We start from the raw sequence: 121896 nt of genomic DNA on the forward strand, positions 1-121896 counted from the left end.
ATGCTGAAGGCTGTTGGGCGCAAAATTAATCTTTTAATGCATTAATGTTGTATTAGGCTCTTCTTAATAGCTGATGTTTTGCTTGAGCATTTGGAGCTTGAGTACATACTTAGGAATCCTGGTGACTGTATGAGATGAGATTAAATCACTGTAGATGAATGGTCACTGAGACCGTCTGAGTTGGAGCGACCTTTGGTGAAAATTCCCAACAGAGGTTTCCGATAGAAAACATTGGAATAACGTGTGAGAGAGACAGAGTTCCAACGACTTTGCTTGATTCCTCGCAATGTTCACTGACATTTGGATGTGTTGTTAACTAATCCATGGAAACTGTTTTGGTCACATCTGTCATTTACTGTTCAGTGTAACGTGTTCGACAACAGTTGAACTATTAATTTGCACACACATCACAGTACCCTTGAATGTACGAGTATAAGATAGTTAAAATAGATATTTAAAATTACTTTATTCTATCTAACCCACATAGTAAAGTTTGAATTTGTTCCTTCAAATCCCGAGGAATCACGTGGCTGTATTTATTTCGTAAATGTATTGAATCTCAAACGTTGTCTGCTTCAAACACAGTGTGACACAGTGGTTAGCACTGCCGTCTCAATAGAGTTGATTAAGGGGAGACAGTGGATGTGGTTTATTTGGACTTTCAGTAAACTTTCGACAAAGTTCCACATTAGAGATTAATGTGTCAAATCAAAGCACATGCGATTGGGAGTAGTGCATTGAGTTGGATAGAAAACTGGTTGGCAGACAGGAAACAAAGCGTAGGATTGAGCGGATCTTTTTCCAAATGGCAGCAGTGACTAGAGGGGTAGCAGGGATCGGTGCTGGCATCCCAAGTATTCACAATGCATATTTAAATGAGCGAACGAAAAGCATTATTTCCAAATTTTCAGATGATACAAAGATGGTGGGAGAGTGAGTTGTGAGGAGGATGCAGAGATCCTTCAGTGGATTTAACCAAATTGAGTAAGTGAAATGAATGGCAAATGCAGTATAATTTGAATAAATATGAGGTTATCCACTTTGTTAGCAAAAATAGGAAGGGTGACTATTATCTGAATGGCCAGAAATTAGGAGAGGGGATTATGCAACATGACCTTAGTGTCCTCGTGCACCCCTCGCTGAAGGTAAGCATGCGGGTGTAGCAGGCGGTACAAAATGACATATAATATGTTGGCCTTCAAAGCGAGTGGTTTCGAGTACAGAGCCATGGATGTGTTGCTGCAATTGTGTGCGGCCTTGGTGAGGTCATACCTAGAATATTGAGTGCAGTTTTGCTCGCCTTATCTGAAGAAGAATATTCTCGACCTAGCCGGGGTGCAGCAAGGAGTTACCAGACTGATTGCTGGGATGTCAGGACGGGCGAATGAGGGACATCTCATAGGAACCTGTTAAATCCTAACAAAACTAAACAGGATAAATGCAAGGAAGATGTTTCCCATAGTCGAGGTGTCCTGAACCAGGGATCAGTCTGAGAATACGGGGTAGACCATTTAGGACAGAGATGAGGATACATTTCTTCACCCAGAGAGTGGTGAGCTTGTGGAATTCGTTACCACAGGTGAGGACAAAACATTGTATGTTTTCAAGAGAAGCAGTTAGATATAGCACTTAGAGCGAAGAAAATCAGAGGATATGGGGGGAAGGCAGGATTAGGCTATTGTGTTAGATGATCAGCCATGATCAGAATGAATGGTGGAGCAGGCTCGAAGGGCCAAATGGCCTCCTACTGCTCCTATTTTCTATGTGTCTATGTTCACCCCGACATTTCCTTATGTAACGAGGTCCACATTATAACCCGTCTCTGGATAAATAAATATCCCATAATTTTCCTGGTGGAGTTCTTTTGAACTATCTTTTTGTGACCCCCAATACTTTTGGATTCCTCCAAAATGGAAAGATCTTCCCTCCGTTTATCCCTTTGCTACTTCTCAATGTCTGGATCAGGCAACTACTCAGACGTTTCCTTCCTGCAGTGAAGACCACAGCCTATTCAATCTTTCCTGTTAGTTTTTCCCTCTGCTCTGGCATCATTCTTGAAAGCCTCACTGTGGTTGTATATCTCTTTTGTTAAACCATCTTTCTATATTTTTGTGTGTGGTGATGAGAATTGTCAATTGTCGTAATTGACAATGTAACTACATAAGCATTGGCATCAGTTGAAGCATACAGGGTGTAGTGTTAATGAGGTCAGTCAATAAGAGGGTCATTTAGGAGTCTGGTGACAGTGGGGAAGAAGCTGTTTTGAATCTGTTTCCATCTCTTTGCAAACTCTTTGTATTCCCCTCACAATTTACTTTAACATATGCATTTGTATCACCAGCATAGTTGAATTCCATATAGATAATCCCTTCAGCAAATCATTAATGTCAATCTCGTTGACTGCCGGCTAGAATTAGGGTTTCCCAAATGCAATTTTACCTCCTTAATAATGGATTGTATAATTGTGCCAGAGGTAATTTAAATTAACTGCCCAGGGGAACCCACTTTCTGTCAACCTGATTTTTGAATGTGGCGTTACATTGGCGGCTTTCCAATCCACTGGGACTATTCCAGAAGGTAAAGTGGCTTGGAAGTTCGCACCTACTTCATCCAGACTCTCTGAAGCCACTTCTTTTAAGAGCCTGGGGTGCAGCCCATCAGATCGAGTGAACCGGTCAACCTTTAGTCTTATTAGTTTTGCTCTCCTGGTAGATTACTTTTTTAGTTCCTCCCTTCCTTTTCCCGATCCTTTCCTACAACACTCGAGTGCTTTTGTATCTTACACTGTGAAACAAGGTACAAAATATCTGTTGAAGTATTTGCCATGTCCTTATTTCCACTAATAATTCCACAGTCTCACCCTCGCTCCTGCGCTCAAATTTAATACTCTTCTTTTCATCAAAGCTTTTGCTGCTTGGTTTAATCTTGCTTGCTAGTTTTCTCTCACCCTCCAATTTCACCCTCTTTATTTTTTTAGTAATCCGTCTAAATATCTCCCAATTTTCCGGCCCACCACTAATCTTCGCTACATTGCAAATCTTTTATTTCGATTTGCTACTGTGTTTCACTCCTGATGGATAATGCACCCTTCTCTTTCTAAATGACACACATCGAGGAGAATTATGAAACATCTCCTGAAGTATCTGACATTGCTTCTCTTCCGACATTGCTATTAAACAATTTCCCCTCCAAAGTCTTCATACATTTGTAATTGCCTTTAGTTAATTTCAAGACACAATTTCTGACCCATAGTTCTCACCCAGGAATTGAATCTGAAATTCTATCATGAAATGCTCGCTCTACCCAAGAGGATGTTTTACTGAGGTCATTAATTAATCCTGTTTCATTATACATTACCAAATAAAAGGTTGCTGTTGCCTGGTTGATTCTAAGACTTACTGTTGTAACAATCTGCCCTGAATGAAGTCTATGAACTTATTTTCCCAGCTACGTTTGCCAATTTGATTCACCCAATCGATATGAAGATAACATCTCCCATAGTTAATTAAGTATGTCTCTTGAACCACCCTTTCTGCATTATTATATGTTTCATATTCTGCCCTGCAGTGTACCCTTTGTCACGGGCTAAAATGTCACTCCCAACAGTGACTTATTTCCATTATTTTTAGCTCACTGATTCTACCAGTTTGATCATCTGAGCCAAGATCATTTCTCACATTTGTACTAATCCCGATTTTATCAACAGACCTGCCTACCTCCATTTCTTTCTATTTGTCCTGTTCAAATGTAAAATTCCGTTCAATATTTAATCCCCCAGGCATGATTATTTTGTGACCATGTCTCTGTAATGGTTGTCATAGCGCTTTATTTCTACATGTGATAACATTACATCCATTATGTTAAGAATGCTGTTTGTTTAAAAAGACATGTAATTCATTATTTTTCACCATTTTCTATGCTCTGACCTTATTTGCTGATGCACCCATGTTTGAACACGCTGAACCTTTCTGTTGAACTATGGTTATAACTATCAGAATCGCTTTCCAGCATTGTTGCCTTTTTCTTTCCCCGTTAAGTTATTAAATCACCTTCCATGTGAACACTGCATTATCTCAATGGTACAGACTGAGTGTCCCACGAATCAAAACTCTTTCTCATCTCTGTACGATATCGCTATGTCTGCAGGTGATTGCTGGAGACATTTCCCGGTAATTTCCATCCCATAGGCATATACGCACACAGCAAATGCACATTTACACACCTGCGCACAAGCACATACACACATAGTCCCATACAAACATTCACATGCTTGTTGATAGAAATGTACAAGCCCCAATAGGCGCGCGCACACACACAGATTCATTTGCACTCCAACCTGTAGATATTCAGAACAAACAAGACACACTACTCCGGTCACACCTACTCATACATACACCCATCAGATGCATACATACATATTCTGATAGAATCTTGCAGAGCGGGTTTGGCAGGTGTTTTAACACCAGCTATTGCAAACCTCTTTTTTGATGCATTGATCTGTGAACGGCATTCAGTTTTATATCGAGACTTATATTCCAGCCATTGATCACTTTCCCATTTCTATCCCCACATAATTTAACGATGCCGAGGAGGATGAGTTCAATATTTTAATTTTTTTAGAACCTATAAGTTCCCACTGTGAAAGGGCCCATGATTTTTCTGTTGTCAAATACTCGTTTCCTTACCTCAGAGCTGCTCTTTTTATGTTGAGAAAGAGGAAATGAAATCAAATAATGAAATCAGTGACAAACTATTTCCTGATCTCATTGAGTCATTCCTCCCTTTCCCATCAGGATTCTCAGCATTCTGACCCCCAGCGATTCTATTCCCCTCAGCGGGTCTGTGCCCTCATTGGTTTGCCAGAGGGTGTTTGACACAGGTGAATCCCCAGCGGCTACCTGCCCCTCTCAATCAGGAAGTTCTCTTCCCCTTTGCCCCCAGGCGCCTGTCTGCCCACTTTAATGTCCCAGGCAGAAACCAGCCAGCTTGTATCCACATATGTTTGAGTCAGCTCTTATCCACCAAAGAATCTCTGGCCCTTTTGATCGGGAGGCGTGTCCCTGCGTCCTCAGGAATCCAAGTGATTCTCTGCTTCTCTGACGGCGGGACGCGGTCTCCTCCTCTTCACTGTCCCTCCCTTCCCCCACCCAAAGATACCATCGACTCTCTCAAATTCGTTACTTTCTTCCCAGCTCCTGTGATCTTGGATTTGGAAACAGCGGATCGACAGCTCAAGGTATCTCGCAATCGGAAGAGTTTGAAATGCACTGAGCCCAAGAGCGCGAGGTCATCAGACACCACGAAGACGTTTACAGGCAGTCCATGGAAGCAGAGGGATTCACATCAGGAAAACATTATTGGGATCTGGAGGTGGCGCGCAATCGGTGCTGGAGACTGGGAATAGCTAAAAGGTCCGTGGAGAGGAAGGAAGGTGTCGTTATGAGCTGGATTCTGGATCCTGAATTGGGATGGGAATCGACTTTATGCAACCACACCAGATCGGTCCTCTCTCCCCCTTGGTTTCATCCCTGGACATGTTATCTCAGTTATGAATCTGGGATAGTTTCGTTTTGTCGTGGACGTAACAAAAACCCTTTCCATGTTTTCACTGGGCAAGAATTCACGGAGAAACGTTATCCTTTCTTCTTCACTTCAGATTTAAAAACGAATCTGATAATCTGTTCAGGTTCTGATCCGGATCTGAAAAGGGGAGGGAGCCTCAGTGTTATCACACCATCGCATGACGTCACAATTACTTGACGCGTGATTAACTTCAGGAGCAGAAATTGGAGGTTATGAAACACCATTTACAATAGTTTGTTACTAAATGTGCTATTTAATTTCCAAATTGCACATTGTAAACTCGCAACCGAATTTACATAGTCAGGAAAACAAGGATGGTTTTACGGGATTTAGATTTGCATTGTTAAATATTTGAAATTAGGTATAGTCTTAAGTGAACTTAATTTACCGTGTCGATGTAAGGAAGGGTAGAAGTATAGTTCGTTTCCTGCTGGACAAATGTGTTCATATGTGTGGGGTTTTGGTTTCAATTCAAGCTGTGTTCCATTGCCCTCAGAGAGATTATAGCGTGAGAAGTAAAGGCCATCTTGGAGAAGTAAACGCCTACTTTAACTGGAATATACGGTAGTTGATTATCAGTGTGGAAAGTGAAGGCTGCTGTCACAGCTATACAAAAGCAGTTGGTTGAGAAGGCTTGAAAGATTCATCTCGCTCAGGTTTGCTATAAGAAAAAGTAAATCAAGCAGAAATGGTTAAGAAAAGAATTAGAGAGTCTTAAGGTCCAGCTAGATAAGGAAGCTAAATAAATTGAGAGGGATTTTCAAGAAGCCTAAGATGAAAGCAATTAGAACATAGAACTGTTCAGTAAAGACAGGCAGGGCCGACGTGGCTGTGAATCTAGAAAGATATCTGAAGTGATTTTCAGGTTTGGGCGACTCTCTGATAATCGTAAAAGCGATGGCTTGATCTCGGAGTATGTGTAAAAGCTTTTAACACAAAATAAATTCTGAAGGCGGGACTGTAAACGCTGAACTTTGATGGGAACAGCTAAGAGAAAGTATTGTTCAAAAGAAGATTTGAAAGTGTGTATTTTTGAAAGCGGAATTTAATCACTCCTGTGGAAGCGGGAGTCCAGGAAGATATGGTGGCTCACGGGATACAAACCATCGAGGGGGATATTGAGGAGAAATCCACAAATATTCATTTCGGTTCAATGTCGAGTGTGCCTTACCATAGCCGGACTGTGTGTTTAAAGGGACTATGTGTTATTGAGCCATTATATCTTAACCCACGTGAAACTTAAAATCTGTGTACATCTGTGAAGCTGAGCGGTTGTAAGGGAGCATTGTATTATAATCAACGTTTTCGTATATTTTTTTAAAATATTTTTTATTCTCCTTTTTCATATTTTCTCCCAAATTTACACCCACCAACAATAAACAATAATCAATAAATATGTCTATCCCCATATCAATAACAACGATCCCATCCTCCCACCAAACCCCAAACATTAGCCCGCATGTTCACATAAACAGATGGCAAAAAGGAATTAGGGATCACCCATAGTCGCCATTAACACACACAGGCCCCTCCCCCAGCCCTCCCACCCACCCGCCCCAACTAATGTTCGATATTATCCAGTTCTTGAAAGAGTATAATGAATAATGCCCATGAATTGTAAAACCCCTCAATCCTTCCCCTCAGTTCAAACTTAACCTTCTCAAGAGTCAAGATCTCAAACAGGCCCCCCTGCCACGACAGGGCACAGGGTGGAGAGGTTGCTCTCCAACATATCAGGATCTGCCTTCAGGCAATCAATGAAGCGAAGGCTACAACATCTCCACACCCGTTTCCAACCTTGGCTGGTCCGACACCCCAAATATGGCCTCCCAGGGGCCCGGGTCCAGTTTCACGTGTCGGTGGGAATAGATTTAGTTTCAAGTGAAAGCAGGAATCCCTGCAAACTATTTCAACATGTCCACCCTAATGCACTGCAGGATATGGCAGATCTATAGGTCCTTAGGCTCTGAGGGCTCATAGACTCCATCGTGCGACATGTATCTCTCCCTGTTTTACTTGAACGAAATTTCAATATCATTTTTGGGTATGCCTGCTGCACTTGGTATTGTCTCCTGCACTCCTCAGTGACAGCCCCATGCTTGATGTTGATGATATTGATAATGTGAGGCATACGCAGGGCCTTGAAGTTACTGATTATGGTTGAGTACAATTATTGTGCTGATGATAGTTCAGATATGTATGGATACCAAGTTTTAAATACTGGATCTGCTCTGAATATATCCTATAGTGCCGCATATCACGATGGTCTGTATCATCAATGTTACATTGGGGCTTTGCCTGCAGAACACAGTGCCAAGGTCAGTTCACTTCTTTCATGCAAACTGCATCTGGAGCCAGGAGATGGCTGGGAGAAAGGTCTTGTTGACGTTTGCTACATGTCCATTCCCGTGTTGCAGGCCCACTATGACAAAATCGCCGTCAGGGCTTGTCCAGTTCGGGAAGGAGCGGAGTTTCCGATTCCGATTCTTGATGGTGGACAATTAGGTCCCCGCCCAAAGTATGTTACACTCAGTACTGCAACAAAGTGAGATTCAACATATCACTTCAGTAACATAGACGGTTACTGAATCAGCCGGCGTTGGTTGGCGGTAATCAGTAGGATATTTCCTCGCCCATGTTCATTTTGCTGATGTGAGATTTCATGGGCTCTCGAATCAAAGTTGAAGACCCCAGGGCATCTGCTTAGATTGTGTACAACTGACCCATCACCCCAGATAGTTCTGCCTTGCCAGTGGGACAGGACTTACATGGGGGGCTTGATTCTCTGCAGCCGCATGCCAAAATCACGTTTGGCACGAGGGCGGAGAACCAGAGTTTATGATGAAATCCGGCCAGGCACCGCTCCGGCGATTCTCCAGGCTCCGAATATCCACGCATCCGTGAATTCCGCCGCGTGGCTGGGGGGCCATTTCCACGGACCCGCCCAGCGATACTCCGCTCCCAGCAGACCGAGTTCCTGACGGCGTAGTTATAACCACGGACAGCCGGTCGGTAACCTCGTGTGGTTTCCCCCTGAATGGGGGGGGGGGGGGGGGGTCGAGCATGGGGTAAACCTTATGGGCAGCCGGGGCAGCGACCTGACCGGAAGGATCCTCGGGCGCGCGTCCGATCCAACTGACCTACTGTCCCATTTGGCCATGGCGCTCGATGCGGCCGCTGGAGGCCACCGTCATGCGCATGCGTGGACTGAGAACCGGAAGTGCAATCCCCGTATCCGCAGCCAAAGCTGTATGAATTGCTCTGGGTCCCTGTCAGCCCCCTGAAGGTAACTGCATCGGGTTGTTGTTTTTCTAAGAAACTCGGGAGTGCAACGTCTGCATTTATATGCCGGCGTGGGGACATAACCCCATTTTGGGAGAATCCAGCGCAGGGTTGGAGTTGGGCTGTTTCCGACAGTGGTCGTAACTATTGATTCCAAGAGTATGATTATGTCAGGCTAATCCTTCGCTAATCTGTGGGACAGATCTCCCAATTTTGACACAAGCCCCCTGTGACGTATGAAAGTCAACAAAATTGTGAGTCTGGAGTGACATGTAAACCAGACCAGGCACATATGGGACATTTCCTCTCCTAATGGAAGTTAATGAATCAGATGTTTATTTTAGAGATTCCAATAATTTCATGGCCACCACTAATTAGACTATTCTTTAATTCCAAACGTATTTATTAATTGACTGTAAATTCCAACAACAATCGTGTTTGGATCTCAACTCACATTAGGCTGATCCTCGGGACCATTACTCCAGTAACATGACCACTCCACCGCCGTCCCCAAACAATAACAGCACAGAATGAAGTTTATAACCTTTGAAGTCTGCACAATGATTTGAAATATGTAAAGCATGCAGAATTATTTCATACGACTACGAGCGATGAAGTTGTTTGCACTGTTACCAAACGTCGACTTATAATTATGTAATTGACAAGACTTAAATATCCTTGTCACCATCCTACGGCAGAGAGGAACTTCAGTAACAATTCCATCCTTTGTCTGTTGGCCACTGTTCCTAATATAGGGCAGGCAGTGGTGCAGTGGTATAGCCGCTTGACCAGTAATTCAGAGACTGAAGTTGCAGGAGTGTACCGGCAGGACGGAATGTGGTCTAAACTGCGTCTACTTCAATGCCAGGAGCATCCGGAATAAGGTGGGTGAGCTTGCGGCCATTTCGGAGACATGGATAGAGCAGGGCGAGGAATCGCTGTTGCAGGTGCCGGGATTTAGATATTTCAGTAAGTTCAGGGAGGTGGTAAGAGAGGGGGAGGGGTGGAATTGTTAGTCAAGGACAGTATTACGGTGGCTGAGAGGACATTTGATGAGGACTCGAATACTGAGGTAGTATGGGCTGAGTTAAGAAACAGGAAAGGAGAGGTCACCCTGTTAGGGCTTTTTTATACGCCTCCGAAAAGTTCCAGAGATGTAGACGAAAGGATTGCAAAGATGATTCTGGATAGGAGCGAAGATAACAGGGTAGTTGTTATGGGGGACTTTAACTTTCCAAATATTGACTGGAAACACTATAGTTTGAGTACTTTAGATGGATCCGTTTTTGTCCAATGTGTGCAGGAGGGTTTCCTGATGCAGTATGTAGATAGACCAACAAGAGGCTAGGCCATATTGGATTTGGTACTGGGTAATGAACCAGGACAGGTGTTAGATTTGGAGGTAGGTGAGCATTTTGGTGATAGTGACCACAATTCGATTACATTTACTTTAGCGGGGGAAAGGGATAGGTATAAACCGCAGGGAAAGAGTTATTGCTGGGGGAAAGGCAATTATGATACGATGAGGCAAGACTTAGGATGCATCGCCTGGAGAGGAAAACTGCAGGGGATGGACACAATGGAAATGTGGAGCATTTTCAAGGAACAGCTACTGCGTGTCCTTGAGAAGTATGTACCTGTTAGGCAGGGAGGAAGTGGTCGAGTGAGGGAACCATGGGTTACTAAAGCAGTTGAATCACTTGTCAAGAGGAAGAAGGAGGCTCATGTGAAGATGAGACGTGATGGTTCAGTTGGGTCGCTTGAGAGTTACAAGTTAGCTAGGAAGGCTCTAAACAGAGAGCTAAGAAGAGCCAAACGAGGACATGACAAGTCTTTGGCAGGTAGGATCAAGGATAACCCTAAAGCTTTCTATAGGTATGTCAGGAATAAAAGAATGACTAAGGTAAGAGTAGGGCCAGTCAAGGACAGTAGTGGGAAGTTGTGCGTAGAGTCCGAGGAGATAGGAGAGGTGCTAAATGAGTATTTTTCGTCAGTATTCACACAGGAAAAAGACAAAGTTGTCCAGGAGAATACTGAGATACAGGCTACTAGACTAGAAGGGCTTGAGGTTCATAAGGAGGAGGTGTTAGCGATTCTGGAAAGTGTGAAAATAGATAAGTCCCCTGGGCCGGATGGGATTTATCCTAAGATTCTCTGGGAAGCTAGGGAGGAGATTGCTTAACCGATGGCTTTGATATTTAAGTCATCTTTGTCTACATGAATAATGCCAGAGGACTAGAGGATAGCAAATGTTGTCCCCTTGTACAAGAAGGGGAGTAGAGATAACCCCGGTAACTATAGGCCAGTGAGCCTTACTTCTGTTGTGGGAAAAGTCTTGGAAAGGTTTATAAGAGATAGGATGTATAATCATCTGGAAAGGAATAATTTGATTAGAGATAGTCAACATGGTTTTGTGATGGGTAGGTCGTGCCTCACAAACCTCATTGAGTTCTTCGAGAAGGCGACCAAACAGGTGGATGAGGGTAAAGCAGTTGATCTGGTGTATATGGATTTCAGTAAAGCGTTTGATAAGGTTCCCCACGGTAGGCTATTGCAGAAGATACAGAGGCATGGGATTCAGGGTGATTTAGCAGTTTGGATCAGAAATTGGCTAGCTGATAGAAGACAAAGAGTGGTGGTTGATGGGAAATGCTCTGACTGGTGTCCAGTTACTAGTGGTGTGCCACAAGGATCTGTTTTGGGGACGTTACTGTTTGTCATTTTTATAAATGACCTGGAGGAGGGCGTAGAAGGATGGGTGAGTAAATTTTCAGATGACACTAAATTCGGTGGAGTTGTGGACAGTGCAGAAGGATGTTACAAGTTACAGAGGGACATAGATATGCTGCAGAGCTGGGCTGACAGGTGGCAAATGGAGTTTAATGCAGAAAAGTGTGAGGTGATTCATTTTGGAAGGAATAACAGAAAGGCAGAGTACTGGGCTAATGGTAAGATTCTTGGTAGTGTGGACGAGCAGAGAGATCTCGGTGTCCATGTCCATTGATCCCTGAAAGTTGGCACCCAGGTTGAGAGGGTTGTTAAGAAGGCGTACGGTGTGTTAGCTTTTATTGGTAGAGGAATTGAGTTTCGGAGCCATGAGGTCATGTTGCAGTTGTACAAAACGCTGGTACGGCCGCATTTGGAGTATTGTGTGCAGTTCTGGTCGCCACATTATAGGAAGGATGTGGAAGCATTGGAAAGGGTACAGAGGAGATTTACAAGAATGTTGCCTGGTATGGAGGGAAGATCATATGAGGAAAGGCTGACGGACATGAGGCTGTTTTCGGTAGAGAGAAGAAGGTTAAGAGGTGACTTAATTGAGGCATACAAGATGATCAGAGGATTAGATAGGGTGGTCAGTGAGAGCATTTTTCCTCGGATGGTGATGTCCAGCACGAGGGGACATAGCTTTAAATTGAGGGGAGATAGATATAGGACAGATGTCAGAGGTAGGTTCTTTACTCAGAGAGTAGTAAGGGCGTGGAATGCCCTGCCTGCAACAGTAGTGGACTCGCCAACACTAAACGCATTCAAATGGTCATTGGATAGGCATATGGACGATAAGGGAATAGTGTAGAGGGACTTGAGAGGGGTTTCACAGGACGGCGCAACATCGTGGGCCAAAGGGCCTGTACTGCGCTGTAATGTTCTATGTTCTATGTTCTAATGCTCTTTGGACTCGGGCTCGAATCCTGCCATGGCAGGTGGTTGAATTTAAACTTAATAAAACATGATGACCTTTACCGTGGTTTATAGAAAACACCTGGGTGGCTCATTGCCGCCCTGTTCTGGTCTACATGTAACTCCAGACCCACAGCAATGTGGTTGACTCTTCAATATCTCGCAAGTCACTCAGTTGTTTCAACCAATACAAGTCATCAGATCTCTGATCTGGAGCTGTGAATGGTGGTACACAATTAAATAATTCACTGGAGGAAGCTCCACAAATATCCCCATCTTCAATGATGGAGCAAACCAGCACATTAGTTCAAAAGCTAAGGCTTAAGACTTTGCAACAATATTCAGCCGGAAGTGCCGAGTGGATAATCCATCCCGCCAGCCTCTAGAGATCCCAGCATCACAAATTTCAGTCTTCAGCCAATTCGATTCACTTCGCATAATATCAAGAAACGGCTGAAGGCACTGGATACTGCAAAAGGTAAGGGCCCTATGCTGCTCCTGAACTTGGCAAGCCCATAGCCAAACTTTTCCAATGTAGCTACAGCATTGTGAAATGTGGGAAATTGTCCGTCTTTGTCCTGGACACAAGAAACAGGACAAATCGAACCCTTCCAATTACCGCCCCACCAGTCTACTCTGAATCATCAGTGAAATGATGGAACGGGTAAACTATTACACTATCATATGGAACTTACTCAAAAATACCTTGATAGATGATCAGTTAGGGTTCTTTCCAGACCACTCTGACCTCATTAGATCCTTTGCTCAAACATGGACAGAGTACCTGAATGCGAGAGGTGAATTGACTGCTGTTGACATCAAGGCAGCATTTGCCCGAGTATGACATTAGGGATCCCTAGCTAAACCAGAGTCAATGGGAAACAGGGGATAATTTCTCCACTGATTGGAGTCGTACTTGGCAGAAAGGAAGATGGTTGTTGTGGTTCGAAGTCAATTCTTCCAGCTCCAGGACATCACTGCAAGGCTTCTTCGGGGCAATGCCCTAGGCCCAACCATCTTCAGCTGCTTCATCAATGATATTCCTCCCATCGTAAGGTCACAAGTGGGAATGTTCTTTGATGACTGAATAACGTTCAGTACCATTCACGTTTCGTCGGATAATGAAGCAGTCCCACGTCCAAATGCAACAAGACCTGGATCATATACAGGTTCGTCTGACAGCTGGCAAGTAACATTTGTGCCACATGAGAGCCAGACAATGACCATCTCCAACAAGAGAGGATCTACCCATTACCCCTTGGAATTCAATAGCATTACCATCTCTAGATCCCACACTATCAATCACCTGGGAGGTTACCATTGACCAGAATCTGAACTGAACTAGCCATATCAATACTGTGGTACCACAGCAAATAAAAGGCCAGGAATCCTGACTTACCTCCTGCCTCACCAAAGCCTGTCCGCCATTGACAGGACAGAAGTCAGGTGTCTGATGTATTTCTCTCCATTTGCCTGGATGAATGCAGCTGCAACGACACGCAAGAGTCTCGACCAGCCAGGACGAAACAGCCCCAATTCATTTCTAACCCTTTCGCAACCATTAATTCCCTCTATTGCCGACTAAGTGTCAGCCTTGTGTACCATCTATACGGTGCACTGCAGGAACTCGCCAAGTTTCCTTAGGCGGCACCTTCCAAACCTATGACCAACAAAATCAGGAAGAACAGGGGCTGTAGAAACTTGGGAACATCAGCACTTGGAAGTTCCCCACCCAACCACTCACGATCCTAACTTGGAAATATATCACCACTTTTCCTGTGCCAAATTCATGGAATGGTCTTGCTAACAACACTGTGTGTGCACCTAACCCCAGGGACCTCAACGGCTGTAGAAGCCATTTAAGGGCAATTAGGGATAGGCAAAATAAAGAGTGGTCTCGCCAGTGAAGCCCCCATGTCCTTATGTGTCTTGGTGTCAAAGTTTGATTTGTACCCTTCAGAGAAAAGATTTGGAACATTAGATTACGTTCAAGGTGATATGGTACATGCAAGTTGTAATCGAAATTGATTTTGGGTTTTTGTTTATATGTCCTGCGAATTTCCGATTGTTGATGTGTAATGTGTTATTTTTGTTTCTTCTTCTATTTATTCTTGCTGTGTGCGTGCCACCGACAATGCCCAATCCTACTTATCCTGAAAGGGAATGCGTGCCTTCTTACACTGATACAGTTGTACTGATTAAGGAATATTCAAGGTCCTGGTATGAATGGAGATCCAGGTCTTTTGCCCATTGAGAATGAAACAGCCATCATGTATAATCAAATTCGGATGATGTGTTGCTTGGAGAGGGAAGTGAAACTAGAGACATTCGAATGCAAATAGTAAAAGGATGGTGTGAGCAAGAATGAGGGAGATTTGAGAGCAAAAGAGAGGGCTGCACATGGAAGCAAATGCCCTAGCTATTTTGTACCTGACTTTACAAAGGAAGGAAATGCTACAAAGGTCAGAGTAAAAGAGATTGGTTTCATAAAAAATGTCCACAATATTACTAAGATGAGATGCTAGAAATTTGTAAGGAGTTGCATCAAATCAATAAATGACCAGGAGCGGCTATGGTGCATTCCAGGATGCTGGAGCAAGTGTGGGCGGTGGCAAAGGATTTGAGGCTTGCACATGTTAAATATTTGTTCAGTATCACGTGTAAGCTACCCTGCATCCACAGGCCAATCAGGTTATCCTCAATGGTGCAAGAACTGCCCAAAATTAGAAATAGTGATAAAATTGGATCAGTAACATAATTTTGATTAAGGACAGTCAGTATGAATTTGTCAAAATTACATTTTGTCAAAATTCATTAATTTGTTTGATGAGGTAACCAAGAGGTTTGATGAGAGTAATGCGGGTTGTAAGATTATTAGGTTTGAACCATAGCTGCAATTGTTAAAATCTCATCATTAGAAAGTCGTACTGACTTTGCTAGAAATACACTTTGCTGGTTGGTAAAGTGAGCGAACTTAGGAATAGGGCGCAGTAAAGCCAAAAGACGAGACATTGTGACCATGGGAATATTATGCAAAGTGCCAATAAAGCTTCCTCACAGCAGAAAGTCACGACATTGAAAGTGCCTGTGTGGCTGCTTATTCATGTACAATACAGGATTAGAAAATCTAGGCCCCTATAGGAAATCAAACCTGGAAACGTTGAGACAAGAGACTCAATGATGATGGCCACATAAAAGGGACTGCGTTGCTCACACTGGGGTGCAAAGAGGGTTGGGATTGATTGGAGGAGTTAATTGAATAGCAGTCGAGATAAAAGATAAACTATCAGGTATGAGTTTTGCAATGCAGAGAAAGAAGCCATCCAGAAACAAGAACACAAAATGCAACAAACAAGGATATGGAAGAGAATGAAAGATCAACCCAAACACCAAAACTCGAAAGCTGCGAGAGAAACCATGTCCAGATCATGACAGGCGCATTGTAATTCACATACCAACATAGGAATTAGGAGCAGTAGTAGGCCAATGCGCCATTTAACAAGATCATGGCTTTTCTTTTCTTTCTTTCATGTGAGGTGGGCGTACCTGGCTGGCCCAGAATTTATTTCCCATTCTAATTGGCTTCACGGGGGATGTTTTTTTACGGTCAACCATATTGCTGCGAATCTGGAGTCACATCTAGGCAGACTAGGTAAGGATAAACGATATCCCTCCCGAGCAAACAACAGTGGTTTCATCGTCATTATTAAACTAGTTTTGTATTCAAATATCACCATCTGCCGTGGTCCACTGGAATACGTGTCCAGTGATAATGCCACTATGCTGATCCAATTGTCTCTGCAACCCATTGTTCCCGATAACCTTTTGTCCCTTGTTAAACAATAATCATCAATTCTGCATTCAAAATATTCAAAGATTCTGCTTCCAATGCCTTGTGAGGAGAAGAGTTACAGCGCCTCACAACCATCTGAAAGAAAAATATCTCCTCACCTTTGTCTTAATTAAGAAACAGTTTATTTTTAAACAGTGATCCACCCCAGTCCTATGTTCTCGCACAAGAGGAAACCTCCTCTCCACGTATGCCTTGCCAATTCCACTCAGGATCTTAACGTGTTTGATAATGTCGCCTCTTAATCTTCTAAACTCTCGTGGATACAAAGCTAACCTCTCCAATATTTATCCATGTGCAACTGTAAATCACAGCCCAGGTTTACTTATTTTGTATTTAATCTTTCATGCGATTTTGCCTTCACTGGTTTTTTGTCCAGTCCAAAATGGCCTTAAGGCAGTGATAGCGAACTACCATTTTCAACTGCTGCAATACATGTGTTGTAGGTCCACCCACAATGTTTTTCGGGAGGGACTTTCAGTATTTTGACTCAGCTACATCGAAAGGACGGCCGAAAAATTCCGAGGGCAGGATTGTGAGTGACATTCAGAGGCGCTTGCAGGTGGTCGTGCTCCCATATGTTTGTTTCAAAACATCATTCACAACAATGCTCTTCTCGCTCGATGATACGTGAATTATAGGGGTGTTCTGTCTAAGAAAAGGGAAGGACCTGCAGTTCAGCAGTCCCGTCATCGTTTTTTCTGGGAGAGAATGTGGGAGGCCACTTGCAGATACATCTGTGATCAAATGCACTGACAGAAATATATAAATATACGATAATAGAAAGGGGGAGGGACAGAGCTGGAGGGGCTCCCGTTCAAAATGGCCCAGAACAGATTCCGTTATCTGGGGATCCAGATAGCCAGAGACTGGACAACAGATTCACAAGTGGAACCTGACCAGACTGGTGGAGGAAGTAAGAAGAGACCTTCAAAGGTGGGGCTCACGCACACTCTCCCTGGTGGTAAGAGTGCAGACGATCAAGGTGAACGTACTGCCAAGGTACATCTTCCTGTTTAGATTCATCCCGATCTTCATCCCCAAGGCCTTTTTCCAAAATCTAGACAGTCTAATCATGGCGTTTGTGTGAGGGGAGAGTGAGGGGTGGGGGGGGGTTGGCCTTACCAAACCTACAATGCTACCAAAGAGTGAGGGGATGGGTACAAGAACCCGACACAGATTGGGTACGAATGTAGGAGGCATCTTCCGGGGCTTGGTCACAGCAGCACTCCCATCCTCCTCAACAAGATACACAACGAGCCCAGTGGTAGCGGTCACACTGAGAACGTGGACCCAGTTGAGACAACACTTCGTGATAACCAAAATGTCTCCCATGGCTCCCATATGCGGCAATCAGAGATTCCCTCCAGCCATGCAGGATACTACCTTCAAAAGATGGAGGTGGGACGGGGGCACACTGACAGTCGTGTACTACTATGTAGGGCACAAATTGGCGACACGAGATGAACTGACAAGGAAGTGGAAGCTAGCAAAAGGACAGGAAATTAGACACCTCCAAATAAAACACTTCCTCCGCAAAGAGGCAGTAGGGTACCCCGGGGCCCCAGAAACCAAATTACTGGAGGACCTGATAGGCACAAGCAACGAGATGGGGGAACTATGTGGGAAAATATACAACAGCTACTGGATAGAGCCTGGACTCCACTGGTCAGAAATGGGAGGACGAACTGGGAGCAGAGGTAGGATGGGAATCTGGAGCGAAGCACTGAGCAAGGTGAACTCGACCTCCTCCTGCCTTATACAGCTCAAAGTGGTGCACAGAGCGCACCTGACCAGAACCCGAATGAGCAGGTTCTTTCAGGAAGTGGAGGACAAATGTGAGCGGCGACAGAGTGGCTCGGCCAACCACACCCACATGTTTTGGGTTTGCCACAAGCTTGCTGGGTTCTGGACAGCCTTCTCCGAGGCAATGTCCAAGGTTGTGGGGATGAGAATGAAGCCATGCCCACTAGTGGCAATCTTCGGGGTATCGGAGCAACCAGAGTTACACTAGCTTTCGCTCCCCTAATCGCACACTGGAGAATCCTGCTCGGCTGGTGATTGGCGGCACCACCCACAGCTGCAGACTGGCTCACTGACAGTTCAGAATTTCTCCACCTGGAGAAGATTAAGTACACCACCCGAGGGTCAGAGTAGGCTTCCTGGATACTTGGGAGCAGTTTGTCGGTCTGCCCCAAAACCTGTTCGAGGCCAGCAAGGAGGAGTAACCTAACAAGATCTTTTTTTAAAACACCAAAAGACTGCGCAACCGGAGGGGGGGGGGTGGTGGAGGCGGAAGGAAGGTGGGAAAACCACGAGAGATGGTCAGGGCTACCCTCCCTTTTTTTCCATTGAGTCTGTAAAATAAATAAAAGCACGGCTGAAGCCATGGGGGGAGGGAGGGGGAGGGCGGTGGAGGGAGGGGGTGGACAGCGGGGAAGGGGGCGGAACCATAGACTGATCCGGAGGGCAACGAAATGCACATAGGGTCAGTTAAACGAAGGACAAACTAAACCTTTCTGGATGATAAAGGACTGATGATAAACAACTGTTTATAAATATGGTAAATGCCAATAAAAAGATCTAAAAAAATGATATATACTTTGGCCAAAACCCTCATCACTTCTTTGTGCCGTATCCCTCCATATCCATCCTATTCGTGTATTTGTCGAGATGCCTTTTGAACGCTGGATCGTACAAAACAGTGCAGCGAATCGAATTATTATTATTATTTGTCTATACATTTCCCCATAAATTGTCTGCAACTCTTTGGTTCTGATTTTGACTTAAGTATAAAACTCTTAAGCTAAAATATCCCAGAAGCGGTTCACAGTTCCGCAGAACGCTTATGTTTTTTTCGCCTGGGTTTAGACGCGTTGCGGCCTCAATATATTTCCCATTTAAACAAAGACAAATTGCATCTACTCATTCCATCAAATAGTAACGTCTTTATATTAGTTTGTAGAAATGTTAACAAGTTTTAAAGAGTATCTCATTGTTGATTGGCTCAATGTCGATTGGTCAGCTGTGGAATCATGTACTTGACCTCTTCCGAACACGTCAATACTGTTGAGGTGGTACAGAAATTATGCTATTTCCTGCTGGGAAATGAAAAGTAAAAAAACATCGTCAGTGGAATTCAATATTAACCAATATTTTCGTGAAATCACACCTGACCACGGTCTTGGGGAAGCTGGGGTTTAACTTCCCGTCATCGGAGGAGCAGGCGTGGATCATGTCCCCGTTGATACTGCCAGTTTGGTAGCCCCGCTAGCCACTTAATGCGTTAACAAGTGTTAATTGGCTGGAAACCAGAAGTCCACCGCTCATTGGTAATGGAATCCCGGCTCAGAGAGCTCCTGGCGGATCTGCAGCCCTACAGTGCCAGAAGCTGCAGTGGTCACACCTGGGACTGCACGCGGTCACCAAAGTCCAATCCGTGGAGTTCCATAGCAATTTACAGCTCGAGAATTGGCCCTGCGGCCAGTCGTGTCTGCGCCTGCCGTCAAGCACCTCTAAGGAGTTATAAGCGGGAGTGGGAGAAGAAGCTGGGGGAGAGATTGAGGTGGGTTATGGAGTAATACGCTGCGATAGTTAAATTCGACCTCCTTGTGTGCGAAGCTAAGCCTCGTTCAGTTAAAGTGGTGAACAGAGCACACGTGACAGTGTTGCAGATGAATTGATTTTGTCCAGGGGTAGACGATAGATGCGGGCGGTGCTCGTGGGACCAGCTAATTTCATCCATTTGTTCTGGGCTTGCCCGAAGTTGGAGGAGTTCTGGAAATCCTTTGCGGAGACTATGCCGGAGATTCTGGGGGTGAGGGTGGTCCCGAGTCCATGGATGGCGATACTTGTGGTGTCCGAAGATCCGGGAACGTAGTTGGTCTTTGCTTCCCACATAGCCCGGAGGCAGGTTTTATTGGGGTGGCGAGTTCCGAAGCCGCCTAAGTGGCAGGGTGGGTAACCTGGCGGAATTCCTCCATTTGGAGAAAATACAATTTACTCGAAAAGTCAACTGGAGTGGGGGGGGGGGGGCATTGGGGTTGTTTTACTGTGTTGTGGGTATTGGTTTTTTTAAATTATAACTGGAAAATCGATGGGGTTGGGACATGGAGGGGTATTGCATTGAGACTGTGTTTGTAGGTGATGATTATTTGTGTTCTCTGCTTTATAAATAACTGGACTATTACTTGAATAAAAATATATTTGTCAAGAAAACTGATATAGGTATGTTCTTCATTAGTAAGGAGATTGTGGGGTTACGGAGAGAAGGCAGGAGAATGGGGATAAGAAAACTATCAGCCATGATAGAATGGCAGACAGAGCAGACTAGATGGGCCGAATGGCCGAATTCTTCTCCTGTATCTTGTGGTCTAAGTGTCACATTTCATACATAGGAACCCATTCTCTGCAAAGAATATCAATATGTTCCAGCCTTGCACCTTTATTTTGAATACCCGACCCTTGTTGAGCCTAAAATCCACGTTGATGTCTCCATGGAAATGTATTGGCCAATCCGAGTCGGCTGGCCAACTAATGATTGTTTGAAATTTGGTATTCTTGTGTTTGGCCTGGTGAACGCAAGACAAAAAGCGCCAGCTACATTTCCGCGTTTCGAAGTTGTTTCACAATTTGAGAGTGAATGCAAAAATTGCACTGAAGCTTGCTTTCCTGAGTAAAAGTCGTGACTGACAAAATCCAAGGCACATTGAACAATTTAGCTGAAAACTGGTGTTAAATTGACCTGTTAACTCCAGTTTATACTGTTAGCGTGTGCCAAGAATTATTGAATACATTCCTTACATATTAAGGGAAACAACGACTAAGCAAATTACTCCCGGCATACAATTAGCTTCCAGGACGTCAGCTATGAAAATAAATTAGTTTAGGTCACTGGTCCTTCGGAACATCAATTCAAACCTGTGGGGAATCACTTTGCTTTCTCAGGTTTCTACTTGATTGCTTGCAGAATTATCCAAAATCACACCTGTGCAACTCACTGCAATTGCCCACATCTTCCAGTTCCAAGCCCTTTTAAAGTAGAAGAAATCCAATTATTTTAGACACTTGTGTTAGAAAAGGCTTGCTTTAATTTATTCCGGACGTTCTGCAAATATACTTTACCGTGTATGTACATTCCACTTGCGAGTGACGGCCGGTTTTATTCTGTGAGACATCTGTGAGCGAAGAAATAAACTTGTAAAATTGAATTCCCAAATAATTTATTTAGTGTTGGGACTTTAATAATGTACATCGATGATTGATTCGCCTCCCACTAATAAGCAGAAGCCATTCCTTCCAATTGATGATGTGATTATTAGCATATCGCCACATGCCAGTTCTGTGGTTGATAGGGTTGTCCTCAAAATGTTATCAGTTGACAATTTCTACAAACATCACAATGGAGGTCAGGTTATTATAGGTGTAATGTTTCATGGTATCAAAATGATTTTTTACAGGTAAAGGATGGTCACTTTTAACGTTTATTAGAAGGGAATGGTATATATATATATTTATTTTGCAGCTGGACAAGGTCTTGGTGAGTCCACATCTGGAGTATTATGTTTAGTTTCGGATCCTTTGTTTGAGAAATAAATATGCAACTGCACGAAAAGATTGACACATTCCTGGGAGCAAGGGCTTATTTGAAGAAAGCTTAACAGGTTTGGCCTATACCTTAAGGGGATTTGATATGGTCGATGCAGAGGATGTTTCCTCGTACTGGGATAGAAGAACTAGAGGTCATAATTTAAGAATAAGAGATCTCCCCGTTTAAGAGGGGCTAAGAAGGATATTGTTTTCATCTAAGCGGGTCATTAGGGTGTGGAATTCTCTTCTCCAGAAATCAGTTAATTTCATTCAGTGTTGAGTTCGACATATTTTTGGCAGACAAGGGAACTCAGAATTATGGGGGGGGGGCGGGGGGGTTGGGCAGGCGGGAATGCGGAGTTAAGGCCACGATCTGGTCAGTCATAATCTTACCGAATGGCGGAGCAGGCTCAAAGGGCCGAGTGGCCCAATGGTCCTAGATGCTGCTCCCCTTTTAAATCAGAATGGCGAGGGATATACGTGCTCAATATATTCTGGTCAGTCTAAACTCAATGATGAGAACACTACGAGCACTATATTGACGTTAGGCGTGATAATGACAGAAATGAACCATGATACAATGCATAACCATTAACGGTGGACAGAGATCTACTTACAGGAATACATACCATCGCATTTCGATTTCAATTTGCATGCTAGTATTATCATGTGTACAATAACTAGGAAGATTATTATTTTCCAAAATATAGGTATTAAAGCATTTGCGGGCTCCAGGCAATTTGATTCCTTTATCCTTGCTGAAAAGATAAAAATAAAGTGTTTTTGCTTCTATGATTAGGTTCATACTAAAGAACAATAAGAGCAATAATAATTGCCCGCCACAAGATAGTTAAATTTCCGCCCGCTGCATCATTGGTGAGGTTACAGCAATTTAACTCTGTCGCTACCGATTACAGTCAACACTCTCCGAGCATCAACAAATGATATGAGAGCTGTGTTCCTTCCAGTACAGTGTCTTAGCGGGACCGAGTGCGCAGTGATCTGGACACTCTACTCTTTTCATTGGATTAAAGCCAGCTTTGTGAAGCATGCATTTGTGAACGTTGGAAGTATTGAATAGTGAGCTTTATGGCATGTTGACCGAACGGAAACCATGAGGAGGCAGAATATTATAAACATCATAACACTTGAGTTACGTAATATTCTTATTGTAAGAAAGCATTGCTCTCGATGCAATGTATGTGATAGTAGTGGTGTTTAGGCGGTTGCAAATGTAACCATCACGTAGGAAAAGGACCAAATTGGAATTTACTGAAGAGCTCTATTATGCTGACTTTGTGCTGGTTATATCACATCACGCAATGGCAGCGCAAGTCACTTGTGTGTGAAATGCCGCTGCCGGTTACTCAAGGCCCTTCATTTATCGCCAACAATTTAAGGCGGATATTAAAATTTCGTCAAATTAACGTTGCGCCGTCTTATTTTCAGGCATCTTTTCTCTCCTTAGATCACTCAGGTGGAGGACTACACTGTATTCCGCGGAACATCTCAAATGGTTGCATCAACATTGGAATAGCAAGCGGTAAACTACTTAAACGTTAGTTAGAACAGAGAAAACGGGATCGCAACAATCTGACACGTGTACAAATAGCGCAGTTTTATTTTACGAAGCACGTGTTTATGTTTATTACTTACGCTTCACTTGTAAATGGGTACCATTTCCACCCCTCTCTTCTGTTCCCATCAATGATACATGACAGTAATAGGTATCTGAGTCTGCCCCAACCAAGTCGGAGATATTAATGAATATTCTGTTGTTGGCAAATGACTCGCTGTCTGATCTCTCCAGCCGATTTTTATAAAATGGGCTATTGTCCAGCTTGTAGCCACCTGGTTTCCCCCGTGTCCAGCGAGCTGCCCCGAAAAGCGAATGGTTTCCTCCAAAGCCCAAGGCACAGTTCAGTGTCACCGACTCCCCCTCTGCTGCCGTTATAAAAGGGGGAAACTGGTAAACGGTGAAATTCATCTTTGCACCTAATGAAAGGCGGAAAAGTGACTTTTTAAAAAGCAGCCTCGTAATTTCCGTTAGAAAATGTAACTATAATTTTACATTATAAGGGTGCAGAGGAAAACGAATTAGCGGGTGCTGAAACGCATACACAATACAGAGACAGAATGTGGTATGAATATTACAAATCACTGAAGATCTGATGGAGTGAATGGTGAACATAATGCATCCTTACTTTGCCGCGCTTCGCTGTCTTATCTTCTGTACTGATACTAACTTGAGATCACAAAGTAGGTAGTCGAATGCGTTGTTTAAATGAAGCAACTTTCATTTAAAAATAAATAAGGAAGTTTAACAAGAAAAGTAACTCAGCAGAATAGTAGTGACAGCAATAACTATGAAAACAGGAGCACTGGTAAAAATAGGTCTGGCTTACAGGTCACCCTCTTGCAGACTGAGAAGCCTGCCCAGGCCTGCACATGCTCAGTAACCTCAATAGACCGCCACTAATACAACGACATAACAGATAGGCTTAGATGAGCTTATTTATTATAAGAATAATCTGCACTCAAAATGACACTCTTTAACATGTACCAAGAGCGAAAATGAAATAATAGATCCATAGCACTAGGCACAAATGCCTTGCCCAGGAGTGTAATGGGACACACTCCAACTGCCTGAACGAGTGTCGCTCCAACAGCACTGATGAACTTTGACAACATCCAGGACAAACAACCCGCTTGGTTTGGCACACCCTTCCACAAACATTCGCTCCCTCCACCACTGGCACACAGTAACACCATGGTGTAACATCAGAAATGTAACTGCAGGAACTCACCAAGGTTCACCAGGGAACATCCCAGGAAGAGCAGCAAATCAGGAAATGAAAGGGAGGCAAGAAATCAAGGAAAATATCATCACCAGGGCTGTGGGACTGAGGCAATTGTTGGAGCTGCGGGCTGACAAGTTCTCTGAACTTGGTGGATTGCATCTCAAATGAAGTGACTAAGTCAATGTGCTGGTTTAAATTTTCCAAAATGTCCTAAATTCGAAGAAGGGGCAGCACGGTAGCATGGTGGTTAGCATAAATGCTTCACAGCTCCAGGGTCCCAGGTTCGATTCCCGGCTGGGTCACTGTCTGTGTGGAGTCTGCACGTCCTCCCCGTGTGTGTGTGGGTTTTCTCTGGGTGCTCCGGTTTCTTCCCACAGTCCAAAGATGTACGGGTTAGGTGGATTGGCCGTGCTAAATTGCCCGCGTAGTGTCCTAAAAAGTAAGGTTAAGGGGGGTTGTTGGGTTACGGGTATCGGGTGGATACGTGGGTTTGAGTAAGGTGATCATTGCTCGGCACAACATCGAGGGCCGAAGGGCCTGTTCTGTGCTGTACTGTTCTATGTAAGGTTGCATTAGGTAGTAAAGCAGCCAATGTAACTCCATTATCCAACAATGGAGTGCAACAGTGATCAGGAAACTATATGCCTGTTAGCCTAACATTTGTCATCGGTAAAGTGTCGGAAGCTATTCTTACATAAGTTATAGCAGGTCACTTGGAAAAATTCACGTCAATCAAACAGAGTCAAAGAAAAATTATATTTAATTAGTTGGAGTTAGAACATAGAACATACAGTACAGAAGGAGGCCATTCGGCCCATCGAGTCTGCACCGACCCACTTAAGCCCTCACTTCCACCCTATCCCCGTAACTCCTCCTAAACCTTTTGGTTACGAAAGGCAATTTTTCATGGCCAATCCATCTAACTGGCACGTCTTTGGACTGTGGGAGAAAACCGGAGCCCCCGGCGGAAATGCACGCAGACACGGGGAGAACGTGCAGACTCCACACAGACAGTGCCCCAGCAGGGAATCGAACTGGGACGCTGGCGCTGTAAAGCCACAGTGCTATCCACTTGTGCTACCGTGCTGCCCAACGTAGTAACATGTGTTGAGTATAAAAAGGAACCAGTACTTCGATTTCCAAACGAATTTGCTAAAGTGCCACATCAAAGGTTATTGCGCAAAATAAAAGCCTATTGTGTAGCTGGTAGCAGATTCACGTAGGTAGAAGATTAGCCTATTAACAGGCAAAAGGCAACAAACATAAATGGCTATTTTATGGTTGGCAAGACTTATGGCGTGATGTGCCACAGGAATCAGTGCTGGAGCCTCAATGTTTTACAACTTATGTATGTGGCTTGGCCGAAGGGATGGATTGCATTGTTGATTAATTTATTGATGACACAGAGACATGTAGGAAAGTAAATTGTGAAGTGGACATAAGGAGACTACAAAGGAATATTGACAAGTTAGGTGACTGGACTAAGATCCAGCTTAAATACATGAAATTGTCTATTTGGCAGAAATAATAAAAAATAAGCATATCATCTAGATGGTGAGTGATGCAAAGGTCTAATATGCAGAGGGATCTGGGTGTCGTACTGCATGAATTGCAAAACGTTACTTCGCAGGAACAGCAATTAATTTTGACATCTAACAGAATGTTATTGTTTATTGCGGGCAGCACGGTAGCGTAGTGGTTAGCACGGTTTCTTCACAGTTCCGGGGTCCCAGGTTCGATTTTCCGCTTGGGTGACTGTCTATGCGGAATCTGCACATTCTTCCCGTGTGTGCGTGGGTTTCCTTCGGGTGCTCCGGTTTCCTCGCACAGCCCAAAGATGTGCAGGTTAGGTGGATTGGCAATGATAAATTGCAGTTAGTGTCCAAAAAGGTTGGGTGGGGTTGCTAGGTTACGGGGATGGGGGTGGAGACATGGGCTTAAGTGGAGTGCTCTTTCCAAGAGCCGGTGCAGACTCGATGGGTCGAATGGCCTCCTCCTGCACTGTAAATTCTATGATTCTATGAATTGAACAGCAAAGTAGGGAGTGTATGCTTCATTCTTGACCGTATTGGTGAGAGTACATTTCGAGTACTGTTAACAATATTGACCTTATCTCGGGAAGGATGTGGATGCATTGAAAGGAGTCTTGTGGTGTATTAAACAAATACCTGGAAAGAGCAGCACGGCACAATGGTTAGCACTACTGTCTCGCAAGGACCAGGTTCAATTCTGACCTTGGGTAACTGTGTGGTGTTTTCACGATCTCCCCGTGTCTGCGTGAGAATCCTCTGAATTCCTCCTACAGCCCAAAGATGTGCAGGTGATATGGGGTTCACGGGATAAGGTGGGGCCCAGGTTGGATACTCTTTCAGAGGGTCGAGGCAGACTCGGTGGACCAAATGACATCCTTCTGCATTGTAGGGATTATATGCATTATCTGGATTGATTGCTTTATGAGGAGAGATTGAAGAGTCTGGGCTTATATCCTCTGGAGTTTAGAAGTGTAAAGGGCAACTTGATTGACTCATATCAGATCTTAACAGAGTCGATGTGGGTAGGGTGTTTCATCTTGCTGAAGTTTCTAGAACTAGGCGTCATTGTATAAGTAAGGGATCGCCCATATAAGACGGAGATTAGGACATTATTCTCTCTTACAGCGTCATGAGCCTCTGGAACTCTTGATCACAAGGCGGTGGGAGCAGAGCCTTTGAATGATTTTACGATAGTTCTAGATAGATCCTCGGTGTGTAAGGGTGTGAAACGTTACTGGGAGCTGAAATGTGGGGTTGCGGTTACAATCAGTAGCCATGATTTTATTGAATAACGGAGCAGGCTCCAGGGGCCGAGTGGAGAATTCTTGTTTCTTATGTTCTTGATAGCACACAACAGTACTAATCTTTGTAAAGTGCTGCAAATTGTAAGCGATTTATATTATGACATCCCGATATGCAAACACATAGAACCCAGTTAGATTGGTAATGCCGATGATAACAAGTTAATCGTGCGACATGTGAGAAATAAAGAGAGGCTCGAACAGTCTCAATGTTGTTGTTCGATAACGGAAGCTATTATAACCGTCCATCCCTCCTCTACTTCAGTTTAGATATTAACCCATTTATATTGAACTTGCAGATGCCTGACCTAAAGCTGAGTACAGAGTGGATGTCACGTGAACATTTATCTCCCACCTGAAGAAATGTGAAACTTTAAACCGGATAAATACTACACATTGACCAACGCAGAGCATCATGTGGTGGTACAGTTTGATAGGAAGATGCTGGAGAAACAATCTAAGGTAAAGTATACTGCTGTGAGGGAATTGCCTGCATATTTGCATAAATCATTATAAGTGAAGTCAAGATTGATAGAGCACGTCATAAAAATGCAATGTCCAATGCATCATTAATAGGGGCATGGAGCAAACGTGTGTTTGTCCTCAGCTGGAACATTGCGTACAGTTTGGGGCAGCGTATTTTAGGAAATGTGTGACGCGTTGGAAAGAGTACAGAAGAGAATTACAATAATGGTTTCAAGGATGAAGAACTTCAGTTATGAAGGAAGATTGGAGAACTTCGGGCTCTTTTCCTTGGAGAATATAAGACTGAGAGGAGATTTGACTGAGATATTCAAATGCGGGAGGAGTCTTGACAGAGTAGACAGGGAGAAACATTTCCAAGGGAGTGGTGGATGTTAATTTCTTCAGACTGCATGGCGTCATGCCACGATGTTCACCCGAGGTGGCTATTTCAATGTCGATTAATATCTGAGATTTTCTGCACTTTTATATACAGAGCCACATTTCAAATATGATTTGTACCACACATCAAGCTCGAAAATATAGGAAACAATGATGAGGGTAGCGAAGGGCTTTAGGGTATGGTCAACCAGGTCAAATTGCAGACTTTTGCAAATGCAATGTAACATGGAGAGGCGTGTAATTTACCTGGAACAATGAGAAGAAGCAATATGAGTAGAATGGAACGATTTGAATGGGGCCACACGAACAAAGAGACATGCGGAGGCAAGATCAAATCAGTCCAGTAATCAGGAATCTGCTGAAGAATGACTTAAATGCGATATCATGCAGTGTTTCTATTACTGTTACTGTTATGCCCATAATATGTCTAACAATTTTCTTCAATTTGCGTATTAATTACTTTACAATTAAAATATAGAAACCTCATCCCAGCCTAAGTATCAGCCTCAAAGTGAATATGCTGGGAATTCCATATAATTTCCCGAATCTCAATGCAATTTGATTCTGCTGCCTGCAATGTTAGAATGGATACCCAAAATGAGTTGAAATTTTGAAATTTAACTGACAAAGAAAGTTGTAACCTTTATTAGCTAGGTGGTTAGAATTATATGTGCCAGCGAAGTAGTTGATGCCATTTCTTCACAGTCTGTATATGAAAATAGCCCTTCATAAAATTAACTACAAACGCTTACAATTCCTGTTCAGAGGATTTCCCGTTTCACCCATTGAAAAAAATAAATTAATCAATTTCAGATCAATGACCAGATCACGACTACCAAGTCAAAATATGTAAACATCGATCCATATTACTTCTGCAGTGTACACAGCTTAAGGAAATATAAAACATAAAGGCAAGAATTTTTATTAGACTGCGCAAATTGCACAAAGACAAAGTTGAGAATGCTGAAATCTATACATTATTATTATTATAGTCTGGTCCAAATATAATGGCAGTATCGCTTTACATTTTGTAAAATGACCTTACAATAAGAAACAGGAAAATCTCAATAAGTAAGTACTGAAACATTGCGTATTTGCGTTTACAACACCTTAAGTAGTGCATTCGCCAACCACAGACTGGAATCCTTTTCGAAATTCGAACTGGGTGTCAAATGTTAATTTTATTTGTATCAATTGCATATTTAGAATTACGGAGTCTTATAAAGTTAACAGCGACCGCAAGTTAACTACATCTTTACATAGTAAGAGTTGTCTAATTCAAGTATAATGTTGTACGGCACCGAGTGGTATAGATAGTACAATACAAAATAACGAAGAGTATGTGTTGACTAACCAGTAGTTTGCAGAAAGAAAATCAGATGTATCAGATTCATTTGCAGAATTGGAATCACCTTTGATGAACACGCAGAAGGAGAGAGTACATGCAATGATGCTTAAGACAACACTCTCAATATCTAGGGAGTTGACTACAGCAATGACATGATTTGTGGGCGTTGCCCTGATGATACAAAGTGCACAGACTGGGCTGTCACTGAAAAAGAAGTGAAGAATATACGTTCAGTGCATATTTTTTATATTTTAAAAATCGCCTTAGAATTGCTTGGGAAATGGTATCCAATAAATTTCGAGTTGAATAATGCAGGATATTGCACCTGTCAATGGGGTGCCACTCTAATTATGTATTCCCTGTTATATTCTTATAAAATAGACACCACTGAAGCTGTAGAAACTGCTGGACCCTCACGGTATCGCTTCCGACTTGACCATTACTGACCTCAGGGCAAGAAAATGGAGAATAGAAGTATGCATAATTTAACTTACATTTTACATGCAAATTGAATTATATATTTCAGCTAAAATAACAATACGAACTGAACTGTGAACCTACACTTGATAATGAGGTTTATTTTAATGTGTTATTCTTGGATAAGGATGCAAGGAACAACACTCACTTTATTTTTTTAATATAAATTTAAAGTACCCAATTCCTTTTCTTTTTTCAATTCAGGGGCAATTTAGTGTGGCCAATCCACCTAGCCTGCACATCTTTGGGTTGTGGTGGAGAAATCCACGCAGACACGGGGAGAATGTGCAAACTCCACACGGACAGTGACCCAGAGCCGCGGTGCAACTTTCGACCTCAGCACCAGGAGGCGGCAGCACTAACCACTGCCCCACCATATTGCCATAACACTCACTTTATTGACAATAAAACGTTCCCTTTAATAATGTTAAGGACTGCATTCTGTGCCTTGCTCAATTGGTCGTGACTTGGGACCGGCGCTGGGATAATAACGAAGAACACATACCATGGTTTAAGGAATGGGTTAATTCTGTTCACTGTGAGGATACTTTGCAGATGGCCAGACTGTTTACTGGAACATAAAGTGTGAGATATTCAAACTCAGGCGTTTTCATGCCATGATATACGTGTTTAATACTTCAGTTATCTAACTATTTGCAACAACTTGCTGACTTTATCTATATTACTTATTTACTTCACTTTTTAACTATCAGGCCCTTTTGTTCATTCGGTGGACTGCACCTCGAACCAGGGTCACGGCTGGTGCCAGTAACAGAATCTCAAAGCCGCCGTCGACCCCCGGGGTCCCCAACGATCAGATGGGCGTGAGTTTCTTGTTTTATATTCTTGCTTTATGTCCCTATTTGTATTATTTTTATATTATATTCTTATCTGTAATATTTTTGCTATTAAAATAGAGTAGACGAACTTCTATCGTTGTTCACTTTATTATATTGTGTTCCAATCATAAAGAACCCTTGAAATAATCCAAGACACGTGCTTCATTTGCGCCTGATTAGGGGACACCTTTAAAAGAGAACGGTGATTCTCAGAAAATGAAAAAGAGAAAATGCAGGAAAAATTCAGCAGGTCCAGCGAGAACTGTGGAGAAATTGAGTTAACGTCTCGAATCTAGTATGTCGATTCTGAAGAACAGTCATATTGCACTCGAAACTTTAACTCTGTTCCTCTCTGCACTGCTTCGGCCATGTTATTGTCCTGAGGGCAGTAATGGCCAAGTTGGACGCAAAATGAGAGGCTCCAGCAGTTTCTACAGCTTCAGTAGTGTCTATTCTATAAGGATATAACAGAGAATACAGTACTAGAGACACCTCATTGATCGGTAGAATATCCTGCATTATTCTACTCGAAATTTATTGGACACCATTTCCCAAGCAAATTAAGGCGATTTTTTCAATATTAAAAATATGCACTGAACGTATATTATTCACATCCTTTTCAGTGACAGTCCAGTCTGTGCACTTTGTATCATCAGAGTTTTACACTATTTTCTCCTCAGATTTCCAAAATCTGCAGTATTTTGATTTCAATTTGCAAATAATCTCAAGATTGTTATCTCGCCCCCTGTCATCTTAACTTAAATATTTAGGAAGGTCATGATAAACAGTGTTGAAGGTTACGGCTTTCACCGTTGCCATAATGGCCAAGGGTCATTTAACTTAATTAGCATGGTACAATAACACTTAGCAAGTATGGAATTACTAGACAATAGAACACTTTGGCCTATTCTGCTACTTGCTTTCTGCCGTACCTGTCATCGCATTACAGAATGGTAAAGGTGCTTTGACGTACATCCGCCGCACGTTCGGCAGCTCCCGCTTTAAAAGGACGTGTGGGCTCTTTTAAGGGCCCCAAACGGCGCTGATTCGACGATTCCCGGTGGATAAAGGGGTCTGGAGCAAAACCCCCCGGGATTTATGGTTCGGACTCGAAGTGGGGCGAGGAGAAAAACGGCAGCAGCTCCACTGGAAAAGCGGGGGAAGGTGGACAAAATGACAGCCGGTGGAGTCCCTGAGGACTGGAGGCAGTGGGCTGAGGAGCAGCAGGCGCCCCTTCTGCGCTATTTCACAGAGCTGAAAGGTGAGTTGTTGGAATCCCTGAAGGTGACGACGAGTAAGCTACTGGAGACCCAGACAACCCAGGGTGCAGCGATACTCGAGTTTCAGCAGCAGGCCTCTGAGCGCGAGGAGGAGGTTTCGGCCCTCGTGGGGAAGGTGGAGATACACGAGGCATTTCATAAAAAGTGGCAAGATCGGTTCGAGGAGATGGAGCTTCGATCACGGAGGAAGAACCTGCGGATCCTGGGCCTCGAGGAGGGGCTGGAGGGGTCGGACCTACCGGCCTATGTGGCCGTGATGTTGAACTCGCTGGTGGGGGCAGGATCCTTCCATCTGCCCCGGAGCTGGAGGGGGCCCATAGAGTGCTGGCCACGCGGCCGAAGGCAAATGAACCCCCGCGGGCGGTGCTGGTGCGTTTCCATCAGTTCAGTGACCGGGAGTGTGATCTCCGATCGGCCAAGAAGGTGAGGAGTAGTAAGTGGGAGAATTCGGTAGTGCGTATCTACCAGGACTGGAGTGCGGAGGTGGCGAAGCACCGGGTTTAACCGGATGAAGGCAGTGCTCCATAGAAAGCAGGTGAAGTTCGGCATGTTGCCGCCTGCGCGCCTGTGGGTCACCTACAAGGACCAGCATCACTACTTTGAGTCCCTGGAGGAAGCGTGGGCCTTTGTGCAGGCTCAAAAGCTGGACTCGAACAAGCGATTGGGGGCTGAGGGAGTTTTTCTATTCTATTCATGTATCATTGTTTATGCTGTAGCGGGTTATTCTGTTTGTTTTTGTTTTCTCTCTCGCTTTCGGATGATGTGGGTTATGGTTCTGTGTTCTAAGGGGGGTACTGGGGTTTGTGGTTGATCTGGGTCTTTGTTTGTACAGAGTTGGTGGTTGGGTTGGGACTGCGGTCTGGGAGCTGCATTGGTGGGGTGGGGCAGTGTGAATGCGTGGGCTTATCTCTGGTTTCCCGCGCTGCGGGATGAGGGAGTGGAGCTGGTGGCGAGGGGCATGGTTATTAGACCGGGTTTCCAGCGTTGAAGGGTGCCCAGGAGCTGATGTAGGGGAGGAGGGGGGACCTCATATTGGGAGGGGTCAGAGTTAGAGTGGGAGCTGCCGGGGTCAGCAGAAGTCAGCTGGCTCACGGGAGCACAGTGGAGGGAGAGTCGCAGCTAGGAGGGGTCCTAGCCAGGGGGGGGATACCGGGTTGCTGCTGGATTGGCCAGGGAGGAGTTCGGGGGGTCGGGGTGAGGTTCTATCGCCGTGGGAAACGGGCCGAAGGGGTAATGGCCAGGGGCGAGCACTCGATGGGTTATGGCCAGTCGATGGGGGAGGGGGGGCGGGGTGCCCCCTGATCCGGCTGATTACGTGGAATGTGAGGGGGTTGAATGGGCTGGTTAAGCGGGCCTGGGTGTTTTCGCATCTGAAGGGGCTGAAGGTGGATGTGGCCATGCTCCAGGAGACCCACCTGAAGGTGGCGGACCAGGTCCGTCTGAGAAAGGGGTGGGTGGGGCAGGCTTTCCACTCAGGGCTCGACTCGAAGAACCGAGGGGTGGCGACCCTGGTGGGGAAGAGGGTGGCATTTGAGGCATCTGAGGTTGTGGCCGATAGTGGCGGCAGATATGTGATGGTGAGCGGTAAGCTGCAGGGGGAGAGGGTGGTGTTGGTTAATGTGTACACCCCAAATTGGGATGATGCTGGTTTCATGAGGCGTATGTTGGGCCGCATTCCTGGGCTGGAGGTGGGGGGCTTGATCATGGGGGGGGGGGGGGGGGACTTCAATACGGTTCTGGATCCCCTACTGGATCGTTCTAGTTCAAGGGCAGGCAGGAGGCCAGCGGCGGCTAAGGTATTGAGGGGGTTTATGGACCAGATGGGAGGAGTAGATCCCTGGAGGTTTGGGAGGCCGAAGGCTCGGGAGTACTCTTTTTTCTCCCATGTGCACAGGTTTTATGTCTACATTGATTTCTTTGTTTTGAGCAGGGGATTGGTCCCGAGGGTGGAGGAGGCCGAATATTCGGCTATCGCGATTTCGGACCATGCTCCGCATTGGGTGGATCTGGAGATGGGGAGGCATGGGACCAGCGCCCACTTTGGAGTCTGGACGTGGGGTTGTAGGCTGATGAGGAGGTGTGTAGGATGGTTTGGGGATGTATCGAGAGGTACTTCGAGGTCAATGATACTGGGGAGTTCCAGGTGGGGATTGTGTGGGAGGCTCTGAAGGCAGTGATTAGGGGGCAGCTGATCTCCATCCGAGCCCATAGGGAGAGGGGGAGAGGAGGGAGAGGGAGAGACTGGTGGAGGAGCTGTTGAGTGTGGATAGGAGGTACGCGGAGGCCCCGGAGGAGGGATTGCTGGGGGAACGGCGTAGCTTGCAGGCCAAGTTTGATTTATTGACCACCAGAAAGGCAGAGACACAGTGGAGGAAGGCGCAGGGAGCGGTCTATGAGTATGGAGAGAAGGTGCACCACCTGCGTAAGCGGGACGCGGCTAGAGAGATTGGTGGAGTGAAAAATCGAGATGGGAATGTGGTGCGGCAGGGGGCAGAGGTCAATGAGGTCTTTAGGGACTTCTACAGGGAACTGTACCGGTCGGAGCTGCCGGCGGTGGGAGGGGGAATGGAGAATTTTTTGGACAGGCTGCGAATTCCAAGGGTGCAGGAGGAGCAGGTGGAGGGACTGGGGGCACCGATCAAGTTGGAGGACCTGGTCAGTGGGATTGGCCACATGCAGTCGGGGAAGGCGCCGGGACCGGATGGGTTCCCGGTTGAAATTTATAAGAAATATGCAGACCTGCTGGGCCCCCTGTTGGTCAGGACCTTTAACGAGGCATGGGAGGGGGGTGTTCCACCCACGACGATGTCTCGGGCACTAATCTCCCTGATCCTGAAGCGTGATAAGGACCCCTTGCAGTGCGGTTCATACAGGCCAATTTCACTGCTGAATGTAGACGCCAAGTTGCTGACGAAGATCTTGGCCACTAGAATAGAGGACTGTGTGCCAGGGGTGATACATGAAGATCAGACGGGTTTTGTGAAGGGGAGGCAGCTGAACACAAACTTGCGAAGGATGCTAAATGTGATAATGATGCCAGCAGCAGAAGGAGAGGTGGAGATTGTGGTGGCATTGGATGCAGAGAAGGCCTTTGACAGGGTTGAGTGGGGGTACTTGTGGGAGGTGTTGGAGAGGTTCAGGTTTGGGGTGGGGTTTATTAAATGGGTGAGGTTGCTGTACAAGGCCCCGATGGCGAGTGTAGCGACAAATGGGAGGAGGTCTGAGTACTTCAGGCTCCACCGTGGGACGAGGCAGGGGTGCCCCCTGTCCCCCATGCTTTTTGCGCTGGCAATAGAGCCTCTTGCCATGGCTCTCAGGGAGTCAAAGGGGTGGAAGGGTTTGGTGCGAGGTGGGGAGGAGCACCGTGTGTCGCTGTATGCGGACGACTTGCTGTTGTATGTAGCAGACCGGGTGGGGGGAATGCCGGATGTGATGGAGATTCTTGCTGAGTTCGGGAGTTTCTCGGGATATAAATTGAACCTGGGCAAGAGTGAGCTGTTTGTCGTACACCCAGGAGATCAGGATGAGGGAATTGGTACGCTCCCGCTAAAGAGGGCAGTGAGGAGTTTTAGGTACCTGGGGGTTCAGGTGGATAGGAGCTGGGGGATGCACAAGCCCAATTTTACTAGGTTGGTGGAGCAGATGGAGGAGGAATTTAAAAGGTGGGACATGCTGCCATTGTCATTGGCGGGTAGCGTACAGTCCGTTAAAATGGCGGTGCTCCCGAGGTTTTTGTTTTTGTTTCAGTGCCTCCCCATTTTCGTTCCAAGTGCCATTTTTAGGAGGGTGAACAGCAGCATTCTGGGATTTGTTTGGGCGCATGGGACTCCGAGGGTAAGGAGGGTCTTTTTGGAGTGGGGCAGGGATAGAGGGGGGCTGGCACTGCCCAACATCTCTGGGTACTATTGGGCGGCTAATATGTCGATGGTATGCAAGTGGGTAATGGAGTGGGCAGCATGGAAAAGGATGGAGATGGCGTCCTGGGGGGGCACGATTCTGAAGGCACTGGTAACGGCTCCGTTGCTGCTCCCTCCAACGAGGTACACCACGAGCCCGGTGGTGGCGGCCACCCTCAAAATTTGGGAGCAGTGGAGGCAACACAGGGCAGAAGTGGGGGGCTCGGTGGAGGCCCCGCTGTGGGGGAACCACCGGTTTTTCCCAGGGAACATGGATGGCAGGTTCCTGGGGTGGCACAAGGCGGGCATTAGGAAGTTCGGAGACCTGTTTATTGACGGGAGGTTCGCAAGCCTTGGTGAACTGGAGGAGAAGTTTGAGCTCCCCCGGGGAATATGTTCAGGTACCTTCAGGTCAAGGCGCTTGCTAGCCGACAGGTGGAGGGGTTCCCTTTCCTGCCCCCGGGGGGGGGGGGTAAGGGATAGGGTGCTTTCGGGGGTGTGGGTCGGGGATGGGAAGGTGTCTGACATCTACCAGGTAATGCAGGAAGTGGGGGAGGCGTCGGTAGAGGAGCTGAAGGCTAAGTGGGAGGTGGAGCTGGGGGAGCAGATTGAGGAGGGGACATGGGTGGACGCCCTGGAGAGGGTGAACTCCTCCTCTTCATGTGCGAGGCTTAGTCTCATCCAGTTCAAGGTGCTGCACCGGGCCCACATGTCCGGATCTAAGATGAGTAGGTTCTTTGGGGGTGAAGACATGTGCGTCAGGTGTTCGGGGAGTCCAGTGAACCATGCCCATATGTTCTGGGCATGCCCGGCACTGGAGGAGTTCTGGAAGGGCGTGGCAGGGACAGTGTCGAGGGTGGTGGGATCCAGGGTCAAGCCAGGCTGGGAACTCGCGATATTTGGGGTTGGGGTGGAGCCGGGAGTGCAGGAGGCGAAAGTGGCCGATGTCTTGGCCTTTGCATCCCTAGTAGCCCGGCGGAGGATCTTGCTGCAGTGGAAAGATGCGAGACCTCCGCGTGTGGAGACCTGGATCAATGGCATGGCGGGATTCATTAAGCTGGAGAGGGTTAAATTTGCCCTGAGGGGGTCGGTACAAGGGTTCTTTAGGCGGTGGCAGCTTTTCCTCGACTTTCTGGCTCAACGATAAGGTACTAGGTCAGCAGCAGCTCAACCGGGGGGAAGGGAGGGGGGAAAGGGGGGGGGGTTAGGGGGATAGTGTTTAAGTTAATTTGCTTATCGTTAATTTATTCTGTTGTTTAGTGGGGTTCGGGGGTGGGGGGGTTTGTTATATGCGTTGTTACGTGTGCCGGGGGTGTTTATTATTATTATTGTTATTGTTATTATTGTTTTGTTGATATATATTTTGAAAAAATTCCAATAAAAATTATTTTTTTTAAAAAGGTGTTTTGACGAATCACAACTACCCATTGACCCTGACATTAGACGAGGAAGACTGCAGTGCTGGACCCATTTGGAGCCAGAGGCCTAAAATCAAGCTTCTCCTACTAATTATGTTATACTAAGCATACTCTACACCCCCCCCCCCCCCCACCCACAGTCACCCATGTACTGAATTTCAAAATGTAGCATTTTTAAAGAAAGCTATCGAATTTGCAGTTCCATAAACAAATCTTAACCGTTTTCATCATTCCCTAAGACTCGTTTCATAGATTCACCACTTGTTACTGAAATATTTTTATTCCCTCCTGATGAATCCCTTGAACTGCAGGTCATGTCTTCTGGTTCTACTATTCAATGTTTCCAAATGTCAATTTGCTTTGTTCTTTTTCTTTGCCTCTACCACAGTCCTTACTGGGGATGTAGCCTCTCGTGGTCTGAATTGTCTAGCCCCATTACAATCCCAAAGGCAATAATCATATTCCCGCTAAACCATTGCTCTTTCAATTTCCATATCTTTACGCATAATTGAATCCCTCCAACGGCTCATTCAAAGAACAAAGAACAATACGGCAAAGGAACAGGCCCTTCGGCCCTCCAAGCCTGTACCGGTCATAATACCAAAAAAAATCATTCTGATTGTTATTTTTGTGCCCCTAAAATAACTGCACTATCGGTTTATGCAATTTGTATTTTCATTGTGCTTTGTTGAGTGCATCAGGTGTCATGAAATGAAAGTGTGCAGCACCGAGCGCAATGTTGTGCATCGGGCATAATGGACAGATAGCCATCCTTCTCCCTCAAATTAGAGAGCATCTACACACAGTACCTCCTCGCTCACACAAGTAATGCTGTCAGAATTGGTAGGTACAGGCCAGAATATTCAGCTGGGGAAACTCTCTTGGACGATGGTGAGAGCAGGAAATGCCGAATCTTTTACACACCACAATTTTAATTTTCTTGATGTGGTTTAAAATGGACCCTTTCGACCAAAACCAATTTCAGCCCTGGTGTGGACAATGGTCGTGTCTACAATATTTGGAGGAGGAGGAGATGTTTGACTTTGCCACCTCTGCTCGTCCTTTATAACTCTCGCCTGATCCTCATCCGATTGATTCCTGTGTCAAGAAATTCAGATCGGCTCCGTCAAGAGCGGCAGACGGACGGGCGGGAGAAAGGGGGGTTCTGGTGTCCATCAGATTACCTTCCCGGCGGTAAAGTTGAAAATCTACGTCGCGGGGAGATTAATATGTTCAATGGCTTTACAGAATAAAAGCGTATGTAGAAGAAATTGGAAAACACATAAGTAAAACATGGAAATCCTCCTGAATCGCTACCGAAAATGTATGAGCGTCCCATTGCAAGTATCCACCACTATCTATGTTACGAGCAATCTGTCCCTCAATAATACTCGGCAGGAAATTTATTGATTTGACATATTATAGCAGCTTAATTCTGTTTATTTCTGTGCATTTCTCATATCTGCTCTTAGCTTAACTATTTCCGGAAGCAGTAGAAATAGACCTCTCTTCAGTGCGTGTCAACAATTGGTCTGCTACGTGACTTCAGGCACTTTAAAATTAAACGTTGCGATCATTCGTAATATTGAAAGCCACGACAACGTTTTCTGCACGTGCGATGTTTAAAATAGCAATCTGATTGCACAGAACGCTCAGCCGCCTTTACCATTGACACCTGGCGGGTGGTGCAGGCAGCTCCTCTCTACATAGAAGCTAAACACCTAACAACGTTCATTCATCCTTGCACCTCTGCCCTTGTTGACTGGCGTTAAGAAAGCGTTGCTTTTTCAGGTTTCAGACTTCAACGTCTGTTGCAGTTTGTGTCACGGTGGCCTGAATATCCATTTTTTTCAATATATCAGTGACATCTGTAAATCAACTTTGCAACATTAAAGATGAGTTGCAATTCTGAACAGAAAGCAATTCATCTCCTATTAAGCCAGGAGGTGCCCTGGTTGCACCACGTGGTCTTAAAGGGAGAGATGATGTTGTCTATCGGTACATTTTAGCAAAACATAATACTCTGTTACTTTCATAATACTCAAGTTCTTATAAAACATTTGGCGTTACCCGACTTGTAGACCTTGGATAGGTCAGCTAGTCTTTTAACAAAATAACATTTGTATTCATAGAGTAGAATCCCTATAGTGCAGAAGGAGGCCATTCGGCCCATCGTGTCTGCACCAATCCATGTCTCACCCTATCCTTGCAAACCCATAATCTCACATTCACATCCCTGGGCACTAACGGCAAATTTATCACGGCCAATCCACCTACCCCGTACATCTTTGGAATGTGCGAGGAAACGGAAGCAATCGGAGGTAACCCACACAGAAACAGACACATACAAACTCCACACAGACAGGCACCTGAGGCCGGGATTGAACCCGGGTCCGTGGCGCTGTGAGGCAGCAGTGTGCTACCGTGCCGCCCCTTTTGATGTGATGTTTCCTGAATGAACTAACAGATAATGTAAAATTAACGAAGCACAATAGTTAATAATGTAAAGGCTTGTTGTGAAATGGCAAGTACCAATGCTTTAGGCTTAGAGAAGTTGCCTCAATCTGTGTTTGACTTCCCAGGCCACCTGTGAGTCTGTATTCTCACAGACAGGTTTTAGTTCACTTCGCTTCTTGGTGGCCGTGAATCTGAGATCTCGTCGAGTTCATCTGCAGGATATTACAATTGGATGGGTTAAGGGCATGTTAGAGTTCAAGAGGAGCTGATACACTTACTGCAGCAATTGTTCAGAGTTCTTTTCGATGCCTCTTTGCCGATTGGTGCTGGGTTGCGGATGAGTGGACTGTGGTTCTGCTGGTCATTAGTTCGCTCTATCTCTCTCAACCCTGTTTCAAAAATAGAGGTGAAGCAGCCGATCGTATCTGTCCTAACATTTTCAAACATAATAATAATCTAATAATAGTAATAGCTTATTGTCACACGTAGGCGTCAATGAAGTTCCTCTGAAAAGCCCCTAGTCGTCACATTCCGGCTCCTGTTCGGGGAGGCCGGTACGGGACTTCAACCCGCGCTGCAGACTTTGTTCTGGATTACAAGCCAGCTATTTCGCTCACGGTGCTAAAACAGCCCCTGGTTTAGGGATAACTGATCCCTACTCAATCTTTATCATTTCCTTGCAATTTCCTTAGCCTCAATTAATTGCGGCTGGTATACAGACCTTAATGGACAGCCAGAAACAATCTGTAAAGTGCGTTAGACGGAGTATGTGGATGAACACCCAATGTAAAATAAAAATACACATGGCCATTTAAACACCAACCAAGTAAAAGATACCCTACTCGAAATACTTCTGTTTCTCTCCAGATTCTGACTGAAACACAAAGTATGTATGCCGGTGTGTACATGTAGTGTGTGTGCGTGTGATATATGTATATCTATAACTATTGTGAGTTGGAAAGAAAACATATTTGTTCCTACATTATCCAAATTTTCAATCATTAACTAACGCAATATATCAATTCATTTAAACACATGCTGTGCGAAATCTATAGTATAAGTCCACACTGTCCTTTGTATCCATGGAGCATACGTTGCATTTTTGCATCGTATCAGAAGTTACTGAAAAGGTTAATGAAGAGGACACCACATTCAAACAGCTCACTGGCCATGCCTTCCTGACTCCTGTCACAGACATATTTTGTGTCCTTTCCTTTACTTTCTGCGAGGTGGACAATCTCTCCATTTACAATGGAATGTTCTCCCAGTGGCTTTGGAGCTCTTTTGCCCATTTAATACCACCAAGTTGGATGTATTTATTCATCCCATTGCAACTGTCTCATATTTACTTCAATTTCAATTTACTCCTTTATTGATTCGGCATGATGTCCTGTGGTGTCTATTCATTTCACGTGCTAACTACGTGATTTCTCAAACGTGGTTATGTCCATGCAGAATATTTAATAACTATTTTCCAAGAGATTATACAATACCGACAAATGTTGACAATTGCAGATGTAATTTACGATGTGGTTTGTTGCTGATATTACCTTGAGAGATGACAATACAACATCAAAGCTCAGATCCCCTGAATCCAAGGCAGGAAATGGCTGCGATTACATCCCCTCCACAGACCATAGATTTAATTCCCAGACAAGCATTCAGCACAAAAATAGTTAAAGGATGAGGGATGTTGATTTATTCCTATCACGGCATGCATGTAGGATCAAGGAAAACCCAAAAGCTTTCTATAGGTATGTCAGGAATAAAAGAATGACTAGGGTAAGAGTAGGGCCAGTCAAGGACAGTGGTGGGACGTTGTGTGTGGAGGCTGAGGAGATAAGCGAGATACTAAATCAGTGGTTCTCAACCAGGGTCCACATGGGGGTCCATGTAACATTACTGGGGGTCCACACAAAAAAAATACCGAATCAGGGGTCCACGGTGATATTTTAGTGGTCCATAGAGCAATTCTACTTCAGAACAATTGTTATTACTGAGAATTAAATTTTTACAGTAATCTACGCCATATTAAAATACTAAAAGTAGAAATATTCATGTAGCTATGATTTTTTTATGGCAATCAAGTAGAAGAAAAAAACTTTACATTTGACAGTGTCGTAAATTTAAAGTTACCTAGAACAAACGGAGGTGAAAATCACCCATCTTTTCTCAGGTAGCAGGCAGCGACCTTAGATGTTTGTTTTCATGATGAATATTCACCTTTCTCTCTCTCTCTCTCTCTCTCGAACTGACAAAGGTCAAAGAGAGATTATAATCTATCTAATTTACCTTGCGGGCTGAAGGGGCTCAGAACCAAAAAGGTGCATTTGCTGTGGCCCTAATTGTCCCACTAATCTCCCTTGGAGTAGTTTACCACGCTAATGAAGGAAGGATTAAGCAAGCTCGGTTTAGTGACCTACTCATGATGGATATACCAACTTGGGTGGCAATTCCTTTTGAAGTTAATGCTGCCGATGTAGACATTTCTTTACAGGAGACCCTCATTGAATTACAAAGTGATGAAATATTGCACGCAAAATTCAAAGATGGGAAGCATAATATATGGAAAACAAATGACACTGCTAAAAAGTACCCACTACTCTGGGATAAAGCACAGCTCTACGTTATAGCTTTTCCATCATCTTACCTTGTTGAATCAGGATTTAGTCGTGTTTTTCACTTATTATCAAAAGCTCGTAATAGACTCGACATTGTGAAAAAGGGTGATCTTCGACTATCATTGACCTCGATGGAGCCGAATATTAAAAAACTCGCTGAGCAGCATCAACCACGGATCTCATTGAATAAATCTGCATTTTTTTCTTAATTACTCACTTAGGCCTATCTTAAAATGGTTTATTATGAATTATTTACTAGTGTACATAATGCTCTATAGACTTTAATTGTTAAATATGTTTATTTGCAATAAATTCGTTTTCCTTCAAAATAAAGCATAATCATTTACTATTTCTTTAATATTTGATACAATTCCTTTACTTTTTTGTTAGTGAAAAATATAAGAAGCTTTTTTTCTGTGGAATGGCTATGGGGGTCCACAAAAAAAAATTAAGAGGAAAAGGGGTCCATGGGTTAAAAAAGATTGAGAACCACTGTACTAAATGAATACTTTTCGTCAGTATTCACTCAGGAAAAAGATAATGTTGTGGAGGAGAATGTTGAGACCCAGGCTATTAGAATAGATGGCATTGAGGTGCGTAGGGAAGAAGTGTTGGCAATTCTGGACAAGGTGAAAATAGATAAGTCCCCGGGGCCTGATGGGATTTATCCTAGGATTCTCTGGGAAGCCAGGGAAGAGATTGCTGAGCCTTTGGCTTTGATTTTTATGTCATCATTGGCTACAGGAATAGTGCCAGAGGACTGGAGGATAGCAAATGTGGTCCCTTTGTTCAAGAAGGGGAGTAGAGATAATCCCGTTAACTATAGGCCGGTGAGCCTCACGTCTGTTGTGGGTAAAGTCTTAGAGAGGATTATAAGAGATACGATTTATAATCATCTAGATAGGAATAATGTGATTAGGGATAGTCAGCATGGTTTTGTGAAGGGTAGGTCATGCCTCACAAACCTTATCGAGTTCTTTGAGAAGGTGACTGAACAGGTAGACGAGGGTAGAGCAATTGATGTGGTGTATATGGATTTCAGTAAAGCGTTTGATAAGGTTCCCCACGGTCGGCTATTGCAGAAAATACGAAGGCTGGGGATTGAGGGTGATTTAGAGATGTGGATCAGAAATTGGCCAGTTGAAAGAAGACAGAGGGTGGTGGTTGATTGCAAATGTTCAGAATGGAGTTCAGTTACGAGTGGCGTACCACAAGGATCTGTTCTGGGGCCGTTGCTGTTTGTTATTTTTATAAATGACCTAGGGGAGGGCACAGAAGGTTGGGTGAGTAAATTTGCAGACGACACTAAAGTCGGTGGAGTTGTAGACAGTTGTTGCAGGTTACAGAGGGACATAAATAAGCTGGAGAGCTGGGCTGAGAGGTGGCAAATGGAGTTTAATGTAGAGAAATGTGAGGTGATTCACTTTGGAAAGAATAACAGGAATGCGGAATATTTGGCTAATGGTAAAATTCTTGGTAGTGTGGATGAGCAGAGGGATCTCGGTGTCCATGTACATAGATCCCTGAAAGTTGCCATTCAGGTTGATAGGGTTGTGAAGAAGGCCTATGGTGTGTTGGCCTTTATTGGTAGAGGGATTGAGTTCCGGAGCCATGAGGTCATGTTGCAGCTGTACAAAACTCTGGTACGGCCGCATTTGGAGTATTGCATACAGTTCTGGTCGCCTCATTATAGGAAGGACGTGGAAGCTTTGGAACGGGTGCAGAGGAGATTTACCAGGATGTTGCCTGGTATGGAGGGAAAATCTTATGAGGAAAGGCTGATGGACTTGAGGTTGTTTTCATTAGAGAGAAGATGGTTAAGAGGTGACTTAATAGAGGCATACAAAATGATCAGAGGGTTAGATAGGGTGGACAGTGAGAGCCTTCTCCCGCGGATGGAGGTGGCTAGCACGAGGGGGCATAGCCTTAAATTGAGGGGTAATAGATATAGGACAGAGGTCAGAGGTAGGTTTTTTACGCAAAGAGTGGTGAGGCCGTGGAATGCCCTACCTGCAACAGTAGTGACCTCGCCAGCATTGAGGGCATTTAAAAGTTTATTGGATAAGCATATGGATGATAATGGCATAGTGTAGGTTAGATGGCCTTTAGTTTTTGACTTCCCATGTCGGTGCAACATCGTGGGCCGAAGGGCCTGTACTGCGCTGTATCGTTCTATGTTCTATGTTCTATGTCACCTTTCCCCTGTGCGCACTAATATTAAAATAACATGGACCTTCAGAACCTATAATTGGTATTAATGAGATTAACTGCAGTAAACCTTTATTATAGTGAAGTAGTGAAGCTAATTCACTATTGTCTGCACAAGTCAGATCTTCAGAGATAAGATCAGGAGTAGACTATTCGGCATTATGTATCTGTTGTACCACTTGATCACATCGTGATTGGTTTAGTTAGAGCCTTAAGTCCACTTTCCTACCGCTGCCTCATAACCCTTGACTCCCTTGTAGAACAAAAAATCAAGATTGTCTTTACTGTAGAAATGAATGCGCTATTATACAAAATGTTAAAATCTGGATAATATTAGTCCAGGTTCTCACTGCATCACTTTCTGTTCAACCACTGAAGGATTCACACAATAAGATATGTTGAGTGACACTATTTCACCATTCCACTGGGAAAACAAACTTGGTGATAGTATTTCGAGAGATCCAGATATTTCCTCCTATTGAGCAGTAGACATCATCAGGAATCTACTGAGTAGAGGCTTCAAGAATCTGTAACTCGCTGATAGCTAAATACGAAATTGCTAGTTCCACTATCTACGGCGTCAATAGCGAAATCTCGTCCTATGTGCGTGCAGCCTCAACAACTCAACCATCCAGCCCGCTTGATTGGCACCCATCCACAGCCTCCAACAGGTACACCTTTCAGCACCAACGCTCAATGGCAGAAGTGTGTACCATCTGCGAGTGCACTGCAGCAACCCTCCAAGGCTCCTTTGTCAGCACCTGCTAGAAGGACATGGACAGCATATACATGGGAACCACCATCTGTAAGTTCCTCTCCGAGCCACACACTACCCTCATTTATCGCAGTTCCTTCACAGTCGCTGCGTCAATATGCTGCAATTCCCTTCCTAATGGGGCAATGCGTGTACCTACACCACATGGACTGCACCGGACGAAGGAAGCAGCTCACCGCCACTCTCTCAAGTGAAATTTTGGGTGGACAATAAATGTTGGCCTAGTCAGCGAGGCCCACATCCTGTAAAATAACAAATACAAATAATAACATTCTCACCAAGAGATCAAGGGAGAGTTCAGTTGAAGATTTATTTTAACAGGATTTATGGGGAAGGTGGAATAGAGGGAGGATGCGTTGCCACAAGGAGGAGTGAATGATAGCGCGACTGATCGTTCTAATTACAAAATATCTTTATGTGGCAGAGCTATTATTCCATAAGGTAATATTTATTGGTGACTCAGTGGATGGGTGGATTCCGCTATCTCTCCCGTTCTCTGGGAGGGGGATCTCAGAGCCTTGAAACATTCAAACCGGGGCGACAGCCCCTTTCATTTAACTTGTCGCTAACTTTTGAGTGAAATTATTTGAAGTTATTCAAAAACCCTGGAAAAGTATAACTCAACTTATATCTAGAAATACATCACACAAACTGTTTGCTTCATTCCATTCGGCAGTTCTTAGTAACTAAAAAGCAAACAACAGGAAACAAGGAAATCACATCTTGTCGAATTACATCAATATCGTTCACAGCTTTTTAATAGAAGCCTGGTTTCCTTATTCAAGGTGGTTTGATCCATCTGTTTATCTGCATACGTTTTTCAATTGTCTGAACTGTAATGGAAAAGAGTGAATCGACTGTGAGTTGCATTTCCCATCCTGCGACGAATATGCTCTTTGCAACGTTTCCAATCTCTATTTCACATTTGCAGGTTTTGTTTTTTACCGAAACGGCGATCAATCACTTGAGTTTAGTACAATATGGGATGATCAAATGTGTCTCTGGTTCTAATTTTGAATCCCTGCTGTCAATCAATTAGTGCATCAATGCCCTCAGGTATCTGAGGCTCTAAGGCTCTCTCTGTCAGCTCTGGGCTTTTAGTCATTTTTCTAATGTTGGCCGGAATTTTCCCGGTCGTTGCGATTCACTTTTTCCGTCAGTTTCACAGCGGCGTGGGCTGGAAACCCCCAATGACAAGCGGCGGGAAGGTAGAATCCCGTCGCCGGCGAACCGCGTGCCACCGAGAAACCTGAGGCTGGGAAGACGGCTAAATCCCATCTGCATATTTTTCCCAAATCACCAGCGTTTCTTTTGGCCCTGTCCCCGCTGTGATACTGACCAGTGCAGCGTTTCTTTCATTCACGCTTTAGTCCAGAGGCATTCAGCCTTGCATACCTCCCCCCCCCCCCCCCCCCCCCCAACAACCGCCCCTCCTCCACCCCCTGAACTTATCAAGTTACCAAGCTGAAAATTCTGAGATTCACTCACTGACCTCCGGTAAAGTAATTGTAACTGTACGTAGACACGGTAGTATTGCCATCCATGTCTACCGACAGATAATCGACATGTTTATATGATGCCAACGTTAGACCCGATGAAGCAAAAGATGCGATATTATTTGTCATCCGTGTGAAATAGATATTCCTTGCGAGTTCTGTTTCTTACAACTCTCTGCATGTTTGAATCTTATTACAGCGGGTGGTTAGGCTTCGTGTTCAGTGCCTAAAGTCTGAGCGAATCAGCCCGGCTGTGGTCCTGGTAGTTCGGTCACCTCCAACTTTAGAAATGCACCGAATACCTGAAGTAACAAACATATACACAAACAAATGTACATGCAAGCTAACAAACATACATAAAACATAAACATGGTTACAAATATAGAGACAAGCATACATACAAACAAACATATATACATACAAGCAAACAGACATGCACAAAACATACTAAAGGGATCATCCTTTAAAGCAGAGATGTGGAGGAATTTCTTGAGCCAGAGGGTGGTGAATCTATGGAACACTTTGCCGCAAAAGGCTGTGGAGGCCAAATTACTGAGCGTCATTAAGACAGATATCGATAGGTTCTTGATTAATAAGGGGATCAGGGTTTATAGGGAGAAGGCAGGAGAATAGGGATGAGAAAAATATCAGCCATGATCGAATGGCAGAGCAGACTCGAGTGGCCTAATTCTGTTCCTATATCTTATGGTCTTATACAAACATACATATATTCATACATATATATAAGCATGCCAACGTCCAGACATACATACAAACACATATGAACACATATATACAGGCGAATTAAGAGCAGGAGTAGGCCACTCGACCCCTCAGTAATAGCATCGCTGATCTGATTGTAACCTGAACTCCACCTTCCTGCCGACCCCAAAAATCTTTAACCCACTTGCTTATCAAGAATCTATCTAGCTCTGCTTAAAGTACATAAAGACATCGCTTCCAAAATATTTTCAGGAACATAGTTCAAAAGACTCGACACCCTCTCCTCTAGGTGAAATAAAATTTTTCTTCATTTCTGTTTTTACATAGAATTTACAGTGCAGAAGGAGGCCATTCGGCCCATCGAGTCTGCACCGGCTCTTGGAAAGAGTACCCTACCCAAACCCATACCTCCACCCTATCCCCATAACCCAGTAACCCCACCTAACACTAAGGGCAATTTGGACCCTGAGGGCAATTTAGCCTGGCCAATTCACCCAACCTGCACATCTTTGGACTGTGGGAGGAAACCGGAGCACCCGGAGGAAACCCACGCACACACGGGGAGAACGAAATTGGTTTTAATTGGCGATCCCATAATTTTAAACACTAACGTCCAGTTCTAGATTCTCCAACAGGAGGAAACATCCGCGCCACATCCACCCAGTGAAGAAGAATCAAGATGTTAAAGTATGCGTGAAAATGAGGTAATTCAGATCAGGGCAGCCATTGAAATTATGTATTTTATGTGTGCGCATCAAATAATTACTTGCGCCTTATTTTTCCGGAAGTCTCTGAATTCCATAGCGGCAGGAGGTGTTCCAGGCTGGGAGAACGCTGTTTAAATCGGCGTTTCCTTTTTTGAGTGTAGATGCGGACAGCCGTTAAAAAAAACCTAAATCCACGCAAATTCACGCCTGAAATAATTATCTCAGAAGTTAGAAAGTTAGAGCGAGCTTTCCCTGTTTCTGCACCCAAACCTTTCGAATCAGTGAGGACAGCAGTTAATCGCGATAGTCAACTGCACAAACTGGGAAATACGCTCACAATTGATATTCACATTCAGTAACCACTGCTTGGGCCATGCTCGCTTCAGCCTCATACTGCAAACATGTACCCTGAGATACATTCACTTGAGTTGCAAACACTTCAATGATCATGATTTCTAAAGAAACACAGACGTTTTTCCTTGTACAGCAGAAAATCCCTGAGGGTATCTGGTGTCCATTACATTAAAGCCTCCTGGACTGACACATGAGTAGTATTACAACTGGATCTGCAGTTGTACAGAATGGAATTTTGTGTCTGAAATGAATGTCTGAAGCTGCGAAAACAATTAGGAACTCTTCACAAATGAAAAAAAACATCAATAGTAGATGTACCTTTTCGATTCATAGAATTTACAGTGCAGAAGGAGGCTATTCGGCCCATCGAGTCTGCACCGGCTCTTTGAAAGAGCACCCTACCCATGCCCATACCTCCACCCTATCCCCATAACCCAGTTACCCCATCCAACGCTAAGGTCAATTTAGCATGGCCAATCCACCTAACCTGCACATCTTTGGACTGTGGGAGGAAACCGGAGCACCCGGAGGAATCCCACGCAGACACGGGGAGAACGTGCAGACTCCGCACAGACAGTGAACCAAGCCGGGAATCGAACCTGGGATCCTGGAGCTGTGAAGCAATTGTGCTAACCACCATGCTACCGTGCTGCCCTATTCAAGTGGTCTGTTCACTTAACACGAATCTGGTTAAGTATTTCGTCACTGCTTAGCAGAGTGCTACGTCCAGGTGTTGCTGCAAGATTAATCCAATATTCTAGATTGAAAACAAAGATAACTATGAACTCAAATCAACAGCAAAGCTGAATTTGAATGTATGTACATCAAAAAAGTAAGCAAAAATGCAGCATTGGTTGAAGTCCCTATGAAGCTATTATGATTGAAACAACCACAGCTGGTTCACTGTTTTAATCATTACTTTCTCCATGGGATGTGTGTGTCTCTGACAAGGCTGGCATTTGTTGCCCGTCCTTAATTGCCCTTGAACTGATTGACTTGTTCGGCAATCTCAGAGGGCAGTTAGGATTCAATCGCATTGCTATTGGTCTGGAGCCACCAGTAGGAGAGACCAGGTAAGGACTAGCATTCTCTCCCAAAGGGCAAAAGGGAACCAAATGGGATTTTACGACAATCAGTGATACATTCAAAGTTACCATTACTGAGATTCGTTTTATAATTCCGAATTTCTGAATGTTGGTCTAATATCAGCAGCTACCATGGTGCAATTTGAACCCATGTCCCCAGGACATAAGCCTGGGTTGTAGGTAACATCAGACCCAATGGAAGTAGTTTAGCATTTAACTGATCCCTGTAGTATCCTGCGCACTTGTTCAGTTGTATCAAACTGCTATATTGCAGGAAATCAAGCACGCCCTCAAAAGACCAGCAGTGGTTGAAATTACGTGCGACGCCTGCATACCAAAATAAATATGTTTTTCATTGCGGGTAACTGGAGGTGTGAAGCTGCAGCGTTCTCACTGCTCAATCGTTTTTGTTAGTTCATTGAGTGGGCCCAAAGTGCGCTTTTTCAGACATGCCGATGAGATTATATGTAGCAACACGGATTCCAAAATAACTAACATGTGCACAGCTGGAACAAACTCGGTTTTTAAGCGCAGAAAGTAAGAGGCAAGCATGAGTAGAGGTCGCTATGCAAGGCCTGTACATGTAAATGAACTAAGTTGTGAAATGAAACCCGAGCAGTAGCAACATTTCAATTCAGCGAACATGTTTAAATATCCATTTTCAGTGAGCTGGCCCAACGGTGTAACAGATTATCAACTGAATACAATAAGCAGATTAAATGCCAGGTCAACTTTTACTTAATTGTTCACTAATTTATAATACATGTTTTATGGCACCATGAACCAATGGAAAATTGCTGACTATATAGTCACAACTATCATTTAGCGACCCATTGTAAAGACAATAAATGGTATTTGAAAACGGGCACAATATTGCATTTTCCTTTTTCATATTTGCACTGAAGCCGAAATTTAGGTTAATATGAAAATGGTTCATTGTTTCAAATCTAAATTTGGATTCCGGGCAAATATAAATATTTGGGTTAAAATTTAGCCTGCTCGTTGGCCAAAAGGAATGGTCATAATATTGGACAATACGGCAGCTGGCAAAAAGCCATCAACATTTGCAACATCTGCAAGATGCACTGCAGTAACTTGCCAAGGTTCCTTAGGCAACACCTTCCAAACAAGAGCTCCATATAACTGGGAACCCCGACACCTGGATGTTCCCCTCTAGGTAACTCACCGCCCAGACTTGGAAATGTATCACCGTTCCTTCAATGTCGCTGAGGCAACATCCTAGAACTTCGCATCTAACAGAAAAGTGGGTGTGGCTATACCTCAAGGACTGCAGCAGTTCATGAAGGCAACTCCCCGCCACCTTCTGAATGGCAACTAGGGATGGGCAATAAATGCAGGCCTAACCAACGTCGCCCACATCCCGTAAATTAAGAAAACAAATTGTGGCCATCAACCTGTGTCGAGGTTCAAATAAATATGGATTTCTATCTTTCCAGTTGCATTCTGTTCAAATGCGGAAACGGAAAATATTACTTGGATTCTATCTTTACGTGTCTTCAAATTCTCTGTATTGGCTGGGTGAGCAAAGTCACCCAAGTCTAGAAATTGTGCAACAGCAGCCTGGTGGAACTTGGCTATTGATGTGAGTTTGCGCGAGAGGAAGGCGTCCCGTAACTTAGAGCGGTCTCTTGTTAATGACAAGAATGAAATCCAAAAGACATTGACCACGAAGTGATATTTTAGAGCTCAACACACTATTTAAATATAATAATCTCATTTTCAAAGCAGCTCAATTTAACTTCCCAGTTTGGTTTACTTTGGGTGATGATGAATGTTAAAGACTGAAACTTCTTCAAACCGAGAAAGATACCCGACAAACATATCTAAACAGAGAAACAGATTGCTGATTCTCGGTACGGGAGGAATGGACGCAAATCGCCAGGGAATGTGCAGTCCTACATAGGGGAGAACGCGCAGACGGACAGATAGGTCAGTAGAAAACACGAGGACAAGAGAAAGTACTTCGGCCCCGTGGGTGGAAGGGGGTGCAGCAGCGACCCTTTGTGCCTGTCAATGCACCATGACTAACAAGTTCCGACAGAGATATTTTGAGATGTATGTTGACAAAACGGGTACTTTAAACATCTTAAAAAGGGAAAGAACCCGGTTATGAACAGAACATATATACTCAAGCCATTGTATTGTAGATAACCATATCAACAAAATCTGATAAGCATTTAACACAAAGTAATTCATATGAACAGTAGAATGGCATTTAAGTTCCGGGGTTAGAAACCTGGATAGACAATCCTGGCGGAGGATCTCAACTCTCCAGGACAGTTGCAGAATTTCAAGCCCGTTAACAAATGCGGAATAAAAAACTAAAATCAGTCAGTGTTGACCATAGAATCACAAATCACAAGATGGTGACGCAAAAGGGTGTCATTTGGCTCAGCCTAACTGCATTTGCTCTCCAAACGTGCTTCATGACCATGAGTCATCCAATTGACGCGTGAACTATTTGGTTAAACAAAGCCCTTTATATAATAGTTACAACACATACGGAGGCCATTCTGCCCGTCGAGTCGAGGCCAGCTCTCTGCGAGACTAATTCAACTAGTCCCACTCACTCACTATTTGCCCAGAGCACTGCCATTTTTTTTTCTACTTCAATTCTGTTTTTTTAATTCGTTCATGGCATGTCGGCAAGGGGGAAGTTAGGAATCGACCACATTGCCGTGGGTCTGGAGTCACATATAGGCCAGACCAGACTTTTTTTAAATTCCAGATATTTTATTGAGTTTTTAAATTCCATTGCCTGCTGCGGTGACATTTGAACCCATGCCCCCAGATCCTTATCCTGGGCTTCTGGATTGCCAGCCCAGCGAAAACACCACTATGTAAACGCCTCCCCTAATTTCCTTTTGAAATCCACCATTTATTCTGTCTTCACCGAACTCCCCCTTCCACATCCTGGACAGTCCGCGAGTAAAACTGTTTTTCTCGTGTTGTCCTTGGCCGGTTGCCAGTCACGTTAAATCGCCTCTAGCTCTCGGAAGGTGATACGTTCTTTACAGAATTAAATTTAGCAGGTCTGGGCCATATGATACCTCTGGCTCAAAACAACGTGGTTCACTCTTAACCGTACTCTGAAAATGATGTATACTAGGTTGCATTAGCAGAGGAAAGCAGAGTGTAATAAAGATATGTATTAATTGCTGAAGCATTGGCCACAGCTTCTACATTCCTATATGGAGTTCTGAAATGAAAATAAAAAGTGTTTGAGGAGAGTCAGCAGGTCTGCTAGCGACTGTGGAGAACAACATTGCTAAAGTTTCGAGTTCAGTTTACTTCTCTGCAGAACTGCCAGAGTTCTGGAGTTCTGATTGGTTCACCATAATGGAGATATTGTTTCTCTTCTGTTGATACATCGCAGGGTGGAGATCAACAAATCTGCACCCAAGCATCCACATCTTAATCATTAGTGTAAATTCACTCGGCTTGTTCCCAGAGAGTTGTAGAAATTTCAATGTAAATTGCGGTCCTGCTTGTTCCAGTGACAGCTCATCGTTACGCATTCCCTCTAGAATCCTCTTCATCTGTACTGATATGGAGATGCCGGCGTTGGACTGGGGTGAGCACAGTAAGAAGTCTTACAACACCATGTTAAAGTCCAACAGGTTTATTTGGAATCAGTAGCTTTCGGAGCGCAGTTCCTTCACCAGCTGAGTGAAGAGGTGTGTTACACAAACACACCATATAAAGTCAAACCAATGATGCAAGATGATATTTTGAATGCCAGTCTTTGCGGGTAATTGAGTCTTCACAGGTCTAGACGGTGTGACTGGAGAGAGGGATAATCACAGATCATCCTACCAACTGTCCTAGCTTGAGACAATTCACACCTCTTTAACCTGTGATTATCCCTCGCTCCAGCCTCACCTTCTGGACCTGTAAAGACCTAGCTACCTGCTCAGACTCGCATTCAAAGTATCATCTTGTATTGTCTTTGTATGCTGTGTTTGTGTCGTCTACCTCTTCACTCACCTGATGAAGGAGCTGCGCTCCGAAAGCTAGTGATTCCAAATAAACCTATTGGGACTTTAACCTGGTATTGTAAGGCTTCCTACGTCATCTGTACTCTTTGGTAAGTTGGTTCTTCCTGTTAATTAGTACCAAGCTTCTCTGTAGGTTCAAGCCCCATTGCCGTAATTAAATCTACAATCTAGGGAGAAGAAAAACCCGAAAATGCTGGAAAAGCTCAGAACCAGCATCTGTGAGAACAAATCACACAATTAATGTTTCAAGTCCAATGTGACACTGCATCAGAACTAGCAGACTGACCGTAATCTAGGAGAACCTTTAGTGAAGTACTGCGCGAGGTGAAACTCCTCAGATCAAGTATTAAAACGGGTGTAAGTGAAATATCCCAGAACAGGCACTTCCTTCAGTATTTCAATATTAAATACTAATATCTTCCAACATATACCTGAATCAACATAATCAGAGCAATGCAATACATAAATATTCGACCCATGTGCAGTGTCGTATTATATGGAATAATTAGCAGCAACGATTATACTTCAGATATTATTAATTGATTATGAATCAATTTCCAATATCATGGAAACCCTAATGTGACTGTGTGTAGCAACCTTGTTTATTTAAGCACGCAACACCTTTATCCTAAATTGTATAACGGGCTTTACATTAAAACTGTCCGCAGTAGCTCATTCCACACCTTAATAGTCCTTTGCTCGAAAACACACTGCTATGTTTTTTAGACTGCCTTAGGATCGTCTACGCCAATAAATGCAGGTCAGTTTAAATTTCCTATCGTATTTACGTTATTTAATTATTTATATACCACTCCCTGAATCTCAGATGCAACCTTACATTAGCACCATCATGCCTTTCCATATTTATGTTAATCACTGCACTCTACTCTATTTGCCAAACAAGGCTTTTCTTTCTTCAGACTTTATCCAACAAAAATAATGTTCCGGTTGCCGGGATTGATTTTTCCCGCAGGCAGCACAACCCTACCAGCGGGTTTCCGGCGGCGTCGGGTGGTAACAATGGGATATCCCCATTGACAATCGTCGGCAAGATAGAATCCCGCTACCAGCGAACGGTGCCCGACCGAGGAATACGCGGCTGGCGAAACGCAGAATCCTCTCCTCTGAGCATTCAATGGAATTCCCGTCAGTAAATCAGCCATTCTTAACAAATTGAGGGTTACCATTGACCAAAACACGATACTGGGCCAGCGATGTCAAATCTGTGGCTCCAAAAGCAGGTCAGCGGCTGGAAACACTTAGTACATCAATCGCGTTCTGACCCCCAAAATCCAGTCCACCATGGACAAGGCACAAGTCAGGAATGTGATGGAATGCTCTCAACCTGTCAGGATAAAGAAGATTAACAACATTCAAGAACCACCTACATCTTCCCCTCTAGTCTCAACCACTCAACAGCTGACCTGCAAATCCATGGTCCATCCTGCACAGCCGTTGTGCCAAACTTCTTGAACTCCTTCCCGATGACATCACATGGACTTCAGCGGTTCAAGTAGGCGGCTCACCGCCACACTGTCGAAGGTAATTAGGGATGGGCAATACGTGCTGGTCTATAACGACGCCGACATCCCGTAAACGAAAAGTGAGAAAAATGGAAATCCCAGAATCAGACATTGGATTAATGATTTAAGTCCACTATCACTTTAAAGGCAAATTGTGTATCGCTATTTCTCAATTGCCCTTCGTCACTGGTACTCCACTCCGAATGCTATTCTTATTCTATTTTCAGTGTTTGCTCCCGACATAATGGACGTAGATTTATGTAAACTTAAATGTGTTGTGCTCTTCATTTTGCAATCCTTTGAATTCTCTTTTACAAAATTAAGATATACAATCACTTGTAATTTTTAGATTTTTAAGAAAAATGTCGGCTTCGTGCACCATTCATGATCATACATTAGACTGAGAACAAATGTAAATACAGATCCTTGTAAGTGATGATTAAAAGATGTGTTTTTACCTTCACCGACGAGACAAATATGGAGGGTTCCCGCAGGTTAACGCCAAGGTATAGGCACACGTTCCCTCAATCCTTAGAACAGATCTTACTGAACAAAAGTTAATCATGGAATCCCTACAGTGCAGAAATAGCCCATTCGGCCCATCGAGTCTGCGCCGACCCTTCAAATGAGCACTTTGCCCATTTACGAATGTCCACCCCGCCCTATCCCTATCCCCGTAACCACATCACATAACCTAAGCTGCACGTCCCTGGACACTAAGGGGAAATTTGGCATAGCCAATCCACCTAACCTGCACATCTTTGGACTGTGGAAGGAAACCGGAGCACCAGAAGGGAGTCATCGCAGACACGGGAAGAAGGTGCAAACTCGACAGTCACCCGAGACCAGCATTGAACCCGGGGCCCTGGCGCTGTGGGATAGCAGTGCTAACCAATGTGCCACCGCCGTAATCATTGTGAACGATTATAAAGGAAACTGTGAACGAAAGTTTCAATCAGTAGCTTTGCACATGAGTCGTGGAATTCGCCGACAGTTCTATCTCTCGCTTTCATAACTTTGGCGAAGGAGTGGACACATATCCCCTGCCGGGTTTCCATTGATCAGCAGATAAAAATCAGAAATATAAAAAACCCCGCCGCAGAAATTGTTGTTGATAATTTACTAAACCCAACCTGGGAATGCACACCATAGGGCCTCCCCCCAACCCCATCCCCTCACCCCGACCTCAAACCAACTCAGCCTCCTCCAACACTCCAACGCCCCCCTCCCCCACCCACCTCCCATCCCTACACCACCTTCACCCATCCCACTGTTCTGTTGTTTTTCAATGTGCATTCAATTTAGTCTTCCTTTATGTTGAACTATCGATAATAGTATTTATGTTGGCCCCACCTACATTAATCTCAGTAGGTCCTGTAAATACGGGGGACAGTTGGGAACTTTGGATCAGATTGGCAGGGTAGCACTTTACACTCACACAGTTAGCCCATTATAACTCCTTTCACTGCCTTCCGAAGAAAGCCAGAGACAAGAGCGGTGATTTTGTCCGCGGCATTTTTTAAGTAGGCCATAAAACACATGGATGAAAATATTTGATGGACTCATTTTGGTTGTGTGATTGATTTTATATGGGTTTTTAAATGCACTTTTCCTCATACTAAAGCGAATGATTGACCGCTTTAAACTGTGCAGGCAGACGCCACCACAAATAAATCGGCGTGCGAATTTGAATAGTAGATTTGCATATAAGATGAAAGTGTACTTTCCTGCAAATAAACACCGTTTGGGAAATGGGAGTTTATAACGTAGACCTAGATTATGCTTGTCAATCATGTCTCGGTTTAAATTAAGGTAGATCAATAAGCATAGCCAACATAAGCAATTCAAACAATTTATACCTCGCCAAACATCATCAATCCATCCGTGGTCGGAAGTCTAAAACGAAGCTAAAGGCTTGAGTTTATGTAGCGCCTCCCTCGAACTCCGAAAACTCTTTAAAATCAATGAGACACGGTTACCGTTTCAAAAAGTCCGTCAGCCATGTGGAACACAGCGCCATTCGGCAAACACTAATGTGAGCACAGCCTCATAACGTTTATCGAGAGATAGCCATTGGCAAAGAGCACTCTGGTCTCCTCCTTCAGAATAATGCCATGGGGTCTTCCATAGCCATTCAGGCGGGCAGGCGGGAATGCCAATAGCGGCATCTCCAACAGTTCATTCACAACCCAAATCTTTGTGCTGAAGTGTGCCGGAGGCGGGGTGGGGGTGATGAACTCACGGTCTAAGAAGTGATAGTGAATTCCCGATCTATGTGGGAACACATTTGCCACGGGCCTGAAAAGGTGCACAAGAATTGGGCTGCTGGCGAACTGTTCAAGACTGACACGTGGCGGTAGGTTATACACATAATCATTACTTAAGTGATATTGCAACTGGAGTCACAGACGTGCGATTAGCTGAACGGAAACTCTTGGTCACCTCTGTAACAAGACCCATGCAACCCCCCCCCCCCCCCCCAAACACCCCACCACCACACACATGCACACACCCCTTTAGACACATTCAACGCCATCGTCACGGAGCAATCTGCAGTGTGGACGAGGACGCCAGAGAATAAATATAAAATCGCACCATTTGAGAGCGTAGAAAGTTGGTGAGTTTATTGTTATGTTTCCTGTTGACTTTACGTATCAAACAACACCAACAGTGCATTGTGTGCAATTCCTGAATTCTAATAGAAAAACACGTTTAGAGGCGAGGAGTTTCTCATGCTGTGCAAGATTGTGTATCCTGTGTCGTCAAGGTGCTAAACCACAATTAATTCCATTCACGCGCTTGAAGTGGGTAATGTTATCTGCTCACCTTGCTTCACCTCAATATTTCCATCTCTTCACACACTCACAGAAGATGGCCTTAAGTCGACAGCTCACTCTCCTGCAGCTAATTCTCGTTGCAACGCACACGGGTGAGTTAATTGTATTTCTACTGCTTACAGATAACGCCGATAGGCTACAGCACCGTGCTAAACTAAATTGCAAAATTTGCAGAAGCGAGGCATTATTTCGGAAAATATTTCCACGTCTCGATCGGTACAACCCACGTGGGGCCAAACCGTTCACTTTTTCCTCCTGCTGTTTACAGAAGGTTTCAGTCTCTGCTTAGCAATTAAACCTCCCTTCTGCTGGCAGCATTACAATTATTATTCATAGCTGATCACACGGAGGCACAATTTCCCAGAGGTTTCCTCGATCCCCGGCCCTAATTTTGATGGAAGGTGAGTGGTTGTTTTGGATGATAGATCTGCCGCCGAATGCCTGATGGCCAATATCTTAGGGTCTTGAAGGAAGTGGCAACAGAGATAGCAGAGGCATTGACTGTAATACTCCAGAATTCCCTGGTTTCTGGAAAGGTTCAAGTGGATTGGAAAAAGGCTAATATAACGCCCTGTTCAAGAAGGGAGAGGGGCAAAAAGAGGAAACTATAAAGCAGTTAGCTTAAGGTATGTCATTGGGAAATTGTTGGAATTCATAATTGAGGAAGTAGTAATGGGACATTTGGAAAGTCAAAGGACAATCCATCAGAGTCAGCATGGTTTCATGAAGGGTAAATCGTGTTTGACTAATCTGCCAGAGTTCTACGAAGATGTAACCAACAAAATGGATAACCAGGGTCCTCTGGACCTCTGGAAGACATTTGACAAAATATTAATACAAAAGGTAAGAATGCACGGGGTTGGGGAAAATATATTAGCTTGGATGGAGGGCTGGCTAACCAACAGGAAGCGGAGATGGAGAAAATGGGTCTTTTTCTAGATGGCAAGCTATAACTAATGGTGTGCCTCAGGGTCCTTACCTTGGGCCATAGCTAGTTACTATATATTAATGATTTGGATGCAGGATGGATGGTACAGTAAGCAATGTTGCAGATGACACTAAAATAGGTGGCAAAACAAGTTGCAATGAGGAAATAAGAAACTTACAAAATGGATATGGATAAGGTAGGTGAATGGGGCAACAATTGGCAGATGGAATTTAATGATGACGAGTGTGAGGCTATCCAATGTAGTCGGTGGAATAAGAAAACAACCTATTATCTAAACGGAGTGAAACTTCAAATACTTCGGTGCAGGGGGATCTGGGTGTCCTCGCGCATGAATCGCAAAACGTTAGCATAAAGTTGCAGCAAGTATTAAGGAAGGCAAATTGAATTTTGGCAATTAATGCTATTTGAATAGAGTATAAAAGTAGGGAAGTGATGTTGCAACTGTATAGGGCATTGACCAGTCTGCATCTGGAATACTGCGCACAATTCTGGTCCCCTTCCTTGAGGAAGGATGTAAATGCTTGAGAGGCGGTTCAGAGAAGGTTCACTAGATTGATTCCATGGATGAAGGACGTGTGTTGTGAAGCAAGATTGAGCAGCTAAAGCCGACACTCGCTGGAGTATAGAAGAATGAGAGGAGATCAATTGAGGAATGTAAGTCGCTAAAGGAATTTGACAGGGTCGGGGGTAGACCACCTGTATATTTCGTTGGACATTCTAGAACGAGAGCCCATCGTTTTCGGCTAGGGGATGGCAGGTTTAAATTAGAACGAAGGAGAAATTGCTTCACTGAAACGGAACCCCGAGCGCTAACCAAATTTGAGGACGTAGATAGTTTTTTTTAAGTAGTCGCGGACTGAAGGGAAGTTGGCAGGAAAGTTTAGTTGAGGCCGAGATGAGATCAGCCATGATCGGATTGAATGGCGGAGCAGATTCGAGGGGCTGAATTGCTAATCTTGCTCCGAGTTCTTATATTCTAAATTGTGAGGGGAGATGCACTGAATCCGCCGAAGAAATTCCGGGGGGTATCTTTCATTAGATTAAAGAAGATGATGGAACGTCGCTGACAGCGAGTGACGGCTGTAAATGTTTTCCGCCGAGCAGGAGTTACGTCAGGAAAATAATCATTCCGAAGCACGATTATATATTCCGAAATTGAGGTGGGGCACTCTCCAAATTCAAATCTGTTTATTCATTAATGTAAGGGTGGTTATTATTGTCTAATGGATGTTTTTATATCATTCCCGGGATGTGTGCGGTATTGACTCTTGAATAATGGCCAAGCGTGGTTGGTGTCCATTTCTTGTTGCATTCGGAATACTTCATAGAGAATGAGGCTCAACAACACAATCAACCATTAAAGTGCTATCAGAAGCAAATATTCACCTGGTACCAGAAGCCAATATTAACCTTCACACACACACCAATATTAACCTGACATCACATCGCAACATGAACCTGCCCACACAACCCAACATTAACTTGCCAACACAACCCAACATTAATCTGCCAACAGAACCCAACATTAACCTAACGACACAATCTAACATTAACCTCACCAGAAAACCTAATATTAACCTGCCCACGCAATGAAACATTAACCTGCCCACACAACCAACTTTAACCTGCCCACACAACCCAACATTAACCTGCCAACACAACCCAACATTAACCTGCCCACACAACCCAATATTAACCTGCCCACGCAATGGAACATTAACCTGCCAACGCAACCAACTTTAACCTGCCCACACAACCCAACATTAACCTGCCAACACAACCCAACATTAATCTGCCCACACAACCCAACATTAACCTGCCCACATAACCCAATATTAACCTGCCCACGCAATGAAACATTAACCTGTCAACGCAACCAACTTTAACCTGCCAACACAACCCAACATTAATCTGCCCATACAACATTAACCTGGCAATGCAAAACAACATTAACCTGCCCACACAACCCAACATTAACATTCACGCACAACCCAACATTAACCTGCCCACACAACCAAACATTGATCTGCCAACACAACCCAACACAACCTGCCCATACAACGTTAATCTGCACATACAACATTAACCTGCCAGTACAATAAACACTCATCTTCCGACACAACCCAACAATAACTTGCCTTTCTCTTTCAGGTGCTGACTGTTTTGCTAGACATTTCTAATACATATTTGACGCTAGCAGTATCCACCGGTCTAATCATGTTCCTAACATCTGTGTGAGATGAAGTGAGCATTAGAGTTCCCAACTGAAATTCTCAAGCAGCACGTCACGTTTTCTAATTATCTCTGGATTTTTTTTTGTTTACCAATAGGTGGAAAGATGAATTTCACCGTTTACCAGTTTCCCCCTTTTATAACGGCAGCAGAGGGGGAGTCCGTGATACTGAAATGTGCCTTGGGCTTTGAAGGAAAACATTCGCTTATCGGAGCAGCTCGCTGGACACGGGGGAAACCAGGTGGCTACAAGCTGGACAATAGCCCATTTTATAAAAATCGGCTGGAGAGATCGGACAGCGCGTCAATTGGCAACAACAGAATATTCATTAATATCTCCGACTTGCTTCAGGATGACTCAGACACCTATTACTGCCACGTATCATTCATGGGAACAGAAGAGAGGTGTGGAAATGGTACCCATCTACATGTGAAGCGTAAGTGACAACTTAGAATAACCAGTTTTGAAAACGTGTTCTAATTGAGCGCAGTGATTCGACAGCCTCGTACCAGCAGACGCTTTGCTTCAATCTGCAGACTGATAAATTAACCTACCCCACTACACTCCAGGAATCTGGGCACCAAGGATCTGAAAATCATTCAGAGTAGATTATGTCATCATTCTCAAATAGTTTGCACAGAATGTGTTTGCATTTCTGTCTGGGGAATGGGAAAATAGCTGCACAGGGGCTGACGCAAGACATGTGGAATAGCAGCGGCAGTTCATTGTATAACACAACGGGTATTCATTTTGATTGAACTCAGTATATCTGAAGTCCCGTTGAAGTCAGAAAATAGAGCGATATGTGCAACGACTGCCCGATGCAAGAAACCTTAATCTATTCGCAGTGGTCAGCACTGCTGCGTGACGACGCTAAAGTGCCGGGTTCAATTCTCAACCTTGGCTGACTGTATTCAGTTTTTACATTCTCCCCGTTTCTGACTGGGACTCCTCCGGCTGCGCCGGTTTCCTCCCACAATCCAAAGAAGTGCAGATTAGGTGGATTGTCAATGATACATTGCCCCATAGTGTCCAACGTTTGGTGGGGTTAGAGGGAGAGGGCGGGTAGTGGGTCTAGGTAGGGTGTTCTTTCGGTCGGTCGTTGCAGACTCAATGGGCCGAATGGCCTCGTTCTGCACTGGAGAGATTACATGTACAGTACCAAGCAGGCTGAACTAGGTTGTGACGCTGCTTAGAGTCGAGCAGCTAATCTTTGGATCTAGCGCTGAGCTCGGCGTTGAACATTCGCCTTTCGGGAACCGCTGAATATCAATGCAGGGAGAACAGGGTCAATACACGGAGAACGGTCAATACAGAGACAGTAGTGTCAATGAAGGGGCAGCAGCGTCAATGAAGGGAGAGCAAGGTCAATGCAGGGAAAGAAGGGCCAATATAGAGAGACCAGGGTCAATACAGGGAGAGCAGTGTTAATTCAGGGTGAACAGGGTCAATAATGGAAGAGCAATGTCCACAACAATTCCGTCAGGGTCACTCACCTCCTGACCTCATAACAGCCTTGGTTCAAACCTGGACAAAAAGCTGAATGCCAGAGGTGAGGTGCGAGTGACTGCTCTTGACATCAAGGCAGCATTTTACGGAGCATGGCATCAAGGAGTCCGAGCTAAACTGGAATTAATGGGTCTCAGGGGGGAGATTCTCCATTGGTTGGAGTCATACCTCGCACAAAGGAAGATGGTTGTGGTGGTGGGAGGTCAATTATCTCAGCTCCAGGACATCACTGCAGGAGTTCCTCAGAGTAGTATCCTGGGCCCAACCATCTTCAGCTGCTTCATCAATGACCTGCCGTCCATCATAAGGTCAGAAGTGAGATTGTTTGCGGATTATTGGACAATCAACATCCTGCGGGTTAATATTGATCATAAACTGAACTGGACTAGCAACATTAATACTGTGGTTGCCAGGGCAGGTCAAAACTCCTGCAGCGAGTAACTCACTCCTGACCCCCCCCCCCCCCCCCCCAAAGTCTGTCCACCATCTACAAGTCAGGAGTGTAATGGAATACTTTCCACTTGCCTGGATGAGTGAGCTCCAACAACACTCAAGAAGTTTGACACCATCCAGGACAAAGCAGACCACCTGATTGCTCTCCCTTCCACAAACATTCAAACCTTCCACCACCGACGGACAGTTGCAGCCAGGTGTACCGTCTACAAGATGCACTGCAGCAACTCATCAAGGTTCCTTAGACAGCACCTTCCAAACCCAACACCACTACCATCTAGAAGGACAAGAGCAACAGATACCTTGGAATCCCACCACCTGAAAGTTCCCCTTCAAGTCACTCACTACCCTGACTTGGGAATATATCGCCGATCCGTCACTGCCGCTGGGGGAAGATTCCACAACTCCCTCCCTAACATCATTGTGGGTGCACCTACACCACAAGGATTGCAGCGGTTCAAGAAGGCAACTCATTACCACCTTTTGAAGGACAGCTAGGGATGGGCAATAAATGCTGGCCTAACCAGCAACACCCATATCCTGTAAATGAATAAAACAAAATACAGGGACAGCAGAGTCAATGCAGGGACACCGGGATCAACTCAGGCAGAGGAGGGCAATGCATGGAGGGCAGGTCCAATGCAGGGAGAGCAGTGTAAAATGTAATAGTGGTAGAAGGAGGAATCTCGATACTTTCCTTACTTTGGGTGGTTAACACTGTTGCCTCACAGCGTCAGAGACCCTGGTTCAATTCCAATCTTGAGTGCCTGTCTGTGTGGAGTTTGCACATTCTCTCCGTGCCTGCGTGGGTTTCCTTTGGGTGCTCCGGTTTCCTCCCACAGTCCAAACACGGACAGGTTAGGTGGATTGGCCATGCTAAATTGCCCCTTACTTTCCAAAGGTTAGGTGGGGGTTACCGGTATAGGGCAGGTGAGTGGGCTTAGGTATGGTGCTCTTTCAGATGGTTGGTCAGATTCGATGAGTCAAATGACCTTCTTCTGCACTATCGGGTTCCATGATTCTATGATTCACGGAATTCCTACTGGAAGTGCATTAAAGTCGCAATTTTGCAACGCCCATTTTAATATTTTGGTCATTACAGTACCAGCCCCTTGCATTTGTGTACAATAATCCAGACTGGCTCTCCAGTGCGTGATGGGGGGCGGGCTACACTGTTCAAGGTGCTGTCTTTTGGATGGAACATTAAAGCAAGTGAATCTAAAAAGTCCCATGACCCTATTTCCAGGAGTGAGTTTAACGGCCTATCCTCCATATCCTGATCAATAATTATCCCTCAATTAGCATAACTGAACAAAATCAGAACATCTGGTGAGTTTCACAGTGCTATTTGTGGGGGCTTGCTGTGCTCAAATTGGCTATGATTCCTTCATTGCCAAAGTGGCTGCAGATCCAAAGTACTCCATTGGTTGTGGAGTGAATTGGGATGACTAAGGTCCGGAAAGATAATATAGAAACGCAATATTCCATTTATTATACCGTGAAGAAATTATGAATTTTGTCACATTTTATACTTTATAAGCATAGTCATGATGTTATTAACACTTGGGTTAAGATGCATAGAGAATGCGTGGAAAGTTTTTTACGCAGAGGGTGGTGGGTGCCTGGAACGCTTTGCCAGTGGAGGTGGTAGAGGCGGGCATGATAGCATCATTTAAGATGCATCTAGACAGATATATGAACGGGCGGGGAACAGAGCGAAGTAGACCTTGGAAAATAGGAGACAGGTTTAGATAAAGGATCTGGATCGGCGCAGGCTGAGAGGGCCGAAGGGCCTGTTCCTGTGCTGTAATTTCTTTGTTCTTTGTCCTAGAGAGAATATGACTGCTAGTGCTGTGACCTGGCTGTCATGAAAGTGTGATAATCATTGATTTGCAGGCGACGTATTCAGCTAATCGACCTTGAGAACCATTTACTTTTTAACAGAGATAGCTAATGGGTAATTGTTTTCATTTGAAAGACCCCTGCGGTAGAGTTAATTTATGGCGTTTGATCCCGGCTAAACAAGTCAAGGGCCATCTTGTAAGAGGCGACAAAAGAATGCCTTATGCTTTGGTGCAGGTGATGTAGTTAATGGGAGGAATCAGGACTGTCTGAAAAGACGTTGGTCCGAGAACTCTCATCTGAACAGAGGTGGTTCAGTTTGGTCCTGAAATTTTCTTTCTCAAAATATTCAGCAGAGAGAAATGCAACAAGATATATGGCTCCACTTTATTCGTGAGTAGTATTTGAAAGATGTTGGCTTGGTTAATTGGAATATAGTGACAGGTTTAGGAAGTAAGTTAAGGTGTTTCCTTTTACTTAACAACTGTTGTAACTGTTAACTGTAAAGCTATTTTGCGGCTGATGTGGTTAATTTTGTGTTTGTATTAAACTTTGTTTTTAACATAACAGATACCTATGGGTCGGTGTTATCACCCCGTGGTGCAGTCACAGTTCCTCACAGTTTTACAAATTACCGATAAATGGGTTCTCGTCCGGGGTCCTAATAACAAATGTTTACCATCGTGTTTTTATCATAGTGCAAACAAAATCGATTCACCTCGCCATTTTCAGATCAAAATTTCAAATATTGACTTCAACTCCTTATTTCAGGCAAAGTTCCGAAGGAAAATAACGAGAATCCTCACCTCATCCTTGGACTGGGAGGCGCCTTAGTATTGTTGGGTTTAATCGTAATAGTTCTTATAAGTGGACTCACCTGGCAAAACAAAGGTGTGTATCTCTGTCAAACTTGTTTAATTAATATGTTTGCGCTATAGTGCTGCAACCACTCCCCATGAGAAGCAACTTGGTTAATGCTTCTATGGACTTTGTCAGGATTTCTAGTGTGAACGGAAATCCCATTAGAGGGAACAATTATTTTAAAACCCACTTAGGAATTGATGTTAGAATCACGGAATGATTCAGAAAGGAGCCATTCGGTCCGCTGTGTCTGCGTCGGCTCCCCGAAGACGCAAATTCCATAGTTCCACTACTCGGCCTTCTTCCCATGGACCTGCATATTCTTCCATTTTCAGCTAACAATCCAATTCAATCTTGAATGGCTCGATTAAATCTGCCCCCAACCACAATCTCATACAGCACATTCCAGATCCGCACCACTGGCTGCCTGAAAACAAAACATCTTTTTCTCATATGGCGATTCCTTCTTTGGCCAATCACCTTAAACCTGTGCGCTTTTGTTCTCAATGCTTCCACCAATGGAAACAGTTTTCCTGATGCACTCTTCACAGGCCAGTCGTGATTTTGATTAACTGTCAAATCTCCTCTGAACATTCTCTTCAAGGACAACTGTCCCGCTTCCCCAATCAATCTACCGAACTGAAATGTATTACCCCATTATATGAAGAAGGAAATATCCACACGCTCATTGTGCTCAGATTCATCTGTACAGGCATCAGAATCCTGTCTCTCCTGTGTGAATGTTAAAGATAAGTTTAAGATATTTTAATAAGCAGTAGAGGGCGGCTCGGTGAAACAGTGGTTAGCACTGCTGCCTCACAGCTCCAAGATCCCGGGTTCAATTCCAACTTCGGGTGACTCTCTGTGTGGAGTTTGCACTTTTTTCCCAGTGTGTCTGCGTGGGTTTCCTCCGGGTGCTCCGGTTTCCTCCCACGGTCCAAAGATGTGCAGGTTAGGTGGATTGGCCATGATAAATTGCCCCTTAGTTTAAAAAAGATTCACGTGAGGAAGGAGCAGTGCTCCGTAAGCTCGTGTTTGAAACAAACCTGTTGGACTTTAACCTGGTGTTGTAAGACGTCTTACTGTAAAAATGGTGAGCATGGGTTACTGGTTTTCGGGGATAGGGTGGAGGGGTGGGCTTAAGTCGGGTGGCCTTTCCAAGGGCCGGTGCGGACTCAATGGGCCGAATGGCCTCCTCCATGTAGATTCTGTAGATTCTATGATTATTTGATTCACGATGTTGTTAGCTTCAAACAATTATAGTAACATCTATATTATTTTTCTTTCAGTTATCCTGAGATTGAACAGGTACAGAAAATGTAAACTATTATAAAATTGCTGAATATTCTGAACAAAATGTACTGAATTTTAAATTCAAAAATATTTTTGCTTCATACAGACATTCCATTGTAACCAATGCGACAGATGGTACGTGAACTTTATGTATTCTGCATTAATTATTATTTCTGGCTAATTAAAAACGATCTAAAGATGGAAATTCACATGCAGTTTCATTCAAATAAACGATACGCATTCCTCCTATTACATGTGTTTGTGTGTGTCTGTTATGTATGTGGCACTGTATAGCTCTGACCAATCTCTGAATTTTATTTCCACAGCACCAGCCAATCTACAGCCAGCTACACAAGTAAGAGCAATTGGATAATGAGATGTTTGCTATGTGCAGTGCTAAATGGTTCTGGTGAACAATAGCTTGCTGATAATGCGCCTGACGTTATTTCCAGCGATGGATTTGCTCTATGCTCCACCCGGTTTCAATATCCTGAATGTGACTGTGAAGTGCTGATTCTATTGCATAAACACAACAAAATAGAAGTGCTTATGCAATCCTGTAAAATTAAGCTAGTAGTAATCACAATCAATAATGATCCATAAGACGATGTGTCGTTCATCACTTCTAGCCCAGACTAATGGGGTAAAATGGTCCTCTCTGTTTTTACATGATGTGGAGATGTCGGCGTTGAACTGGGGTGAGCACAGTAAGAAGTCTTACAACACCATGTTCAAGTGCCAAGGCTTGTTTCAAAACACTAGCTTTCGGAGCATTTCGCCTGAGGAAGGAGCAGTGCTCCTAAAGCTAGTGATTTGAAACAAACCTGTTGGACTTGAACCTGATGTTGTAAGACGTCTTTCTGTTTTTACACTAAGGGTTGATACCTTCCGAATGGACATTGACCCACAAGATTCAAACTGTTCCACAATAGGTACAGGACAGCTTTGAATTGAGTAGAGGAAAATTCGCCTTTCAGGTCATTATACAGTACGAGCTGGAAATACTGAAATGAAATGAAAAGAAAATTGCTTATTGTCACGAGTAGGTTTCAATGAAGTTACTGTGAAAAGCCCCTAGTCGCCACATTTCCGGCGCCTGTTCTGGAGGCTGTTACGGGAATCGAACCGTGCTGCTGGCCTGCTTGGTCTACTTTCAAAGCCAGCGATTTAGCCCTGTGCTAAACAGCCCCATCTGGTCATGCAATGGATGTGATTGCGGCAATGTGCACCATTTGGGTAATATTAACGTTTGTCATTCTATGAACAAACATTTACAATGTGTGGTGGTGTACAAAGACACACCTTAATGTGATGACTTTTCCCTTTTTATCTTGCACAATTTTCCTGATAATACTTTACCGAGTTTCTAATACGGTAACTCCTTGAAATTGTATTTTTTTTTAAATAACTTGTGTCTGCTGTCTTTCTAACCAATGCAAACTTAACAATTTCCCATTCCAGTTAATCGCTCAGCGGTTCCCGCTTTCATAACTTTATGCTTGAGGGGATATATGACAAGCGACAGGATGAATTGTGTATTGCCAGGTGTGACTTGCCATCTTAAATTCTCAAAGGCTCCCCTTTCCTCTGCAAAAGCGATTCACTATTCCAGAGTCATTCTGAAACATATCAACAACTGCATTCGCTTTTGTCTGTGAGGTTAAATAACTTTCCCCACAAGGGACCCCCCATCACTAACAAACACCTGAGAGAAACTTGAGAATTTTCTTATTTTCTTTTCTCGGAGTTAGAGACCAGCGATGGAATTCTCCGTCCCTGACACTAAGTGTTGACACTGGGGCAGGATTCATGGGACGTCCATAATGGTAAAACTGGTACAACATCTGGACTGATTCAGTGACTGTTGTGGAGCTAGCACCAGCGCCACACTTGATTCCAATAAGAAACATGTTCGGGATTCGTCGGATTCTCGATTGAACTCAGGTGGCTGACAAGCTGCAACTGTACACATACAAAACATCCGAGCCAACAAGATGACAGCGAGGAGAGTGGCAACCCATTTGATAAACGCTCAGCTGGACACCCTCCTGGACACAGTGTTGGAGAGCCAGGCCACCGTGTACCCTGGCCCATGAAGGAAGCTGCCAGCCGCCGCCATTCGCCATGCCTGGGTGCAGGTGGCAGAGGTCATCAGCGCTATGAGCAACATCAACCCGACCAGCCTGTAGTGCAGGAAGAAATTGCATGACCAGCTCAGGGCAGCCAGGGTGCAGTACTGTGCCCCGGCAGCAGCCCTGTCCCACATACCCATAACCCAGCCGCGCCAGCCCGGCCACGGGGTGGGGCAGCGCCCGAGTCCTCACCCTGCACCACAGGCAGACACCCTTACCAGCCACCATGGCTGGGTGCCCTGGCCTCTGATATTGAACTGCATGTGCCGCACTGTATAACACTGTCATTTCCTGTTACTCCCCCCTCCCCACCCCCACCCCCGCCCCCCGTCCCCCACCCTCCCCACACAAGCCATGAGAAGGCCGCCCATAACCACTGGGAGTGGGAGAAAACTGCAAGGGGACCACTGGACCTGCGAGCCCTGATCGTGGTTGAGCAGAGGGTCCTGGATATGGTCAGAGGCAAGGGAAGTCGCGGGGTGGAGGTTAGACACAAGCAAGGAAGGGAGGACCATCTGACTTGCAGTTCCCCATGTCACGTGTGTTAATTATCGCCCCACACACCCTCACACTCAACCCCACCTCACCCAACCCCATCCTCACACCCATCCTACCCCCCACACCATCCTCACCCTCACCCACATACCACCGTCACCCTCACCCTCACCTCCACCCACCCTCACCCCCACCCTCCCTCGCACACCGCCCTCACCCTCATCCCACGCCACCTTCACCCTCACTCCACCCTCACCCCAACACCACCCACACCCCCACCCTCACCCTCACCCCCTCACCATTCTCACTTAAATCTCACCCCTACGCCACCCTCGCCGTCACCACCCCTACCCCCGGTCTACTGTCTAAACATGTATCTTGTCTCGTGATTTGCAGGATCTGCTGGTGATGGCGGGGGCCTTCCTGGTGCACCCCGTACCCCAGCCAGTGCGACAGCTTGAGCCCTACATGGGGCCAGCAGTGATGATACAGCAGCACGGAAATGGTCTGTCAATGCAAGACCCCAGAGCTCGGGTCCAAGGATGACACTGACGTCCCGTCACAGCTGTGTCCAACTCCCCCCACCATCGCAGAGACTCTCACTGGGGTGGGTGGTATGGTGAAGGATGGGGTGCAGGGCTGTTGGGGTGGAGGCTGGGGGCTGGGCAAAGGGTGTGCGGGGTGGGGGCAAATAAACTGCCGGTGTCACTCTGCAGGAGCAAGGCCAAGCTGGGTCGTCAGTGGGGTGTGCAGCAAGGCCACGGCAGGCCACGGCAGTGGAGGTCAATTACTGGGCACCACCCCAGTACTGTGGGGGTCACTCAGCAACATGGCCTATTACCCCATTACTCCCACCCCAGCCAGCCCGCCCCATGTCCGGTCCGGCAGCCCACAGTCGCGCCTTTCAGTGTCCTACCTCCTCTCTCTCTCTCATTGGCCACGATACCGGTTTCACAATTTTTAAAAGCACAAATGAACCTCGCCATCCAGAATTCGCCCCATGGAGGCGGAGAATCGCGGAGGTCCAGGAGAATACCAGGTTGGGCTTGCTAATGATATACAAACGGTATTTACTTTGCGTGCATTCTAGAATGCATTGGTGCCGCTGCTGAGGCGACAGTGAACTGCGATTTGGGGTGAAATTGGCGCTCACCGAGATTTCGGCATTGGAACCAATTCTCCACCCAATCGCGTTTCCTGATTTCAGAGTCAGCTCATGGAGGATCCCGGCCCATTTCTTAAGTTGTGAAGTTCCCTCTATTTTCCACTTGTCCACTAAGTCAAATCTTCCACAGTCCTGTCTCCGGCATTACCCTGAAGTCTGGAATTGGATTAGGCTCTACCTATTTCCCCACATCCCCTCTAAAATTGTTTCACTCATGATATTTCCAGCTTAATCTCTTGACGTGTATTCCCACTAAACAACTGATCATGTCATTTCCCTTCCTGGCACTCACGCTGGAATTCTCACACCGGCTGGCACCCATCCTGTCAATGGATATAATTACAAAGGCACTGCAGCCTACCTGTTAAAGTCCCTCCCCATCTCAATAGCCTATTATTTGTTCCTTTATTCACATGATGCCGGCGCTACTGACAAGGCCATTGGCCATTGCGCACTAGTAATTGCCCTTGAGTAAATTGTACTTGGCTACTGATACTCGGAGAGTAAAGATACCCCGAGAGTGCTCCTGAAAAGGGATTTCTAGGATTTGGACCCAGAAATACTGAATTAACTGTGGTATATGTGTAATGCGCACAAATGACAACATAAAGTATACTGCTCAGAAACAGGCCATTCAGCCCATCCTGTCCGTGCTGGTGTGTGTGTGTGCTGTACTTGAGCATCTTCCTACTTTTTTTGTCCAAATCTATCACCGTAATCCTCTATTACCTTCTCCTTCTTATTGCTTGTCTATCTTCCCCCTTAAAGGAATTTATAACATTCCATCCAAGCACTCCCTGTTATAGCCAGTTTCAGATTCCCATCACATCGTAAAGACGTTTCTTCTGAATTCCATTTCAGATTTCTTGGCGGCTATCTTATACTGCTTGCTCTATTGCTTTTCCCCACAAGGGGAAACATTCTGAGGTATATCGCCGAGACACATAGGAATCTGGGTTATCTGATGCAGCATGCACAGGATGTTAGTATGCAGGTACAGCAAGTGATTAGTAAGGCAAATGGGATATTGTCATTTCGAATACTCTGTAGAGTTTGGGTCTCGATATTTAAGGAAATGCATAATTGCATTACAAACAGTTCACAGAGATTCACTTGACTGACTCCTGGGATGACGGAGATACCCTCTGAGGAATGGCTGGATACGTTACGGGCCAGCATCCATTGACGTTTAGAAGATTTGAGCGGTGGTGTGTTGAAATATTTAAGATCCTGAGTGTGCTTCACAGGGTGAAAGCTGAATGGACTGGAGTGAAGCGGATGTAGTTTAGACATTAGGCATCTTCTACTTAAGATAGAGACGAGGAGAAATGTTTTCTCGCAGAGGTTTGTGAGTCTGTGGAACAGTCTTTACCGAAGAGAGTGAATGTAGAGTCATTGAGTATTCTGAAGGCAGGGATGGACAAATTCTTAAAGAGCAGGGTAAGCAAAGTGCATTATAGTCGGCAGGATAGTGGCGTTGCGGACACAATAAGACCAACCATGAACTTATTGAATGGTGTAGCAGGATCAAAGGACCGAATGGCCTACTCCTGCTGCTAATTCGTAAGTTCATCTGGTCGTATTTATTTTATTATTAAATTACTGGATGTAGGCGTCTCTAGCTCCGTCAGAATTTATTGCCCAACCCTAGTTTCCCGTAAGAAGGTGGTGGCGAAATGCCTTCTTGAACCGCTAGTCTATGTGGTGTAGGTACATCAACTGTGTTGTTAGGAAGGGAGTTCCGATTTTGACCTAGCGGCACTGAAGGAACGGCGATATATTTCCAAAGCAGAATGTGGGTGACTTGGAGGGGAAATTCTAGTTGGTGGTGTTTCCATGTATCTGCTGCCCTTATCCTGCTAGGTAGTATTGATCATGGGTTTGGAAGGTGCTGCATATGGAGTAGTCGCCGTTCGCAAATCTCGTTCGGTTCAGGCTCGCAATGAAAGATGTGCAGGAGCAATCTCGGACAGAACAATTCTCAGTTGAAGGACGATCAATTTCAATAGGGCGGGGACAGATCAAGCCCAGGTAAATAGGAATAGTAAGCAAACCTGTGACGGAGCAATGGGCTGTCTGTAAATGGGATATGGTTTGACCACAGTAAAGGTATATTCCCACAAGGAGAAATGACAGGATATAGAAAGACGGCGCTTTCTATGCCAGGAAAAACTGCGAGAGTAAGCATACAAATGGTGCATACAGCGGATGTCAGGTTGATAATAAATTAAGAACCAGGCCGAACATAGAAAGTTCAGAGGGGAAATGAAAAGAATAAGAGCAGCAAAAAGAGGGAATGAGAAAAAAGCTAGCAGTTAACTTAAAAAGAAACACAAAAGTTTTCAATAGGCATATAAATTATGCAAAGGTAAAATGAGGAGTGGGCCGACTAGGGACCAATAATGAAACTCAGACAGGCAGTATGGCTGACACACTACATTAAGAAGCTGCCTCAGTCTTTACCAAATAAGTTGCCAACAAAGTCACAGTGAAAGACAAGATAGTTCAGATACTGGATTGACCAAATCCTGACAAAGTGAAGGGGTTAGAAAGTTGACTGTAATTAAAGTTGGTAAGACACCAGGACTTCATTAGAGGCTGATGAGGGTAGTAAGGCTGCAAAATGCTGGTCAGAATGTTCCGAGCTTCCTCGGGCGCAATACCGGAGGAATAGAGAACTGTAAATGTCACACCCTTGTTCAGAAATGGACATGGAGGGGCGGGGGGGGGGGGGGGGGCTAGCATAAGCCCAGTTACTACAGATCAATCACTTAAAAATTAATGGTGGAAAAGCTCTTGGAACCAGCCATCTGCGGCAAACATAATATTGCCTAATTCAGGAAAACAGATACGGTTGCGTTCAGGGAAAACCGTGATTGAGTAACTGGAGTGATTTTTTTATCGGGCTGGGTAGCGACACAAAGTGATCAGTGGGCGGACCATGGGTCTCTATTCCTGCATCAATGTCCCAGATTTTCGGGTGCAGAACACAGTCGCAAACTTTGCAGGCGGCACCAAACTTAGCAGTATTGTGAAGTGTAAGGAGGATAGATTTTCAACCTCAGGAAGAGATAGGCTGGTGGAATGGTCAGAAATTGGAGAGACCGTATAAAATGAGACATACAATTTTAATGAGGATGCAGGAGCAGAGTGACCTGGTGGATTATGTTTTTCGCCATTCCTTTGCGGGACATGACCATTACCGGCCAATTATTGCCCATCATTAGTTGTCCTTGTACACAAGTACTTGACGGTGGCAGAGCAGGTTGAGAAAAGAGTTAATAATGAATACAGGATTCTGGGATCTGGGGCATAGACTACAATAACAAGGAGGATATTGCGAATATTTGTGACACATTGGTTCAGCCTAAGGTGGAATATTCGGTCCAATTCAGAGCACCGCACATTCGGAAAGGTAAGAAGGCATCACAAAGTATGCAACCAAAATAATCACATTTCCCGGAGTAAGAATCTTCAGTTACAAGGGCAGTTTGGAAAGACTGGGGTTGTTCCTCTTTCAGAGAACAAGTTAGATTGGGAAGTTGATAGTGGGGCGGTTGTTTCTCCAGAGTAGATAGGGGAAAACAGTTTCCATTGGCAGTATAGTCGACATCCAGGGGCGACCAATCCGAGGAAATAAAGGCCACTTGGGGAAAATATTTTTACAATGACTGTGCTAAAAATCTGGGTGGCACTGATCTGGAGTCCAGTGGAGAGAAACTCAGCTGTGTCTTCAAAAGGGAGATGTGATACTTCTCTGGGGAGAAAATATTTGTTGGGATACAGCATAAGGTGCAGGATTGTTATTGGTTGAGTTGCTCTTGCAGAGATTCAGCATTAACACAATGAGCCAAATAGCTTCCATGTGCGCTGTGAACATTCTATGATGTTATATAAATACAAGATGTGTGCGACGTAAGTCTGTTTTCGTCCACAACCGACCACGGTTACCCCTCGTGATGTTTAGCTATTTCTCCGACATCTGTCTTAACTCTGCCCCTTTTTTCCTGATTACACATCACTCAATTTCCTTTGAACGTTCTTCTGTCTTAAGGACCCTATACCCATACAATCTTAAATTGCTGTACTGACGGGGACTGGGAATAAATTTATTTTTTTATCTGATTGCAACGATATTTAGGTGCACTCTATTCGTGGCAGTGATGAAGATGATTCCGTGCAATACGCCAAAGTGAACATAAAAAAAGGGAAGAAGACGAGGACAATGAACTGTGACACACGTCATGTCGAGTAAGCCACTATCCGCTCAATATGTGGGAAAGAACTTCAAACACCGCAAAATCCTGATCCTCCAGAAGCCTAGCGTCGCACTGAGAAACTGTAAACCATCTGATTCCCTTGTCCTATTTATCCTGCCAATAATTAAAATCGTCCAACATGTTAACTATGGATGTGTGTAAATCTGCAGTGATAACGTATTTTCTAATTGTAGATAATATTAACGTTTCAATTACTCAATCTATAGAGGCGCTTTTCCTCTTCGAGTACGTTTGGTAATCGGATCTTCATTCTCATGATTAAATTATACATTTATGCAGCATTGCCAAAACGAATAATGTCACAAAGTAGAGAATGTGTAATACAATCAGTGAAAATTTCATTATGTGAGTATTTGTGGTGAAGTTATGAAAGGGGTGATGAAAAGTATGTTTGCTGACCCCAGTTGTTTGATTCAAATAATCTTCCCAATGTGATTACATTATTGATAACAGATACAAACCCAATTGATACTCAAAAATATAAATATATTAGTTACAGTTAACTGCTTTCAGTTCCGATGCACATGAAAGTATTTAATTTCTTAACTCTATGCTGCAGAACACAGATTTCTATTCAGTGTGTGTGATGAATTCTTCAATTTTGTGCTTGATATCTTCTCAGATTCAGTGTCTCAAGTCAATGATATAAGTGGACGTAGGGTTCTGCATGATTTGGATATTGTACATCACAGGAAAAAAGGAAATGGGGTCAATATTTCAAACCTAGACTGTTCTACGGTTCAATTATATATCATTATACCGATATATAAATCTGTAACTTCATGGTACACACCTGACATAACTCCATACTCCTTAATACCCATTTGTATTCAACATATCAGTCCAACTCAGATTGTATTTAATTAATTGTCTTTCATGGGAGTGTGTTTGACATTGTTTATGACATCATTATAACTCACAGCAAAGATTTATCCCAGTGAGCAAGGATGCAGAGAAGGGGGTAAATAAGTCGGAGGTAACCAAGACAGTTAAGATGTGGAGATGCAGGCGTTGGACTGGGTTGGGTGACAAATTAAGTTCTTTTCCCGTCAGTCTGGCCTCAATAAAACTCGAGAGGGATCTGTAGGTATAGCATTATTTATTCTTAAACAACTTGCAAGGCTGACCCGCTCTATAGAGATTCAGAACACATACAGTCTCCTGAATCTCCCAGAACCGAGTGAGGTCGAAGACAAAGAGATCTCTGCACATGTCATTCAAATGGCATCAATTTTCGCATACAAGATTCCCATAGGTCCTATACACCTCCTGACCTGGCCATATATCCTGATTGGCTCACTTCGCATTCCTCAACCCTGGGCCTCTTGTTACCCAGCATACTTTTCACCATCCTCTGCACGAGGCTCCCCTCCCCCCCCCTTCCTGTCCATGCTTTGCTGAATTACTTTGTTCTTTGTCTGGGAACTCACTATCATCAGACCGGCTCTATCATCTACATTATTCTAACTAATAATTCTATTTTATATCACATTCGTTTGTTCAATTCCTCATGGGCACAGTAAGAATTATTTCAACACCGGGTTAAAGAAATAAAAAAGATACAATGTGGCAATGATTAGAGGTAAGCCAGAAGATTTTTTTTAAACAACAAAATATGAGAAACAAATAAAGAGGGTGAAGTTAAACTGCGAGGATAAACTAGCAAGCAATATAAAAACCGACAGAAGAGCTTCTTTAGATATATAAAACGAAAAAGAGAAGCCAACGTGAGTATAGGTCTCTAAGAGAATGAAACTGGGTAAAAATTGGGAACCAGGAAATTACAGAGGAGCTCAAAACATAATTTGCGTTGATTGTGGTGGAAAACACTAACGACATTCCAAAACTAGTTAACACTCAAAAAGAGGTCGGAAATAACTGCAACTCGGGCAGCACGGTGGTGCAGTGGTTCATACTGCTGCCACACGGTGCTGAGGACCTGGGTTCGATCCCGGCCCCGGGTTACTGGAGTTTAAATTCTCCCAATGTCTGCCTGGGTCTCATCCGCACAACCCAAAGGTGTGCAGGGTAGATGGATTGGCCACGCTAAACTGCCTCTTAATTGGAAGAAAAAAATTAAAAACGGAAATAAATACAACCACTATCACCAGGGGAAAAAGACACCAGGGAAACTAAAGGACGATAAGTGTCTTAGAACTGGTGGCTTGCATTTTAGAATATTAAACAAAGTATCGATGGAGATGGTTGATGCACTGTAGAAATCACCAAACTGTCCTTTAATTCTGGTAACGCACAAGAGAATTTCGAAAACAACCTTATTCCAAACTGGAGAGAAAAAAGAAGGTAATGACAGGCCAGTTAGCTTAAGACCTGTCATTGGGAAAATGTTAGAGTCCATCATAAAGGATGTAAAAGCAGTGTAATAAAAAATACATAATATTATCAAGCAGAGTCAACATGGCTTCATGAAGGGGAAATTATGACTGACAAATTTATGACTGACAAATTCCTTTGAGGTGATAATGAGCAGGATAGACAGAGGGGGACCAGATATAACATACTTGGATTTCCAAAAAGCAATCGATAATGTTCCAGACAGAAAGCTACTTAATAAGATAAGAGTCTCTGCTGTTGGGTCTAGTATATTAGCATGAATAGTGGATTGGCCAGCTCATAGAAGGCTGAGAGTTGTGACAAGAGGTGCATTTTCAGGAATGCAACTTGTTACGAATGGAATCCCACAGGGGTTACTGCTGGGGCCACAATTATTTATAATGTGCATTAATTACTTTAACGAGGCAAGTGAGTATACTATTGCCATTTTTCTGGAAGACACAAAATAGATGCGAAGGCAAGTGTTGAGGATGGCATAAAGCGTCCACAGAGTGATAGAGACAGGTTAGGTATATGGGCAAAAACTTGGTCGATCGAATATAATGTAGCAAAGTATGTAGTTATGTCCTTTGGTAGGAGTAATGAAGCAGCTGAATCTTTTTTAAATGAAGAAAAATTTCTGAAACCTGGAGCATAGAGGGATTTGAGTGTTCGTGCATAAATCACAAGCGGCTAGCATGCAAGTTCAGCAGGTAATAGGGAATGTTTCGACTTTATTCCAAAGGGAATCGAGTATAAAGATAGAATAGTCTTCCTGAAACTATACAAGGCACTCGTTAGACACACGTGCAATACCGTGAACAGTTTTAGCCCCTTATCTAAGAAAATATATACTGGCATTGGAGGCAGTCGAGGGAAGGTTCAAGCAGTTGATCCCGGTTATGGAGGGATTATCTCATCAGAAGAAGAGGAGTCCGTGGCCCTGTACTCAATGGAGGTTTGAAGAATAAGAGACAATTTTATTGAGACATATAGAATTGTCAGGGGGCTTTGTAGAGTAGATGGCGAGATGTTTTCCTTTGTGCGAGACTCTTGGGCCTGAGGGTATAATCGCAGAGTTAGAAATTCCCTATTTAAGATAGACTTGAGGAGGAGATTTTTCTGTCAATTGATAGCGAATCTATGGAACTCTTTATCGCAGCGGGTTGTCAAAGTGGGCCAACAAATATGCGCAAGGCTCAGGTGGCACACATACACATGTTCTTGCTTGCCCGAACCTGGTAAGCATGCTGGGAATTCTGGATATTCAGCTGGAACCAAATCCATTGGGGGCTATTTTTGTTGCGGATTCGCTGGTGCTGCAGACGAGGGTGAAAGCAGATAACCTCGCCGTCGCCTCATTGATAGTCAGAGGCGAATTTTGCGCAGGTTGAGACACCCGGTACCGCCCAGTGCCTCGTTCTGGCTGAGTGACCCAACGGGATTTTTGTACCTTGAAAAGGTGAAGTACACCATGAAGGGCGGGGGTCGTCGGTGGAAGGGTTCTACTCGAGGTGGCAGCTTATCTATTTCAGAGAGTTAGTCACCGCCAGTTGCTGATGGGCTGGGAAAGGTTGGAGGAATGCGTTTTTGTTTGTTTATGAGGAGTTGGAATTTGGGGAGGGCGTTAGATGTGGGTGGGTTTATTTTGAAATGGTGTTTACTGTATTTTATTCTTTTGTTTTACTTTGTTCTAATGGAAAACTGTCCTGAATAAAAATACATATTTACGTCTCACTCTTTTCATTACATTTATAAATGACTTGGCCGACCAGACGAAATAGGAACAGGAGTAGATCATTCAGCCCCTCTAGCCTGTTCCGCCATTTAATAAGATCATGGCTGATAATATTCTTTCGTAATATCACAAGTAGGCTTACATTGACACTGCAATGAAGCTGCTGTGAAAATCCCCTAGTCGCCACAATCCGGCGCCCGTTCAGGTATACAGAGGGAGAATTCAGAATGTCCAATTCACCTAACAAGCACGTTTTTGGGGGCTTGTGGGAGGAAACTGGAGCACCCGAAGGAAGCCCACAGGGAGACACAGGGAGAATGTGCAGACTCCACACAGACAGTGACTCAAGCCAGGAATCGAACCCGGGTCCCTGGCGCTGTGACGCAACAGTGCTATAAAATCTAATACTCACTAAATCGACTTTCCAATCTTATCTCAATTGCCCTTAATTGCCATACTGATTAAAAGCCTATCAATCTCCGCCTTGTAAAAGTTCAACAACTCGGCTCCAGAGCTTCCTGTAAATAATACCGAAAATTTGCCAACTTTGAGAACAGAATTTTTTCCTCAGATCCGTCTTCAATGAGCATTCCCTTATTCTACAACTATCTCTTCTAATCCTATTCTTTCCCATGAGTGTAAACAACCCACCAATCTTTACCCTGTCTGATCCCCATGAATGTTTTATGTTTCAATCCTATCACGTCTCATTCATCTGAACTCCGAGAAGTACAGACCAACCTGTTTAATGATTCCTCATATGGCCATACCAAGGATAATCCCAGTAAACCTCCTCTGTACTGCCTCCAATGATAATATATCTCTGCTTAAGTAAGGGAACCAAAACTGCACATAGTCACTAAACGTGGACTCACTATTACCGTGTACGGTTGCAGCAACACCTATTTACTTTTAGACTCCAGCCCCGTTGAAATAAAAGCCAACATTCCATTTGCCTTCTCTATTGTCTTCTGAACCTGTATTCTGGATTTCTGGGTGTAATGAACAAAGACCCCCAAGTCTTTTTGTGCTTAAGCTTTATGCAGACTCTCTCCATTTAAATAATAACCCACCTACTCATTCTTTCTTCCAAAATGACATGCATTCTCCCATATTGAATTACATTTTTGCAGTTTCTGCCCATTCACTAACCTGACAGAATATCTAGAACATAGAATCATAGAATTTACAGTTCAGAAGGAGGCCATTCAGCCCATCGAGTCTGCACCGGCTCTTGGAAAGAGCACCCTACCCAAGGTCAATAACTCCACCCTATCCCCATAACCCAGTAACCCCACCCAACACTAAGGGCAATTTTGGACACTGAGGGCAATTTATCATGGCCAATCCACCTAACCTGCACATCTTTGGACTGTGGGAGGAAACCGGAGCACCCGGAGGAAACCCACGCACACACGGGGAGGATGTGCAGACTCCGCACAGACAGTGACCCAAGCTGGATTCGAACCTGGGACCCTGGAGCTGTGAAGCAATTGTGCTATCCACAATGCTACCGTGCTGGGGCAACATAGAACAGTACAGCACAGAACAGGCCCTTCGGCCCTCGATGTTATGCCAAGCAATAATCACCCTACTCAAACCCACGTATTCACCCTATACCCGTAACCCAACAACCCAAGTCAGGAACCCAGCTTCAGGAACTGCAGGACTATAAGACTATCAGAGGCATACTGTTTAAACCAAAAGAGAAAAATAATAAAGAAGCAAATGAAGAATCACTGCCGAGGGACAGATTAGGGAGTACAGACCAATTAAGAGTTATACATACTAACGCAACAAGTGTAAGGAATAATCTAGATTATCTGCAGGTGCAAATACGCAAATTGAAGATTAGGATTTGGTAGCTATTACAGAGACATGACTGCAGGATATTCGGGACTGGGAAATAAATACACCTGATTATAACATTTACAGGAGGGTCAGGGAAGATGGTGGAGGGGATGGAGTCACCTTACTGATTAGATATACTATCACCGCATTGGTGAGGGAGAATGTAATGTGGGGAAAGTATCCAATGGAGACCATATGGGTGGAACAGAGGAACAAACAATGATCTAAAACTCTAATGTGTGCTGTGTACTGACGCCCTGGTACCAGTTCTGAGGCGTTAGATTGCAGAAATCAAAAGATAGCAGGAATAAAAAGTTTTAAGTAAGAGGACAGTTCACTTAGATTAGGCCAGCACGGTAGCACAGTGGCTAGTAAGTTTGCTTCACAGCGCTAGGGTCCCAGGTTCGTCACTTGGGTCACTGTCAGTGCGGAGTCTGCACGTTCTCCACGTGTCTGTGTCGGTTTCCTCCGGGTGCTCAGGTTTCCTCCCACAGTCCAAAGATGTGCAGGTTAGATGTATTGGCCATGTTAAATTGCCCTTAGTTCCAAAAAGGTTGGGGGGGTTACTGGGTTATAGGGATAGGGTGGAGGTGTGGGGCTTAAGTGTGGTGCTCTTTCCAAGGGCCGGTGCAGAATTGATGGGCCGAATGGCCTCCTTCTGCACTGTAAATTCTGTGTTCTATGTTCTAGTATACTCGCATTCCCTTGAACTCAAATGATAAAGGGATGATATTAATTGAGATGTTCAAGAATATTAAAGGATTTGATAATGTGGACATAAATAAACTATTTCCTGTTGAGGGGAAGTCCAATGTAAGGAGGCAGAATCTTAAAATTGGCAATCGGCGTTCACGTGAGAAAACTGTACAAAATCTCAAAAAGCGATTCAGTTTGGGGAGATTTAAAATTTCGTCGATAGATATTTGTTAAATCAGAGTATAAAGGTTTACAGAAGCAAGTCAGTTGAGGTACAGGTCATCCATGATGTAATTGAAAAGTGGAACAGGCTCGGGAGGCCGAATATCCTCCTCCTCTGATGTCCCTATGGTACTTCTTCGTAAATATTGAAGCAGATCTGATGTTACGTTTTGGGTGGCAGTGGTTTCGTGGCATTATCATTGGATTGGCAATCCAGTCGACCGAAGGTAATGCACATTCGAATTCAATGACAAGTCTAATTTATGGAAGGAAATATGCCATTCTGGTCTGCCCCATCGATATGTGGAGTACTGGGGCACACTTGCTTAGCTCTTCCTCATACTTTTATTAGTGCTTTATAGTGCTTACAATATGATACTTGCAATGTATTACAGCAGGACGAATTAATTCTCGGCATACAATGAATGAATGGATGACTGGGCCCGTGATGGACTGTCATTTCATGTTCGTAATGTATCCCGAGGAATCCACAGAATCGTAGAATGAGGCCTTGTTAAAGTACACCAGCCTCAAAGTTATCGCGAGTGTTGCTCAATGCAAGGCATGCTGTGCCTGCACAATTGCAGAATGGTGCCCTCCTGTACTGTATCGTTCTATGAGGATTTGCGTGTTTCCCTGACGCACAATGTGCCAAATGCAAACAATCCGGCCCGTTAATCATACTGTGGACGACTGACAACGAAGCAACGTTCTTGCAGGCAGCACAAGTGAACCCTTACTTGGAGAGATCACTTGTGTAGCTGTCATCCAAGTTCACGCAGATTCACAGAATTCTTACAGCGCAGAAGGAGACCATTCGACCCAGCAAATCTGCATCGACTCTCCGAATGAGCATTTCACATCATGCCACCCTCCTCCCTGCTCCCCATAAACCTGCCAATTGTCTATTTTTTAATCAAATAATTCTCTTTTGAATGCCTCGATTGAAGCAGCCTCCCCATACTCTCAGGCAGTGAATTCTAGATCCGAGCCATTCCCTGTGTAAACACGTTTTTTCCATTATTCCTTCAACTTCTTTTGCCAATTATTTTAAATATGTGGCCTCTCGATGTCGATCCTTTCAGGAATGGGAACAGTTTCGCCTTATCTAAGTTGTGCAGACACCACGTGATTTTGAAGAGCTCTGTTAAATCTCATCTTAGCCTTCTTTACTCTGTTGGAAAGGGTTCCAATTATTACGATTTTACTTCATAGCAGACGTTTCTCAACCTCGAACCATTATGCTAAATCCCTTTTCTACTCCCCCAATGTCTTCACATCCTTCCGGAAATGCATTGTCCAGAACAGTATGCAGTTGAGGTTTAACTGGTGCCTCATGCAAGTTCAACATAACCTTCTTGCCCTTATACTTCATGCCCCTATTAGTAAAGACTGGCATGCTGTATGTGTTATGAACTGCTCTCTCAACGTCTCCTGCCACTTTTAATGACTTATATAAGCCTAGATTCGACTGCTTCAGAATCTCTTTTGGAGTACACAACTTTATTTAGTATTGTCTCTCCATGTTCTTCCTACCAAAATGTATAATTTATCATTTCTCATTTCTCCGTATTGAACTACATCTGCCACCAGTCCTCCCATTCCACCAACTTGTCTATGTTATCTTCAATTTTACGCTGTCCTCTTCATTGTTTACAATTGTAGGAGTTCTTCCTGTTTATTTCTTTTGTGCCCATTTCCTTTATGTTTATTATATTATTTTTGGTCCCTGGACCAATAATCGGGATGTGCCTTAAAGCAGAAGCTGAAGCAGCCTGCTTGTCAGGACATTGTGTTGCAAGGTTTAATATTTTTTGAGGAGAGGTCAGTCTCTTTGGCGCCGAGTGGATCTGAGGAACCAACTTTGGAGGAAGTTGGCTCGATTGGCTAACAGGCAACTGGTAGGTTATCCAGTAACAGTATTCTGCCTGACAACAGTCAATGATCGGTTCCTGCGTGATGCTTTTTGAGAAAATTGGGCAGAAGTGATTAGACCTTGAAATGAGTAGGAACAGTTTCTATCTCTCGCTCTCTTGTTGAAACAATTGCTTTATTGTTCTAAGATCAGTAGGTGTCCAGCATGCCTTTGCTGTAAACTTAGATTATCCTGAATCCTGAAAAAGAATCTCCAGACAATCTTGCTGGAAGTCTCTACATCCTCGAAAGAAGGGAAGCTGTAGTTTCTCCCCATCTCTACTGACGGTCTCGTGCTGTCTTTGTGAGCCCACTGTCAAGATCGTTACAAGCTGAAGGAAGGGGAGACGTGAGTGTAGTTTTATTGTCACTGAACTGGTGATCCAGATACCCAGGATAATACTCTCGGGAACAGGGTTCGAATCCTTCACCAGCAAGTGGTGGAAATTGATCCCAATGAATATCTGGAATTAAAAGTCCCATCAAAGCATTGTCGATTATTGTTTAAACCCAAGATGGTTTACGAATGTTGTTTACAGAAGGAAATCATGGTCTACATGTGACTCCAGATCTATGACACTGTGGTTGACTTTTGAATGCTCATCGTCATTCTGACAGAATAATACCTTACAGATAACGTTCCTGACACTACTTTGATAAGTATATAAGTATATAAGTCCTTGATAAGTATGTACCTGTCAGGCAGGGAGGAAGTGGTCGAGCGAGGGAACCGTGGTTTACTAAAGCAGTTGAAACACCTGTCAAGAGGAAGAAGGAGGCTTATGTAAAGATGAGACGTGAAGGTTCAGTTAGTGCGCTCGAGAGTTACAAGTTAGCTAGGAAGAATCTAAAGAGAGAGCTAAGAAGAGCCAGGAGCGGACATGAGAAGTCTTTGGCAGGTAGGATCAAGGATAGCCCTAAAGCTTTCTATAGATATGTCAGGAATAAAAGAATGACTAGGGTAAGAGTAGGGCCAGTCAAGGATAGTAGTGGGAGGTTGTGCATGGAGTCTGAGGAGATAGGAGAGGTGCTAAATTAATATTTTTCGTCAGTATTCACACATGAAAAAGACAATGTTGTCGAGGAGAATACTGAGATAGCTTGGACAGTCGCTAGCAAAAGGATAGCTTTTGGGCAGCACGGTAGCATGGTGGTTAGCATAAATGCTTCACAGCTCCAGGGTCCCAGGTTCGATTCCCGGCTGGGTCACTGTCTGTGCGGAGTCTGCACGTCCTCCCCGTGTGTGCGTGGATTTCCTCCAGGTGCTCCGGTTTCCTCCCACAGTCCAAAGATGTGGGGGTTAGGTGGATTGGCCATGCTAAATTGTCCGTAGTGTCCTAAAAAGTAAGGTTAAGGGGGGGGGGGGTGTTGGGTTACGGGTATAGGGTGGATACGTGGGTTTGAGTAGGGTGATCATTGCTCGGCACAACATCGAGGGCCGAAGGGCCTGTTCTGTTCTGTGCTGTACTGTTCTATGTTCTATACAGGCTACTAGACTAGAAGGGCTTGAGGTTCATAAGGAGGAAGTGTTAGCAATTCTGGAAAGTGTTAAAATAGATAAGTCCCTTGGGCCGGGTGGGATTTATCCTAGGATTCTCTGGGAAGCTAGGGAGGAGATTGCTGAGCCTTTGGCTTTGATCTTTAAGTCATCTTTGTCTACAGGAATAGTGCCAGAAGACTGGAGGATAGCAAATGTTGTCCCCTTGTTCAAGAAGGGGAGTAGAGATAACCCCGGTAACTATAGACCAGTGAGCCTTACTTCTGTTGTGGGCAAAGTATTGGAAAGGTTTATTAGAGATAGGATTATATAATCATCTGGAAAGGGATAATTTCATTAGAGATAGTCAACATGGTTTTGTGAAGGGTAGGTCGTGCCTCACAAACCTTATTGAGTTCTTCGAGAAGGTGACCAAACAGGTGGATGGGGGTAAAGCAGTTGATCTGGTGTATGTGGATTTCAGTAAAGCATTTGATAAGGTCCCCCACAGTAGGCTATTGCAGAAAATACGGAGGCATGGGATTCAGGGTGATTTAGCAGTTTGGATCAGAAATTGGCCAGCTGGAAGAAGACAAAGGGTGGTGGTTGATGGGAAATGTTCAGACTGGAGTCCAGTTACTCGTGGTGTACCACAAGGATCTGTTTTGGGGCCACTGCTGTTTGTCATTTTTACAAATGACCTAGAGGAGGGCGTAGAAGGATGGGTGAGTAAGTTTGCAGATGACACTAAAGTCGGTGGAGTTGTGGACAGTGTGGAAGGATGTTACCAGTTACAGAGGGACATAGATAAACTGCAGAGCTGGGCTCACAGGTGGCAAATTGAGTTTAATGCCGAAAAGTGTGAGGTGATTCATTTTGGAAGGAATAACAGGAAGACAGAGTACTGGGCTAATGGTAAGATTCTTGGTAGTGTGGACGAGCAGAGAGATCTCGGTGTCCACGTCTAGCACGAGGGGACATAGCTTTAAATTGAGGGGAGATAGATATAGGACAGATGTACTAGACCTCACCAATCTGCCTGAACCAGATGCATCTGTTCATGACAGTGTAGGTTTGGGTGACCATCGCACATTGAGGATATAGTCCATCGTATTGTACAGCACTACCATTGTGATAAATGGGACATATTCAGAAAAGATCCGGCAATTCAAGACTGGGCAACCATCAGGCACTTTGTGCCAACACCAGCAGCAGAATTGTATTCAGCCACAATCTGTAACTTTATGGTCCGACAAAACCCCCCACTCTGGCTGTACCACCAAGACAGTGGATCAACCCTCGTTCAATGAAGAGTAAAGGAGTGCAACCTGGGGAAATTACAGCACAGGACTACTCGCATGCAAACAACATTAGCAACAAGAAATAGACAGAGCTAAGTGATCCCACAACCAATGGATCAGATCTACGAACTACGAGTCCTGTCAAGTCCAATCGTGAATGATGGTGGATAATTAATCAACTCACTGGAGGAGGAGGCTCAAAAAGCACCCACATCCTCAATATGGAGCCCAGCACGTCTGTGCAAAAGATTAGGCTGAAGCATTCTCAATAAGTTTCAGCCGAGTAAATGATCCATCTCGGTCTCCTCCAGAGGCCCCAGCATACAGATGCCGGTCTTCAGCCAATTTGATTTACCACACGTGATATTAGGAAACGGCAGAAGGCACTGTATACTGCAAAGGGTAAGGACCCTGACAATAATCTGATAATAGTACTGAAGACTTGTGCTTCAGTATTTGCTGCACCCCTGGCCAAGCTCTTCCAGTACAGCTACAACACTGGCATCTACCCAGAAATGTTTAAAATATCCCAGGTGTGGCCTGTACACATAAATCAGGACAAATCCAACCTGCTCAATTACTGCCCTATCAGTCTACTCTCAATCATCAGTAAAGTGATAGAAGGAGTCATCAACAGTGCTATCAAGCGGCACTAACTTAGCAATAACACACCCACTAACGCTAAGTTTGAGTCCTGCCAGGGTCACTCAGCTCCTGACTTAATTGCAGCCATGGTTCAAACATCGATAAAGGAGTTGGACTGCAGATGTGAGGTGAGAGTGACTGCCCTTTACGTTAAGCCAGCATTTGATCGAGTATGGCATCAAGGTTTCCTAGCAAAACTGGAGTCAGTCGGAATCACGAGGGAAACCCACTATTGGTTGGAGTCGTATCTGGCACAAAGGAAGATGGTTCTGGTTGTTGGTCAGTCATCTTAGTCCCAGAACATCACTGCATAAGTTCCTCAGGGTAGTGCACTAGATCCAACCATCATCGCCTGTTTCATCAATGACCTTCCTTCCAACATAAGGTCAGATGTGAGGATGTTCATTGATAATTGGTCAATGTTCAGCATCATTCGTGAGTCCTTAGACACTAACGTATTTGACGTGCAAATGCAGCAATCCTGGACAATATCCAGGCTTGGGTTGACATGTAGCAAGGAACATTTGCGCCACACAAGTGCCAGGCAATGACTATCTTCAATAAGAGAGTGTCAAGCCACCTCTCCTTGACAATCGATGGCATTACCATCACTGAACCCCTCCCCACTCCTCCCACTAGTAAGAAAAACTAGAACTTAAGGCTACGGCCTCAAACTGAAGGGACAACCCTTTAAAACTGAGATGAAGAGGAACTTCTTCAGACAGAGGGTGCTGAATCTGTGGAATTCTTTGCTGCATAAGGCTGTAGAGGCCCAATCACTGTGTATTTAAGATACTGAAAATCAAGATCAAGCGAGCTTTTGCCCTTCTGCTCCATGGGGAGGTTTCTGTCCTCCCTGAGCTCGCCTTAGATAGACATTGATAGGATCTTGATTAATAATGGGATGGGGGCTATGGGGAGAAGACAAGAGAATGGGGCTATGAAACATATAGATAGAGAAATACAGCACCGAACAGGCCCTTCGGCCCACGATGTTGCACCGAACTTTTGACCTAGGTTAATCATAGAATTTTGGACAATTTTTCATGGCCAATCCACCCAACCTGCACATCTTTGGACTGTGGGAGGAAACCGGAGTACCCGGAAGAAACCCACGCAGTCACGGGGAGGATGTGCAGACTCCACACAGACAGTGACCCAAGTCGAAATCGAACTTGGGACCCTGGAGCTGTGAAGCAATTGTGCTATCCACAATGCTACCGTGCTGCCCTTAAGAAGTTAACCTACACTCCATTATTTTACACTAATCCAAGTACCTATCCAATAGCCGCTTGAAGGTCCCTAACTTTTCCGACTCAACTACTACCACAGGCAGTGCATTCCATGCCCCCACTACTCTCTGGGTAAAGAACCTACCTCTGACATCCCCTCTATACCCCACCATTTATCTTAAATTTATGTCCCCTTGTAATGGTGTGTTCCACCCGGGGAAAAAGTCTCTGACTGTCTACTCTATCTATTCCCCTGATCATCTTATAAACCTCTATCAAGTCGCCCCTCATCCTTCTCCGTTCTAATGCGAAAAGGCCTAGCACCCTCAACCTTTCCTCGTATGACCTACTCTCTATTCCAGGCAACATCCTGGTAAATCTCCTTTGCACTTTTTCCAAAGCTTCCACATCCTTCCTAAAATGAGGTGACCAGAACTGCACACAGTACTCCAAATGTGGCCTGACCAAGGTTTTGTACAGCTGCATCATCACCTCACGGCTCTTAAATTCAATCCCTCTGCTAATGAACGCTAGCACACCATAGGCCTTCTTCACAGCTCTATCCACTTGAGTGGCAACTTTCAAAGAACTATGAACATAGACCCCAAGATCTCTCTGCTCCTCCACATTGCCAAGAACCCTACCATTAACCCTGTATTCCGCATTCAGATTTGTCCTTCCAAAATGGACAACCTCACACTTGTCAGGGTTAAACTCCATCTGCCACTTCTCAGCCCAGCTCTGCATTCTATCTATGTCTCTTTGAAGCCGACAACAGCCCTCCTCACTAGCCACAACTCCACCAATCTTCGTGTCATCTGCAAATTTACTGACCCACCCTTCAACTCCCTCATCCAAGTCGTTAATGAAAATCACAAACAGCAGAGGACCCAGAACTGATCCCTGCGGTACGCCACTGATAACTGGGCTCCAGGCTGAATATTTGCCATCCACCACCACTCTCTGTCTTCTATCGGTTAGCCAGTTGGTTATCCAACTGGCCAAATTTCCCACTATCCCATGCCTCCTTACTTTCTGCATAAGCCTACCATGGGGAACCTTATCAAATGCCTTACTAAAATCCATGTACACTACATCCACTGCTTTACCTTCATCCACATGCTTGGTCACCTCCTTAAAGAATTCAATAAGACTTGTAAGGCAAGACCTACCCCTCACAAATCCGTGCTGACTATCCCTAATCAAGCAATGCCTTTCCAGATGCTCAGAAATCCTATCCCTCAGTACCCTTTCCATTACTTTGCCTACCACCGAAGTAAGACTAACTGGCCTGTAATTCCCAGGGTTATCCTTATTCCCTTTTTTGAACAGGGGCACGACATTCGCCACTCTCCAATCCTCTGGTACCACCCCTGTTGACAGCGAGGACGAAAAGATCATTGCCAACGGCTCTGCAATTTCATTTCTTGCTTCCCATAGAATCCTTGGATATATCCCGTCAGGCCCGGGGGACTTGTCTATCCTCAAGTTTTTCAAAACGCACAACACATCTTCCTTCCTGACAAGTATCTCCTCAAGCTTATCAGTCTGCTTCACGCTGTCCTCTCCAACAATATGGCCCCTCTCGTTTGTAAATACTGAAGAAAAATACTTGTTCAACACCTCTCCTATCTCTTCAGACTCAATACACAATCTCCCGCTACTGTCCTTAATCGGACCTACCCTCGCTCTAGTCATTCTCATATTTCTCACATGTGTGTAAAAGGCCTTGGGGTTTTCCTTGATCCTACCCGCCAAAGATTTTTCATGCCCTCTCTTAGCTCTCCTAATCCCTTTCTTCAGTTCCCTCCTGGCTATCTTGTATCCCTCCAGCGCCCTGTCTGAACCTTGTTTCTTCAGCCTTACATAAGTCTCCTTCTTCCTCTTAACAAGACATTCAACCTCTCTTGTCAACCATGGTTCCCTCACTCGACCATCTTTTCCCAGCCTGACAGGGACATACATATCAAAGACGCCCAGTGCCTGTTCCTTGAAAAAGTTCCACATTTCACTTGTGTCCTTCCCTGACAGCCTATGTTCCCAACTTCTGCACTTCAATTCTTGTCTGACAGCATTGTATTTACCCTTCCCCCAATTATAAACCTTACCCTGTTGCTCGCACCTATCCCTCTCCATTACTAAAGTGAAAGTCACAGAATTGTGGTCACTACCTCCAAAATGCTCCCCCACTAACAAATCTATCACCTGCCCTGGTTCATTACCAAGTACTAAATCCAATATGGCCTCCCCTCTGGTCGGACAATCTACATACTGTGTTAGAAAAGCTTCCTGGACACACTGCACAAACACTACCCCATCCAAACTATTTGATCAAAGAGTTTCCACTCAATGTTTGTGAAGTTGAAGTCGCCCATGACTACTACCCTGTGTCTTCTGCACCTTTCCAAAATCTGTTTCCCATTCTGTTCCTCCACATCTCTGCTGCTATTGGGGGGCCTATAGAAAACTCCCAACAAGGTGACTGCTCCTTTCCTATTTCTAACTTCAACCCATATTACCTCAGTAGGCAGATCCCCCTCGAACTGCCTTTCTGCAGCTGTTATACTATCTCTAATTAACAATGCCACACCCCCCCCCCCCCACCTCTTTTACCATCCTCCCTAATCTTGTTGAAACATCTATAACCAGGGACCGCCAACAACCATTTCTGCCCCTCTTCTATCCAAGTTTCCGTGATGGCCACCACATCGTAGTCCCAAGTACAGATCCATGCCTGAAGTTCACCCACCTTATTCCTGATGCTTCTTGCATTAAAGTATACACACTTCAACCCATCTCCTTGCCTGCAAGTACTCTCCTTTGTCATTATTACCTTCCCCACTGCATCACTACGTGCTTTGGCGTCCTGACTATCGTCTACCTTAGTTGCTGGACTACAGATCCGGTTCCCATTCCCCTGCCAAATTAGTTTAAACCCTCCCGAAGAGTACTAGAAAACCTTTCTCCCCCCCCCCCCCCCCCCCCCCCCCAGGATATTGGTGCCCCTCTGGTTCAGATGCAACCCGTCCTGCTTGTACAGGTCCCACCTTCCCCAGAATGCGCTCCAATTATCCAAATACCTGAAGCCCTCCCTCCTACACCATTCCTGCAGCCACGTGTTCAACTGCACTCTCTCCCTATTCCTAGCCTCGCTTTCACGTGGCACCGGCAACAAACCAGAGATGACAACTCTGTCTGTCCTGGCCTTTAACTTACAGCCTAACTCCCTAAACTTGTTTATTACCTCCACACCCTTTTTCCTACCTACATCGTTGGTACCAATGTGCACTACGACTTCTGGCTGCTCCCCCTCCCCCTTCAGGATCCTGAAGACACGATCAGAGACATCCCTGGCCCTGGCACCCGGGAGGCAACATACCTTTCGGGAGTCTCACTCGCAACCACATAATCTCCTATCTATTCCCCTAACCATTGAATCTCCTATTACTATTGCTTTTCTATGCTCCCCCCTTCCCTTCTGATCCCCAGAGCAAGACTCAGTGCCAGAGACCTGGCTGCTGGGGCCTTCCCCCGGTAGGTCATCCCCCTCAACAGCATCCAAAACGGTATACTTGTTTTGAAGGGGAACGGCCACGAGGGATCCCTGCACTGTCTGCCTGTTAGTTTTCTTTCCCCTGACTGTAACCCAGCTACTCTTGTCCAGTACCTTTGGTGTGGCTACCTCCCTGTAACTCTTCTCTATGACCCCCTCTGCCTCCCGGATGATCCGAAGTTCATCCAGCTCCAGCTCCAGTACCTTAACACGGTCTCTGAGGAGCTGGAGTTGGGTGCACTTCCCGCAGGTATAGTCAGCGGGGACACCGGTGGTATCCCTCACCACCCACATCCTACAGGAGGAGCATGCAACTGCCCTAGCCTCAATCCCCTCTTACTTTACAGAATTAGCTGCCCCTTGGACCAACTGGACCTCCGCCCTCCGACTCTACTTCCAGTCAGCTGTACTCTAAACTCCTGGTTCCCTTCATGCTCTTTGATAAATATAGGAAATGAAATGTAAGGAGCACCTTACTCCCTCCTCACCTAACTCCCTCAGTCACCAAACTCTCACTGTAGCACTCAAATGCCACAAGCTCAGCACTCCAGTGCAAACCTAATATCAGCCATGATTGAGTGGCGGAGCCCAGTCGATGGGCCGAATGGCCTAAATGTGCTCCTATGTCTAATGGACCTCTGGTCTGAGTTGCTGAAATTCTCCTGCCGTTGCGGTTCTCTGTTCCCACTGCCAGCTCATGTTCCCCTCCCCCTCCCGTGGGTTTCTCGGCGGCGTGGCGCATCATCAAAGGAAATCCTGGTCAGAATTCTAGGTCTTTGAGATTTACCGTTCTCGCCGCCAGCGCATAACTAGCCCTTGGGTTCCCCGCCGGAGTGAGGCGGCTTGAATGAGAAATCTCCATTGACAAACGGTGGGAAGGGAGAATCCGGTCGCCAGCGAGCGGGGCGCCGCCAAGAAACACGCGGCTGGCGGGCAGGAGAATCTCACCCACCAACTGGCAATAGAAAATGCTTGATTATACGACAGAGAGCTGTAATTTTAAAGATTTCCAAATTTAAGTGAGGGTTGATACTATCATGCATTCTCAGGAAGTTCGCCCCCTAGTATTGCCACACAAATAAAGGCAACTTTAATAAACCGTTTCACGTTAACCCTAATTGTTGGGACCCTTGTTGTGAGGGTTCCTGTTTAACCAGCTTCCAGTTGACGCTTTACGTACCTACTGATTGGAAAGGAGTAGGCGTGCAGACGGAAGAAATTTTCTCCGTCGGCCATTAGATGGCGCCAGTTGCAGCGCCGAAGAAGAAAACAACAAGACAGAGCCATTGGTCTAATCCACAGGCAGCATGTAGGAAAACTGACAAAATGGAAGGGAAACGGGCCTCTTCGAGGTGAACTCAGTCGTTTACTGAAACTTGGTAATGTTACTCGGCGTCTTAGAATTAGTCGCTGTGTTGGTAACGTCCTGAACACTTCAAAAGCAAAATTGTAATTAAAATTCATACGGTTTGTAAATTAAATAGCAAGTTATAGCAGAACATTTGATTTATTTGTTAACTATTTCATGGAACTTGTATATTGCCCATCCCTAATTGCCCTGTAGACGGTGCTGGTGAGCTGGCTTCTTGAAATTCTGTAGTCCATGTGCAGAAGGTTAGGTTTTGAGTTCCAAGATTTTCACCCAATTATGATAAAATAATAGCAATTTTCTCCAAGGCAAGATGTTGTATGACTTGTAGGAAACTTCCGTACGATGGTGTTCCATATGCATGTTTACTTCCTCTACTAGCCAGTAGAGGTCGCAAGTCTGGAAGATACTGTCCAAGATGCCTCAGTGAGTTGCTGTAGTGCATTTTCAGATTGTACACACTGCTGTCACTGTACGCTGGTGGTGAAGGAAATGTGTGTTTAAGGTGCTGGGTGGGGTGTCAAACGAGGTTGTCGCTTTTTTTTGGGGTTGGGTGTGTCATGTCAGAGTACCTTTAAGAAATGGGTGTTTATAAATGGGTGTGTCTATAAATATCTGTAGTGAGAGTACTTTTAAGAAATGGGTATTTATTACTGCAGTGGTATAAGAGAGTGGGTGGAGTTGGACTGTCTGTCAGCTTCTTACTTTCGTTTTAGGCTGTTTGCTGCAGGGTGTGTTTTAGTTTTGTTTTTAGAGCTGGATAGCTGCAATCACAGTCAGAAGGGGTATTAGTCTCTCTCTCTGTAATCTAAAGGATGTAAATCGATCCTTTGGTGAATTAAAACGAATAACTGCTCTCAGTAGTTATAACTCAGAAGACAAGCATCCAGCAGAGGGCAGCAGAGCAGAGCTACTGATCAGCTGTTCTGGGGGAATTTGCATACGTGCAGTGCGGTCAGCCTAAGTTGAAGGGGAACCGGCGAAGGAGACCCAAGGAGTTTGAGTGAAGACAAGCATCCAGCAGAGGGCAGCAGAGCAGAGCTACTGATCAGCTGTTCTGGGGGAATTTGCATACGTGCAGTGCGGTCAGCCTAAGTTGAAGGTGGTTTGTGGAGGGGCTGTTGGCAAGTGACAGTATATAAGTGCTTAAAGTATATAAAGACATCGCTTCTAAAATATTTTCAGGAACATAGTTCAAAAGACTCGCCACTCTCTCCTCTAGGTGAAATAAAAATTCTCTTCATTAAACACTAACGTCCAGTTCTAGATTCTCCAACAGGAGGAAACATCCGCGCCACATCCACCCAGTGAAGAAGAATCAAGATGTTAAAGTATGCGTGAAAATGAGGTAATTCAGATCAAGGCAGCCATTGAAATTATGTATTTTATGTGTGCGCATCAAATAATTACATGCGCCTTATTTTTCCGGAAGTCTCTGAATTCCATAGCGGCAGGAGGTGTTCCAGGCTGGGAGAACGCTGTTTAAATCGGCGTTTCCTTTTTTGAGTGTAGATGCGGACAGCCGTTAAAAAAAACCTAAATCCACGCAAATTCACGCCTGAAATAATTATCTCAGAAGTTAGAAAGTTAGAGCGAGCTTTACCTGTTTCTGCACCCAAACCTTTCGAATCAGTGAGGACAGCAGTTAATCGCGATAGTCAACTGCACAAACTGGGAAATACGCTCACAATTGATATTCACATTCAGTAACCAATGCTTGGGCCATGCACGCTTCAGCCTCCTACTGCAAACATGTACCCTGAGATACATTCACTTGAGTTGCAAACACTTCTATGATCATGATTTCTAAAGAAACACAGACGTTTTTCCTTGTACAGCAGAAAATCCCTGAGGGTACCTGGTGTCCATTACATTAAAGCCTCCTGGACTGACACATGAGTAGTATTACAACTGGATCTGCAGTTGTACAGAATGGAATTTTGTGTCTGAAATGAATGTCTGAAGCTGCGAAAACAATTAGGAACTCTTCACAAATGAAAAAAAACATCAATAGTAGATGTACCTTTTCGATTCATAGAATTTACAGTGCAGAAGGAGGCTATTTGGTCCATCGAGTCTGCACCGGCTCTTTGAAAGAGCACCCTACCCATGCCCATACCTCCACCCTATCCCCATAACCCAGTTATCCCATCCAACGCTAAGGGCAATTTAGCATGGCCAATCCACCTAACCTGCACATCTTTGGACTGTGGGAGGAAACCGGAGCACCCGGAGGAAACCCACGCAGACACGGGGAGAACGTGCAGACTCCGCACAGACAGTGATCCAAGCCGGGAATCGAACCTGGGATCCTGGAGCTGTGAAGCAATTGTGCTAACCACCATGCTACCGTGCTGCCCTCTTCAAGTGGTCTGCTCACTTAACACGAATCTGGTTAAGTATTTCGTCACTGCTTAGCAGAGTGCTACGTCCAGGTGTTGCTGCAAGATTAATCCAATATTCTAGATTGAAAACAAAGATAACTATGAACTCAAATCAATAGCAAAGCTAAACTTGAATGTATGTACATCAAAAAAGTAAGCAAAAGTGCAGCATTGGTTGAAGTCCCTATGAAGCTATTCTGATTAAAACAACCACAGCTGGTTCACTATTTTAATCATTATTTTCTCCATGGGATGTGTGTGTCTCTGACAAGGCTGGCATTTGTTGCCCGTCCTTAATTGCCCTTGAACTGATTGACTTGTTCGGCAATTTTAGAGGGCAGTTAGGATTCAATCGCATTGCTATTGGTCTGGAGCCACCAGTAGGAGAGACCAGGTAAGGACTAGCATTCTCTCCCAAAGGGCAAAAGGGAACCAAATGGGATTTTACGACAATCAGTGATACATTCAAAGGTTACCATTACTGAGATTCGTTTTATAATTCCGAATTTCTGAATGTTGGTCTAATATCAGCAGCTAACGTGGTGCAATTTGAACCCATGTCCCCAGGACATAAGCCTGGGTTGTAGGTAACAGCAGACCCAATGGAAGTAGTTTAGCATTTAACTGATCCCTGTAGTATCCTGCGCACTTGTTCAGTTGTATCAAACTGCTATATTGCAGGAAATCAAGCACGCCCTCAAAAGACCAGCAGTGGTTGAAATTACGTGCGACGCCTGCATACCAAAATAAATATGTTTTTCATTGCGGGTAACTGGAGGTGTGAAGCTGCAGCGTTCTCACTGCTCAATCGTTTTTGTTAGTTCATTGAGTGGGCCAAAGTGCGCTTTTTCAGACATGCCGATGAGATTATATGTAGCAACACGGATTCCAAAATAACTAACATGTGCACAGCTGGAACAAACTCGGATTTTAAGCGCAGAAAGTAAGAGGCAACCATGAGTAGAGGTCGCTATGCAAGGCCTGTACATGTGAATGAACTAAGTTGTGAAATGAAACCCGAGCAGTAGCAACATTTCAATTCAGTGGCGAACATGTTTAAATATCCATTTTCAGTGAGCTGGCCCAACGGTGTAACAGATTATCAACTGAATACAATAAGCAGATTAAATGCCAGGTCAACTTTTACTTAATTGTTCACTAATTTATAATACATGTTTTATGGCACCATGAACCAATGGAAAATTGCTGACTATATAGTCACAACTATCATTTAGCGACCCATTGTAAAGAAAATAAATGGTATTTGAAAACGGGCACAATATTGCATTTTCCTTTTTCATATTTGCACTGAAGCCGAAATTGAGGTTAATATGAAAATGGTTCATTGTTTCAAATCTAAGTTTGGATTCCGGGTAAATATAAGTATTTGGTTTAAAATTTAGCCTGCTCGTTGGCCAAAAGGGATGGTCATAATATTGGACAATACGGCAGCTGGCAAAAAGCCATCAACATTTGCAACATCTGCAAGATGCACTGCAGTAACTTACCAAGGTTCCTTAGACAACACTTTCCAAACAAGAGCTCCATATAACTGGGAACCCCGGCACCTGGATGTTCCCCTCTAGGTAACTCACCGCCCAGACTTGGAAATGTATCACCGTTCCTTCACTGTCACTGAGGCAACATCCTCGAACTTCGCATCTAACAGAAAAGTGGGTGTGGCTATACATCAAGGACTGCAGCAGTTCATGAAAGGCAACTCCCCGCCACCTTCTGAATGGCAACTAGGGATGGGCAATAAATGCAGGCCTAACCAACGTCGCCCACATCCCGTAAATTAAGAAAACAAATTGTGGCCATCAACCTGTGTCGAGGTTCAAATAAATATGGATTTCTATCTTTCCAGTTGCATTCTGTTCAAATGCGGAAACGGAAAATATTACTTGGATTCTATCTTTACGTGTCATCAAATTCTCTGTATTGGCTGGGTGAGCAAAGTCACCCAAGTCTAGAAATTGAGCAACAGCAGCCTGGTGGAACTTGGCTATTGATGTGAGTTTGCGCGAGAGGAAGGCGTAACTTAGAGCGGTCTCTTGTTAATGACAAGAATGAAATCCAAAAGACATTGACCACGAAGTGATATTTTAGAGCTCAACACACTATTTAAATATAATAATCTCATTTTCAAAGCAGCTCAATTTAACTTCCCAGTTTGGTTTACTTTGGGTGATGATGAATGTTAAAGACTGAAAGTTCTTCAAACCGAGAAAGATACCCGACAAACATATCTAAACAGAGAAACAGATTGCTGATTCTCGGTACGGGAGGAATGGACGCAAAGCGCCAGGGAATGTGCAGTCCTACATAGGGGAGAACGCGTAGACGGACAGATAGGTCAGTAGAAAACACGAGGACAAGAGAAAGTACTTCGGCCCCGTGGGTGGAAGGGGGTGCAGCAGCGACCCTTTGTGCCTGTCAATGCACCATGACTAACAAGTTCCGACAGAGATATTTTGAGATGTATGTTGACAAAACTGGTACTTTAAACATCTTAAAAAGGGAAAGAACCCGGTTATGAACAGAACATATATACTCAAGCCATTGTATTGTAGATAACCATATCAACAAAATCTGATAAGCATTTAACACAAAGTAATTCATATGAACAGTAGAATGGCATTTAAGTTCCGGGGTTAGAAACCTGGATAGACAATCCTGGCGGAGGATCTCAACTCTCTAGGACAGTTGCAGAATTTCAAGCCCGTTAACAAATGCGGAATAAAAAACTAAAATCAGTCAGTGTTGACCATAGAATCACAAATCACAAGTTGGTGACGCAAAAGGGTGTCATTTGGCTCAGCCTAACTGCATTTGCTCTCCAAACGTGCTTCATGACCATGAGTCATCCAATTGACGCGTAAACTATTTGGTTAAACAAAGCCCTTTATATTATAGTTACAACACATCCGGAGGCCATTCTGCCCGTCGAGTCGAGGCCAGCTCACTGCGAGACTAATTCAACTAGTCCCACTCACTCTCTATTTGCCCAGAACACTGCCATTTTTTTTCTACTTCAATTCTGATTTTGAATTAGCTCATGGCATGTCGGTAAGGGGGAAGTTAGGAATCGACCACATTGCCGTGGGTCTGGAGTCACATATAGGCCAGACCAGACTTTTTTTTAATTCCAGATATTTTATTGAATTTTTAAATTCCGTTACCTGCTGTGGTGGGATTTGAACCCGTGCCCCCAGATCCTTATCCTGGGCTTCTGGATTGCCAGCCCAGCGAAAACACCACTATGCAAACGCCTCCCCTAATTTCCTTTTGAAATCCACCATTTATTCTGTCTGCACCGAACTCTCCCTTCCATCCTGCACAGTCCGCGTATAAAACTGTTTTTCTTGTATTGTCCTTGGCCGGTTGCCAGTCACGTTAAATCGCCTCTGGCTCTCGGAAGGTGATACGTTCTTTACAGAATTAAATTTGGCAGGTCTGGGCCATATGATACTTCTGGCTCAAAACAACGTGGTTCACTCTCAACCGTACTCTGAAAATGATGTATACTAGGTTGCATTAGCAGAGAGAGGCAGCGTGTAATAAAGATATGTATTAATTGCTGAAGCATCGGCCACAGCTTCTACATTCCTATATGGAGTTCTGAAATGAAAATAAAAAGTGTTTGAGGAGAGTCAGCAGGTCTGCTAGCGACTGTGGAGAACAACATTGCTAAAGTTTCGAGTTCAGTTTACTTCTCTGCAGAACTGCCAGAGTTCTGGAGTTCTGATTGGTTCACCATAATGGAAATATTGTTTCCCTTCTATTGATACGCCGCAGGGTGGAGATCAACAAATCTGCACCCAAGCATCCACATCTTAATCATTAGTGTAAATTCACTCGGCTTGTTCCCAGAGAGTTGTAGAAATTTCGATGTAAATTGCAGTCCTGCTTGTTCCAGTGACAGCTCATCGTTACACATTCCCTCTAGAATCCTCTTCATCTGTACTGATATGGAGATGCCGGCGTTGGACTGGTGTGAGCACAGTAAGAAGTCTTACAACACCATGTTAAAGTCCAATAGGTTTATTTGGAATCAGTAGCTTTCGGAGCGCAGTTCCTTCACCAGCTGAGTGAAGAGGTGTGTTACACAAACACACCATATAAAGTCAAACCAATGCTGCAAGATGATATTTTGAATGCCAGTCTTTGCAGGTAATTGAGTCTTCACAGGTCTAGACGGTGTGACTGGAGAGAGGGATAATCACAGATCATCCTACCAACTGTCCTAGCTTGAGACAATTCACACCTCTTTAACCTGTGATTATCCCTCGCTCCAGCCTCACCTTCTGGACCTGTAAAGACCTAGCTACCTGCTCAGACTCGCATTCAAAGTATCATCTTGTATTGTCTTTATATGCTGTGTTTGTGTCGTCTACCTCTTCACTCACCTGATGAAGGAGCTGCGCTCCGAAAGCTAGTGATTCCAAATAAACCTATTGGGACTTTAACCTGGTATTGTAAGGCTTCCTACGTCATCTGTACTCTTTGGTAAGTTGGTTCTTCCTGTTAATTAGTACCAAGCTTCTCTGTAGGTTCAAGCCCCATTGCCGTAATTAAATCTACAATCTAGGGAGAAGAAAAACCCGAAAATGCTGGAAAAGCTCAGCACCAGCATCTGTGAGAACAAATCACACAATTAACGTTTCAAGTCCAATATGACACTGCATCAGAACTAGCAGACTGACCGTAATCTAGGAGAACCTTTAGTGAAGTACTGCGCGAGGTGAAACTCCTCAGATCAAGTATTAAAACGGGTGTAAGTGAAATATCCCAGAACAGGCACTTCCTTCAGTATTTCAATATTAAATACTAATATCTTCCAACATATACCTGAATCAATATAATCAGAGCAATGCAATGCATAAATATTCGACCCATGTGCAGTGTCGTATTATACGGAATTATTAGCAGCAACGATTATACTTCAGATATTATTAATTGATTATGAATCAATTTCCAATATCATGGAAACCCTAATGTGACTGTGTGTAGCAACCTTGTTTATTTAAGCACGCAACACCTTTATCCTAAATTGTATAACGGGCTTTACATTAAAACTGTCCGCAGTAGCTCATTCCACACCTTAATAGTCCTTTGCTCGAAAACACACTGCTCTGTTTTTTAGACTGCCTTAGGATCGTCTACGCCAATAAATGCAGGTCAGTTTAAATTTCCTATCGTATTTACGTTATTTAATTATTTATATACCACTCCCTGAATCTCAGATGCAACCTTACATTAGCACCATCATGCCTTTCCATATTTATGTTAATCACTGCACTCTACTCTATTTGCCAAACAAGGCTTTTCTTTCTTCAGACTTTATCCAACAAAAATAATGTTCCGGTTGCCGGGATTGATTTTTCCCGCAGGCAGCACAACCCTACCAGCGGGTTCCCGGCGGCGTGGGGTGGTAACAATGGGATATCCCCATTGACAATCGTCGGCAAGATAGAATCCCGCTACCAGCGAACGGTGCCCGACCGAGGAATACGCGGCTGGCGAAACGCAGAATCCTCTCCTCTGAGCATTCAATGGAATTCCCGTCAGTAAATCAGCCATTCTTAACAAATTGAGGGTTACCATTGACCAAAACACGATACTGGGCCAGCGATGTCAAATCTGTGGCTCCAAAAGCAGGTCAGCGGCTGGAAACACTTAGTACATCAATCGCGTTCTGACCCCCAAAATCCAGTCCACCATGGACAAGGCATAAGTCAGGAATGTGATGGAATGCTCTCAACCTGTCAGGATAAAGAAGATTAACAACATTCAAGAACCACCTACAACTTCCCCTCTAGTCTCAACCACTCAACAGCTGACCTGAAAATCCATGGTCCATCCTGCACAGCCGTTGTGCCAAACTTCTTGAACTCCTTCCCGATGACATCACATGGACTTCAGCGGTTCAAGTAGGCGGCTCACCGCCACACTGTCGAAGGTAATTAGGGATGGGCAATACGTGCTGGTCTATAACGACGCCGACATCCCGTAAACGAAAAGTGAGAAAAATGGAAATCCCAGAATCAGACATCGGATTAATGATTTAAGTCCACTATCACTTTAAAGGCAAATTGTGTATCGCTATTTCTCAATTGCCCTTCGTCACTGGTACTCCACTCCGAATGCTATTCTTATTCTATTTTCAGTGTTTGCTCCCGACATAATGAACGTAGATTTATGTAAACTTAAATGTGTTGTGCTCTTCATTTTGCAATCCTTTGAATTCTCTTTTACAAAATTAAGATATACAATCACTTGTAATTTTTAGATTTTTAAGAAAAATGTCGGCTTCGTGCACCATTCATGATCATACATTAGACTGAGAACAAATGTAAATACAGATCCTTGTAAGTGATGATTAAAAGATGTGTTTTTACCTTCACCGACGAGACAAATATGGAGGGTTCCCGCAGGTTAACGCCAAGGTATAGGCACACGTTCCCTCAATCCTTAGAACAGATCTTACTGAACAAAAGTTAATCATGGAATCCCGACAGTGCAGAAATAGCCCATTCGGCCCATCGAGTCTGCGCCGACCCTTCAAATGAGCACTTTGCCCATTTACGAATATCCACCCCGCCCTATCCCTATCCCCGTAACCACATCACATAACCTAAGCTGCATGTCCCTGGACACTAAGGGGAAATTTGGCATAGCCAATCCACCTAACCTGCACATCTTTGGACTGTGGAAGGAAACCGGAGCACCAGAAGGGAGTCATCACAGACACGGGAAGAACGTGCAAACTCGACAGTCACCCGAGACCAGCATTGAACCCGGGGCCCTGGCGCTGTGGGATAGCAGTGCTAACCAATGTGCCACCGCCGTAATCATTGTGAACGATTATAAAGGAAACTGTGAACGAAAGTTTCAATCAGTAGCTTTGCACATGAGTCGTGGAATTCGCCGACAGTTCTATCTCTCGCTTTCATAACTTTGGCGAAGGAGTGGACACATATCCCCTGCTGGGTATCCATTGATCAGCAGATAAAAATCAGAAATATAAAAAACCCCGCCGCAGAAATTGTTGTTGATAATTTACTAAACCCAACCTGGGAATGCACACCATAGGGCCTCCCCCCAACCCCATCCCCTCACCCCGACCTCAAACCAACTCAGCCTCCTCCAACACTCCCACGCTCCCCCCCCCCCCGCCCACCTCCCATCCCTACACCACCTTCACCCATCCCACTGTTCTGTTGTTTTTCAATGGGCATTCAATTTAGTCTCCCTTTATGTTGAACTATCGATAATAGTATTTATGTTGGCCCCACCTACATTAATCTCAGTAGGTACTGTAAATACGGGGGACAGTTGGGAACTTTGGATCAGATTGGCAGGGTAGCACTTTACACTCACACAGTTAGCCCATTATAACTCCTTTCACTGCCTTCCGAAGAAAGCCAGAGACAAGAGCGGTGAATTTGTCCGCGGCATTTTTTAAGTCGGCCATAAAACACATGGATGAAAATATTTGATGGACTCATTTTGGTTGTGTGATTGATTTTATATGGGTTTTTAAATGCACTTTTCCTCATACTAAAGCGAATGATTGACCGCTTTAAACTGTGCAGGCAGACGCCACCACAAATAAATTGGCGTGCGAATTTGAATAGTAGATTTGCATACAAGATGAAAGTGTACTTTCCTGCAAATATACACCGTTTGGGAAATGGGAGTTTATAACGTAGACCTAGATTATGCTTGTCAATCATGTCTCGGTTTAAATTAAGGTAGATCAATAAGCATAGCCAACGTAAGCAACGGGCAGCAGGGTAGCATGGTGGTTAGCATAAATGCTTCACAGCTCCAGGGTCCCAGGTTCGATTCCCGGCTGGGTCACTGTCTGTGTGGAGTCTGCACGTCCTCCCTGTGTGTGCGTGGGTTTCCTCCGGGTGCTCCGGTTTCCTCCCACAGTCCAAAGATGTGCGGGTTAGGTGGATTGGCCATGCTAAATTGCCCGTAGTGTCCTAATAAAAGTAAGGTTAAGGGGGGGGGGGGTTGTTGCGTTACGGGTATAGGGTGGATACGTGGGTTTGAGTAGGGCGATCATGGCTCGGCACAACATTGAGGGCCGAAGGGCCTGTTCTGTGCTGTACTGTTCTATGTTCTATAAGCAATTCAAACAATTTATACCTCGCCAAACATCATCAATCCATCCGTGGTCGGAAGTCTAAAACGAAGCTAAAGGCTTGCCCTTATGTAGCGCCTCCCTCGAACTCCGAAAACTCTTTAAAATCAATGAGACACTTACCGTTTCAAAAGGTCCGTCAGCCATGTGGAACACAGCGCCATTCGGCAAACACTAATGTGAGCACAGCCTCATAAAGTTTATCGAGAGATAGCCATTGGCAAAGAGCACTCTGGTCTCCTCCTTCAGAATAATGCCATGGGGTCTTCCATAGCCATTCAGGCGGGCAGGCGGGAATGCCAATAGCGGCATCTCCAACAGTTCATTCACAACCCAAATCTTTGTGCTGAAGTGTGCCGGAGGCGGGGTGGGGGGTGATGAACTCACGGTCTAAGAAGTGATAGTGAATTCCCGATCTATGTGGGAACACATTTGCCACGGGCCTGAAAAGGTGCACAAGAATTGGGCTGCTGGCGAACTGTTCAAGACTGACACGTGGCGGTAGGTTATACACATAATCATTACTTAAGTGATACTGCAACTGGAGTCACAGACGTGCGATTAGCTGAACGGAAACTCTTGGTCACCTCTGTAACAAGACCCATGCACCCCCCCCCCCCCCCCGAAACACCCCACCACCACACACACGCACACACCCCTTTAGACACATTCAACGCCATCGTCACGGAGCAATCTGCAGTGTGGACGAGGACGCCAGAGAATAAATATAAAATCGCACCATTTGAGAGCGTAGAAAGTTGGTGAGTTTATTGTTATGTTTCCTGTTGACTTTACGTATCAAACAACACCAACAGTGCATTGTGTGCAATTCCTGAATTCTAATAGAAAAACACGTTTAGAGGCGAGGAGTTTCTCATGCTGTGCAAGATTGTGTATCCTGTGTCGTCAAGGTGCTAAACCACAATTAATTCCATTCACGCGCTTGAAGTGGGTAATGTTATCTGCTCACCTTGCTTCACCTCAATATTTCCATCTCTTCACACACTCACAGAAGATGGCCTTAAGTCGACAGCTCACTCTCCTGCAGCTAATTCTCGTTGCAACGCACACGGGTGAGTTAATTGTATTTCTACTGCTTACAGATAACGCCGATAGGCTACAGCATCGTGCTAAACTAAATTGCAAAATTTGCAGAAGCGAGGCATTATTTCGGAAAATATTTCCACGTCTCGATCGGTACAACCCACGTGGGGCCAAACCGTTCAGTTTTTCCTCCTGCTGTTTACAGAAGGTTTCAGTCTCTGCTTAGCAATTAAACCTCCCTTCTGCTGGCAGCATTACAATTATTATTCATAGCTGATCACACGGAGGCACAATTTCCCAGAGGTTTCCTCGATCCCCGGCCCTAATTTTGATGGAAGGTGAGTGGTTGTTTTGGATGATAGATCTGCCGCCGAATGCCTGATGGCCAATATCTTAGGGTCTTGAAGGAAGTGGCAACAGAGATAGCAGAGGCATTGACTGTAATACTCCAAAATTCCCTGGTTTCTGGAAAGGTTCAAGTGGATTGGAAAAAGGCTAATATAACGCCCTGTTCAAGAAGGGAGAGGGGCAAAAAGAGGAAACTATAAAGCAGTTAGCTTAAGGTATGTCATTGGGAAATTGTTGGAATTCATAATTGAGGAAGTAGTAATGGGACATTTGGAAAGTCAAAGGACAATCCATCAGAGTCAGCATGGTTTCATGAAGGGTAAATCGTGTTTGACTAATCTGCCAGAGTTCTACGAAGATGTAACCAACAAAATGGATAACCAGGGTCCTCTGGACCTCTGGAAGACATTTGACAAAATATTAATACAAAAGGTAAGAATGCACGGGTTGGGGAAAATATATTAGCTTGGATGGAGGGCTGGCTAACCAACAGAAAGCGGAGATGGAGAAAATGGGTCTTTTTCTAGATGGCAAGCTATAACTAATGGTGTGCCTCAGGGTTCTTACCTTGGGCCATAGCTAGTTACTATATATTAATGATTTGGATGCAGGATGGATGGTACAGTAAGCAATGTTGCAGATGACACTAAAATAGGTGGCAAAACAAGTTGCAATGAGGAAATAAGAAACTTACAAAATGGATATGGATAAGGTAGGTGAATGGGGCAACAATTGGCAGATGGAATTTAATGATGACGAGTGTGAGGCTATCCAATGTAGTCGGTGGAATAAGAAAACAACCTATTATCTAAACGGAGTGAAACTTCAAATACTTCGGTGCAGGGGGATCTGGGTGTCCTCGCGCATGAATCGCAAAACGTTAGCATAAAGTTGCAGCAAGTATTAAGGAAGACAAATTGAATTTTGGCAATTAATGCTATTTGAATAGAGTATAAAAGTAGGGAAGTGATGTTGCAACTGTATAGGGCATTGACCAGTCTGCATCTGGAATACTGCGCACAATTCTGGTCCCATTCCTTGAGGAAGGCTGTAAATGCTTGAGAGGCGGTGCGGAGACGGTTGACTAAATTGATACCATGGATGAAGGACGTGTGTTGTGAAGCAAGATTGAGCAGCTAAAGCCGACACTCGCTGGAGTATAGAAGAATTAGTGGAGATCAATTGAGGAATGTAAGTTGCTAAAGGAATTTGACAGGGTAGGGGGTAGACCACCTGTTTCTTTCGTTGGACATTCTAGAACGGGATGCCATCGTTTTCGGCTAGGGGATGACAGGTTCAAATTAGAACGAAGGAGAAATTGCTTCACTGAAAGGACGCCCGGCGCTAACCAAATTTGAGGAGGTAGATAGTTTTTTATAACTAGTCGCGGGCTGAAGGGAAGTTGGCAGGAAAGTTTAGTTGAGGCCGAGATGAGATCAGCCATGATCGGATTGAATGGTGGAGCAGATTCGAGGGGCTGAATTGCTAATCTTGCTCCGAGTTCTTATATTCTAAATTGTGAGGGGAGATGCACTGAATCCGCCGAAGAAATTCCGGGGGTTTCATTAGATTAAAGAAGATGATGGAACGTCACTGACAGCGAGTGACGGCTGTGAATGTTTTCCGCCGAGCAGGAGTTACGTCGGGAAAATAATCATTCCGAAGCACGATTATATATTCCGAAATTGAGGTGGGGCACTCTCCAAATTCAAATCTGTTTATTCATTAATGTAAGGGTGGTTATTATTGTCTAATGGATATTTTTTATATCATTCCCGGGATATGTGCGGTATTGACTCTTGAATAATGGCCAAGCGTGGTTGATGTCCATTTCTTGCTGCTTTCGGAATACTTCATAGAGAATGAGGCTCAACAACACAATCAAACATTAAAGTGCTATCAGAAGCAAATATTCACCTGGTACCAGAACCCAACATTAACCTAACGACACAATCTAACATTAACCTCACCATACAACCCAATATTAACCTGCCCACGCAATGAAACATTAACCTGCCCACACAACGCAACATCAACCTGCCAACACAACCCAACATTAACCTGCCCACGCAACCCAACATTAACCTGCCAACACAACCCAACATTAACCTGCCCACACAACCCAACATTAACCTGCCCACACAACCCAACATTAACCTGCCAACACAACCCAACATTAACCTGCCCACATAACCCAATATTAACCTGCCCACGCAATGAAACATTAACCTGTCAACGCAACCAACTTTAACCTGCCCACACAACCAAACATTAACCTGCCCATACAACATTAACCTGGCAATGCAAAACAACATTAACCTGCCCACACAACCCAACATTAACATTCACGCACAACCCAACATTAACCTGCCCACACAACCAAACATTGATCTGCCAACACGACCCAACACAACCTGCCCATACAACGTTAATCTGCACATACAACATTAACCTGCCAGTACAAAAAACATTAACCTTCCCACACAACCCAACAATAATTTGCCTTTCGCTTTCAGGCGCTGACTGTTTTGCTAGACATGTCTAATACATACTTGACGCTAGCAGTATCCACCGGTCTAATCATGTTCCTAAAATCTGTGTGAGATGAAGTGAGCATTAGAGTTCCCAACTGAAATTCTCAAGCAGCACGTCACGTTTTCTAATTATCTCTGGATTTTTTTTTTGTTTACCAATAGGTGGAAAGATGAATTTCACCGTTTACCAGTTTCCCCCTTTTATAACGGCAGCAGAGGGGGAGTCGGTGATACTGTACTGTGCCTTGGGCTTTGAAGGAAAACTTTCGCTTTTCGGAGCAGCTCGGTGGACACGGGGGAAACCAGGTGGCTACAAGCTGGACAATAGCCCATTTTATAAAAATCGGCTGGAGAGATCGGGCAGCACGTCAATTGGCAACAACAGAATATTCATTAATATCTCCGACTTGCTTCAGGATGACTCAGACACCTATTACTGCCATGTATCATTCATGGGAACAGAAGAGAGGTGTGGAAATGGTACCCATCTATATGTGAAGCGTAAGTGACAACTTAGAATAACCAGTTTTGAAAACGTGTTCTAATTGAGCGCAGTGATTCGACAGCCTCGTACCAGCAGACGCTTTGCTTCAATCTGCAGACTGATAAATTAACCTACCCCACTACACTCCAGGAATCTGGGCACCAAGGATCTGAAAATAATTCAGAGTAGATTATGTCATCATTCTCAAATAGTTTGCACAGAATGTGTTTGCATTTCTGTCTGGGGAATGGGAAAATAGCTGCACAGGGGCTGACGAAAGACATGTGGAATAGCAGCGGCAGTTCATTGTATAACACAACGGGTATTCATTTTGATTGAACTCAGTATATCTGAAGTCAGAAAATAGAGCGCAATGTGCAACGACTTCCCGATGCAAGAAACCTTAGACTATTCGCAGTGGTCAGCACTGCTGCGTGACGACGCTGAAGTGCCGGGTTCAATTCTCAACCTTGGCTGACAGTATTGAGTTTTTACATTCTCCCCGTTTCTGACTGGGACTCCTCCGGGTGCTCCGGTTTCCTCCCACAATCCAGAGAAGTGCAGATTAGGTGGATTGTCAATGATACATTGCCCCATAGTGTCCAACGTTTGGTGGGGTTAGAGGGAGAGGGCGGGTAGTGGCCCTAGGTAGGGTGTTCTTTCGGTCGGTCGTTGCAGACTCAATGGGCCGAATGGCCTCCTTCTGCACTGGAGAGATTATATGTACAGTACCAAGCAGGCTGAACTGGGTTGTGACGCTGCTTAGAGTCGAGCAGCTAATCTTTGGATCTAGCGCTGAGCTCGGCGTTGAACATTCGCCTTTCGGGAACCGCTGAATATCAATTCAGGGAGAACAGGGTCAATACACGGAGAACGGTCAATACAGGGACAGTAGTGTCAATGAAGGGGCAGCAGCGTCAATGAAGGGAGAGCAAGGTCAATGCAGGGAAAGAAGGGCCAATATAGAGAGACCAGGGTCAATACAGGGAGAGCAGTGTTAATTCAGGGCGAACAGGGTCAATAATGGAAGAGCAATGTCCACAACAATTCCGTCAGGATCACTCACCTCCTGACCTCATAACAGCCTTGGTTCAAACCTGGACAAAAAGCTGAATGCCAGAGGTGAGGTGCGAGTGACTGCTCTTGACATCAAGGCAGCATTTTATGGAGCATGGCATCAAGGAGTCCGAGCTAAACTGGAATTAATGGGTCTCAGGGGGGAGATTCTCCATTGGTTGGAGTCATACCTCGCACAAAGGAAGATGGTTGTGGTGGTGGGAGGTCAATTATCTCAGCTCCAGGACATCACTGCAGGAGTTCCTCAGAGTAGTATCCTGGGCCCAGCCATCTTCAGCTGCTTCATCAATGACCTGCCGTCCATCATAAGGTCAGAAGTGAGATTGTTTGCGGATTATTGGACAATCAACATCCTGGGGATTACTATTGATCATAAACTGAACTGGACTAGCAACATTAATACTGTGGTTGCCAGGGCAGGTCAAAACTCCTGCAGCGAGTAACTCACTTCCTGACCCCCCACCCCCAAAGTCTGTCCACCATCTACAAGTCAGGAGTGTAATGGAATACTTTCCACTTGCCTGGATGAGTGAGCTCCAACAACACTCAAGAAGTTTGACACCATCCAGGACAAAGCAGACCACCTGATTGCTCTCCCTTCCACAAACATTCAAACCTTCCACCACCGACGGACAGTTGCAGCCAGGTGTACCGTCTACAAGATGCACTGCAGCAACTCATCAAGGTTCCTTAGACAGCACCTTCCAAACCCAACACCACTACCATCTAGAAGGACAAGAGCAACAGATACCTTGGAATCCCACCACCTGAAAGTTCCCCTTCAAGTCATTCACTACCCTGACTTGGGAATATATCGCCGATCTGTCACTGCCGCTGGGGGAATATTCTGCAACTCCCTGCCTAACATCATTGTGGGTGCACCTACACCTCAAGGATTGCAGCGGTTCAAGAAGGCAACTCATTACCATATTTTGAAGGACAGCTAGGGATGGGCAATAAATGCTGGCCTAACCAGCAACACCCATATCCTGTAAATGAATAAATCAAAATACAGGGACAGCAGAGTCAATGCAGGGACACCGAGATCAACTCAGGCAGAGGAGGGCAATGCATGGAGGGCAGGTCCAATGCAGGGAGAGCAGTGTAAAATGTAATAGTGGTAGAAGGAGGAATCTCGATACTTTCCTTACTTTGGGTGGTTAACACTGTTGCCTCACAGCGTCAGAGACCCTGGTTCAATTCCAATCTTGAGTGCCTGTCTGTGTGGAGTTTGCACATTCTCTCCGTGCCTGCGTGGGTTTCCTTTGGGTGCTCCGGTTTCCTCCCACTGTCCAGACACGGACAGGTTAGGTGGATTGGCCATGCTAAATTGCCCCTTACTTTCCAAAGGTTAGGTGGGGGTTACCGGTATAGGGCAGGGGAGTGGGCTTAGGTATGGTGCTCTTTCAGATGGTTGGTCAGATTCGATGAGTCAAATGACCTTCTTCTGCACTATCGGGTTCCATGATTCTATGATTCACGGAATTCCTACTGGAAGTGCATTAAAGTCGCAATTTTGCAACGCCCATTTTAATATTTTGGTCATTACAGTACCAGCCCCTTGCATTTGTGTACAATAATCCAGACTGGCTCTCCAGTGCGTGATGGGGGGCGGGCTACACTGTGCAAGGTGTTGTCTTTTGGATGGAACATTAAAGCAAGTGAATCTAAAAAATCCCATGACCCTATTTCCAGGAGTGAGTTTAACGGCCTATCCTCCATATCCTGATCAATAATTATCCCTCAATTAGCATAACTAAACAAAATCAGAACATCTGGTGAGTTTCCCAGTGCTATTTGTGGGGGCTTGCTGTGCTCAAATTGGCTATGATTCCTTCATTGCCAAAGTGGCTGCAGATCCAAAGTACTCCATTGGTTGTGGAGTGAATTGGGATGACTAAGGTCCGGAAAGATAATATAGAAACGCAATATTCCATTTATTATACCGTGAAGAAATTATGAATTTTGTCACATTTTATACTTTATAAGCATAGTCATGATGTTATTAACACTTGGGTTAAGATGCATAGAGAATGCGTGGAAAGTTTTTTACGCAGAGGGTGGTGGGTGCCTGGAACGCTTTGCCAGTGGAGGTGGTAGAGGCGGGCATGATAGCATCATTTAAGATGCATCTAGACAGATATATGAACGGGCGGGGAACAGAGCGAAGTAGACCTTGGAAAATAGGAGACAGGTTTAGATAAAGGATCTGGATCGGCGCAGGCTGAGAGGGCCGAAGGGCCTGTTCCTGTGCTGTAATTTCTTTGTTCTTTGTCCTAGAGAGAATATGACTGCTAGTTCTGTGACCTGGCTGTCATGAAAGTGTGATAATCATTGATTTGCAGGCGACGTATTCAGCTAATCGACCTTGAGAACCATTTACTTTTTAACAGAGTAGCTAATGGGTAATTGTTTTCATTTGAAAGACCCCTGCGGTAGAGTTAATTTATGGCGTTTGATCCCGGCTAAACAAGTCAAGGGCCATCTTGTAAGAGGCGACAAAAGAATGCCTTATGCTTTGGTGCAGGTGATGTAGTTAATGGGAGGAATCAGGACTATCTGAAAAGACGTTGGTCCGAGAACTCTCATCTGAACCGAGGTGGTTCAGTTTGGTCCTGAAATGTTCTTTCTCAAAATATTCAGCAGAGAGAAATGCAACAAGATATATGGCTCCACTTTATTCGTGAGTAGTATTTGAAAGATGTTGGCTTGGTTAATTGGAATATAGTGACAGGTTTAGGAAGTAAGTTAAGGTGTTTCCTTTTACTTAACAACTGTTGTAACTGTTAACTGTAAAGCTATTTTGCGGCTGATGTGGTTAATTTTGTGTTTGTATTAAACTTTGTTTTTAACATAACAGATACCTATGGGTCGGTGTTATCACCCCGTGGTGCAGTCACAGTTCCTCACAGTTTTACAAATTACCGATAAATGGGTTCTCGTCCGGGGTCCTAATAACAAATGTTTACCATCATGTTTTTATCATAGTGCAAACAAAATCGATTCACCTCGCCATTTTCAGATCAAAATTTCAAATATTGACTTCAACTCCTTATTTCAGGCAAAGTTCCGAAGGAAAATAACGAGATTCCTCACCTCATCCTTGGACTGGGAGGCGCCTTAGTATTGTTGGGTTTAATCGTAATAGTTCTTATAAGTGGGCTCACCTGGCAAAACAAAGGTGTGTATCTCTGTCAAACTTGTTTAATTAATATGTTTGCGCTATAGTGCTGCAACCACTCCCCATGAGAAGCAACTTGGTTAATGCTTCTATGGACTTTGTCAGGATTTCTAGTGTGAACGGAAATCCCATTAGAGGGAACAATTATTTTAAAACCCACTTAGGAATTGATGTTAGAATCACGGAATGATTCAGAAAGGAGCCATTCGGTCCGCTGTGTCTGCGTCGGCTCCCCGAAGACGCAAATTCCATAGTTCCACTACTCGGCCTTCTTCCCATGGACCTGCATATTCTTCCATTTTCAGCTAACAATCCAATTCAATCTTGAATGGCTCGATTAAATCCACAATCTCATACAGCACATTCCAGATCCGCACCACTGGCTGCCTGAAAACAAAACATCTTTTTCTCATATGGCGATTCCTTCTTTGGCTAATCACCTTAAACCTGTGCGCTTTTGTTCTCAATGCTTCCACCAATGGAAACAGTTTTCCTGATGCACTCTTCACAGGCCAGTCGTGATTTTGATTAACTGTCAAATCTCCTCTGAACATTCTCTTCAAGGACAACTGTCCCGCTTCCCCAATCAATCTACCGAACTGAAATGTATTACCCCATTATATGAAGAAGGAAATATCCACACGCTCATTGTGCTCAGATTCATCTGTACAGGCATCAGAATCCTGTCTCTCCTGTGTGAATGTTAAAGATAAGTTTAAGATATTTTAATAAGCAGTAGAAGGCGGCTCGGTGACACAGTGGTTAGCACTGCTGCCTCACAGCTCCAAGATCCCAGGTTCAATTCCAACTTCGGGTGACTCTCTGTGTGGAGTTTGCACCTTTTTTCCAGTGTGTCTGCGTGGGTTTCCTCCGGGTGCTCCGGTTTCCTCCCACGGTCCAAAGATGTGCAGGTTAGGTGGATTGGCCATGATAAATTGCCCCTTAGTTTAAAAAAGATTCACGTGAGGAAGGAGCAGTGCTCCGTAAGCTCGTGTTTGAAACAAACCTGTTGGACTTTAACCTGGTGTTGTAAGACGTCTTACTGTAAAAATGGTGAGCATGGGTTACTGGTTTTCGGGGATAGGGTGGAGGGGTGGGCTTAAGTCGGGTGGCCTTTCCAAGGGCCGGTGCGGACTCAATGGGCCGAATGGCCTCCTCCATGTAGATTCTGTAGATTCTATGATTATTTGATTCACGATGTTGTTAGCTTCAAACAATTATAGTAACATCTATATTATTTTCTTTCAGTTATCCTGAGATTGAACAGGTACAGAAAATGTAAACTATTATAAAATTGCTGAATATTCTGAACAAAATGTACTGAATTTTAAATTCAAAAATATTTTTGCTTCATACAGACATTCCATTGAAACCAATGCGACATATGGTACGTGAACTTTATGTATTCTGCATTAATTATTATTTCTGGCTAATTAAAAACGATCTAAAGATGGAAATTCACATGCAGTTTCATTCAAATAAACGATACGCATTCCTCCTATTACATGTGTCTGTGTGTGTCTGTTATGTATGTGGCACTGTATAGCTCTGACCAATCTCTGAATTTTATTTCCACAGCACCAGCCAATCTACAGCCAGCTACACAAGTAAGAGCAATTGGATAATGAGATGTTTGCTATGTGTAGTGCTAAATGGTTCTGGTGAACAATAGCTTGCTGATAATGCGCCTGACGTTATTTCCAGCGATGGATTTGCTCTATGCTCCACCCGGTTTCAATATCCTGAATGTGACTGTGAAGTGCTGATTCTATTGCATAAACACAACAAAATAGAAGTGCTTATGCAATCCTGTAAAATTAAGCTAGTAGTAATCACAATCAATAATGATCCATAAGACGATGTGTCGTTCATCACTTCTAGCCCAGACTAATGGGGTAAAATGGTCCTCTCTGTTTTTACATGATGTGGAGATGTCGGCGTTGAACTGGGGTGAGCACAGTAAGAAGTCTTACAACACCATGTTCAAGTGCCAAGGCTTGTTTCAAAACACTAGCTTTCGGAGCATTTCGCCTGAGGAAGGAGCAGTGCTCCTAAAGCTAGTGATTTGAAACAAACCTGTTGGACTTGAACCTGATGTTGTAAGACGTCTTTCTGTTTTTACACTAAGGGTTGATACCTTCCGAATGGACATTGACCCACAAGATTCAAACTGTTCCACAATAGGTACAGGACAGCTTTGAATTGAGTAGAGGAAAATTCGCCTTTCAGGTCATTATACAGTACGAGCTGGAAATACTGAAATGAAATGAAAAGAAAATTGCTTATTGTCACGAGTAGGTTTCAATGAAGTTACTATGAAAAGCCCCTAGTCGCCACATTTCGGCGCCTGTTCGGGGAGGCTGTTACGGGAATCGAACCGTGCTGCTGGCATGCTTGGTCTGCTTTCAAAGCCAGCGATTTAGCCCGGTGCTAAACAGCCCCATCTGGTCATGCAATGGATGTGATTGCGGCAATGTGCACCATTTGGGTAATATTAACGTTTGTCATTCTATGAACAAACATTTACAATGTGTGGTGGTGTACAAAGACACACCTTAATGTGATGACTTTTCCCTTTTTATCTTGCACAATTTTCCTGATAATACTTTTTCGAGTTTCTAATACCCTAACTCCTTGAAATTGTATTTTTTTTAAATAACTTGTGTCTGCTGTCTTTCTAACCAATGCAAACTTAACAATTTCCCATTCCAGTTAATCGCTCAGCGGTTCCCGCTTTCATAACTTTATGCTTGAGGGGATATATGACAAGCGACAGGATGAATTGTGTATTGTCAGGTGTGACTTGCCATTTAAATTCTCAAAGGCTCCTCTTTCCTCTGCAAAAGTGATTCAATATTCCAGAGTCATTCTGAAACATATCAACAACTGCATTCGCTTTTGTCTGTGAGGTTAAATAACTTTCCCCACAAGGGACCCCCCATCACTAACAAACACCTGAGAGAAACTTGAGAATTTTCTTATTTTCTTTTCTCGGAATTAGAGACCAACGATGGAATTCTCCGTCCCTGACACTAAGTGTTGACACTGGGGCAGGATTCATGTGCGTCCATAATGGTAAAACTGGTACAACATCTGATTCAGTGACTGTTGTGGAGCGAGCACCAGCGCCACACTTGATTCCAATAAGAAACATGTTCGGGATTCGTCGGATTCTCGATTGAACTCAGGTGGCTGACAAGCTGCAACTGTACACATACATAACATCCGAGCCAACAAGATGACAGCGAGGAGAGTGCCACCCCATTTGATAAACGCTCAGCTGGACACCCTCCTGGACACAGTGTAGGAGAGCCAGGCCACCTTGTGCCCTGGCCCATGAAGGAAGCTGCCAGCCGCCGCCATTCGCCATGCCTGGGTGCAGGTGGCAGAGGTCATCAGCGCTATGAGCAACATCAACCCGGCCAGCCTGTAGTGCAGGAAGAAATTGCATGACCAGCTCAGGGCAGCCAGGGTGCAGCTCTGTGCCCCGGCAGCAGCCCTGTCCCACATACCCATAACCCAGCCGCGCCAGCCCGGCCACGGGGTGGGGCAGCGCCCGAGTCCCCACCCTGCGCCACAGGCAGACACCCTTACCAGCCACCATGGCTGGGTGCCCTGGCCTCTGATATTGAACTGCATGTGCCGCACTGTATAACACTGTCATTTCCTGTTACTCCCCCTCCCCACCCCCACCCCCGTCCCCCGTCCCCCACCCACCCCACACAAGCCATGAGAAGGCCGCCCATAACCGCTGGGAGTGGGAGAAAACTGCAAGGGGACCACTGGACCTGCGAGCCCTGATCGTGGTTGAGCAGAGGGTCCTGGATATGGTCAGAGGCAAGGGAAGTCATTTCCCTTCCTGGCACTCACGCTGGAATTCTCACACTGGCTGGCAGCCATCCTGTCAATGGGTATAATTACAAAGGCACTGCAGCCTACCTGTTAAAGTCCCTCCCCATCTCAATAGCCTATTATTTGTTCCTTCATTCACATGATGCCGGCGCTACTGACAAGGCCATTGGCCATTGCGCACTAGTAATTGCCCTTGAGTAAATTGTACTTGGCTACTGATACTCCGAGAGTAAAGATACCCCGAGAGTGCTCCTGAAAAGGGAGTTCTAGGATTTGGACCCAGAAATACTGAATTAACTGTGGTATTTGTCTAATGCGCACAAATGACAACAAAAAGGATACTGCTCAGAAACAGGCCATTCAGCCCATCCTGTCCGTGCTGGTGTGTGTGTGCTGTACTCGAGCATCTTCCTACTTTTTTTGTCCAAATCTATCACCGTAATCCTCTATTACCTTCTCCTTCTTATTGCTTGTCTATCTTCCCCCTTAAAGGAATTTATAACATTCCATCCAAGCACTCCCTGTTATACTCAGTTTCAGATTCCCATCACATCGTAAAGACGTTTCTTCTGAATTCCATTTCAGATTTCATGGCGGCTATCTTATACTGCTTGCTCTATTGCTTTTCCCCACAACGGGAAACATTCTGAGGTATATCGCCGAGACACATAGGAATCTGGGTTATCTGATGCAGCATGCACAGGATGTTAGTATGCAGGTACAGCAAGTGATTAGTAAGGCAATGGGATATTGTCATTTCGAATACTCTGTAGAGTTTGGGTCTCGATATTTAAGGAAATGCATAATTGCATTACAAACAGTTCACAGAGATTCACTTGACTGACTCCTGGGATGACGGAGATACCCTCTGAGGAATGGCTGGATACGTTACGGGCCAGCATCCATTGACGTTTAGACGATTGAGCGGTGGTGTGTTGAAATATTTAAGATCCTGAGTGTGCTTCACAGGGTGAAAGCTGAATGGATTGGAGTGAAGCGGATGTAGTTTAGACATTAGGCATCTTCTACTTAAGATAGAGACGAGGAGAAATGTTTTCTCGCAGAGGTTTGTGAGTCTGTGGAACAATCTTTACCGAAGAGAGTGAATGTAGAGTCATTGAGTATTCTGAAGGCAGGGATGGACAAATTCTTAAAGAGCAGGGTAAGCAAAGTGCATTATAGTCGGCAGGATAGTGGCGTTGCGGACACAATAAAATCAACCATGAACTTATTGAATGGTGTAGCAGGATCAAAGGACCGAGTGGCCTACTCCTGCTGCTAATTCGTAAGTTCATCTGGTCGTATTTATTTTATTATTAAATTACTGGATGTAGGCGTCTCTAGCTCCGTCAGAATTTATTGCCCAACCCTAGTTTCCCGTAAGAAGGTGGTGGCGATCTGCCTTCTTGAACCGCTGGTCTATGTGGTGTAGGTACATCCACTGTGTTGTTAGGAAGGGAGTTCCGATTTTGACCTAGCGGCACTGAAGGAACGGCGATATATTTCCAAAGCAGAATGTGGGTGACTTGGATGGGAAATTCTAGTTGGTGGTGTTTCCATGTGTCTGCTGCCCTTATCCTGCTAGCTAGTATTGATCATGGGTTTGGAAGGTGCTGCATACGGAGGAGTCGCCGTTCGCAAATCTCGTTAGGTTCAGGCTCGCAATGAAAGATGTGCAGGAGCAATCACGGACAGAACAATTCTCAGTTGAAGGACGATCAATTTCAATAGGGCGGGGACAGATCAAGCCCAGGTAAATAGGAATAGTAAGCAAACCTGTGACGGAGCAATGGGCTGTCTGTAAATGGGATATGGTTTGACCACAGTAAAGGTATATTCCCACAAGGAGAAATTACAGGATATAGAAAGACGGCGCTTTCTATGCCAGGAAAAACTGCGAGAGTCAGCATACAAATGGTGCATACAGCGGATGTCAGGTTGATAATAAATTAAGAACCAGGCCGAACATAGAAAGTTCAGAGGGGAAATGAAAAGAATAAGAGCAGCAGAAAGAGGGAATGAGAAAAAAGCTAGCAGTTAACTTAAAAAGAAACACAAAAGTTTTCAATAGGCATATAAATTATGCAAAGGTAAAATGAGGAGTGGGCCGACTAGGGACCAATAATGAAACTCAGACAGGCAGTATGGCTGACACACTACATTAAGAAGCTGCCTCAGTCTTTACCAAATAAGTTGCCAACAAAGTCACAGTGAAAGACAAGATAGTTCAGATACTGGATTGACCAAATCCTGACAAAGTGAAGGTGTTAGAAAGTTGACTGTAATTAAAGTTGGTAAGACACCAGGACTTCATTAGAGGCTGATGAGGGAAGTAAGGCTGCAAAATGCTGGTCAGAATGTTCCGAGCTTCCTCGGGCGCAATACCGGAGGAATAGAGAACTGTAAATGTCACACCCTTGTTCAGAAATGGACATGGAGGGGCGGGGGGGGGGGGGGGCTAGCATAAGCCCAGTTACTACAGATCAATCATTTAAAAATTAATGGTGGAAAAGCTCTTGGAACCAGCCATCTGCGGCAAACATAATATTGCCTAATTCAGGAAAACAGATACGGTTGCGTTCAGGGAAAACCGTGATTGAGTAACTGGAGTGATTTTTTTATCGGGCTGGGTATCGACGCAAAGTGATCAGTGGGCGGACCATGGGTCTCTATTCCTGCATCAATGTCCCAGATTTTCGGGTGCAGAACACAGTCGCAAACTTTGCAGGCGGCACCAAACTTAGCAGTATTGTGAAGTGTAAGGAGGATAGATTTTCAACCTCAGGAAGAGATAGGCTGGTGGAATGGTCAGAAATTGGAGAGACCGTATAAAATGAGACATACAATTTTAATGAGGATGCAGGAGCAGAGTGACCTGGTGGATTATGTTTTTCGTCATTCCTTTGCGGGACATGACCATTACCGGCCAATTATTGCCCATCATTAGTTGTCCTTGTACACAAGTACTTGACGGTGGCAGAGCAGGTTGAGAAAAGAGTTAATAATGAATACAGGATTCTGGGATCTGGGGCATAGACTACAATAACAAGGAGGATATTGCGAATATTTGTGACACATTGGTTCAGCCTAAGGTGGAATATTCGGTCCAATTCAGAGCACCGCACATTCGGAAAGGTGGGAAGGCATCACAAAGTATGCAACCAAAATAATCACATTTCCCGGAGTAAGAATATTCAGTTACAAGGGCAGTTTGGAAAAACTGGGGTTGTTCCTCTTTCAGAGAACAAGTTAGATTGGGAAGTTGATAGTGGGGCGGTTGTTTCTCCAGAGTAGATAGGGGAAAACAGTTTCCATTGGCAGTATAGTCGACATCCAGGGGCGACCAATCCGAGGAAATAAAGGCCACTTGGGGAAAATATTTTTACAATGACTGTGCTAAAAATCTGGGTGGCACTGATCTGGAGTCCAGTGGAGAGAAACTCAGCTGTGTCTTCAAAAGAGAGATGTGATACTTCTCTGGGGAGAAAATATTTGTTGGGATACAGCATAAGGTGCAGGACTGTTATTGGTTGAGTTGCTCTTGCAGAGATTCAGCATTAACACAATGAGCCAAATAGCTTCCATGTGCGCTGTGAATATTGTATGATGTTATATAAATACAAGATGTGTGCGACGTAAGTCTGTTTTCGTCCACAACCGACCACGGTTACCCCTCGTGATGTTTAGCTATTTCTCCGACATCTGTCTTAACTCTGCCCCTTTTTTCCTGATTACACATCACTCAATTTCCTTTGAACGTTCTTCTGCCTTAAGGACTCTACACCCATACAATCTTAAGTTGCTGTACTGACGGGAAGTGGGAATAAATTTATTTTTTTATCTGATTGCAACGATATTTAGGTGCACTCTACTCGTGGCAGTGATGAAGATGATTCCGTGCAATACGCCAAAGTGAACATAAAAGAAGGGAAGAAGACGAGGACAATGAACTGTGACACACGTCATGTCGAGTACGCCACTATCCGCTCAATATGTGGGAAAGAACTTCAAACACCGCAAAATCCTGATCCTCCAGAAGCCTAGCGTCGCACTGAGAAACTGTAAACCATCTGATTCCCTTGTCCTATTTATCCTGCCAATAATTAAAATCGTCCAACATGTTAACGTATTTTCTAATTGTAGATAATATTAACGTTTCAATTACTCAATCTATAGAGGCGGTTTTCCTCTTCGAGAACGTTTGGTAATCGGATCTTCATTCTCATGATTAAATTATGCATTTATGCAGCATTGCCAAAACGAATAATGTCACAAAGTAAGTACATCTGGGCCACTGCTTGTAGAGAATGTGTAATACAATCAGTGAAAATTTCATTATGTGAGTATTTGTGGTGAAGTTATGAAAGGGGTGATGAAAAGTATGTTTGCTGACCCCAGTTGTTTGATTCAAATAATCTTCCCAATGTGATTACATTATTGATAACAGATACAAACCCAATTGATACTCAAAAATATAAATATATTAGTTACAGTTAACTGCTTTCAGTTCCGATGCACATGAAAGTATTTAATTTCTTAACTCTATGCTGCAGAACACAGATTTCTATTAAGTGTGTGTGATGAATTCTTCAATTTTGTGCTTGATATCTTCTCGGATTCGGTGTCTCAAGTCAATGATATAAGTGGACGTAGGGTTCTGCATGATTTGGATATTGTACATCACAGGAAAAAAGGAAATGGGGTCAATATTTCAAACCTTCTAGACTGTTAGAACAGTGAGGCCCCC

General features: G+C 44.5%; 2 protein-coding genes across 5 annotated transcripts; both read left to right on the forward strand.

Annotated features, from left to right (window-relative positions):
- The first annotated feature begins 58578 nt into the window (after positions 1-58578).
- Positions 58579-76185, forward strand: LOC119976539. 2 transcript variants are annotated; one of them, XM_038817103.1, is made up of 7 exons: positions 58579-58638; positions 61826-62164; positions 66304-66423; positions 67683-67701; positions 67793-67821; positions 68013-68041; positions 75620-76185. In XM_038817103.1, exons 1-7 carry the CDS (start codon positions 58581-58583, stop codon positions 75731-75733), a joined length of 708 nt encoding a protein of 235 aa, XP_038673031.1. In that variant the 5' UTR covers positions 58579-58580; the 3' UTR covers positions 75734-76185. The 2 variants fall into 2 exon arrangements, with proteins under 2 accessions (XP_038673031.1, XP_038673032.1); XM_038817104.1 differs by lacking the exon at positions 66304-66423.
- A 29444-nt stretch (positions 76186-105629) lies between these two features.
- LOC119976781 lies at positions 105630-121274 on the forward strand. Of its 3 annotated transcripts, XM_038817556.1 has the most exons (7): positions 105630-105702; positions 108718-109056; positions 113178-113297; positions 114546-114564; positions 114656-114684; positions 114876-114904; positions 121011-121274. In XM_038817556.1, the coding sequence occupies exons 1-7, from the start codon at positions 105645-105647 to the stop codon at positions 121191-121193; spliced, it is 777 nt and encodes a 258-aa protein (XP_038673484.1). In that variant the 5' UTR covers positions 105630-105644; the 3' UTR covers positions 121194-121274. The 3 variants fall into 3 exon arrangements, with proteins under 3 accessions (XP_038673484.1, XP_038673486.1, XP_038673485.1); XM_038817558.1 differs by lacking the exon at positions 114546-114564; XM_038817557.1 differs by lacking the exon at positions 113178-113297.
- Positions 121275-121896: the final 622 nt, after the last annotated feature.

The sequence above is a fragment of the Scyliorhinus canicula genome, chromosome 13 (genome assembly GCF_902713615.1).
Source record: "Scyliorhinus canicula chromosome 13, sScyCan1.1, whole genome shotgun sequence".
Classification (NCBI taxonomy): Eukaryota; Metazoa; Chordata; class Chondrichthyes; order Carcharhiniformes; family Scyliorhinidae; genus Scyliorhinus; species Scyliorhinus canicula.

What these genes read in the sequence shown, in the direction of transcription:
- LOC119976781 (XM_038817556.1), top strand. Translation starts at nt 105,645, where the DNA reads ATGGCCTTAAGTCGACAGCTCACTCTCCTGCAGCTAATTCTCGTTGCA. An exon ending in TCTCGTTGCAACGCACACGG is followed by an intron (nt 105,703 to 108,717) that starts GTGAGTTAATTG and finishes GTTTACCAATAG; the next exon opens with GTGGAAAGATGAATTTCACC. An exon ending in TGAAACCAATGCGACATATG is followed by an intron (nt 114,685 to 114,875) that starts GTACGTGAACTT and finishes TTATTTCCACAG; the next exon opens with CACCAGCCAATCTACAGCCA.
- LOC119976539 (XM_038817103.1), top strand. Translation starts at nt 58,581, where the DNA reads ATGGCCTTAAGTCGACAGCTCACTCTCCTGCAGCTAATTCTCGTTGCA. An exon ending in TCTCGTTGCAACGCACACGG is followed by an intron (nt 58,639 to 61,825) that starts GTGAGTTAATTG and finishes GTTTACCAATAG; the next exon opens with GTGGAAAGATGAATTTCACC. An exon ending in ATCTACAGCCAGCTACACAA is followed by an intron (nt 68,042 to 75,619) that starts GTAAGAGCAATT and finishes AACGATATTTAG; the next exon opens with GTGCACTCTATTCGTGGCAG.